We start from the raw sequence: 144,179 nt of genomic DNA on the forward strand, positions 1-144,179 counted from the left end.
CCAATCAGAATTTTATTTACACAGAGAGATATCCACAGCAATGAGCTGACAAACACAACAAATAGAGAAGTGAGTGCAAAATGCAACACATAGACACATAGCAAATGATTAAGGTGGTGTCTCAAATGACTTGGGAAGTATGTATATTTTAGTAAGATGATTATTGGGAAAAATAGATTGCTTTGTTATTTTCTGAGACTCTTTTTTAATTCATTCCATACAGATCTCTCAGTCGTTCCAGCCTGAAGAGAAAATGGGACTAAAAACAATATGTAAAACGGCAGTTTTCATAGTTAAAACAAACAATAGGATTACATTAAAAAGATCAGGAGAATTGAGAAACATAAAGTTTGAGTCTGGAAATGAGAATCACATTGACAAGGGCTTGAAAAAAGATGTAGCTCTCTGAGAAACAAGGAACCAGACCTCAAGAGGTGATACATGGCACTGTAGGACCCCGATATGTGGTGTATACACAAGGTACCATTCTAGTTCCCTACTCCACTTCTCCACATTACGGGTAATGATACCTTCACATGTATTGATACCTATCCTATCAAATTCTACTATAACTGGAGCAATTTTAGGTGAGGACAGCTTTAAAGAAAGCCTCCGTGTACCCCAGGAATACAACCCTAGATGGCACAATGTTTCTAAAAGAGAAGAAGTGGTAGGTCAAGACTTGTCATTGCAAATACAGAGGCCCCTAGACTTCATCTGTCTTTCACATTTCTGCTTTCTCATCTACTGTAAAATGTTGGCCCCTGATTTCTCTGCCTGGGCCTCCTGTGAATTGTCCTTTAGAAGCACAGGAACCAAGACTGATGTGATAGTTGGGATGGGAAGAAACTTGGGAAAGCTCCCATGACTGAATTTCTGTGAGGAAACAGGAAATCTACAAAGAATTCTTGAATTTATTTCTAATCTCTTAGGTGTGGTACAATGAACAAAAAATATGCAGTTCTAATGAGATTATGATTGTATGCTATCTACAATTTTAGCCATGTAGCTTATTCTATATACATAGTTGAAAGTATAGCCAAGTTTGAGCAATAAGCAAGCACATACTGATTGTACAATTCTATTAACATTTCTGCATGTTTAAAGTTTTTAATAAAAATTTAATACCACATTTATTATCATTTTGCTCAGTCTGAACTTAAAGAGTTTATATAAGCTTAAATTTCATTTGTCTGTTCTCTGTTCCATTCTGTTGGCATACTTACATCTCATTGAGATTAAAAAATAAATTAGCAGTCTTTAATAGTTTGAGACTTTTCTCACAAACAAAAATATTTTTCTTTATTTACTTTCAGTATCTTTAAAGTCTTCATAAAAGTATTTTCATAAATTAATTACATAATTTAGCCATGTAAAATCCAATTATTATGTCAAAGACTCAGTAGTATAAACTCAGTTATGTAGACCCCTTTGAGAGTTTTTTGCCCCTGTGAATAATAGTCTTTGGTTTTCAACTGCATTTGATTTTTAATTTATCTGGAGATCTTTTTGTCTGCTTATTTTGCTGAACTTAAAGACATTATTGGTGCAGTGGAATCATGTTTTTCTGTCTCTTGGTGATATTTGCTTCTGTATGCAGGTTTGCTAGTGATATTCTTGGATGAAGAAAGTGAGTCTATGTAGTAAATGTTAGGTTCATGTGCAGGTATGTTCCTACTTTTTTTATTAGATGCAAGCGGCATCCTGTTCTAATCTTATTAGAAAATTTCACGAACACCTGGGCTGATAGGAGAAAGACATCTGAATTAGACAATGCATGTTCCCTTGCATTTAATCTCGACTGCATAGAAGCAGATATGTTGATATTATGGAGAAGTGGGATTTTGAAGAACAAAATGTGTGTGTATGTGTGTGTGTGTATGTGTGTGTGTGTGTGTGTGTGTGTGTGTGTGTGTGTGTGTTCTGTATCTTTTGAGGTGACTGAATAAAATCTGATCATTATATATTACAAATTAAAAGTAATTTTTTTCCTGAAGGATAACCTTTACCTATATTTTCTATAGTGCCCTCTTTATCTGAATATTCTCCAGAGAATATACTGAGATAGCAACAGTTAAAAGGACTGTAAAACTTTCAACACAATCAACATCAATAGGTCTTTCCCTCTGTGCTTTCATTAATTCTGTAGAAGCCATTCTCATGTAACTTGCTGTCCTAATCAAGATATCTAGTGAAGTTGGGCGGTGGTGGCACACGCCTTTAATCCCAGTACTTGGGAGGCAGAGCCAGGTGTACAGAGTGAGATCCAAGACAGGCACCAAAACTACACAGAGAAACCCTGTCTGAAAAAAACAAAAACAAAAACAAAAGTGGGGGGTATCTAGTGAAACCTTGTGATCTTTGTGCCTTCTAAAGCAATCTGATGATATTTTGTTGGTCATTCTATTCATTAGCAAGGGACTGAGACAAAACCCACTGATGTCTACTTTACTATTTCTCCATTAATATTTGCTCATATAATCACATAAATTATTATTATTATTTTGATTGTTTTTAGAGACAGAATTTGTCTGTGTAACATTTCTGGATGTCCTAGAACTTGCTCTGTAGTCCAGGCTGACCTCAAAGTCACAGAGATCTTCCTATCTCTGAGATTAAAGACATGCTACTGCCCAGCTCACAGGAATTATCTTTAATGCCTCCTTTACATGATAATTCCTCAAATATTTTTGTAACATCTATAATTAAATCTTTTCCAGGCTCAAAGTTTTCATTCTGCATGGCTCTTTCCATGCCCAGCATTAAACCCCTGTCCCTTCTCTATTTCTCAGGAATGCATTGTTTTATGATTTCCCTTTTAAAGCATGTTGTCAAAATTTATAAAGATAGACAAGAAAGAAAACACTCTTTTCCTTGTTTAGTGAAATCTGTAAGAAGTTAGACTGGATTGGAGGAAACAATCTTGGTGGCAGACTTAAACTGATGCTAATATGAGCTGGAATTCAAAAGATCATGAAACTTCTTTTTATACTCTTGGACTGTGTCTGTATCCTCAAACTGGAAAGAAAAAAAAAAGTAAAATTGAATCAAGAATTTTGAGGCTCTTTCACACAATTTCCTCACATTAGAAATCATGAGGTTTAGAAGGACTATGATATAGGACTTGCCAGGATTTTACAGCTGGTTGTGACAGAATCCAACTTGTAAATCTGGTTGTTTGTTTTTGGTTTGATCCTCAACTTTGTTTCTTTACAAAATGGTTACCTGGTTATTAGTGTATTGAAAGTTGACTTGAATGATTTAGTCACAGTTTTCTTTCTCCTGTGTTTCATATTTTGCTGTGAAAGTCACGACAAGATGCATTAGTAATAGGAATTAGAGGAAATGTCTGTGTCATAAGATTTCATCTAAAAGTCTTGCAGCAACTAAGCCCTCTGGACATTCAATATTATTTGCTAAGGTTTTTATTGTGTTTTCTTTAGCCACATTGGATAATTTAAGAGTAACTCTTAAAAAATCATTAAAGTAGCCTTAGCCCTGGAGTTATAATACAAGCATGGATTTCATCCAGATTTGTTCTACAGTAAACAAAATTTTCTGTCTCACAAATTGACCCTATATAGCAAATACTGGTTTTCGAATTACCGTGTATTAATTGTGGATGGCCTGCTATTCTTTCTGTGCTAATAATGAGAAATAGAGTAGATTATAAATTGTGGCAGGTGATTGTGAAAATCTACATGCCACATATTGGAGAACAAGATGGAGAAGACACCAAGATTCCTTATAGAATATTCTGTAGGACCTCAGGCATATGACAGGCATAGGAGCTGGTCTGTGAGTGACTTACAGTGTCTCCTTTTCAGTAGGGTTGGTAGCTACCATCTCTCTGCCAGGGCAGCAGTCCAAACTGAATTAGAGGAACCCACAAGCTTTATCTTAGCAGTGAGTGAATGTCATTCTCTCTTAGAAAAAGGGAAGTGTGTAGCTTTAAAAGTAAAATAAGGGAAATGGTAAAGAAAAATCTATTGAATTTGCAAACATGTGCCTGTTTACATTGACTGATTCTTACTGAGAAAAACAGGACCTACAGTAAACAAATATGCCCAAGGATACAAAGTTGGACTTACAAAGAACACTCCCCTACACACACACACACACACACACACACACACACACACAAACACACACACACACACACACACACACGTACATATGAACTGAAACTCTGTATTCATGGTTCCCTCCCTGTACTCCTCCTTTGTTTCTCTTGTCTTCTCACCAGCTCCTCACACTGTAACTTGTCTCACAGCCACAGGATAATGCCATATGGCTCCTTTACTTCCATGCCTAAGTTATGGATGTAAACCGTCACATTATGTTACCATGATTAACTAACATGCATCACAGCTCCAGAGTAGCCTGATATCTGAACAGTATTATTACCTTATGAACCAATGAGCAGTTAATTTTGTTCCCAATTTATAAATTATATAAAGTTTCAACCTTTAATTTTGAAAAAAAATAAGCATACACACACAAATCCACCAGATGCCACTTCGTTTCTATTATGTTTATAGAAATTGTTTTAAAGCTATATGTTTAATTTACCCTTAAGCAGTTAGTTGCTAATATTATTTAGTCCAGGCATTAACTTTGAAGCCATTTATGGATTCAAAAGAAGAAACTATGTTTTTATACTTTACTTTCCTGTCTCTACCCTCTTCATGAACCTCTCTGTTCCCTCTTCCTTTTGAAGGGAGTTCACAGAAAGTGCTTGTAAAACAACATTACCATTTAAAATCCTCTCTATTGGTGAAATTATTTAGGCAACTCCATGTGTTAAAAGGGAGGTTTATTTTGTGGAGTAACTTACAAGTGAAAGGATAGTTTACAGGGTCTTGGAAAGGTGTATCACAGTCCAGTGGTGTTCTCTGGAGAACTCTGCATGGGTCTACCTCCAGCGTCCAGGGTCCAGGAATCAAGAGAACTCCCCCATCTGGATCTCAGGTCTTCAGGAGTCCTCTCTTGGCCCTGCCTTGTAGGTGTGACAATTACTGAAGCCTCAAAGGGGGTGGTACTTGCAGGTCAAAAGTGGAATGGATACACATTACACCTCTGCTCAGAGATTGTAGAATCTGAATGATCTGCCACACGCTGACTGTGTATAGCCTGACATAATCTAGATTTCAGTTGTTATTCTTCTGGGAATGTCTCCTCTTTATGGTGCTCAATATGGGCAGGAAAGGCCAGTATTTCACTGAGAGTAGTGCAAGCTCACCATAGGAGGAGACTCAATGGTGATTTACTTCAGTTTCTGAACATGGTGAAGTCTCATTGCCTGATTGAAATGATTTTATCACAGTATTTTTTTTGTGGGGGGGGAGATTCCCTATTGATGGCAAATAATGACTCTCATAGCCCTACTCTGTGGCCCCAATGACAGAAAACTTTACTTTCAGTTGATACCATGTCTTCATCTCTGAAACTTCTACCTTTGTTTCTGGTTCTGTCTTTTAGCCTATCACATCCATAGGATGAAGGTATAAGAACGGAGCAAGTCAGTTCCTAGACACCAGGTGCCTAGCAAAACTCTGTTAAGACAAGGGAGTAAGAAAATAGTATCTCCTGCCTCCCACTGCAGAGAGATTAAGGGCAATAGTTTTCAAAACTCTATTCATAATAAGTGGCATGAAGTTTATGACTTAATCCTTTTCTATCATAGGAAAAATGTAGAACCCTAGAAGAAAAGGCATGCATTCAGTGTGCACTTCACATTTTAGAATTCACTTGGTGATCTCTGGTTTAGGTGGTTGACACAACCAACTGTTTACATATATATTTGCATAATAGTTTTACAGAAATAAATTCTAATTTGAAATACTCTTTAGCATATCAAGGCTTCTTGAGTTTCTTTCTCAAATTTTCTTCTTTTCCCATTTATTTTTATTTTCTTTGCATCTTAACCCAGAAAGTGACCTACTTTCTTATTTAATACCTAAGAATTTACATACTTTATCCTTAGTAAAGTTTCAAAATAATCTTTTTGTTGCTATACTTTGATGGGTTTGATATAGGCTTTGAATAAAATATATTCACTGTTCATTTCCTGTCTTGGGAGAGCTAGGCTTCAGTGAGTTGGTTTAGTAGATAAGATGAAAATTGATACATTTTATGGTTAAAATAACCAATTCTCTAAAGTGGCACATTCAGTATGCAGTGTGGGATTCCCAAGCATGTGGGTCCCAGTGTGGTTAGTGTAAGAGGTCATCCCACTGATACACCTGATACACCATGCAGCACCAGGGGAGTTCATATGAAGATAAACTAAAAGGATACATGCTGGGAACCAGGTCAAAGGCCTTCATTACAATGTCGCTTAGCTGGTCCTAAGAAGACTACACTTTCCCACTACAAAAAGGTTGGGTCATGAAACTGTGATCTCAAAGATCATAACCTCCCCAAACCTCTGTCATTCAGGATTCTCTGAACTGACAATCAATATTGATTTTACCTACTAAACCTTTAAAAAAAAACCCAAGGATTTAATCTTTCTGATTGAGTGTGAGTTCTTTCTACCTCATATTTCACATAAGGAAGACATCTAGGAGTTAATTACCAGTTAATGTTCAAATAAACAAAAGGTAACAAGACACAATACACACAAATCTTATCCATAGACAATGAAGGCAGAGCATGTAGAGGAGTCATGATTTCATTTAAAGGTGTCCTATCTTCCTTATATTTATAAGACAAAAAACCCTAGAGTGCCTAGCTCTTATATTTTGCCATATTTTAAATTGTTAATTTACTTCATATCTGTGAAAGTTTGATGATGGAATGACAGAAAGTAGCAATGTGAGTGGACTCTGTTCCTCCCAGAGCAAAGTGAACAAAACCAGGATGTAATGATGCGGCTAACACAACCCTCAAGTTCAACAGTCCTTATTCAGAAGTAAACTATCTGTGGAGCTAAGATTGAACACACATAGGCAAAAACTCACTATGAGAGATAGTGTGTGAAATAAGACCAGCTTACCAACATTCTATGGAATGCTGGATGCTGATGTGGTGAACACAGAACAAGGTGCACTGGTCACCAGACAAGGTGGCATGAGGACTTATCAGGAAATAGGCAAGCACCACGATGCAAATTGCAGTAACATCATATTTTCATGAGCCCAATTAGAAAAAGGGAAAGAAGCCACGTTCCATGTATTTAAAATGTATTTTTTAGCATATTTTAAGTTCTCAGAAGAAGAAAAAGATGGTGTCATCATTTCCTTCCACAAAGTTATCAAGCTTATATGACATATAGGTCATAAATTAAAGACCTTCAGAGAAAGCTGTAGCATCTGGTATAAAGGCCTCATGATATTCTTTCTGGTGAGTTCAAAGCGGGGTTCTATTTGGAGAAAGATGTCATGGCATTCAAGATGCACTTCATCTTGATCAGACTAGATCAGATGGGGAGAAACAAGAGAAATTTCTGTCCCAAATTCTGTTTTGATGCTCAAAGAATACTTACTTTTCCAAAGCATACTGGGAACCCCAGTGAACAGAAAAGAGTTTTACTTTATGGCTATTGAACTGATATCTAAAACTAATACTTAAATGAAATTACTAATTATATGTAAAACTAGCTGAGTGAAGTAAATGCCTGTGAAGTGTATCAGAGGACTTCTGAATTTCTCAAAACAACAGCAACTCAGGTTATTTTCTGGAGTTATTTGGCAGTTGCCATCCATAACTAATTCAACTATAATTTCAGTGGTAAAAATAGAAAGAAGGAAAAAATATCTCAACAACCATAACAACAACAGAAACAGAAAGTAATTAGCATTGAGTTGTACACTAATTGAATACAGTTGTAATCTGTGCCACTAAGGTGAGGCTGGGTGAAAAAGAATGGTTTGTGACACGCTACACTTGGCAGGAGGGGTTGGTGCATTGAAGAATGACCTTAGAGTCAGAGGCTCAAGGTTTTACTCAGAAGAAAAATAATATCCATGTAGTCCATTTGTCTTAGTCAACCTAGGTTGCTACAACAAATTACCATGGACTGCGTGGCTTATAGGCAATATACTTCATTCTCACTGTTCTAGAGTCTGAAAGTTGGGAATCAGAGTGTTATCCTGGCAAGGTGCTGGTGAATTCGTATTCCAGGTCTCACATGGCTTGTTTCTTGTGTTCACCTGGCAGGGAACAGAGATGGGAAAAGTTAGCTCTCTGTATCTTTATGTTTGGAAATAAGATCTCCACCCTGGTCTCACCTCTGCCAACCATCACACAGTTTGTTAGGATTTTGATATGAATTTGAAATTAATAGTACTCATCTTTGGTTCTACAAATGTATGTCTTTCTCACATGTTGAATACACTGACCGCATCCTTCCAACTACAGCATCAACTTCAAACTCTATCTACAAGCCTTATTGAACATCCTAAAAATTATGTATAGGTAAGGTGATAGGTATTCCACCTTTGGGCAAAATTCTTCTCCAGCTGGAAATCTGTAAAACTGAACAAGTTAAATCTTTCCAAAATAAAATTGTGGAACAGGCATTGCACAGTTATTTCCAATCAAAAAGGAAGACAGAAAATAAGGAAGGCAGGATAGATCCCCACAAAATCCAATAGATCCCCACAAAATCCAAACCTCAGCAAGAGAAACCTCATGAGACTTAAGGTCTAAGAACAACCTGTTTAGTTCAGTGTTCTGCTATCCAGACCATCTTTGGCTGTGTGCTCATTCACTAGATCCACCAAGATGGCAAAGCTGAAGCTTTTTCTCATGGCCAGAGACGTGTTAGTCATTACTCACATTGGGCAATCCCATCCCTAAAGCTAACAGCGTCATCTTGTCTATCAAAACGAAGACAGTGCCTGCACCTGTGGAATAAAAACAGTAGCCCTGATGATTTATGAGTTGATTTTCTGGTCCTTCTTCTGTTATATTAAAGAACAATGCAGATTCACTGAATTTAGTGCTGAATTCCTCTATCGTTCCAAAAAATCAAATAAATTACCCAGCCCTCCCTCACTCCTTATTCTGTCTTTCTATTTGAGTTAGAAGTTATAGGACCCCATGGTAGTACCTAATTGAGTATGGAATCCACATCATCTTGATACCAAAGCATTCCATGGCCATGCACTTAATTTTATTCTATAATAATCATACTTTCTGTTTCCTTGATTTTTGCTCAATGTAAGCTAATTGAGGAATTTCTAAATCTTTCCATTTTACTCTTTGCTTAATAATTACATATTTTTACATAAATAGATTTGTTATATTCTATACTCTCCATAACAATAACAAAACTCAGTAGAGGTTAAAAATTGTTTCTGGACCCAATACTATCCTATCTTCTATCCATTTCTTTGCTTTTACATCATATTATACTCAATCAGAAGATTCCAAGCCACCCTTTTACCATTTTATTTTGGATTTTAGCTAATTGGAAATATTCAACTTAATCTTTTTAAATTGTACTATTATTATAAAACATTAAACATGGACATATATTTTTGCTTTTGTAACCTTATAGTCAGGATTGCCTTTTTTCCATTTCTATGTGAGTATTTATTAGAACAGCTTCTATTTTCCATCTTTCCACCAATGTTCTGTCTATAGTGATCAATTAACTATACCTCCTCTTAGAAGCGAAAAAGGTCTTGGTGCCTTTCCTTATTGCCTTCTGAGCTGTCCCTAGAAAGTCCTTTAAAAATCATTTCCTAGCAATCTTGGCTACTTTGCTGTGCATCGTAAAATTTCTGCAGCCTGTGTCTGAATTTATTCCAAAGCTGTCTCCATGTTTTCAGATATTTGTTATAGCAATGCTTCAATTTCTGTTGGAACAAAATCATACCTTGCTCAGGGTGCTATGGAAAAAAAAAACTATATCCTTGTTGGAATAAAAACACCACTTTCAAGGTTCAGGGAACATTGTAGAAGAGAAGGCTAAAAAAAGTGAGAGCCAAAGATTAAGAAAGGAGCTGGGAATCCCATGTATTGTATAGCACACAAGAATTATTCCAAGTCACGAACAACTGTGGACAACAGCATTGAGTCTCTAGAAGAATGAGCCCATTAAAAGCCAGTTGTGAATAGAAAAGGGACCTGTAGGATTCATAACCCTCACTATTAGATTCAGTGAAAGAAGTGTCACCATTTTAAGTTACATATTCACTAATGACTCTGCCAATCTCTAATGGATAGTCACTATTCAATCCATCACAAACATGTCCCTGTCTAAACTAATGGGTCACAAAACAAAACAAATTGTCATGAATCTTGGAAAGGGAAAGGTAGAGTGGGGGTGGAGGTGAACAGACTGGGAGATGATGGAGTGGAGGAAGAGAGCAACCAGAATGTGTTATACATATGCATAAAATTGTCAAAGAATTAACAACAACAACAAAAAGAAAGCAATAAAAAATAGACATGGATACTGACAAAAACAAGCAATCAAGCAAAAACAACAAACCCCAAAGGGGGTAAAAATTCAGGATAGAAAGTTATTTCTACATGCTAAAGTTTTGGATGAGGGTATCACTTTAGTTGCCTTCTCAGGAGAGACCACTTCTGACTGATGATCCAATTTTCATTGTGTCCTCATGTGTCAGAAAACAAAGATAAAAAAAAACACAAAAATTTTTGGTATCCTTTCATTATATAAAGTACTAATTTCAGTCATGAAGATCTAGCCCTGTGATGTGATTATCTTCCCAAGTCCCCACCTCCTATTATCATCATATTGAGACATTTTGATTTTAATACATGATTCATCAGGCAGGAAAACATAAATATTCAGTCAATTACAACAAGTAAATAACATGGATGAACATAGAGTTCTTAGTTTTAGTTTGGATAAAAGTATATTCATGAATTCAAAGCAAAGCTCAGAAATTCTAAATGATAAATAATTCTTGCTATCAAACACAACTCATCAGGGAATATAACTGTATCAAGGAAAACATTAACTAGTAGGAACCATTGCAAACAGAAGGCTCTTGAGCTTTCTCTAATAATAAATTGGATCTCAATCTGAGAGAAGAACATTGATTCAACCTAAAATACTGATTACGCTTAATGGTCTAGTAGAGAAGTTCATGTCCGTTTGGGTTGTTTGACTACAAGGTACAAAGCTCAACTTTCAACATAAGGGAATTTGAAACCCAAGCAGAACAACTGTTTATTTTAAGATCTATTACAAATTAGTTCCAGTAATACTGAATGAGAAGCTAATTCACAAAAGCCAGAGCAGATCCATTTTCTAAATTATCAGCAAATTACTACAGAAATGAAATAGAGAAGAAGCAAAAGAAATTAGAAGTATATTAAGTAGATACTTTATTTGCTTAATTTAATTACAACATGCATATCCTGTGATCTTAGAGGTGTATCTCAGTGATATAGCCCTTGCCTAGAACTACAAGCCATGAATTCAATCTCCAACACCTCAAAATAAATGAAGAACATGAACTCCAAATTGAACATTTATATTTCAGTGGAAATATTCCTTGACTAAAATCCATGCCTCAACCTAGTATACACAGGGGTACATCCTTACATACACCAGTATTTATTTAGTGACACTTCCCAAAATTGTAGTCATTTTCATTGTTACTTCAGCACATACTTTTAAAATATTCTACCATATATATGTGTCACTTGGGTTTCAATGTGGAAAGTAAAACAACAGCTCCAAACCCCTCTGTCTTCTTTGGTAGAGATACACAAGATTGGGTATCAAGTAGTATTAATTATTTTAAAATACATAATAACTACATGTAGGTGCAAGACTTTGTTATAGGAAATGTTTTGTGGAATGTTTCTTTGAAGAAATGATTTAAAAAAAAACTAATAAAGAGAAAACCAAGATGAAACCTTGAGAAGATTTAATGAATCTTCTAGATTCCAGAAATCTAGCTGCTGAGGCCAGGGTGTGTGAGAGTAACAACAAAGTAATCATTCAGTTATGGTGACATGTATCAAACAAGAAAAAGTCAAATACTAATTTGAAAGGAATGCAAAAAAGAAAGATTTATTTATTACCTATTGCTTCGTGGCTTTTTGTATTTTCTTCCAGGTACAAGTGAAAACCTTTGAAGATTTAGGTAGAAGCATGGCACAATTTTTCTTGCTGCAAAATGATGATTCTAAATTATGTACAAAGAATAATCTTATGTAGGAATGATTAAAAAATAAAGCAACACATTAAAATCCACAAGATACTGTTTGCTTTGAGCTAGGAGTATATTGGTTAAGACAGAAAGAAAAGGACAGAGCTGAATAACTGGTACAGCAAAATGCAGCAGAATACCTCACGACTTGGGTGTGGAGTATGGAGAAAAGAATGACAAGGATAATTCCCACACTTGTCCTTAGCAACAAGAGGATGGTAGAGGCACTTAGTGTGATAAAACTCATTGGATTAGAGTAATGTTGATGGCAAATCCAGGTAAAGCTTCTGACAAGCTCCAGAAGAAACATGTAGCAGACACCAGAGAGATAAAACAATAACCAAGCAAAAGACAAGTGTGTTGCAACATTGATAAGGCTGAGAAAGAGCACTAGTATATTAGAAGGTGAAACTCAAAAATAGATACTGCAATGCCAAGTGGGAAAACAACTTCCCGAAGAAGGCAGAAGGCAATAGTTACCTTCTAGTTGCATCTGTGTACTATTAAGTACAATACAGCATTCTCTGTCTTCACAAACAAGTGAAAAATAAGACAACCTTTTAAAAATAATTCAGGCATTAGAGAGTAACTATACAGGCCCATTCATTCTGGGGTTAAAAAGATGGAAATGGTAAGATCTTTTGATGACCCCAGGGAAGTATCGGAGTCAGTCGCCAGGCTCTAGATTTGAGATTAAAGCACACAGAAAACTCTGCTATTCTTGAGGTGAGGAGAGAGATCAGAGCCCAGATAGGTCAAGGTAACTGGAGTGTTCAGGGAAGACTTCCAGAGAAGAAGAGTAAGACAGAGTAGGCATTTTTTCACTGCATAAAAAATTCATCTCCACTACCATCCTTCAAAAAAGTGCAGTATTATCAGTGCTGAGAGGAAAACAAGGAAGGAATAATAGCAACAAAATGAGGACTATAGGCCTTCTCCAGCAACAAGTCATCTACCTTTCCTCAAAATTATAGGGCACAAATTTATTGAATAGTAGTCCAATGGACAACCAGTGACACATGAAATAAGGCCATCCTAGAAAATGTTTACTCTGTCTCCAGAAATCTTAAAACAAGGATCAATTCATTAACTATCTTTCTCTGGGGGTAAGAAATAATAACATTCAAAACCACAAAATTCAAAAATGAAAAATCACATCAGTGTGAGCAACAGCTAAAACAGAAGAATTTCCTGAAGAGACTCAGAAATGATTAATGAATGAAATATGCCTGGTAAAATGGTTCCTATACTCAGGATAGTGAAGACAAGTATGTGAACATGAGGAAAGAGAAGTGAGAGATAAGAAAGGAGACATATGAGGAAAATACAACAACTGCAAGAATGTGGATTCTGAATGGGGTTAGTATCAGACAGATACCAGCCAAAAACAAAACAGGTATGCTTACAAACAGAAAACTCAGCTAAAAAGAGAACCTTGGAGAGAAAGAAAGAACATCAGAATTGGTGAGAAGGAAAAAACCAAGCGGTACTTTGTGCATACAATGAAAGGCACATGAGAGTAGGTACATGATGCTGAAAGCCATCTGAGAAATCAGAACTCAAGTTTTTCAAATTTATGAAAGAATAAATACTCATATTCAAGACATTCAACAAACACTAGGAGGAATTAAAGTGAAACAACCAAAGCAAATCATAATCAAATTGCTGAAAGTCAGGTGACAAGACTTAGAGGCAGTGAGAAAATAAAATACATTATGTCTGAGCAGAGGGTTTAAAATTACCGAAGAGAACTTGTAAGAATCTAAGTCAAGAACAACACAATAGATTGATATGTCTAAAATGCCAAATGGAAAAATTTCTACCTGTTCTGTTAGCACAGATTTACTATCCAATGAGCATACCTTTCAAAAATGGTAATGAAATACTTTTCAGAGAAACAAAAGGTGTAGTAATTTATCACTGTTAGCATTTCACTAAAAAAAAAAAAAAAAATTACTTAAGAATGCTCTGAAGGAATCTGAAAAATGACATTGCCTGGGAACTGATCCCAACAAGATATAAGAAAAGCAAAGAAAATTATACATTTATACAGAATACAAAAGTATCTTAATAATTTAACCACTTTAAAAGACTCTTTGCAAGCTGTAGCTCACTGGTAAAGTGACTGTCAATAATTCATGAGGCCCTGGGTTCAATCTGAAGCATATGTAAACCCTACATATATAACTGTTACATAACTGTGACTCCTGTACTAAGGATGTGGAGACACGGAATCAAAAGTTCATGGTCATCCTCAGCCACAACATGAGTTTGAAATCATCTTGGACAACATGAGACAGTATCTCAGAAATGAATTAATTAATAATATCAATAAATAATATATGAATAAAAAACTAAAGCAAAAGGAATGAAAACATGAATTTCATAGTGAAGAGAGATATAAAATGCCTGGGAAAATGTCAAAAAACAGGAAAGAAGTAAAGGTTAGATTGTTACATACCAACTGGAAGTCATGTTTTACTCAAATGTAAAGTGATATAAAACTAATTTATGATAGTTCAAAGATTTAAAACAAAACATATATAAAGTTGTCAGTAATAAAGAAATAAAATCATACTAACTCAATACAAATCAAATCAGCAATAATGACATAAAATGGAATATTTAAATGCTCACATACAAAATATAGATTGTCAAGTCAGATAAAAATAAAGATTCAAGTTTAATTAAATCATCAAGACATTTACTTTATTTACAAAAGTACATAGACTAAAAGGAAAGTATGAAAAAGATACTCAGCATTAACAAGAAGTAGTTGTTCAATATTACTACTTCAGGAACCAATGTTGAATGTGAGGGATAATATAGCTATAAAATGGCTTTGAGTAGCTGTGTGCAGGAAGCAGGGACCTAGACAGGCTGGGTGCAGTATAAGTATGAGTAGTACAGCATGCAGTAACAGTATGAGAAGTACAAGATTTTCAACAAGTGGGCATCATATACAAGTATAAAGGAGCCAGCTGCTCTTGGCTCTGGCTGGTCAGTTTGTTCTAAGAATTATGAGAGATAGGATCTTATTAAAGAAGATTTTTACAAAGAGTATGCTGAAACAGTTAGAAACAGTGAGCGCTTGGATTTGTGGTGGGTTGAAGGAGAATGTTCCCCCATAGGCTCATTTTTTTTTTATTAAAAAAAAATTTATTCATTTTTACATACCAACAACAGATCCCTCTCTCATCCCTTCACCTGCTCCTCCAACCCCTGCCTAATCCCCACTCCCTACCCACCCCTCATCCCCATTTCCAAAAGGGTAAGTTCTCCTATGCAAGGAAAGAAAAGCCTGGTACATTCAGTTGAGGCAGGATCAAGCTCCTCCCCTCTGCCGTGAGGTTCATGTTTTTGAAAACTTTATCCCCAGTTTGTGATACTATTTGGGATGTTTGAGAGGAGAAGCCTTGTGGAAGGAAGTATGTCACCGGAGGCAGGTTTTGAGAGTTTCAAGGCTTATGCCTTTTCTAGTTTGATCTTTATGCTTCTTGCTTGAGGTTCAGCATATGATCTCTTGGCCTATGCTCTGACCACTATGCAACTTTCAGCCATGTCCTGTCTTACCTCCAAGCCATGATGGTTTTTATACATCCAGAACTGTAAGCTCAAATAAACTCTGTTCTGTAAGTTACTTTGGCCATGGTGTTTTTACACAGGAACAATAAATGACTAGTAGAAAGAGCAAAACTATTTCCTGTGCCAAAGGCTTTGTGCTTGAAATGGAGACGAAGCTTGGCTTTATGTTGTCCTTGTTCAGGATGGTACACCTTTGGTGATTCACAGGTTCTGAGAAGAAGAAGAACCTTTGTGTTCACTAGACAGATTATGTTCCAGTCATTCAGGTTGGCTACAACTGTGGCATGAAAGAGGCAAGAGCTGTGGGAAAGAGACAAGGTCAACACCTAGCTAGATAATAATTGTTCATTTACGGAATCATCTGAAAAAATGAAAACTAAGGGTTACAGAGAAATTTTGTGAACCAGAGCCACAAATTAATGGAGAAACTTCAATGCCTGGGAAAATTCACCAAACAGCATTGTATCAGCCACTTCAAATATTATAAATATACCATAACTGAGCTGTGTCTAAAGAATAGCTCCTAACTCAATAGTGTTGAGTGCTCCAGCTTAGCTACACTAATGGACCTTTCTATGTTGGTACCCTTAAGAGAACCTCTCTTAAGAGACAGGTGAAAGCTACTGGATCAGTTTCTCCATGTCAATCACTTTCAGGTACAATAGTAGAGACTTTTACATCCATAATAAATTCATTTGGGCAGTTTATTGTATTTTATATGTGTCTGTGTCAGCATATGTTCATGTGAGTGGAGGTGCTTACAGAATCTAGAAAAGGTTGGATCCTCTGGAGCTTGAAATACAGACAGTTGTGAGCCACTCAACTTTGGTCCTAGAAACAAAACTCTTTTTTTTTCTCTCATTTATGGACATTAGCTTTGAACCTTCAGGTGTGTGTGTGTGTGTGTGTGTGTGTGTGTGTGTGTGTGTGTTTTAAGAAAAACCATGGAAGTCATAAATTTACTAAGGGGTAATGAGGAAGGCCTTTGAAGGTGTGTGAGGAGATACGATGCACTGTTATAAAGAGTTAGAAGGAAGTAATGGAACAGGGAATGTTAAAAGTGGGTAGGGGGACAGGAGGGCAGAATAAGCATGGTGGGGGTTGATACAGGAATGATAAATAACACAAAAAGCCTTTGGAAAAAGTAATAGAAAACTACTAGCTCAGAATCTGTCTAAAATACACATAAGTATACATACTAAAATAATTCAAATAGTTACGCTATAATCGGGTAACAATGCCTCAATTAGATGTCCAAGGCTAACAGATAAATAGCCTAGTGCAAGAAATGTGTTGACCCTTTTCAAGTCATTGGCAAGTGAGGTCTCATAGATTCCCAAACATTACAAAGTATTTTCAATACTACTGTTATCCTCCAGATCTTGATGGTAAGGTTATATTGCTGAAGATCTTACAAACTTGATCTGTAGTACATGGAAAAATCTAGCTGGTGCTCACAATGAAGCTTTTTTCTTACTGGCTAACTTTCACGGTGTTGAAAGATGTTGTGTACATTACTAGAGGAGAGAAGTAATTATGAATCTTACCCATCTATGAATCCTATGGGCTGCAATAATAACTAGTCTGGCAAAACATCCCATTGGAACAATAGTAGCCCTACTTGCTCATGTAGAAGTGTATTTGTGTGCTAATTATATAAGCTTTGGGTTTTTTCCTGTTAGTGACTGTTTCTCATGTATAACATTTTGGGTGGGAGGCTAAACAGTAGATGGGTGCTATGGATGGGTGCTATGTAAGCAAAGAAATTGTAATCACATGGAACAGTTTACAAGGCCTGACTTTCAACATCTATTTCTGTTTTATTAATTGTATGTTGCTTTTTAAGCATTAGTATTTGGGTATAACACTTGTTGTTTACCCAACAAGGATCCACAGCACTTATTTAGACCACCCCAATGTTTCTTTGAGGTGGCCACATATAAACTGATAAACTTAAAGTGGAGCAATTTTGCATAAAGAACTCAGTATGTGAGGAATTTGGGTTGTCCTGAAGGGTTTTCATCATAATGACTCATCAAATCAATGTTCTTTATGTAATGCTTTAACAACACTACTAGTAGACAAATACGGGTTCATTTCTTTTTTGCTAACTTAAAAAGAAAATTTAAATGTCAAAGGGTTGCTTCACCAAAGTGGTAAAATTATTTGAAATATGAATGGGTCTCATCATTAAATTTCAAAATGCATAAATCATAAACCCTCCCCTACCATGATAAAATGTTGATAGGTCCAGTCTTGAACAGGTCTTGTACCACTAACCACCACTGCAGTGAGCTCATGAGTACTGCATGTTCAGCAAACATCATTTGCTGACACCTCCTCATCTCATCTTCTGGGGAGTGTTGCCACCCTGCCTTCTGCGGTGATTCCTGAGCACCAGATAGACCATGTGAGAAAGCTGACCCTTTTAGGGGAGTAGAGGGAGCTTCATTTTCTCCAGTGAGGTAGCTGTGGTGATGTTGTCCTTGATCTTTCTAGTACATAACCACAAGAACATCTACTTGAACTCAGTGGGTCACTCACCGAAACAAAAATCAAACAAACAAACAAAAACAAGCAAAAATATGGAAAAAGACTTGTGAAGACGAGTGTTAGAAAAAGAGGAAAGGGGGTAAAGAAGGGGAATTGGGGATGAAAAGAATGAAAATCCAATGTATAAAGGCATGAAACAGACAAATAGTTTTAAGGTGTTTAAAAATATGGAACTGAAAGAAAGTGTTTTTATCTGTAACATTAGCTGGCTACTCCAACATTCTCTGCACAAAAAGTAATGGAGCAAATAGACCCAAGTCAGTAAAGACACTGTGAAGTCAAGCATACCATTTATCAACCAAGTCCAAAGTCAATTTACATTTGCTGTGCTCTAAAACAGAATATGCATTATTCTCATATGCACCCAGAACATTCTCCTAGACATTAATTGATACATTGAAACGGATTGTGGTCATACTAGATATCCTCATAGTTAATAACAAAAAGATTTCTCAATATTCTCACAACAAAGACGACAGAATAAGAAAACCTCTGGCTTCTCCCTGAGAAGGAGAAGATTGGAATGTGTGTCTAACAGTGAGCCTTTTTTGAGGATCACATAAGAAACTTGTTTCTGTCTTGATTAGATCAATACTGATAGAGAGTACATAGAACAACAGGTCACTGGAAACACATTGGTTTACACTCGCATACATTTAATCACTATTCCCCTCTCCTTAGAGTAGTGGAGGAGACGGAAGAAAATCCCTGGATCCTAGTTTCTCAATGAGAACAAATATTGGAATAAGTCTCTTTCAGCTTTCATAGATTACTGAGGGACTAATTTTTATCTCAGAAATCATAGAGTCCCTTACATATTCTAAATGCCAGAGTCCCATCCCACCATGAACTATCAGTCAAAAGCAAGTGCAGAACTTAACCTACAACCAGACACCAGGGACGTGCTTCCAAATAAGAAGCTAGCAGTTCTTATGTAATTGGACATTATAATTACAAATCCAGTGAAAATAAAGCTATATAATTTTTCTTTGAGTCTACTAATCAGGATGATAAATGTTATGTATCAGTAAAAGGCAACACAAACAATAGGAGATATGACTATTTTTTTCAAATACATAAAATATGTAAAATGACAATAATTACTCCAAATAATTAAAGCATTTGTTATTGATTATACTGACACTTTTGACTGAAAATCACATAAGATACTAAAATGTATATAGACTCAAAAAAGGGTGGCAAGATCTTCAAAAAGAACAGATATAAACCTTATGTTTCTTGGTTTCAAGACATTGAGAATCTATCACACTTGGAGCAGTATGATAATGCATAGCAATAGATACAGACCCCTAGAATCAGATAACACAGGAGAAAAAAAATGAACATATGCCTAACTAATCTACCAGAATGGCAAGAATAAAAAAAATCTCTTCAAGGAAAAGGAAAACCAAATATTGAAAAAAAAAAAGAAACTGTAGCCTCAAATAGCTGAAAATAGACATGCAAATAAACAAAAACAGCATGCTAATCTTAACTGTCACATTTCTGGTAATAAGCAGATACATAGTTAAAATCCCAGTAAGTACTCAGATGACATTACTCAATTAAATTCTACCTTACTGTGAAGAGATAAGCCATAGATACTCTAAGGAATTATTGTTTTAAGCACTAGAAAAGGAGGAAACACTTTTTAGTATAAAAAAAACTGAGCTAATATCAGTTTTCATGATGAGTGCTATGTGAGTTCTTGAACAACACAAGTGTTTTGTTTTGTTGTTGTTTTTCATTTGTCATTAATTTTTCACGATAAGTCCTGCTTGATACTATCAGGCATGAACACAAAATGATAAAGGCATCAGAAAAGAAGTAAAGTTCTATTTGAAATGATTGTGTGTCTGTGTAAAAACATCTATAGATGCTAAAAAATGAATTATTGGGGCTAGAAGTTTATTTAATATATTTGATGGCTATAAGATGAATATATAACTAACAATTGCACATGCATAGCCATTACTAGAAATGTACCACCGAAATGAAGAAAATGAGGCTATTTATACTAATAACAAAACATGAAATACATAAAATTAACTTATGCCCAACCCATACAGTTAAATGTATAAAATGCTACTAAAGATATCAAAGGACTATGTGAATTAGAAATAGACGCACTCTTCATCAAAGAAGCTTCTTTTTGCAACAGATAGAGAGAAAACCACAACTCGTCAAAATGTAGACAATTGATCATGAGGTACCCAGACAAGGGATACATCCACAACATAACTCCTGCACCTATGGCTCAGGAAAAATTGTGGGGTGGGGGGGGGGTGGAAGAAGTGGAGAAGTAGAGAGCCAGATGATCAGGAAGTCTGCTGTGTTATCTGGCCTGGTAGAAATGAGAGGGATTTTCACCAATAAAATATCAACAATATGGCTGCCCAAACTAGACCTGAACAAAAACAAAACTCATAGGTCTGCTAACATGAAAGAGGAAAATCTCATGGGTCCCCACCCTAGATAAAGAACTACCGGGAACTAAGCAATGCCAAAAGTAGGAGAATTAATTGTCCTGAGATGAGTTCCTTCATTGGTTGTTCAGCATGACTGGGTAGTCCTAAAATGAAATACATACATGAAAGGCTGGATGAACTCAGCAGACTGTACATATGTGTGTATGTATGTGTGTGTGTGTGTGTATGTGTGTAACAATAACAATAGAGAAAAGGGCATGAATTTGAAAGATAGTGACAGATAGGAATAGGGGCTGGAGATGAGAAAGGAAAGAAAAGAAATTATATATTAACTTTATTTTTTAATGAACTATACCTAAGTAAAGCAATGCATTGATTTAATATCTTAAAGTCCTCACATTTGTGATCTTCTGGTATCTACAAATTTATATATAAAGCTAATATAATCTGAACCACATTCCCCGTAAACTTTATTTTCAGGGGCAAGAAATTAAACAGTATTGGAAATTGGTCATGTTATACAATGACTTAATTTAAAAGCATTGATAACAATAATATTCGCTAATTCAATATTTATAAAGAATACAACACTTGACTTAAATTCTTCATGTTAAGAATTAGTGAAAAATCAGAATGATTAAAACAAAATAAGGGGGAGCCCCAGAGTATGTCTAACCACTTCAAATATTAAGCAAAACCTCAGTTTCAATAAAGGTACCAATGAAATTCAACAAGACAAGAAAATTTCCTTTTGGTATTTATTGTTTGTATTATTTATATTTCTTGTTTGCATTTTTAAAAATCTTTGCCTGTACAATTAGCTATCCCTGTAACAAGAAAATAACATTCACACTACATAGACAAATAAAATAAGCCACAAATATAAATGTGAAGTACAGAGATTTCTAGAATGAGTGTGAGATAATTTTGACCTTAAGCTAAGTGATTGCACAAAACATAAAATATACAAGATACAGAGGGAAAAAAACCCTGAATTTCATAAAACTTAGTTTTCTTTTCTAACAACACTGTGACAAGGGTGAAATGGCATTGCATATTCCAGGAAGGGAATTTTTTCAAGATAAATGCCTAGTATAGGCAGTAAAAAAACATCTGATTTTGAAAAATAAAAAAATATTTGGAAAGATTAAAGTACCAAAGATAAAAAACATAACCAACACCTGATGAAAAGATCTTTAACACTGTTATTGATTCCAGAAATGTGAATTAAAACCAAATATATAGCTCCATCATCTTCTAGAATGACTGAAGGTACCAGGCCAATAGTGATGTGCTGACTAGTTTTATTTAAATATGATGCATGCTGGAATTATTTGGGAAGGAGGGACCTCAACTGATGGAATTCTTCCACCACATTGGCCTCTGGGCAAGTCTTTGGGGGCATTTTCTTGATTAATGAATAATGTGAGAGGGCCCAACTGATATGGATAGTGCCATCACACACAGGTAGTCCTGAACTGTATAAGAAAGTATGTTAAGAAAGCCATGAGGAGCAAGCCAGTGAGCTGCATTCTTCCAAGGCCTTTGAATCAGTTCATGCCTACAGTTTTCTGCCCTGTTTGAGATCCTACTCTCACTTCCTCCGAGATGGATTGCAATAAGAATATGAAAAAAATAAAAAGATAAATCCTTTCCTCCCCAAGTTGTATTTGGTCATGATACTTCATCACAGTAATGGAAATCCTAACTAAAACAAGTGATAAGATTTGTTGAAGATTTAATCAGCTCTAACTTGTTGGTATGTCATTTTGGAAACTGTTCAACAATTACTGATAAATTACATATGCATCTGTTGTATGATGCAGAATTTAATTCCTAAATGCTTAGCCAATATAAATGAGAACTTGCTACCTGAAAACTTGTATGTTTATACAAGTACATTACATCATTCACAGTAGCCCCAGCATGTAAAAACTCAAATGTTTACAAAAGGACAACATTTTGAAAGTATTTTATCCAAACAGTCAAATGCAACAACAACAACAACAATAATAATAAATAGAATAGATATGAAAAATATTTAAATCTATGCTGAGAAAACACAAGTAGATGAAGGAAAGTATGTATTGTGTGATACCATTTGTATGAAGTGTTATGGACCAGAAATAATCAGTATATAGCAACAGGAAACAGACTTTCATGAAACAGTGGCTGGTTTAGAATGTAAGGGAATGCAGGGATGCTTTCGCCTTAATTAATGTGATAGTTAATTCCATCTACTTGATTGGATGAAGGATCATCTACAGGATCAGTGCAACATAGCTACAGTATAACTTTGAGGATTTTAGTAAGAAAAAAGTTCTTGAATATGAAGCTTCTGAACTAGTGAATCCCTTGATGGATTCTGGGAAAGTATTAAAAGGTGAATAGGTCCTTGTGACGGCCAACTTAGGTTGTCAGCTTGACTATATCTGGGATGAACTACAATCCAGCAATTGAAGGCACACCTATGACAGATATTATGCTTATTTTGAAGTGGGTGAAATTACTTCTAGTCTGGACCCTGCTGGAAATCAATGTAAGAACATAGAAGAAGGAAGATTTTGAACTTTTCCTGCTTGCTCTAGCCTTGCTAACACATCCATTTCTTCACTGGCATATTGAGGCTACTTCTTAGGATTGCAGTATATACTGAAGACCAGCTGAGACATTGGCCTTGTAGGACTGATAAAGTACTTAGATTCTTGGACTCTCCAATGATAGCTAGCCATTGTTGTATTAGTTGGACTGCAGCCTGTAAGTCACTGCAATAAATTCCCTTTAGATAGATGGCTGAGTAGATAGATAGATAGGATAGATAGATAGATAGATAGATAGATAGATAGATAGATAGACAGATAGATAGACAGATAGATAGATAAATAGATAGATAAATAGATAGACAGATAGATATTCATTCCATAAGTTCTGTTAGTCTAGAGAATCTTGACTAATACAGTCCTGAAAGAGCCAAAGTTAATCTGCAAGCCCCGCTTGCCCAAGGAGAGATAAATAACTTCCTAGAATGTTGGGGACTGTGGTTCTCTAGAATTAACATGCCACATGTATTTTCTTCCTTAAACAAGTTTGTTTCAGCTTCCATCCTGCCCTGGAACTCCCATATGGACAAGAGATGAGTGCCTGGGGTTATAGTCAGAGAAGCACCCGCCTCTGGGCCCCACTCCTGGGCACCAGCCATCCCTGGAAGACCTGCCCAACTTGGCCCCAGTTTACCGCCATTTGGTGGGCCTGACAGGAAGGCTCCCTTTTTCCAAGACTGCAGGCAGACCCAGCAATCTCCACACCCTGCTCCCACACCCATCTTCCTGAGACCCCAGCCACTTCCTGAGACTCAGAGACCAGCCCCCAGCTCCCATCCGGCCAGCACTCTCATGTGGACCAGAGCTCCCATCCAGCTCAGAGCTTCCATCTGGACCAGAGAAAGGCTCCCTAAACCTGTCAGCTCTGTCTGGATCAAGTGCACTGATAAGACCAAGAATCCATGAGGAGATGGGCAGATGTCAAAGCAGAAGTACATACAATAAAATAAAGAGCAATACAGCATCACCAGAACCTAGCCCTTCTCCAACAGCTAGACCTGAACATCACAGAATGGAAGAAGCAGAAGAAAACTACCTTATATGTAACATCATGAAGAGGAAAGAGCCTTATATAGAAGAAATCAAAAATAAAGTGAAGGAACAGACAAATAAAAAAAAATGGGAAGAATGCTATAAAAAACTAGAAGAAAGGACAAATAAAGCAGAAGAAAACAGTAAGTCCCTCAAAGAAAATCATGAAAAAGCAACGAAACAGACTAGGCAAACAGTCCAAGACCTGAAGAGGGAAATAGAAAAAATGAAGAAGACACTAGCAGAAGGAATGTTGGAAATAGAAAATCTGAGTAAACAAACAGGAACTTCAGAGGCAAGTATAAAAAACAGAATGAAAGAGATGCAGGAGAGGATCTCTGGTGTTGAAGATTCGTTAGAAGAAATAGATTCATCAGTCAAAGAAAACACTAAAACCAACAAAGACATGTCTCAAAATGTCCAAGAAATTTGGGACACCATATAAAGACCAAACCTACAAATAATAGGGATAGAAGAAGGAGAAGAATACCAACTCAAAGGCACAGAAAACATATTTAACAAGATCATAGAAGAAAACTTTCTCAACTTAAAGAAGGAAATTCCTATGAAGATATAAGAAACCTACAGAACACCAAACAGACTAGACCCCCCAAAAAAAGTCCCCTCACCACATAATAATTAAACAACTGAATGTACAGAATCAACAAAGAATATTAAGGGCAACAAAGGAAAAAAGCCAAGTGACTTATAAAGGCGAACCCATCAGAATAACACCCAATTTCTCAATGGAGACTTTGAAAGCCGGAAGGACCTGGACAGATATAATGCAGACACTAAGAGACCATGTATGCCAGCCTACACTAATCCATCCAGCAAAACTTTCAATCATCATAGATGGAGTGAACAAGACCTTCCAAGACAAAACCAGATTTAAACAATATTTATCCACAAACCCAGCCCTACAGAAAGCACTAGAAGGAAAATTCCAACCTAAGGAAGTCAGATACACCCTCAAAAACAAAGCTAATAGATAACACCACAGAAGTAAACCCCAAAGAAGAGAAGTACACACACACAATACTACCAAGAAATAAAAATAATAACAGGTACGAACAATCACTGGTCATTAATATCCCTTAATATCAATGGACTTAATTCACCTATAAAAAGACACAGACTAAAAGAATGGATATGAAAACAGGACCCATCTTAATACTGCAAACAAGAAACACACCTCAAATTCAAAGATAGACACCTCCTAAGAATAAAAGGCTGGGAAAAGACTTTCCAATCAAATGGTCTTAAGAAGCAAGCTGGTGTAGCCATCCTAATATCCAGCATAATAGACTTCAAACTAAAATCAATCAAAAGAGATGATGAATGACATTACATACTCATTGCAGGAAAGATCCACCAAGATGAAGTTTCAATTCTGAACATTTATGCCCCAAACACAAGGGCACCCACATATGTAAAAGAAATGTTACTAAAGCTTAAATTGCATAAAAAACCCCACACATTAATAGTGGGACACCTCAACACCCCACTTTCGCCTATGGACAGATCTGCCAAATTGAAACGTAACCAAGAAATAATGGACTTAACTGATGTTCTGACTAAAATGGACTTAATTAATTGATATCTACAGAACATTCCACCCAAACAAAAAAGAATATACCTTCTTCTCAGCACCCCATGGAACCTTCTCTAAAATCGACCACATACTTGGCCACAAAGCAAATCTTAACAGATACAACACAATTGGAATAACCTCCTGAGTTCTGTCGACCACCATGGTTTAAAGATAGATTTCAACAACAGAAAAAACTACAGAAATCCTACAATCTCATGGAAACTGAATAATGCTCAACTGAATCACCAATGGGTTAAGGAAGAAATAAAGAAAGAAATTAAAGACTTCCTAGAGATCAATGAAAATGAATACACCACATACCCAAACTTATGGGACACTATGAAAGCAGTGCTAAGAGGGAAATTCATAACACTAAATGCCCACATAAAGAAGTTGGAGAAATCTCACACTAGTGACTTGACAGCATACCAAAAAGCCCTTGAACAGGAAGAAGCAAAGTCTCCCAGGAGGAACAGACCCCAGGAAATTATCAAATTGAGACCTGAAATCAATAAAATAGAAATAAAGAGAACAATACAAAGGATTAATGAAACAAAGACTTGGTTCTTTGAGAAGATCCACAAGATAGACAAGCCCTTATCCAAACTAAAAATAAGACAGAGAGAGAGCATCCAAATTAACAAAATCAGAAATGAAAAGGGGGACATAACAAGAGACAAAGAAGAAATCCAGAGAATCACCAGATCATACTTCAAAAACCTCTACTCCACAAAACTGGAAAATCTAAAACAAATAGATAATTTTCTGGATCGGTACCACCTACCTAAGTTAAATCAACACCAGATAAACCATTTAAATAGTTCAATAACCCCTAAGGAAATAGAATCAGTCATTAAAACTCTCCCAACCAAAAAAGCCCAGGACCAGATGGTTGGTTTCAGTGCAGAATTCTACCAGATCTTCAAAGAAGACTTAATATCAATACTCTTTAAATTGTTCCACACAATAGAAGCAGAAGGAATATTATCAAACTCCTTCTATGAGGCTACAATTACCCTGATTCCTAAACCAAACAAAGATGCAACAAAGAAAGAGAACTACAGACCAATCTCCCTCATGAACATTGATGCAAAAATACTCAATAAAATACTGGCAAACAGACTCCAAGAACACATCAAAACAATTATCCACCCAGGAATGCAAGGGTGGTTCAATATACGAAAGTCCGTCAATGTAATACACCATATAAACAAACTCAAAGAAAAAAACCACATGATCATCTCACTAGATGCAGAAAAGGCATTTGACAAAATCCAACACCCCTTTCATGATAAAGGTCTTGGAGCAATCAGGAATACAGGGAACATACCTAAACATAATAAAGGCAATCTATAGCAAGCCAACAGCCAACGTCAAATTAAGTGGAGAGAAACTCAAAGCAATACCACTGAAATCAGAAACAAGGCAAGGTTGTACCCTCTCCCCATGCTTATTCAATATAGTACTTGAAGTTCTAGCCAGAGCTATAAGACAACGTAAGGAGATTAAGGGGATACAAATTGGAAAGAAAGAAGTCAAGCTTTCCTTATTTGCAGATAACATGATAGCATACATGAGTGACCCCAAAAATTCAACCAAGGAACTGATACAGCTAATAAAAACCTTCAGCAACATAGCAGGATACAAGATCAACTCAAAAAAAATCAGTAGCCTTCCTATATACAATAGACAAACAGGCTGAGCAGAAAATCAGAGATACATCACCCCTTACAATAGCTACAGATGATATAAAATACCTTGGGGTTTCTCTAACTAACCATGTGAAGGACCTATATGACAAGAACTTTAAGTCCCTGAAAAAAAGAAATTGAAGAAGATGTCAGAAAATGGAAAGATCTCCCATGCTCATGGATAGACAGGATTAACATAGTAAAAATGGTGATCTTACCAAAACAATCTACAGATTCAACACAATCCCCATCAAATTACCAACATAATTCTTCACAGACCTGGAAACAATAATACTCAACTTCATATGCAAAAACAAAAAACCCAGGATAGCCAAAAGAATCCTGTACAATAAAGCAACCTCTGGAAGCATCATGATCCCCAACCTCAAGCTCTACTATAGAGCTACCATAATAAAAACAGCTTGCTACTGGCATAAAAAAATCACATGTGCACCAATGGAATCGAATTGAAGACCCTGACATTAACCTGCACACCTATGAACATACAATTTTTGACAAAGAAGCCAAAACTGTACAATGGAAAAAAGAAAGCTTCTTCAACAAATGGTGCTGGCATAACTGGATGTCAATGTGTAGAAGGCTACAAATAGATCCATATCTGTCACCGTGCCCAAAACTTAAGTCCAAGTGGAACAAAGACCTCAACATAAATCCAGTTACTCTGAACCTGATAGAAGAGAAAGCAGGAAGTAGTCTTGAACACTTTGGCACCAGAGATCACTTTCTAAATAAAACACCAGTAGCACAGACACTGAGAGACACAATCAATCAATGGGACCTGTTGAAACTGAAAAGATTTTGTAGAGCAAAGGACAAGGTCAACAAGACAAAGTGACAGCCTACAGAATGGGAAAAGGTCTTCACCAACCCCACATCTGACAGAGGACTGATATCCAGAATATATAAAGAACTCAAGAAATTAGACATCAAATTGCCCAACAGTCCAATTAAGAAATGGGCTATAGAACTAAACAGAGAATTCTCCACAGAGGAAGTTCAAATGCCTGAAAGATGTTTAAGGAATTGCTCAACATCCCTAATTATCCAGGAAATGCCAATCAAAACAACTCTGAGATACCACCTTACACCTGTCAGAATGGCTAAGATCAAAAACACAGATGACAGCTTATGCTGAAGAAGATGTGGAGCAAGGGGAACTCTCCTCCACTGCTGGTGGGAATGTAAGCTTGCACAACCACTTTGGAAATCAATATGATGCTTCCTTAGAAAATTGGGAATCCATCTTCCCCAAGACCCAGCTATAGCACTCTTGGGCATATACCCAAGGAATGATCAATCATACCACAAAGGCATTTGCTCAGCTGTGTTCATATCAGCATTGTTTGTAATAGCCAGAACCTGGAAACAACCTAAATGCCCTTCAACTGAAGAATGGATAAAGAAAATATGGTACATATACACAATGGAGTACTACTCAGCTGAGAAAAACAATGATATCATGAGGTTTGCAAGGAAATGGATGGATCTAGAAAAAATCATCTTGAGTGAGGTAACCCAGACTCAGAAGGACAAACATGGTATGTACTCACTCATAGTAGAATACTAGATGTAAAACAAAGATGACTAGACTGTTATACAACTCCAGGGGGGCTACCTAGAAAAGGGGACCCTAGGGAAGACACAGGGTCACCCAATGACAGAGAAATGGATGAGATCTACATGAACAACTTTGACAACAGTGGGAGTAATGAAGGGCAAGGTTTGAGGGAAAGAAAGCTTAGGGGAGCCAGAGATTCCAGCTGGATGAAGAATAGAAAGGGAAAACAAGGAATAACAGACCATGATAAATGATGACCACATGAGAACAGGAATAGGCAGAGTTCTGGAGAGGTCCCCAGAAATCCACAATGATACATCCTCTGTAGACTGCTGGCAATGGTTGAGAGAAAGCCTGATCTGACCTAGTCTGGTGATCAGATGGCCAAACACCCTAACAGTCGTGCTGGAACTCTCATTCAATAACTGATGGAAGTGGATGCAGAGATCCTTGGCCAGGCCCCAGGTGGAGGTCCAGGAGTCCAATTGTTGAGAAAGAGGAGGGACTGTAAGTGTGTAAATTGTTGAATCCAAGATTGGAAAGGCACAGGGACAAAGCCAAACAAATGGAAGCACATGAACTATGAACCAAAGGCTTTGGAGCCCCCAGCTGGAGCAGGCCCTCTGGATAAGTGAGACAATTGAATAGCTTGAACTGTTTTGGAGGCACCCAGGCTGTGGGATCTGGACCTGTTCTTAGTGCATGAGCTGTCTGTTTGGAACCTTGGGCTTACACAGGGACACTTTGCTCAGCCTGGAAGGAGGGGACTGGACCTGTTTGTACTGAATCCACCAGATTTAAATGAATCCCCAGGGGAATCTTGGCCCTGGAGAAGATGGGATTGGAGGGGAGGGGCTGGGGGGAATGTGGGGGCCAGGGAAGGATGGGGAAGACAAGGGGACCCATGGCTGATTTGTAAAATTAAAATGCAAATATAATAAATTTTAAAAAAAATTAAAATAAAAACAAGTTTGTTTGTAGCAGTAGTGCTTTATTGGATGTGAGCCATGATGTATGCAGGCAGGAAGTATGTCAGGATATAAACTTGCCCCTGATTGGACCTGAAAAGAAAAACAGTGTTCCTGTGGTTTTTCCTTTTTACGTCCCTGCAAAACATGAATCATGGCCATTTCCTGGGAACCCAGGAGTGGAACTGGCTAGAGTTCATCATCCTGGCTAGTATTTAATTAAGGCTTTCTTCAAATTTGACTCAAAATTGTGGAACTGGTTTTCTCTCAAATCTCCTTGGGTTTTGTTCTTTAGGTTTTGTCTTGCTGTGGCCTCTTCCTCTATTCACCTTCTCTCTGTCACTTGACCAGTAGGAAATGGAGAACTCTGTCTGTCACATGTTTCCACTGTCACCATGCTCTGCTCAAGTGGGTAGGTCTATTCATGCAAGGAATGAGAAAAATGTGGTTTTAAGGCTGAAAGTGACAGACCACATTTATACATAGATAACAATGAGGCAAAGGAACACAGACAGACCAAGATAAACCATGGGCTGTGTGAAGATCTTGCACAGAAACGTCAGTACATATAGACATAAAAAGGGGTCACTGTCAAGAGACACCAGGTTGAATTTCAGGGGCCTAAGTGTTGCTGATGAGGAGAAAAGAGGAGGCATGTGACAGAGAGAGAAGGGAGGAAAGCTGGATGTTGTGGGAAGAGCTCAGAAGTCATTTAACATATTTACCTTGAAAATTTTACTCCCAGCATCCTCCCAGAGTACCAAGTGCATTCTCAAGGCTACATTCAGGGTTGGGCAAAACCATGTGGAAAATAGAAGGATGCATTTCCTGCTCACATGGAGCTTCTAGCAAAGAGTTTGCAGGACAGAGTTATCAGTAAACAATCAATAAACAGATAAAGTTTTATGAGCTGAGAATTGTCCTGGAGAAAATGAAGCCAGATGCTGGGCTTGGGAATCTCTGCAGGACATTGTAAGGATGACTCTAGATAAGGTACAGAGAGAGCTATTTCCTTTGAGGAGAGCCTTGGATGAACAGAAGCCTAGCTAGGTTAATGGACCACCTGGGAATATAAATTGTGAATTTAAGAAAAATAGCAAAGCAGATAATAAAAGCAGTTATTAGAATTCCTCACAAGCTGCACCTCATCTTTAGCCCGATACAATCTAATTCCCAAGCTGACCTTCGAATCTGCAGTGTCCGGACATCAGGTCCTGCACTATTTTTCTAAGAGACTCTCACCCAGTGGGAAATGTACAATTTTAAATTCAGAAGAGAAAAATCACAGTAGTAAGGAAAACATAACAAGATACGGAGGCTGTGTTAATTCTCCACCTCCCTGAGGGCCCAGGGCCTCATTCTGTTCTATTTCCTAACAGCTGGCAGGCTTTTTGTTCTTTTTTTTTTTTTTTCTCCTCTGTAACTGTTTCTCTAGCAGGTGAAGCTCCATTTGGCATCCAGGGCATAGATTGTTAGGAGCAGGGTCCCCCTGACATTTCATTAAGTTAGAATTTCCACACTCAGTATCAGACTACTGGAGCCTTGTTAAAAGCACTTAATTGCAGCCTCTTTCTGAGGCTGGAACTGTACATGGAGACTGTGCTGGATGTTAATTTCTTGGGCATTCCTCCCATGGTCTTCCTGCTGACTAGCAGATTTAATAGCTTTCTCCTACCTTTCCTTCTTTATCTTTGTCTCCTCCCATCCCCCATAACTTGGGATGTTTCTGTCATCTGTACCAGGCTGTACTTCTTTGATGATGTGGTGGCCCTGTGCCTGGGTGTCAAGACTTTGCATTTCTTTGTGTCTTCGTGTAATGTTGAAATTGGGAATTCAAGATCTCTATAACATTGAATCCTAGGTTTGTGAAATAAACAACTCAAATATAATAGTTCTGAGTCTTTTGAAAGCAGACTGCTTTTACAGAATTTAACTTTTATCTGTCTGATCCTCTTGAAATTCCACAGCCACTGGATAAAAAAAAAAATCTAATATTGTGGGTGAGGAGGGAGGGACATGGTTGTCAGTGTGTCTGACTGGTGCTGTAACGCTCATTATCAAGGCATTCAGACATGCCAGCAGCTGTTTCCAGCACCTATCAATTTCCTCCTTTAATCCTGGTGACATAGTCACTTTTAAGAAAGGGCACTAGGGCTTTTCTCTTTTTACACATCAGCAAAGGAGAGCACAGACTGGTAAGTGCCTTGCTCAAGCTCTCAGCTGTGTTAAATAGTGAAAAAGATGCAAATCCATCTCCAAAGAAGCACTGTCACTTTCACAAAACGAGATACTCTTTCCCTACACCCTCCATGTTTGTTTCTCTTCACTTTTAAAAGACACTTCTGTTGAATTATACATTTGCCATGGCAGAGTGTCAAAGGGACTGGAGATCCAAGCTCCCAAGTTGAATGAAGTATTTTTTGTGTGTTCAATTTCCTCACTCCCGTCTTTTCTGTTCATTGTCCTTAGAAAACCCAAAGTATCACATCAGTTCTTCTATCTCAGCCACCTTCATGCCCTGCAACAGCTGATTGTGTATTTTGTGACACACAGCTATGGAATGTCATTCTTGAACCCCTCCTGCTAGACTGCCCATTGCACGGGTTATTCGGCTTATCCTTGTTTATCTGTAAACTCAGGATTCTACCACTCAAGTCATACCTTGTGACAATTCTCAGGCCTTTTCACATCACATGCTATATTTAGTCACAAATCACTTCTCTTTAACACACTTATGCCATTGCTTGAAATGCTTGTCCTATCTAGCAACATCTACAAAAGAAGGAATTGTGTCCTTCACACAGAGGGGTTGCTGACAAACTTATGTCTGATGAATGAATGCTTGAACAAAGATTACGTATTATATACCACACGGCAGACAGATAATCCCAATCAGCAATGTTTATATAGAACACAGAAATAGCAATTGTCCAGCTCAAGCTCGGCTTCATCCCTGCCTGCTTGGACTGTCCTGGGGAGGGAAGATGGGGATTTCTGTCTCTTCTGAATTCATGCCCAACTTTGAAGAAATTCCCTCTCACATGATTTGTTTTCCTGCAATACAGAAAACAGTGTGCACTATTTTGTTTTGGATTCTTTAGTGAAAGAAAAACAGATGCATATCACCAGAAGCACAAGGCTGGTTAGAGATCTTATGTACCAAGTAGATAATGCCTCTCAAGTGATTGCATTATCATCTCCTAAAAGCTTTTAGATCCCTGCTTACATAGATTCAGTGGTATAGTGATATTTTATTTGTACTGAAATGTGATTTTATTTGTACATTAATAAAGTTGCCTTGAGGTCAGAGCAAGCCAGAGCAGAAGCTGGGTGGTGGTGGTGGTGGTGGTGGTGGTGGTGCATGCCTTTAATCCCAGCACTTGGGAGGCAGAGCTACGTAGATCTCTGTGTGTTCAAGGACACAGCCTGCATGGCAGACACAAGCCTTTAAGACCTGGAGGTCTGTACAGACAGGCAGTGATGAGAAGGTCATGTGGCTGGGTTTACAACCAATGAGTAAACAGAACAGAAAGTCTATAAAAAAAGACAGGACACACAGAAGTAGGTCTTTGGAGGAGAGGAAAGACAGCAGAAGCAAGGAAGGGTAAGGCTCTCAGCTATTGCTCTGACCTCTTGGTTTTTAACACTGCAACAGGCTCTGTGTTTTATTTAACAAGACGGTTCCATCTACACAGTGGGTCACATATTTTTCTTTCATACCTTTCTGAGCATCCATCCCCACATATTTCGACTCCCTTAAATCTTGGTTTCATATTGTTCTCTACTCGCTTCCCCTGCTGAAATTAAATCAGTACTTGTGGTTTTACTTGCTTATTCTTCTGGATGGTAGACTAACTCTGTAGAGCTTTATAGAATGAAAATATTAAAATATCTTAGGCATTTTCTGTGGAAATAGTCAATAAAATACGTGGGGGGGGGGCAGGAAAATTAGAGATTCTGAAGTATATGTGCTTTATTTAACTGTTCTTTCCAGTTGTATATGTCCAGTAACTTCACAGAGAATCATTGGCTTTCTTCACATGTTAAAGGCTATGTTTATATTTAATTCTGAGATTAAGAATAACAAGGTACTCACCTCCAAATTATTCAAGTGTACTCATGAGTGACTCCTCTGGTGTTGTAAAATTATCCCCTGTGGGGTTGGGGGAAACCATACCAGGAGTAAAAAGTCCTAAAAGGTCCTGAATCTAAAATGTTTCAATATTTTTAAGCAAATGCAGTAGAAAGATCTAGTTTATTACTGAGACATATGACTTACTTATTCAGAAACTTTGTTTTCAAATATCACATACAAATATCAAGGTTTAATTTTATCCCCAAGTTTATCACTGAAGCACATATAATGCAAAAATTATAAGAAAAAAGCTAGGGATGCAGCTCATTTTGTTAAGTGTGTTTGAGACCCTGGGTTTAATCTCTAGTACCTAATAAACTTAATGCAGTCTTGCATCCCTGTAATTCCTGTAGAATGGCAGTGGAGGGAGAAGCAGAAACTTGTGCCATCCTTCACTACAGGTTTAGTTTGAGGATAGCCTGGGCTACACGAACCTGTGTCTCAAAAAGCTTACCCACATAAACATGTAAATAGTTTCCTATTGCCTCACTAAATTCTGTGAGTTTCCACGGATACCTGATGTATGGATCTGGGAAAGGTTAATCATTCAAGTTTCTGTTCAATTAAGACTTGATAAAAATAGCTCATCTTCCATATTAGCTAGTTTGCCCATCTGCCCATGCATATATAAGAAGCAAATCAGTACACAAATACTATATTACATATCTTGTATAACAGGAAGCCAACCAAATATAAATCCACTGAAGAAATGCTGTTAGTCATAACATTATACTTTTACTCTCTCCAAGGAAATTGACTTAAATTGCTGCACATTTGAACTTAATTTCTAGCTTACTCTAAATGGATTAAATCTCATTGAAATCTCGTTATCTCATGAAGCCTATATTAAAGTGTACATCCAGGTATTAATTTCACTCTTTACCAATTATTATGTTTGAATTTAACTACAGCTTTCTTGAGCTAAATCACAGTTACCCAAGTGGAAGACCCTCAAAGTACAATTCTATTGCAAGTTTCAAACGTTCACATTCATCCAATTTCTACATTGATGTGACACCTCCCCTTCTTATGTAACCAGCACCAATAATATAACAAACAATCCCATCAACGAAGAGGTCTTTAAGGGCATGGCATGGTTCTCACAGCTTAATGGGCTCCTTCTCAGCTAAATAGAAGCCATAAAGGATTCTTTCTACTGAAAAATCAGAGTCCTTGGTGACTTGTTTTGTGAGTGAACATTGCAGAGAAGGAATTTTTTTCTGAAGCCTCTTCATGTACTACCAAACTATCAGGTTGGGAAGTTGCACTCCTTCACAAGAGAGGGCTGTTTAGAACCTGAACAGAGTTGGGATTGCTCACGATGGCTGCTTTCCAGCCCGATCAGTTCAGAGTGTAGCAAGCTTTCAGCTATGGTGATTTTAATGCTGTTCAGTGCAATTCCATGTTGTTTTATGTTTACCTTGGGCATCTTATTATCCTTACACAATTTTAATTAATCCGTTATGATCTATAGTGAGAGAAATGCCAAGTAGTTGAATTCCCCTTCCTCATGCAAGGTCATGTCCATTGGCCATTAAATAGTCTGTATTCTAATGATGGTGGGACCCTCATCTGCATTAATGTTGTCGTGTCGTCAATAAAGATACACACAGCAATATGCACTTACTCTTTCAACAGCACAGCTGCTTTCTTGGACTCGGCCCAATGATGTGCTCACTGAAGAGTTTGGGAGAATCTTGAGTCCCCAGGTGATAGCTGCTATTACAGCTGCAGTTCTCAGCACTTCTTGCTTCTTCCTTGTGGCTCAAAAAACTATGAAGCTCTGATGATAGTGTGGGTCTGCCTTCTCTTAGCAGGTTTTGAATCACTCACTGAAAACTCTCTCTTAAGGATATCCTCTAGAGCTCCTTGGGACAGACCTCTGGGGTGATGGAAAAGGCTGTTTATATGCCACAGACATGGATGGGAAATGTTTTTATATGTACTTCAAGGCTACACTGAAATTGTCTATATGGTGTATCATCCACTTTGCCCTTCTTTTATCAAGATATCTTTAGTTTGCTTTAATCTGGTTTCAGTTTGCCTTCGGTTTTATTTTAACATCTAAGGAAGCATGTTCAAGGACAAAACTGCAAAAATCAAGAGATGTGCTGAACAGAGATGGCCAAAGTGTACAGAAATAATGCTATTTCAGTTGTGCTTCATATTGTACCCATAAAGTAAGGAGGTGTTACAGCTGATAATAGCCAGTATTGTACTGAATCCAAAAATCATGACCTAACATGTGAGGGCTGCTAAAGAAATCTTGGAGTGTTCAAGAGGCCCAGCCATGGCTAATTAAAGTTGGTGGATCTCAAGATTCTCACATCATATCATTTAATGTTATTCCGAATTACAAAGTGAATCCTGTGATGAGAATCCAATCAGAGAAACTATCAACTTTTCCAATTCAGCTGAATATCCCCTCAGATTTTAATGTTCTTTTCTAGTATCTCTTATTGAGAGTGATCAAAGCATTAAGGACCATTAACCTATACAGCATCTTGATTGCTAAAGGAAACATTCTCTTTTACACAAACCTTCTCCTCAATTTCCGGTTTACTTTTTATTCATTTCAAACTATAGAAAGATATATTAGTATATATAAATGAAAGATTTTAATGTAAACTCATCATTATTAAGTTACTAGTGTATAACTGAAGAATTGCACTTGTAAAAAGATTGGTTGTATCATATAAGTCAAAACAAGAATAAAGAGACTGCTACCTCACAGAGCAAACAGTAGGTACAGCTTAGAGGTAGAACACTTGCTTAGTATACATGATAGCATATATGTGTGTGTGTGTGTGAATGTGTGTATAAAATATATGTATATAATATATATACATATATTATTTTTAAATAAATATAAAACAATACACTTCCCTATGGCCATTTAAAACATCCTTATAGTCATTTATACCTCATTCTTTGCACTGGCCTCCCTCTCACCTTCCTGGTTAAATCCCATCCCTCGATTTTTCATCTTTACCACATAGCACCTATATCCCAAAGTCTCTCATCCTTAGAGCTCTTTCTCTGCTCCCACCCTCTATGGTTTCTTTTTACTTTTCCAGCTTCTGTGGTAAGTCTGGGTTATAACTTGCATGTAAAAATGTGGATCTAGGATCCACAAATGGGAGAGAATATGGGGCATTTATCTTTCTGGGTCTGTGTTATTTCTCTCCGTGTAATATTTTCCAGCTCTATCCATTTACCTGAATATTTCATGGGTTTTTTTAATTTATTTATTTCTATTTTTTCTTTACAGATAAATAGAATTCCACTGTGTATATGTACCACAGTTACATTATCCATTTACCTACTGAAGAACATACAGGTTGCTTTTATTGCCTGGCTGTTGTGAATACAGTAACAGTAAATGTGGCTAAATGAGTATCTGTGTAGATGGAGTTTTCCTGTCCTAGCAGCTACTTCCCAAATAACCACAAGACAGTCATGTTATTAATTATAAATGCTTAGCCAATAGCTCAGGCTTATTACTAACTAGTGCTTAACATTTTAAGTTTACCCATATTCCTTATTTATTTATATTATTCTCCACTCTGCCATGTGGGGTACCTGCTTTCAACATGGCACAATCATCTCCTGCTCCCTCTGCATCTGACTGGTGACTCTTCTGACTCTTCCCTTCCTCATCCCATCATTCTCAGTTTGTCTTTCCTGCCTAAATTTATCCTGTTCAGTTATTGGCCAGTCAGCTTAAATCAGTCATAGTGACATATATTCACACAGTGTACAGAAGGATTATTCTACAGCATATCTGTAGAGGAAGATGTATATAACCAAGGAAGTGAAAGATACCTATAATAAAAATGTTCAATCTCTGGAGAGATTGAGGGTGACAGTAGAAGATAAAATGATCTCACATGCTCTGAATTGGTAGAATTAATATTGTAAAAGTAATTATCCTTACAAAAGAAATTCATAGGTTCAATTCAATCACCATAAAAAATGTCCCTGATATTTTTCATAGAACTATCCATTAAAAAACTTCTAAAATTCACATGGCACTACAAAGGTCACTGATAGGCAAAGCAATACAGAGCAAAAAGATCAATGCTGGAGCGATTATCATACCAGATTTCAAGTTACATTACAGAGACATAGTCAGAAAAAACAGTATGTTGCTGGTACAAAAACAGACATCTAGATCAATGGAGCAAAAGAAACAAACATGAGGTCAACTAATTAACAGCATCTGACAAAGATGTAAAAAACAAAACACCAGAAAAATGACCACATTTCCAATAAACGAGGATCAAAAAACTAGGTGCACACATATAGAAAAATTAAATTGGACCCATATCTACTACCCTGCTCAGAAATGAACTCCAAACGGATTAAAGACCCTAATATGAAACGGAAATGCTGAGACTGCTAGAACAAAAACAAAAACAAACAAACAAACAAAAAACAGAGACAGGACCCTTTAAGATACAGGCACAGGGAAGAACTTTTCCAATAGGAATCTTTTGCCTAGGAAAGAAGATAAGCCATTGACAAATGGAATCTTATAAAACTAAAAAGGTTCCGTATGGCTAAGAAAACAATCCAATGAGAAGAAGCCCAAATCATAGGAGTAAACCATCGTGAGCTGTACATCTGAGAGAGGATTCATGTGCAAAGTAAAAAATAAAATTAAAAAAAAATTAAAAAAAAACAAAAAACCCAACAACCAAGAATAAAGGCCCCATTAAAAATAAACTATGGTTTTGAAGAGAGTTCACAAAAGAATAAATAAAATGCCTGATAAATGTCGTTCAAAGTTATCAACATCCTTAGCAATTAGAGAAATATAAATTAAAATTAATTGAGATTTCATCTTACCCCAATCTGAAAAGCTAGTTTCCACAAAACAACTGATAATCAACTCTGGCAAGGACCAGGGACAGGGCAACCCTTATTCTTTTTAGGTGGGATCACAAACCAGTAAAGACATTATGGCAAGATTGTGTAGCTTGATCAGCTTAAGGGGTCCCCTGGCCATAGAGTCAGAATCCATCGCTGGTCCATGAGCTGGTTTTTGGAGCCCACTACCTAGTTGTACAACCTTGTTACAGGAGGAGGGGATTGGACCTGCCTCTGCTGAATATACCTGGCTCTGCAGACTGCTCATGGGAGACCTTGCCTTACTGGAGGAGGGAATAGGGGTAGATTGGGGGGGAGGAAAGAAGGATGAGAGGGGTGTCTGTGATTGGTATGTAAAATTAATTTTAAAAATTTCTTAATAAAAAAAAGCTAAAATTAGATATACAATGATCTAGATGTACCACTCCCTGGAAAAATTTACCAATTTTATGCAGTGTAGACTTCAAAATTTTTTGCACTCTTTAAAATTGTGGATGGCTGTTTGAGTGTACTGATGTTTCTAATGACCTAGAAATGAAAAGAGTTTTGAACAAAATTAAAGACTTGAGATAGTCTTCCCAAAGTTTCAGTCTGTAGTAAAGAATACCCTGCTATCTTTCCATTCTTTAGAGGCAATTAAAACAGTGAATTAAAAAAAAATATGTCTGTTGTACCAGGAAGAGATCTGGGAGTGAATTATTAGTTTTAAATATGAATATAGAACAATGAAAGCAGAAATGGAATCTTAATGATTGGCCCTTCTGTAAGAAGAGGAACAGAACAGAGGCAGTTGAGAATTTTTCTCATCTCAAGACTTGGGCAAAGTAAGAATAAAGAGCATTTAGAAAGAATTTATAGTATTCAAAAGTTAAGGATTCCCAGAAATTGCAGGAACATGGCAGAGAACATGGCAGCAGACAGGAAGAAGCGCCCACACATTACTCAGAGACAAGGTGAGTCATGCAGCCAAGACTGACAATGTTGAATGAGAATCTGTGTTCACACAAAGAGAAGTAAACATCTGAGCATCCATGAGTGGCAGACAGCACAAAACTAGTCTTCACAGAAATATAGTTCACCTGTGTAAGACGAATGAAGGCAAGTTATTGTGTGGGGAGCCTAAGATCAAGGTGTTTCAGAAAATGAAATGGATGCTGTAATTACTTCACATAAGGGAAAGGAACAGGAGCTACACAGGCCAAGATTGACTTCCCAGGGGATTTCAAAATCAGTTTAGGATGCATTGTGAGCTTTTTCATCTTGATTATCTGGTGGGGGATTTTATTAGTGAAGTATTTGGTGTTTTGTTTTCCTTTTACAGTAGCTTCAGTAAATGCATTTGGTATTCCAGAAACACTCACACATACTTTCTCTCTCTCTTCCTCTCTCTGTCTCTGTTTGTCTATCTGTCTCTGTCTGTCTGTCTCTGTCTCTATCTATCTATCTATCTATCTATCTATCTATCTATCTATCTATCTATCTATGCGTGTGTGTGTGTGTGTGTGTGTGTGTGTGTGTGTGTGTGTGTGTGGCAACATGTGGCTCATTAAGTGATGGCTTTTGGTGTTCTTTAGTCTCTAAAGTTTTCTCATTTATTTTTTTCTTTTATTGCTTCTTCTCCACAGAAATGGGATTTTCTTTTAGTGCTCCTCTCCCAGGAGTACTGGTTCCCATGCAGCCAATTCTAATTCTTTCTTCAGGTTAATGCCCTGATCTTCCACTTTGCACAGATGTCCTCTTGTCTCTGCCATGCTTTACTCCAATATGCATATAATTCTCAACAAAACTTTGCAGAAGGAGCTATGTTGGAAGTTTTTATTAATTGTTATTTTTCTGAATATAGGGCATTTGAATTATATGACGTATCCTGTTCCCTACTAATAATACTTAATGTGATTGATTTGTACATTATTTGTTGTTTGGTTATTTTCTTTTTGGCCGTCAGAAATGAAATGGAGAAATTTGGAGTTAAATGGCAACCATTAATTCGCCTATGTGACTGTTAATATAGAACCTTTTATTTCTATCATAAAATTCAAGCTATGATTTTTTCACCATAGGAAAGTTATGACTCTTCCTTTAACCACTGTTTTAGCTTAATTCTCTCTATATTTTTATATAATTTTTTTTCATTTTAGTTTTCATTTACTGTTTCATTTCATTGTTGCTTCATTTCCATGTGGGTGGTTTACTGTTTTCTAATCTTGCTGAGTGGTCCATATTATTATTTTTATCTGTTTTAGATTTTTGTGGCTTATCTATTTATTTATTCTTCTCTCATACATTACATCCCAACTTCAGTTCCTTTCCTTTCACTCCTCCCAGTACCCCCATCTCTCCATCCCTCCAGATTATTTTCTAAATTTTCTCATTAGAATTGTCATTTCATCATATTGAGCACAGAATTGTTTATCTTCAAAATGTTCAAGGGATTTTCTAAATATCTTCCTATGACTAAGATGCTAGTACTCTTTCTAAATACTTTGATCTATATATGTATTTTGTAATACTTCATTATTTTTTATGTTCATTCAGTATTCTCTGGAGACAGCATGTTACATGTCTCTATTTCATTCATACTGGAGCTATGATGCCTCTTTATGTAAAGCCTCTCTCGTGGTTTACAAATGTCAGAGTGGATTACTACTAGCCAATTGTTTGATTGGCCTTTAAACTCACTGTTTGCAGTTGTGGCTGAAGAAGCACAGGATGCTCCCCTTAAAGGTGGTAAGAAATAGTTTATTTTGAAGCTAAACATGAGCGACCACAGCCTAAGAACACAGATTCGGTTTGCCCCAAATCTCATATTCCAACAAGGCAACAATTTCATGATGTTTCATAATCACAAAGCAAAGAAAAGTCAGAAATCAGCATGCTTTTTAAGAACACTGAAGGGCACATCAGATAGGTGGCCTGCAGAAAAGCAGGGGAATTTCCTCTCCACGTTGATTATCTGATATCATCGTTAGTATTTGCATTGATGGAAACTAGGCGTCTATTCATCCAAAGGATTTACTGACTGATCACAGGTTGTTAGGTAACAGGCAAAGGGAAACAATGACTATTCAAGGGGTCAATATCACCCAAAATAATTTCTAACTATATCCTGGACCTGAAGCATCCCAACGTCTCTTCATCATGCAAATTCTAGCCATTGAATCAGCCAGACATGGCTTCTTTCCATGGAACTCTCCTTTGCAGAGAGTTTAGATCATTTCTGAATGTTTGTTTTCACTTATTATTTCAGATATAGAATTCATTTTATATACTGCTATGGCTCTATATATCACTATATCACTGCTAAAATTATCAACAAATATTTATTATGATGATAATGTTTTCATTTATGCCCTCGAAAATCTTTATGACAGCAACTTTTGGTCTGGTTACTAATTTCATCATTTGGTTCATCTAATACTTTTAAATGGACTCTTTTATTGGGGTAAAATGATTTATTACGCTGTCTCTCTTTCTTCACTCATAGTTTTAGTTGTTATGGAAACTGTGAATGACATCCTCGAGAGATTTCCGATTCTCACCTCTTGCATCTAAGGGTTGTGATTTCTAATTGACAGACCTTTCTTAGCTTAAGATTTTGCCAGAGATAGACCACTCAGTTTATATCCTTAGACCTAGGTAATAGTCCTTAGTCTAAGAGACTGTTTTTATTCCCTTCCTATGGCTATTCTGAAGCCTATAATAAACATCTCAGTGAATCAGGATCTTTTCACTTTCTCTGGGTCACATTACAGCCTTCTGGCATTATATGCTACTTCTCTTTTTGGCAGTCACTTATTTCTAAACAAGTGTCACACTTTGCACAACGTATGACCAATCCAGCCATTAGTGAAACTGCAGACTCTCTAAATAAGCACAGCAACCTTTCTGCAAATACTCTGTAGTCAAGTCATTTCGCTTTCAGATGCACACTCTGCTTCCTCAACTCACTGAGACCTCCATGTTTTTTTAGCTCCATGATTCTTGTTCCATGATAGAGACTCTGGGAATCACTTGTCCTCAGAATGTCTGAGGTCCTTCTGTCAACTATCATATTTCTGCACTGCCAATCATCCCATGCAAGAAAACCTTTGCCCAAACATACCTCATGCAGCTTGATGTTTACCATGAGTATCAGTTCTTCAGCCTCTACGACTATGCTATGATCAGTAAAATGTTGATGAATAATACCGCCCCCACAATTACATATGTATTAAGTGTACAAGGAATTCTCACATACTTTATTAATGTGGATATAAAAATAATGACTGGAGGCTTAATGACGTTTGACTTTACCAACAAGCATTTTATAATAAGATATATAGTGAAAAAAGTCTTACTAAAACTCAAGTCAGAGGTATAGCTCAGAAATAGAACACATCCTTAACATGTTGAGATTCTGAATTTGATCCTTAGCAATGCAAATAAGTAACTGTTACAAAAGTAATTACTCTCCGCCAAAAGAATGGTGACTCTTGTTGCATTTAAGAGTCAAAATCAGAAAAATAAAACATGTAAGACATATTGGCTAATGACTAATGGGACCAGATCACTAAATATTCATTTTCTATCTCACCCTTTCATTAGCCTATCAGTAAGTTCTCAGTATATATTCATTATAAACTTGTTTCACATTGAAAATACTTCAGATGTATAAAAGATTGAAATTTAAGTCATATTGAATTAACTATTTAACATATTTTTAAAAGTTTATAAGATAGTAAGTCTCCATATGGCTTTGTAAAGCATACTTTGTGTTCGTTATTCCCCTCTCCACTCTCTCGTACCATACGTGAGAACATGAACTTTCTCCCAAAAGTGGTAGCTTATAAAAAAATTCACAAGAGCAGATGTCAGTCAAGGGTGTTCCAGAAACCTTCCAAACCAATACAGATTATTGTCATTGTTCTGGGTTGCTCACCAGATCCTGGTAAGCAAGGTTAAAACTTTATTGCTGAAAACACTGCATACACATGAACAAAACATGGATACATCAAGTTGATACTCACCTGGAAGCTTCCCTTCTATTAGTTAGCTTTCCTGGTGGCGTAAAATGCTGCTTGGTAAGAAAAAACTAAAAACCTCAATCAGCCGTGAATCTCATGTACCAGTATTACCCAGTAATATCTTGCCTGCCATAACATCTTCAGTGATGCAATATTGATATGATTGCTATGGGTATACCCAATCTTTTTATGACTGGATTTGAGACCTGCTCCACAGGATCCCTTATGCCTTTGCATTGTAAACCTGGCCAAGAACCAATGGTCATAGGCTTTGAGAGGCAAGTTTACTACTATTATTTTCCTAAATGGACATACTATCAAAGCACCCCCTACTTATTCTTTGTTTGTTTGTTTGTTTGTTTGTTTGTTTTTTGAGACAGGGTTTCTCCAGGCTGGCCTCAAACTCACAAATATCCACCTGCCTCTGCCTCCCGATGCTGGGATTAAAACGTGTGCCACCACCACCCAGCTTACTTATTCTTTTATAATCACTAATTATTCCATCCTCATTTTCACTGGAGAAGCTTCTTTCTGCAGTGAGCAATAGTTAATACAGAGACTCAGAACTGGCCAAAGCACAGAGAAGTGACTGTAGAATGTTCAACCCTAAATTGGACTCCCTAAATATTACTCCCCATCCTCACCCCCAAGGCTCAAGAACTATCACAGAAAGACTGCAAGATCCAAAAATTGGGGAGGATTTCTGAGAAAAAAAAAATACCTTCTGGACATGAGGCTCTTTCTCCAGATGAAGAGCAAGAGGTAACTGATGGCTCTGAGAAGAGAAAAACAATTTTTGTGAGAAGTATGGCCCCTGGTTGGTTATGTGTGAACTACTATATAGCCCTATATAGTAAGTGGTTTATAAGAGATGGTGAGATGGGAGAGATGTGGTGGTTTGAATAAGAATGCCCCCCATAGGCTCATATGTTTGAATGCTTAATGTGGGGGATCAACTCCCACATTTATTTACCCCAGGGACTCTCGAGGAATGAGGGATAAGAGACTTAGTTACAAATAGAGAGAAAACTCAGGACAGACTTGAGTGTGTCTGGAACCTTATCCACCAGCCCAGAATTTTTTTGCAAAGGTCTATTTATAACAGTGCCAAGGGGTGGAGCAGAAGACCTCCCCCTTGCTAGTTACAGTCAAGTGTAGACCCTTATAAAATACCTGGTACCCAGGCCCGTGGTCCAATCAACCTCTTATGCTGGGTACCGCCACTAGGAAACGTAGTGGGCTACAACTGCTTAATCATCAGGGAATGATACTGCTTGTGAATAATTAGAATGATTAAGAGGTGTGACTGTTTTGGAAGACTTTTGTCCAGGGGTGGGCTTTGAAGTTTCAAAAATCTATGCCAGTCCCAGGCTCTCTTTCTCTGACTAAGCCTATGAACCAGGATGTAGCTCTCAGCTACTGCTCCATTGCCATGTGTACAGCCATGTTCCCTGCCATAATGAAAATGGACTTAACCTCTGAAACTGTAACCAAGCCCCCAATTAAATCATTTCTTTCATAATAATTACCTTGGTCATGGTGTCTTTTCAGAGCAATAGAACAATGACTAAGACAGAAAGATAAAATGTAAAAGGGAAGCCAGGCAGTGGTAGCACACACCTGTAATCCCAGCACATGGGAGGCAGAGGCAGGTGGAGCTCTGTGAGTTCGAGGCCAGCCTGGGCTACAGAGCTAGTCCAGGACAGGCTCCAAAGCTACAGAGAAACACTGTCTCAAAAAAAAAAAAAAAAAAAGAAAAGAAAAGAAAAGAAAAAAAAAAGAAAAAAATCAAAATGTAAAAGGGAGATATTGGGCAGTTGTGACTAGAGTTGAGGGAGAATAATTGTGAGTGGATATAATTTAAATAAATTGTATGTGTATATGAAATTTTCAAAGAATAAATTATAATATTATATATAATAGATTAAATAGCTTCAAACATAAAAAAACTTACAAAATGTGTTATTGGGAGGTATTTTCTAAGCATAATAGTGAAAGCTGATGCTATAAAGCAAAGGTCAACAGATTTTACCATTCGATTTTCTAATTAAAAAGGATCTCTTGTCAGATATACATGAAAATGTAAAATGGTAAGGAGTGAGCAGGAAAAGCCATTTGTAGAATACAGAAATAAAAACATATTCTTAGTATATATTCAATTATTACATGTAACTTAGAAAATATCTGTCTGGGAAGAGATAATCTCTGAACAAAAATGAAATAGATAAACACAAAAATAAGTATATCAAGAGTATGAGAAAATATATGAACCCATTACTTAAAAATTATGCCTATTAACAGAAATATTAAATTATAATTTTCATTCAAGTCTAGAAAATGTTAAGATATATAGTAGTCTACATTTATAGGAGTACTGAGATATGAATACTTTCATATACTTCAGCTAAGATGATAAATTGATAATTGGTGAAAAGTAACTATATTTGCAAAATATACAAATTTTACTACTTACAAATAATTCTATGTTAATAATCACACATAAGTTATATATATGTGTGTGTGTGTTTGTGTGTGTATACACACAACCATAGATAAGTGGGTTTGTTTACTTATATATCGTATATGTAGTTACAAATAGGATATATACGTATATATACATATATATATATATTTATATATTCATGTATCACAGTTTACAAAGTAAATTATAACTATATAGAGAGACAAAGAGACACATAAAGATGAGGATGAGAGAATGAAAGGAGAGAGAACAATTGCAGTATAAAACATATGACAAGTTTAGGAGCTACTAACTGTCAATAGATTGATTTAAAGGATTTTTACATGTGCATACTATCAAGAACACCATACATGCATGTAAGAACATAATGTTAGAATCAGGTACTGCCTGGGACACAGTACATGCAGCAACCCTTCCCATGACATAGAAGTTGACAGGAACCCTACTGAGATATTGTAAGTCACTTGTTAATAGACTCCCAGGTGTCAAGTTCTCCCACCTGGAGAAGTGCATTTACATTGAAAGGGCTATTGGTGGTCACCTAACCTGCTCTCCATCCCATTCCTTGCCTCCTGTCCAGAATCAGACATCCAGGCTTGTACTGTAAATTCCTCTTGGAAAGGTATAAGAGACTCCAAGTCCTGCCACGTTTATCTTGATTTTTGCCTCTTGAGAGCCATCACAATTCTGTCTGTCTCTAATGCTGGAGCACAAATTTTCCTTATGAGTTCCTGTCATGGCATTCATCTGTCTATCCATGGCATTAACTCTTTAACCCCAACAATGTATCTCAGATGTCCCTATGAGTCCCCATGTGAGATGAATCTGGTATATTTTTATTGTAAGCATAGGTTAAAACTAAATTATATAAACAAAACATTGTGAATATTTTAATTCTTACCACATTCACATACAGATTCCTTGTGGATATTTGTTCAGTCAGAGTTAATTTTCTTCATTTTGATTGTCTTATTTTTTATAGTCCTGATATCCTGATTTTTTTTCTTTACTTCAAAATGACCACCCACACACACACACACACACACACAGAGAGAGAGAGAGAGAGAGAGAGACAGAGAGAGAGACAGAGAGAGACAGAGACAGAGACAGAGACAGAGAGACAGAGAGAGAGACAGACAGACAGATAGACAGACAGAGACAGAGAGAGAGTGACAGAGACAGATCAATACAGGGGACATCTGTATTCTTTTATGTCTGTATCTCACCTCCTAGACTATTCTTTTTATCATGGAATCATTTCCTTGGTCTCTGTTCCTGGAGCCCCTTGCTATCTGTCTGAGAATCTCTAAAGAGAGGCCTGTTTGCTTCTATGAATGAGACCTTCATTAATACCTGAGGGAATGTGTATACTACATAAGGAAAGGTAAGACTTAAAATTGACGGAACAATCCTGAAAAAAATTGCCATCAGTGTTGATGCTCCGAATTCTGCCAACACGGTACATGTGGTTGAAATATTTCTAGGGACTTCCATTGTAGAGAGCTCCATGGAAAGCTATCCCAAAGCAAAGAACAAAAGAGACATAAGCAGACAGTACACTTATGTTCAATCAGCTCTCTTTCCCAAACTAAAAGACTCATGGGGATTATTTGGCAAGCCTCTTTTTAGAGACTCCACATGCTTCAGTTTGCCTGCTGCACATTGATTAAGGCAGGAGCTGGTATTTTGAAATCCATCCCAGCACCTTGTGTTAGCAGGCACTCACCAAATAAATTTGAGAGTTAACAGCTGCCTTGGAGCAACAGTGTGGCTGCCACCTTCCTGGACCAAAAAGCAAAACTGGACCCCATCATGATTCTGTTTCAGTGAGCAGGTGGATCTGAATTGAGGGAAGGCTATGTAGAGTGAGAAATACTTGCCAGCTGAGAACCTGGACCAATGCTCTTACAGCTTCCTTTGCAAGCCATCAGCATCCTTAGGGCTATCTTCTGTGGGATGTGCAGGTAGCCAGACAGAATCTGAATTAGACAGAGAGCTAGGAAAGGCTCACGGGCTTGCTTTTGCTTCTGGGCAAACATATGCCTGTTTACAACTTCGTGGATTTTTCTGTGCATCTATTTTAAAGACTGTTGTGAATTCGATCACTTGCCAAAGGAGAGTGACTTCCTGCTTTGCCATCATTTTCAATAAGAAGGTGTTGTGTTTGCAGAGTACCAACTATCTATTGTGAAGGCTATCTATACAAACAAGATCATGGGCATCCAGCCCTTCCCTGCTTGAGCAGTGAGTGTTACATATCACAGTCACAATACCAATGAAATACTCATTTTTGTGCTACAAATTTACACTCAGGCTCCATAGGTAAGAAGTCCATCTCCTCAGCTTGGGTCCCTTCCTCCGAACGCTTTCTATTCTCAGGGGAATCTCAACAACAGGTTACTATTCCATGAATTATTTTCTTTCTCTCTGGTACTTGAGGTGAACTCCAGAAGGTTCATAAATTTCATGTCACCTCATGGGCTTTACTTAATTCTCCAACCATCTTGTGAGGAGCTGAAGATTTATCACAGAGAAAATAGACTGGATAATTCTCTGCAGAATGGTCAGAGGCTTTGCTTAAATGACCACAGGTGTGAAGAATGGCACTGTGAAGCCATGAGTAAACTCCGAAATTCTTTTTCTCTCAAAAAAAAAATCCTTATGGAATAATTTAGTAATTTCTGGAATTCCAAGTCACCATACCAGTCTGGGGAGTCTGCAGTTACATGTGAAATTCCCTTAGCTTTTCTTCTTTCTTTTCAATTGAGTGATAGCAGTGAAGTCTCTCTTTGACCTGTTGCTTTGTTTTTCTGCTCACTTTAATCCTGGGAAATTTTGGAGAACACACACACACACACACACACACACACACACACACACAAACATATACAAATACACATACACACACATAAACATATACAAATACACAATATACATGCATACACACACACACACACACACACACACACACACACACACACTGGGAAAAGACAGGTAACAGCTCAGAGTTTCTGAATCTGTCACATAATCTGGAACCATGTCCTTTTTTCAGATTAGCTGCAAGCAGGACATGACCTGAGTCTACCTCAACAACAATAAGAACTAAAAGGAAGGAAGTCACTGACCTCAGGGTCTTCTCTAGGCAGAGCTCATAAAACAAGGAGGCTCAAGGGCCTCCAAATCTCCAACTTGTAGGAAGACAGACCCTATTGACTGAGATGTATTGACTCCTATCTCCAACTTGTAGGAAGACAGGCCCCTCTGCCTACTGACTGAGGTGTATTGACTCTTTTTGTCAAGTTGTCCATATGCTGGAGTTTTGTAATGGCTTGCTTTTTATTTTTCCATTTCTTTGAGAACAGCAGAATTATAGGTTCCACAAGGAAGCTACTATGTCTGATTAATTCACGAGATACTGCTCTGTCGCTCTGCCAAAGCCTCATTTCAAGACTCAACATTATACATTCACAGGGAGCAAATATTGAGCACAGCCATCCTCTTAGCAACTTGTCATACAAAAGAATCAACAAATTCTGTGACTGTCAGGAAGGCTGTAAGTAAGGATAATTGCTCGCCTTTCCACCTGCCTCAGCCCCTGCCATCATTGTGCAGTAGGAAGGTCTAAATATTGTGATTTACACACACGGCGGTGCATCTCCTCAAAATGATTCTCTTTTATACTCACCTGAAGGCTTGAAATTTCAACTGCAGCTGTGGAGTAGTGAAAGCATTGGTGTACAAGACCCTTGTGTCAGCCATGTTCTATCAGCAGCAAGTTATCCATGATTCCTCCTCCAGTGCAATACCCCTGAAAGGGAACAATACTTTTTATTCTTGTATGTTTGATGAATAAACAGGATGCGTTAGGTAGTAGGGTGCTGTGCTGTTATCTGGGTTGGTAGGGTCAGAGTCTGGACCCTCACAGTCCCTAAGGAACAGGCACTACCACACATTATCAACAGACCAATTCAGGAGGCAAATACTAAAAAAGAGAGAAAGAATGATTCACTACAGCTACATCAGCAAGGGGGAAAAAAAGGTCCAATGGTCTCATGTTCATCACTGGAGTCCTGATATAAAGCTCAAGTTTAAATACATGGGAATTATGAGGAATACGTAACTTAGTGCTCTAGTCAAAATGTATTCCTACCTGCCATTATTGTTCTGTGCCCTAATCTCTCAAGAAAGGTGGTCTGATAAGTTTTGAGACTATGTGAAGTCTCTTCCTGGGAAAGAGGAGGCTTTTTTTTTTTTTTAACTAGAATTGGTGTCCCAGCTTTTTGCTTCTCGAAGCCTGAAGTTCCTGGTGAAATGCCAATTGCTTGTTAGCCATTGTGTTATAGTCCAATAGTCCAAAAGGAAAGGCACAAGAGTTACTTTAAAATATCTTCATCCCTGACAGGTTGATTACAATACAGAATTAAGAGATAGGAGGGTTTTATCATTTAAAATAGGTGTGAAGAAGGGGGCATTGAGCCAATCAGACCCATTCTGTTTGGACATAATTTTGAAGAGTTAGAGAAATTTCGTGGAAGATGAGCTTATCTAGGTTTCAGGAATACAAAATTGGAATGCTTAGACATCATGAAAGGGTAATATGATGCTTAGCTTTGTCAATTTGTCAAGAATTGCCTGGAAAGAGTTTCAATGAAGCATTTTCTAATTGAGGTTAGCCTGTGGGCCAGTCTGTAGGGGATTATTAACTGGTATGTGATAACCCAGTCCATTGTGGGTAGCACCATTCCTGGACTTCGGGCCTTGTATTTTCTAGGACTGGGAAAGGGAGGAGAGCATCAGAAACACACATGCATAGATCTCTTTCTGCTTTTGACTTCAATGTGATGGGACTGCTTCGAGTTTCTGCTGACTTGATGTACCAAACATGATGGACTGGAACCTAGAACAATGAGCTGAAATTAGTGCTGTCTACTTAGTTGCTTTTTGTCAGAGTACTTTCTCACAACAGCAGAAACAAAACCAGGACAAATGACAAATTCTCAATAACTGTATTTGTAGTAGAAGCAACAGGAAATAGGGATTGGCCAAGAAATTACCAACATTGGGTGAGCATCTCATTTTCCTCTGGTGAAATTCAGGGGTTTTTCCAGGATTGACAGCTCACTATGAAATCCAATGTATGCTTCAAATGGATGTTAAATGTTTGTTTAATAGACACAAAAAGCTGGATTTCTTTCCCCCAGTTCATACTTTCTACATGGGAAATTAAGGTGTTGTTGTTGTTATTGTTGTTGTTTTGTGGAGAGAAGGGTTATTTTTCCTGTTTGTACTGTTGACTTAAATTACTGCCTTACACATGCTCAAGATAAGAGTGTTTTCTGCTTGCCTCTGGTGCTTTTGATTATTTGTTTTTCCAGCATCTGGGAGGTAACCAAGGAAAGAAGCAAGACCTTGTTTTGGGAGTCTCTTGGGCTCCCCGATGAACAATCTGAAGGGGAGTTTCTCATGCCTGGTAATGGGTTTTGTCAGATATTCTATGGCTTTTGAGGGAGCATGATCATTCAAAGTGAGGTGAATTGTTTTATACCATGAATATAGATACACACACATACATACATACATACACACACACACACACACACACACACACACACACACACACACATCTATATACATATATATACATATATGTATATATAAGTATTTTCATGTATTATATGTAATTATAAGTAAATCTAAAATAATATGACTATTGACTTTTCAAGCATCCTCAGTGCTATTTATCCCTCCCCCAATTTTCCTTCTGTATTGTTTTACGTCTCAGCTCTCCAATTAAAAATCTCCCCAACTCTCCTTTATGCCCATTTCCCCCTTCAAATCATGAATATCCTGCTACTCTACTTAGAGTCTCCCCCTACACCACACATAGACATTCCTACTTTTTTCTTTTCCTAAAACATTAGGATAATGTTGGGGGTAGGTTTGTCATATATAACCTTAAAATTGTTCAGGTGTATTCCTTCTAGTCTACTCTCTGTAGAGCTTTCATCAAAAAAGAATGCTTGATATTGTCAAAGGTTTGTTTCCTGCATCTGTTGAGATGATTATGTGAGTTTTTTCTTTAAATACACATTTATGATTTATTATATTAATTGAATTACATATAACAAATCATACCAGCATCTCTAGGGTAAAACTAACTTAGTGGGGATATGAAGGTCAGTCTGGGCCTAGGTGTCAGACATGCTGTAGGTGGGATCGTGTCTGATGAACACCTTGTTTCTTTTAGATAGTATTTTTTCTGGCTTCTAAGATCAGAAACTAGTATGTAAACTCTAACTTTCTTTTTAAAATATACATTTACATATTTATTTGTATTTATATGCTACTTTTTATTGTCAGACAATACCAATTGATTAAAAGTCTCAGACATTTTGTTTCAAAACCTAAATATTAACAGAACAACTGTTTTTAAAAAAGGATAAAACTGACACTAATTTTAGAGATCTCATTGATAGTCATTTTCCCAGAGCCAGAAATAAGGCAGGCATTATGTGGAGGAGGTGAGGATGTGGCAGAATAAAAAACTCACCTGAGGACTGGAAAGAAAGGGATGAGAGGAGAGAGAATATGACCAAAGGACCAGAGCCAGTGACCAAGGACATATGTCCTCTAGCTAGACTGCAACTCCTAATGTTTCCAGAACCACAGCATGTTCCTCAATTATAAGTGTTCCAATATGTGAGCCTGCAGGGGACATTTTAGATACGAACAAACAAACAAAAACCACTAAGGGGTGCTTTTGAAGACCTGTGTCCTTGGCTTTATAAAATAACGACCCTTGTGCTCAAAGGGTTTCTAGGTTTTGTTCTTTGGGCTGTAGACAGTACTTTCACTGAGCACTCCACTACCTAGTCTGGAAATAATCTGACCTAACTTGAGTAGTCAAAATTACATTCTGTTGAAACACATAATAAAACAACATGTTGTAAATGAATACAGGATATATGTCAATCAAAAAGCATGTGCTGAGCAGCCATAGAGTGGTCGTCTCCTCATTTTGCATATGGAAACAAAAATACAGTTCATTTGGTATAAATAACATAGACTGTCCATCTAAGACATATATGTGTGCATTTTTGTGTGTATGTGTATGTGTGTGTGTGTGTGTGAGAGAGAGAGAGAGAGAGACAGAGAGAGAGAGAGACAGACAGAGAGAGAGAGAGAGAGACAGAGAGAGAGAGAGTTATGTTTAAAAGTTAATTATAAGTGGACAGCTGTTTTTACTGATACAACTGAACAGAAAAACAAAACTATATAATAAATTTGACTTTAAAAATTTAACAGGAATTTTACAATCTGATGAAAGAAGCAGAAATGAGAAAGGGGAAGATGTGAAAAATAGTGAATGTTCCAGGTTCTAGAAAGTAGAGAAGCCAGGCGGTGGTGGCGTAGCCATTAATCCCAGCACTCAGGAGGCAGATGCAGGTGGATCTCTGTGAGTTCAAGGCCAGCTTGGGCTACAAAGTGAGTTCCAGGGCAGGCACCAAAACTACACAGAGAAACCCTGTCTCAAAAAAAAAATTTAAAAAAGAGAGAAAAAGAACATGTTAGAGACCATAAACTAAAAGAACTTATCTGGACTAGACCAGTGGTATGAAGAGAAAAAATTGGGTAGCCAAACTACAGACAGACGTCATAAGCCCTGCATTCTTATTACAGGTTATCCTGAGAGGAGAAAGTGTACTAAGAAAGAATGATGGCTTAAATTAAAGTAGAAGTCTGTGATGATACTGGACATGACTTATTACAATGGTGAATACCCCATTTCCCATCTGATCAAGATACAGATATGAAGAAAGATTAGATTAGATAGATAGATAGATAGATAGATAGATAGATAGATAGATAGATAGATAGAATGGTAGATAATAGATACTTGTTTGCAGACAAGTTAAGGGGGAAATGTGTTTGTCACAAACTATATTCTACCCAGAAGTATAGCTGAATATATATAGCTATATATTTTACATAGCATAGCTGAAAAAGTTACACTGAATAAAACTTAGAAACAGTCTTTCTTCATTATGTGTCATTTGCTCTCAACTCAATAAAGATTATGAGCTGTGAAGACATCAAATGTTCTACACAAGGCCAGGAAAGTAACACAATGAGACATAAAGGGGCATTGGAGATTGCTCAAGGGTGCATCATAAGAAATCTCTGTTTCAGTTAGTTGGTTAAGTGACATTTTGTCACATTCCCAAATTGTTTTGCATTAAATATGAATTATTTATAAATGATAACAATAGAAGTATTAATTTATACCCCACCACCATTCAACAGTTGCTACTTTTAAATCTTAAGTTGTAGGTCAGAATTTCCAAAAGAGAATCATATTAATCTAGCATCTTTTAACATATAAAAAGTGTTACTGATTGATAAGTACTTCAGAAAATTACTTGGGAGGAAAAACACATTTAGAGAATGCTGTTAAATACAAATGAGTATAATCAATTTGTTAATGTGCTTTCACAAATGTAAATCAAATATTTGTGAAGGAATATATATATATTCAATACACTTTCCAGTATATTGAACAAGTGTGAACTAGCATTGAGCATAGGCTGAATAATAAATGGACTGTGATTCTCTTTATCAGCATGTATTTTTTACATGTAAGTGCATCTATGTGTAAATGAATGAGTATGTGGGTCATTGAATATTTTGGTGTGTTACATGTATAGTATACTTTAAACTTTGCCAATTATCAAAAGAAGAAATCATTCTGCATGTAAGTGGAATTCCTTTTATACAAAGTGAGATTTGTTCTCATAAATTAATAATGTTTAAACTAAATTCAGGTGTCTTAATTAGGGTTTCTATTGCTGCGAAGAGACACCATGACCATGGAAACTCTTTTTAAGTCCTGAATCTTTTTTTTTTTTTTTTTTTGGTGGGCCTCAAACACTGAGACGTTTATTGTTTTGAAGGGCAGGTCTCCTGCTCACAGGGATTTCACAAATAGCAACAGGCACGGCTGGTTCCCAGGCTGCTGCTCTTTCCAGGCCAAGCTTTGCTTTCCACAGCCAATGTGCCCTCCCTCCTGACTCCATGTTACTTATATGGAATGCCATGGGGTAAATGTTATTTTCTAAAGGGCTGGGCAGAATTCTGAGCAAAATGAAACTGGCCTGTCTGCTGGACTGAGGTTACCACAGGGAGACTACACTGAGATGGGAGGGTGGGTACAAGGGCCCTCCTCAGGGCCTCTGTGCAGGAGTGTGGAAGCAGAGGCTGAGCTGGTCCAGGAGGCCCCTCGTGCCCCATGGAGTATGGGGCTCTTCAGGGAGGCCTCAGTCTTCAGCCACAGGTGGAGGTGCGAGAAGTTCCTTCTGAAAATAAGTCCTGAATCTTTTAATGAATCTCTTTTATATTTTTGTTGTTGTTGTTTTTATTTATTTTAAAAAATATTCATTTTACATACCAACCACAGATCCCACTCTCATCCCTCCTCCTGCTTCCTCCCCACATTCCCCTCTGGCCCACCCCCCCTCCCCTCCTCCAAAAGAGTAAGTTCTCTCTTGGGGAAGACAACAAAGCCTGGTACATTCAGTTGAGGTAGGACCAAGCACCTCCCAGCAGCAAAAAGAGTGAGAAAGGCGTCAAACCATAGGTAATGGGTTCCAAAAAGTCAGCTCATGCACCAAGGATAGATCCTGATCATTTGGTATTTTGCTGTCTAGTTTCTTGAGTTCTTTATTATTTTGGAGATCAGCCCTCTGTCTGATGGACCATGGAAACTCTTATAAACAAAATACTTAATTGTGGTGGCTAGCTTGCAGATTAGAGATTCAGTTCATTGTCATTATGGTAGGCAGTGTGCAGGCTGACATGTTGCTGGAGAACTCCTAAATCATGCAGGAAATAAGAAGTGGTCTGTCTGTCACACTGAGAAAAGGCTGAGGGGAAAAAAAAACCCTCAAAGCCTACTCCTGTAGTGACACATTTCCTCCAACAAGGCCACATCTACTCCAACAAAACCATACCTCCTAAGAGTGCCACTCCCTTTGGTGGTTATATTCTTTCAAATCATCACAAGTATCTGTGTAATGCCTTGACATTCTCATATATCTTTATGAATTCAAGAAGATGAAGGAAGATTCTGGCATTTCCCTGATTTCTACCTCAGCCTTACTTTGGAGAAATCCCAGATCTTACTCATTCCAAACCAGTGTGCCATTGGCACCAAAGGAGGAAAAGTATAAAAGTTAACAGAAAATTTGGGTGAGAGACTAGTGCTATTATTTTGTAGTATATGAGGAAAGAAGTAGCACATGTCATCCTGTGATACCAGCAAAAGGAGAATTCCCTTGATGCCGAGATTCCCCCTCCCCAAATGTGGCTTCACTCGCTCACTGAGGTCCTAATTCTACTCTTCCTCTGATCCCATCACCTCAGCCACTCCAGGTGGACACTTTGTCTCCTATAAGGGACTCTACCCACAACCCAGACCTTGAAACCACCATCTGATTATATACTCCATATTCTCCACATAGCGCTTCTGGTCTGACCTAGTAAATGAACTCAATAACAGCCTACTTGACCTAACCCCTGATCCTGTGTTGTGCCTGCACTCCATGCTATCCCCAAGACCCATCACTCTGCTTATGCTCTGGTAGAAATCTGGACTCAATAGGTTATCTTACCTAAGCTATCAGAAACCTCAGCCTAGACTTAATCTCCTCAAGATACCCTCATGCCATCCAGTCTGTTACTCTATCTTGGGATTCTAGGCCAATGTGCTAAAAATCATACTCAAAGACAACCATCATCCTAAAATCTAGATGGCTAAATCCCACCTCAAAAACATAAACGATATGCTTATCAAAAACCACCAATCTTATAATATTATCTATTACAAAGAATAACGAGTAAAATTCAACAAAAAGATTTGAAAAGGATAATTATAAACATTGGGTAGCATTTTAGCATTTTAAGTGGACACAAATAAACAAACTGAATAAACTTTAAAGGATCGAGATAAACTGCTAATCCAAGAAACCAGAAGAAAATGGCTGAATAAAATAATGAGGACAATTCAGGTATGGAAATTAAATTCAATAAAGAGAAATACTAAGGAAAGTCCAAACAGAAATGACATAGAATTAATGCACCTAGTAAAAAGTCACATGGCTAGCCTCACCAACAGAATGGATCATGCAGAAGGAAGAAAACCAGGCTTGAAGACAGTAGAGGAATTAGAACAGTCAATTAAATAAATTAAATTAAATAACATGAAAAGGATATGCAGGAGTTTGAGACACAACAAAAAGAGTAAAAATATAAATTATGAAATTAAAAAAGGAAAATCTGAGGCTGAAGGCATGAAATGTCTTCAATAAAATCATACAAGAAAGTTTCCCAAATAATAGAGAAAGAAAAATCTATTCAGATAAAAGAAATCCACAGACTATCAGATACACTAGACAGAAGAAGACACTTACACTACATATCATATATAGACAACTAAGAAAAATGAAATAAAATGTACTAGGAGATTCAAGAGAGACAAACCACGTCCACATATAAAGGGGAAACCCATAGGAATAATATCTGATTGTTTAGTTGAAACTTTGAAGGCCAGAGGACTTCTATTCAAATTTCTGAGAGATTACAACTGCCAACTATGACAATTATGTCAAACAAAATTACCTATTAAATTTGAAAGAGAAAGAAAAATTTCTCATGACAAAACAGAATATAGGAAACTATAACTACTAAGCCAGCTGTACTGAGGCTATTAAAAGGAATACTTCAGTCTGAGGATAATAAACAAAAACAACAAAAGATGAAGGAAAATAAATGATACCAGGATAGTTAATCAAACGTTCTAAAACAAAATTAATAATGTTACAGTATTTAATACACAACTTTCTATCAAAAGTGGATATTCCTGGTCTTAATTCAATAATAAAGATACATAGACTAGCAGATTAGAAAATAGGATCCATGTTTTGTTGCCTCCAGGAGACATATCTCACTGTCAAAATAGACACCACCTCCGTGTAAAAGGTACATCAAACAAATGGAGCTAGAACACAAGGAAGATGGGCTATTTTAATATCAGACAAAATAGATTTCAAACTGAAACTAATTAGAAGAAAAAAGTTCAATTTAAAATCACTAAGAGAATAACTCGTCAAGAAGATAATCACAATTCTGAACATAGATATTTCAAACACTGATGTTTTCAATTTCATAAACAAATACTACCATCTAAAAAGTCACAGATTAATAGTGGAAGAATTTAATAATGCACTAAGATACACAATTTATCCAGGCAAACAACACAGAATTCATGGGGTTAAATGATACCATAAACCAAATGGACTTAATGAACATCTTTAGAACATTCTACCCAAAAAACGAAGAATGCATGTAATGAACATCTTTAGAACATTCTACCTAAAAAACGAAGAATGCATATTCTTATAATCAGCTCATAAAACTTCCTCTGAAATGACCATGTAATAAGAGAGAAAGAAAGTAGCAACAAAAACAAAGGAATTGAAATACCATCCTAATTCTATCTGACCACAGTTGAATGAAGCCAGATAGTAAAAGGATAAGAAATTATAGAAAGCACACAAACTCATGCACATTAAACAGTGTATCATTAAATAGTAAGTCACTAAATTAGTTAAGAAGTAAATTAAAAACCTCCTGGAACTGAATGAAAATGATAACATACCAAAATACATAGGATAAATGAAAATAATCCCAAGGAAAGAATTTATTTTCTTTAAGTGTCTACATTAAAAAATTGCAGAAATTTCAAGTAAATAGCTTAATGATATAATACACATGGGAAAAAAAATTCCTAAAGTAGTATGGGAGAAGAAGCAATTAAGATGAAGGCAAATTGATAAAATAGAAATGAAAAAAAATATCAATTCAAAGTATCAATGAAACAAAGAGTATGTGTGTGGTGGTATTGTGTTCCCCAAAATATTGTGCACTCTAATTAACTTATCTGGGGTCAAAGAATAGAATAGCCACAATATTAAACATAGAGGATAGGCAGTGGTAGCACATGCTTTAATCCTTGCATTCCAGAGGCAGAAATCCCTCTGGATCTCTGTGAGTTCAAGGCCACATTGGAAACAGCCAGGCATGGTGACAAACACCTTTAATCCCAAGAAGTGAGCCTTTAATTCTAGGGAGTAATGGCAGAAAGCAGAAAGATATATAAGGCATGAAGACTAGAAACTAGAAGCTTTTGGCAGGTTAAGCCTTTAGGCTTTGAGCAGCGCGGAGAGGCATCCAGTCTGAGGAAACAAGATCAGCTGAGGAACTGGCAAGGTGAGGTAGCTGTGGCTTGTTCTGCTTCTCTGATATTACAGAATTCACCCCAATAGCTGGCTTCAGGTTTGATTTTATTAATAGATATCTTTAAGATTCATGCTACATATGTGGTGGTTTTTTTTTTATTTTTTTTTTTATTTTAAGGTAAAGAAGATTGACAAATCCAGTGCATTGGTCAAAGCTCATCAGAGAAGTTTCTTCTTGCAGTAAAGGGTAATTAACATAGACACTGACATCTGGACAATATATACACTGTTAGATACTTTGGACCACTCAGCATTCATTGGGTTTTTTATTGTTGTTGTTTGTATGTTTGTTTTTCTCAAACACTTCCTCTTAATGCTCAGAAATCTATGGGAAAAAGGAGAAAAAAAGATAAGTGCCAGTAGTGGTAGATGACTCCAAGGTAACCATAACTTCTAGATACAACAGGACTGAAATACATATGAACCCAGACATTGTGACAGTTCACCCAAGACCTGAACAAATTCAAGCCATACAAGTACCAGCATGAAGAAAGAGACACAGGCACTAACTCCCATCCTTAACCAAGAAGCTATTTGCAATTTATACCCACTGGGAAAAGGAAAATCTATTTTCTCCAATGGAGTGACACTCACGTATCAACCACACTCCAAGGCAGGCCCTATACTCAGGGGTAATTGACTAATACCAAATGGACTCTATTTTGAGGGGTGCATGCCCACACTTTGGTTGTTGTTATTATTAGGAATTTTTGTCTCTTGTTTTGTTTGTTTGTGAACATTTTTAAAAGAAAAAAACAGAAGATGAAATTGAATGAGTGTGGGGGTGAAGAGGCTCTATGAGGACTTGGATGAGAGAAAAGATTATGATCAAAATACTTTGAAAAATTAATTTTTCCTAAATGAAAAAAAGCCCAGGCAAGTGGATTTAACTAATTCAAAATTCTACTAGATCAATAAAGAAGAACTAGCACTAACATGACCCAAACTATTCCATAAAAAGAAAAGGAAGGAATGTTTCAAATCTTTTCATGAAGCCACTTTAACCCTTATTACAAAGTCAGATAAAAAAAAAAAACATAGTAGTACTAACAAAAAGAAAAGTGCAGACCTATTTCCTGATGAAAAAATTTCACAGTAAAATACTGGAAAGCCAGATTTAAGATCCCATCAAAAAGTTCATTCATCAAAATCAAGTTTGCTTCATTCTAGGGATCCAGGGGAGGTTTAACACATATAAATCAATAAATATAATACCCTGCATAAATGGATTCAAATACATAAATCACACAAGTATCTCAGTAGATGCTGAAAAGCCATTTAACAAAATCCAACATCCCTTCTTGCTGTAAAGCCTCACAGAGGCTAGGGATGCAGTATCACCCTTCAACCCAATAATGGCTATAAATGATAAATTTATGGCCAGCACCACATTGAATGGAAGAAAACTTAAAGTGTTCCCACTAAAGTCAGGAAAAGGACGAATTTGTTTATTTAAACAACTCCTATGTTGTATAGTGCTTGAAATCTTAGATAATGCAGTAAGAGAAGCAAACATAAAGGAGACACTTAATAAAGAAACTGAAGTATTCCTGTTGGAAGGTGGTATGATTGCAAACATCAGAAACCCTAAAGATGCCACCAACATCTTAGCTCATGAATACTTTCAACAAAGTAACTGATAAAATTTTAACACAAAAATAGTAGTCTTTCTATATATCAACAAGAAACAAACTGACAAAGAAAGTAGGGAATCAATCCCATTCACAATAACCATAAAACTGAATAATAATTATCAATATACCTAGTCAAGGAAACAAATAGCCTTTGCAATGAAGACATTAAGACACGTAAGAAAGAAATTGAAGAAGACACTAGAAGTTGGAAAACTCTACAATTATAAATGAAAAGAAATAATATTACAAAAATGCTCATTCGACTAAAAGCAATCTACAGATACAACACAATTCCATTCAAATTTATAGGGCCATTCTTTACAGACTTAAAAAAATTAAAATTTATGTGGAAATACAAGAGATCAAAAACAGCCAAAGCAGTTCTGAGGGAGAGACTGCTGTGTGGGTAGTATTACCACATCTGGTTTCAGGTGATACAACAGAAATGTACTAATCCAAAAGAGCATGTTTCTAGTCCAAAGCAGAAACATAGACTAAGGAGATAGAGAGCTTCCATGTAAGTCCATACAACTACAACTATCATTATCTTTGACAAATAAGCCAGTAATACATATTGGGGAAGGGACAGTATCATCAAAGAATGGTATGAAGAAACCTGTACATCAACATGAAGAAGAATGAAACTAGATCCTTACCTATGGGTCTTAAAAAATCTAAACTACAAGTGGATCATGGACTTCAATACAAGACCAGATAATCTGAAATTCCTGGAGAAAGAAGTAGAGTGTGCACTTTAATTTATAGGTACACAAGGCAAGTTTCAAAATATGAAAACAAGAGCATGCAATAGATCCAGAGTGGACAGATGGAGCCTTATAAAGCTAAAACACTTCTGCCTACAGAAAAAAAGTCAATAAAGTGAAGAGGCAACTTATAGAATAAAAGAAGTTCTGAAATAGGATTAGTGACCACATAACTCAAACAGCTCAGAGAACTAAAGATCAAGAAAACAAAAAAACAATTAAAAATGGGCTATGTAACTAAACAGAAGATTCTTTTTAAAAGAAGAAATAAAAATGATTAGGAAATACTTTAAAAAATCTATTCAACATTCTCAGCTATCAGGGAAACAATGATTGAAATTTCATTAAGATTATATCTCAACTCATTGAGAATAGCTATCATCAGGAAAACAAATGAAACTAAATGCTGGTGTGGATGTGGGACAAGGGAAACCAATATGTAGACAAAGGTTTTCCTGTGTCCTGCTTGGTCTGTAGCCACTCAGACCCAAATAAACACACAGAGGCTTATAGTAGTTAAAACTACTCAGCCATTAGCTCACACTAACTACTGACTAGCTCTTACAATTAGACTCAGCCCATTTCTGTTCATTTATATGTTGCCACATTTTCTGTGGCCTTACCTGTGTGCCATTACATGCTGCTCCCTGGACAGCAGGCTGGTGTCTCCTCACTCAGCCCTCCTCTTCCCAGAATTCTCCTTATCTGCTTATCCTACCTATACTTCCTGACTAGCTACTGGCCAATCAGCACTTTATTAAACCAGTGTACAAAAGCATTAACCCACAGCATTTCCCCTTTCTGTTTAATTAAAAAGGAAGGTTTTTAACTTTAACATGGTAAAATTACATATAACACCCATATATCCTGGGAATGTAAACTAGTATAGCCACACAGGAAATCAGTCTTTAGGATTCCCAAATCTAGAAATAGATCTACCAAGAGACCCAGACCTATCTAAATGAAATTATTTCTTGCTACAAAGCCATCTGCACATCAGTTCTCATTGTTATTCTATTTGTAATAGCTATAAAATATAGTCTATCTAAATGTCCATCAGCTTATGAGTAGATGATGAAGTTGTAAACATATACAGTGCAATATTATTTAGCTGCAGAGAAGAATTAAATTGTAAAATTTGCAGGTTAAGTGGAACTGAAAAAAATATACTTGGTGTGGTCAACCACATTCCAAAAGATATACAGTGCATGTTCTTCTCCTATGGGGATCACAGTTTTAAGTCTTTTGCTTTTGAGTAATTAATATGAAGCACATGTGGAAGCTAGGAAAATAGAAATAAATGTTGGCAGGGGAAATGCATTATGAAAGGGGGAATGATATAATACAGGTGAAATGTAAGTAGATGAGGGAATATTGAGAGTACAAGGGTTCAAGCATGTACTGAAGTGTAGTGTATGAGGAACTGATGGGTCAGGAAGAGGCTTTAACAAAATGAAGGGTACACAAAGAAACTTCTTGGGGACCTGTGATTTTGCAATCCAAGTTTTTTATAAAAAAAGAGGCCATGGATTAAAAGAAAACAAGATGAGTTATATGAAGGAGTTTGAAGAGGGGGATGGGAAGGGTGAAGTGATGTGATTATAATCTCAAAAAATAAAATAAATAATCTAAAAAAAGAAAGGAGAAAATATAGTTTTATATGATATGAAAAAAACATGGGCAAAGACAGGACACTTAAGGTTTAGTAGGAGTTAGGACAAGGGCAGGGAAATGGGGTGGGGTAGGTTAATAAAACCTAATGATGTATGAAGAAGCCTTATGAAATCTCACTTGTTGTTAAGCTAAAGAGAGGGGGTTGATCATGACAAAAGTATATTATACAAAATTCTCAAAGAACCAATAAAAGTGAGAAAAAATTTTAAAAGAGGTTGATTAAAATTGCCCCACTTTAGTAAACACTGCTACTAATGACAATCATATATTTTTTAAAGGAAAATATCAATGCAGAGTACAGGTTATCTATCTATGAAATATTGACCAGATAGGTCCTAGAAATACCCAAAACAGTGTAGATTATTGCCATTGTTTTTGGTTTCTTATCACAACCAGATGTCAAGATTCTATTATAGTAGAAACTATGTTCACAATTTCATTGCAGGACATAGAGAAATAAATCTTGAATTGATCATTAAACTCTCCTTATGACTACCTTTCATGTTATCAGAAAGTGCTATACAGCCTGTTGGAAGAGAAAAGACATCAATGGTTTTATGTAGAGTCGGACTTTACATGATACAATGTCAATCTGCCAGGCAAGATATGGCTGCTAGTGTAATGGTGGCATGACTGTTTATAGGTGTAACCATTTGAATTCTAATCCATAAGAAGGAATTCAAACATGATATATAGTTAAAAAAATACATGGTCAAGAAAGTCATAAGTCCTAAGGGTGAATCTATGAATGATTTTTCATCTGTTCATGTTGTCAAACTGCCTTCTAGAATTCATGTTGTTCTGAAGTTTCACCAGAGAAGCTTATGATTGAAGTAGCTACTGGTTACTGAAGAAACAGATTTTTGTTCAAAGTACTGAAAATAAGTGAGTGTGAGTACCAAGAATAGATGACATATCTACGGATTAGGAAACATCACAAGAGAAGGGTCATAAAGAATGTAAGGGTTTGGGAAGAGTGTTAAGAAATGCTGTGCTCAGGATAACACATGTGATATTAACTCACTTCAAGGAAATTGTGGCTGTCTATTCAGGATCTGGGCAGGGCCAATCCAGTTAATAATAATAGCATCAACTTAGCAGTGGCTCCAGAAATGCTAGATTAAAGTCATTTGTACTTGACAGTTGCTGGGGTAAGAAGAGGCATTTTTCTTTAATTTTTTTAAATATTTTTTTTCATTTTACATGCCAACCACAGATCCCCCTCCTTTCCCTCCTCCCACCCTCCAGCATTCCCCTCCTAATCTAACCCCCATTCCCTCTTCTGACAAGGTAAGGACTCCCATGATGAGTCAGCAGAGCCTGGTACATTCAGTTGAGGCAGGTCCAAGCCCCTACCTCTGCATCAAGGCTGTGCAAGATATCCCACCATAGATAGTGGGCTCAAAAAAGCCAGCTCATGCACCAGGAATTGATTCTGATCCTATTGCCAGGGGACTATGAAACAGAGCTGCACAACTTTCTTGTTTATGCAGAAGGCTTAGTCCAGTCCCATGAAGGCTCCACAGCTGTTGGTCTAAAGCTTATGAGTTCCCACTAGTTTGATTTGGTTGTCTCTGTAGGTTTCCCCATCATGATCTTTGTGCCCCTTTTTCTTAGACTCCCTCATCTCTTTCTTCAACTGGACTCTTGGAGCTCAGCCTGGTGCTTGGTTGTAGACCTCTGCATCTGTTTCTATCACTTACTGATTGAAGGCTCTATGATGACAGTTAGGGTATTCACATATCTGATTACTGGGCACCCTCTCCATTATTGCTTGTAGTCTAAGCTCAGGTCATCCTTGTGGATTCCTGGGAACTTCCCTAGCACTTTGGTTTCTGTAGATGAATTTCTAAACAGTCTTATTAAATTAGAAACACAGAGCCAAATACAGAGGTGCAAGCCATAGAGATCAGAGCAATAGCCACCAACTAACCTTAGCTTACCACCTTGTAGTAGCTTCCTAAGAGAGCCTCTTTCTGTCTAACCTGCACCTTTATTGACTTCCTGTTCTGCCTTCTCACTGGCTCTAAGCCCAGCCACATCACTTGCTCATCACTGCCTGTCTATACAGACCTATAGGTCTGTGTGCTTGGTATTGGGATTAAAGACGTGTATCACCATGCTTGGCTGTGTCCTTGAACACAAAAGACTCTGCTGGCCATGTGACCAGATTAAGGGCATGTGCTACCACCACCTAACTTCTGTTTATGGCTATGACCTCTAGTCTCCAGGCTCACCTTATTAACATACAAATGAAATATCATATTTCAGCACAAATAAAATATCACCACAATTTTCTCCCTATCCCCATAATGTCTCCCTCTATCATGGTATCTCTTTCATTGCTCTCCCACTCTGTCCCTGTTCCAGTTCAACCATCCTGTTCCCTTATGTTATCATTCCCCATCCCCCTACCTTCTATTGTCCCTTTTTTTCCCAGTTTACTCATGGAGATCTTCTCTATTTCCCTCTTAGGGATCACAGTAGCTAGAGTATGTGCATAAAACCTGTTCATTTTCAAGCCACTTAAATTTTCAGTATAGATGAGGAATAGGCTCATGAGACCCTACATCCTAGTTAAGGATCATGCCTGATATCGACAGTTGACTGCTTGGGGATGGAGAATCAATTTTTCTTTGGGTATATGGCTACTTTTAGGTTGCACATGTTCTAGCATACGGCTCCTTTTCCATGTACACATTGGCAACAATTACTGAGCCCAGTGAAATATATATATATAAAAGCAAGACATGGATTTAGAAGAGTTACATGTTGATGTTGAGGAATGGTCGAGGATATATTGGATATGGTGAGGAGGGATATATATTATCCAAATATGTTGTATACTTGTGGAGAAATAGAAGATGCTGAGAATGAAACTTCATGGTAAATTGCTTGCCTAATATATGTGAGGCTGTAAGTTTACCCCCAAATATTGAAAAGATGAAAAGAAAATCACTTGTCTTTTTAGTCTCAGGTTTCTTAGGTTTGTCTTTTGCATAATGGCAGCCATCTCTGATAAGCTTCTCTGATAGGATTGCCTTGGGAACATATAAAGTAATGGACAATGGCATTTGACAAACTGGGAGTCAGCAAGCCCAAGGCCCATTGTTCTGGGTATCTTATGTGTCTCTGTTGTGTGACTTTCCTTTCTCTTTTTTAAAAAAATTTATTTATTATGTGTACATTGCTCTGCCTGCATGTATGCCTACAGGCCAGAAGAGGGAAACAGATCTCATTGTAGATGGTTGTGAGCCACCATGTGGTTGCTGGGAATTGAACTCAGGACCTCTGGAAGAGCTGCCAGTGCTCTTAACCTCTGAGCCATCTCTCCAGACCTGTTGTGTGACTTTTACCTGTGGAGTTGCAATGGGGAATGGTATGGACTAGAACAGAGTGTATTCACCACAAGCAGAGCACCAAAAAATGTAAGGTACCATTCCACACACATCTAACTTGGTGGTCTGTGAATTACTGGGTTACTTGCAGAACCATGTTTGAAGGGTTACTTAGAGAAGGATGGGTGATTGACAGAAAAGTTCCTCACTAAAAAGCCCACTCAAGCCTGAGAGAAGGTTGGTGTAAACTGTAGAGTTTGCAGGGTGCCCTCTTTTCTCCTAGCATTTGCTTACTGATATGGGTCTTCAGGGACAGAAACTTGTGATTCATAATTCTCAAGCCTTGTAAATTTCATGAGCTTCCTGGGATTTGTGACTTCAGCTTCCTGAGTCTTGTGAGCTACACAACATTTTTTTTTTCATTCAGTAGAAGTTTTTAGAATGTTTGAGAGGCCAAGTGTCTTAAATTCCTTAACTTATAAAAATGAACTAAGCCCACAGTATTGGATAGTTAAGTTTTTGTCTGTGTTGGCTGAGAATATGGATATATGAAGTACTTAATATTTGTGATCTTCATCTTCAATATTCCCAGGGATGATTCATTAGTAATACAATGTAATTGGGGAGAAACTGCATACTTTAGCTTATAATTCACCACATAAACCACAAAGACATAGTAGCCCAAAGTATTACAGAGTAAGTAATTTATTTAGGACAGAGAACATACAAGAGGCCATTATAATAATACATTGTGGAGGTTGGAGACTATGGTTGGTGTTTCAGGATTCATTACACAGAAATATATAAAGTTTAAATTATAAGAAATAATATGGTTTTAAAAATATTTAATTTGCTGGGCAGTAGTGGTGCATGCCTTTAATCCCAGCACTCAGGAGTCAGAGCTAGGAAGATCTCTGTGAGTTCGAGGCCAGATTGGTCTACAGAGTGAAATCCAGGACAGATACCAAAGCTACACAGAGAAACATTGTCTGGAAAAAACAAACAAACAAAAAATTCAAGATCAATGTCCCTTTCTCATTCTGTTCTGAGAATTTAAAATTTTCTTTCAATGTCACTTAGAGTAATTTAACTTGCCTCTTTCAAAAATGTTTCTTCCTTCCTTGGCCTTTGCCTTGTGACCATCTACATTTCTATATAAGTTTGAAAGAGGATATGCATTTGTAAACACAAAATAAATAACTACATTCTTAATAGAAAGAGTTTCCACAGACAAGCTAGTATGTATTATATGTCTCCACATCCTGTATGAACTAAATTTTGCTAAACATATTTTTTGAGACAGTCTCTATATAACTCTGTCTGATCTGAAATTCAGTTTGTATATCAGGCTGGTCTTCAACTCAGAGATCCATCTGTCTCTGCATCCTTAGGTCTGGTACTAAAGGTTTTTAGCATTTAGACTATGTAGCTATTTTATCCAAATGAATAATAAATACAATTTGAGTCTACACCTCAAAGAAGCTGCATCATTTCCTTGTATGGGACTTACTGATGAATATACTATATATGTATGAAAATTAATCTGCTAATTGATGTACATTTCAACTGCTAGAAAAAGAACCTGAATTTATGAAATCCTCCTTCTCCCTAAAGCAGGAGTACTTCCAATTTCTATTTTAGCAGAAGAATTTTACCAGTCTATCTATCAAGATATATTCTACAGAAGCCACTAACAGGTAATTTCCATGAGATAGCCCTTTGAAAAAATGATTTCCATATGATTACTGTAACAGAAAAATCAAATGTACTTATAATTTCCCATTTAATTTCTTTAGCCTATTTGGAACTGAGTGTCATCATTGCATTAGCATGCTGGTAGCTGATTGCACTTCAGGCTTTCTTCTCCTCTAATGATTTCAGGTAATATAGAGGTAGAAGAGAGTATGATTAATGACAGAGAATCATTTCAGCACTTCAGAGTTTATTAATCAAGTGTGCAATACACTGGGACTCTAACTGGAATGCCAAATTGCAGGTGCTCATGTGCCATTTCTAAATGAATCTTAACACATGCAAATCCACTGTAAGGGAAGACGTAGCTCTAAATGATGACAGGCTGAGTTGGGGACAATGTAAGGACTGCTCATTGGTTGTCAGAGTTTATTCCTAATTCATTTAGACTTTATTCCTCTCTAGGGTAGGAGAAAAGAGATCTCCATATTCAAGTTCCTGTAAAGCTTCGTGTTTTGTTTTGTTTAGCATCTTTCAAAACAATTCATGAGGGAAACCATGCACTAGCCAAATCAAAGTAAAACAAGCAGGGAGAGAGGTCTACCGTTTGGGTCCTAAAGACTCCCATATCAATTTGTTTCCCCAAGGGGGCTCCTCATCCACTTCTCCACTTAGCTATCTTTAGTTTATTCAATTTTGTGGCGATCAGGGTAGATGAGTTCAAATCCCTTGTTATTTTATGGCTCACAAAAGCAATTTTGACTATCTGTCTGTTTTCCATTTCCAGGGGGTAAAAAATATTGTCCTTTAGGAAAAGGCAAGTCCTTCAGATCCTTGCCTCATTCAGCTGAGTGTTAGTGCTATATTTCCTTTAAGGGACTCTGAGGTACAGAATACTCTACTGTAAAGCTGAAGCCAAGTTATGCACTAATATGACAAACCAATACATTTGCTAGATTTTTAGTCAGAATTTCCCTCCTTTTCTTACATTGAGGAGTGTTATACAGAGAAAAATCTAAGAAAATAACATTGTTAAACACATTTTAAAACAAACAAAATAAAAACTTGGTTTCAAAGGATAAGACAGAACTGCTCCATTATTTCATTTCCATTGTAATCAATTACAATAGATTCAAATGCCTTAAGACTGAATTTGAGCAGTATTTTATTATTTTAATGTGATATCTGCATACTGGCCCTATGTATACTTAGCTTCTTTTGTAGAAACTAGATGTTTGTTTGTTTGTTTGTTTGTTTATTATGATTTTTGTTTTGTTTAGTTTTGCTCTGAGATATGGTCTCACTATGTAGTTCCGGCTGGCCCAAACTCACAGAAAAATACCTGCCTCTTTCTGTCAAATACTGGGATTAAAAGCAAACTATCACATCTGGCTAAGAGTTAGTTCCTAAAATAATGTTTGCCCTTGTACTGTTATCTTCTGTTATATAAATTGACAGAAAGGGAACAAACAGCACATGAAACATGGTGTCATTGATTCCTGGGGTTCAATTCCATGTTTGGGTTTAGAAAATCCAAACAGGAAGAACTCGATTTAGGAAAGGAAACAGCACTGAATTCAGTCATTTGTTTATAATTTTAGTGCCATGAATTTCCCTCTTAGCACTGCTTTCATAGTGTCCCATAAGTTTGGGTATGTGGTGTATTCATTTTCATTGAAGTCTTTAATTTCTTTCTTTATTTCTTCCTTATCCCATTGGTGATTCGGTTGAGCATTATTCAGTTTCCATGAGGTTTTCTGAAGTTTTTGTTGTTGTTGAAATCTAACTTTAAACCATGGTAGTCTGATAGAACACAAGAGGTTATTCCAATTGTTGTGTATCTGTTGAGATTTGCTTTGTGGCCAAGTATGTGGTCGATTTTAGAGAAGGCTCCATGGGGTGCTGAGAAGAAGGTATATTCTTTTTTGTTTGGGTGGAATGTTCTGTAGATATCAATTAAGTCCATTTGAGCCATAACATCAGTTAAGACCATTATGTCTCTGTTAAGTTTCAATTTGGCCAATCTGTCCAGAGGTGAAAGTGGGGTGTTGAAGTCTCCCACTATTAATGTGTGGGGTTTTATATGTGATTTAAGCTGTAGTAATGTTTCTTTTACATATGTGGGTACCCTTGTGTTTGGGGCATAAATGTTCAGAATTGAGACTTCATCATGGTGGATCTTTCCTGTGATGAGTATGTAATGTTCTTCATCATCTCTTTTGATTGATTTTAGTTTGAAGTCTATTTTGCTGGATATTAGGATGGCTATACCAGCTTTCTTCTTAAGACCATTTGATTGGAAAGTCATTTCCCAGCCTTTTATTCTTAGGCAGTGTCTATCTTTGAATTTGAGGTGTGTTTCTTGTTTGCAGCAGAAAGATGGGTCCTGTTTTTATATCCATTCTGTTAGTCTGTGTCTTTTTATAGGTGAATTAAGTCCATTGATATTAAGGGATGTTAATGACCAGTGATTGTTCGTTCCTGATATTATTTTTATTTCTTGGTGATAGTGTTTGTGTGTACTTCTCTTCTTTGGGGTTTACTTCTGTGGTGTTATCTATTACCTGTGTTTTTGAGGGTGTATCTGACTTCCTTAGGTTGGAATTTTCCTTCTAGTGCTTTCTGTAGGCCTGGGTTTGTGGATAAGTATTGTTTAAATCTGGCTTTGTCTTGGAATGTCTTGTTCACTCCATCTATGATGATTGAGAGTTTTGCTGGGTATATTAGTTTAGGCTGGTATCCATGGTCTCCTAGTGTCTGCATTATATCTGTCCAGGTCCTTCTGGCTTTCAAAGTCTCCATTGAGAAATCGGGTGTTATTCTGATGGGTTTGTCACTTGGCCTTTTTCCTTTGCTGCTCTTAATATTTAAAAAAGCTTACCTCAATGTTAGCTTTATTTCTGTGAGTCAACCCTATATCCGAGAATTCCATTGAAAGAGCAGAACCAGGTTGCTTTCAAAGTATTTTTTTCAAGTAGGTTTCATTTTTTTGTTTATTGAGACAGGGTCTCAGTCTCACTACATAGCATAGGTTGACCATGAATTCAAAATTTTCCCATCTTAGCCTCCAATGCTGGGATTGTAGATGTATTCTACCATAGGACTTAGCATTTCTGGCTCCTTTCTACTGAATTTTGAGAAACAGCCAAAGTGAGACTGAGCTGTTTTCCAGTGTTTTCTTTATTTTCTCTTAGAAGCCAATTCCAAATGACTCCTCCATAAATCCTTTATAATCTGGCATCCAAAATTTTTATGAATTTCTAATTACTAATGAAAAATGTGTGTACTTCAGTTTCTTAGTAAGTGTTACAAATATGTTATTGAAAATGCACCTTAGAAATAAACACCAAAGTCAAAGTTTAAAGGCAATGATGAAAGAGGTTGAAGGTCTATTCCAAATAAAGGTTAGTACATCCTCCCATCTTACTCTCTCATAGTGAACCATCTGTCATTGACCTTTGGTGGGGGAGCTCAGTCTAGATTCCTTCAACATTGGTTATGTCAAACACACACACACACACACACACACACACACACACACACACACACACAAATGGAAATGAAAATAAGCAAAGTCACCGAGTGACATTCCTATGAGCCAGGAATCTGACTGTCTCTGTATAAACTTCATTTCCTGAGAATTATTTTCTCTAGTTTCTTTTCCTCAACATATCCCTTTTTGGATAAGCTTCCAATACAGGCAATGAGACCCATGCTCAACCTTCATAGTCTTGCATTATGAACCTTGGGGACTTTATTCCCTCTTTGGTGGTAATACAAATATGCTTTAATTCATACTGTATTCCTACAGGAGGTGAATAAAGGAGGCTAGTCAACTCTGCATGGATTTGGGGGCTGAATATTATGAGTAGCTGTTATGGATGGTCTAGAAGAGCTGCTTCTGAAATAAAAAAAAATGGGGCTGTGAACAGTATTTCTCCAGCTCCTTAGTTTCCTTGGAAGTGGGGATGCTGAAGTCAGTGACTTTATGTCTGCACTGTGCAGAGTGAGGATCACTCAGTCTCAAGATTTTTCCCAAATCTTTTCTCTAGTGGAATTTAATTTTATTCCTTTCATCACAGGCCAGCAGGTAGGAAATAAAATTCAAATTAACTGATGAGATTGTTTTTCATTATCTGGACATATTGATTCTTAGGCCACTTCTTCCACAGCAGAGCCCTATCTCAAATCATATTGTTAATTTTCTGAATAAAAATATTAGCCCAAGCCTTATAGCTCATACCTATAATCCCAGCATTCAAGAACTGAAGGAAGAAAGATCAGGTCAGCCTTGTTCAATTATGAGTCCAAAGCCCAATCGCCAGGGTTTTTCAAGACCCTGCCACAGACAAACAAAACGTACTGTGTAGAATTAATGCCAAAGGTGTTTTCTGACACAAAGAGTCCATTAACAAGTGTGGACTTTAAAAGCAAACCCATCTCATAGATCCAAATGGAAGACAATTCTTTGAGAGAAACTGAATGTGACAAGTGCTGAATCCCCAAATCTCAGAGCAAAGATATAAAATGAGAAATCACAAAGATGCAAAACTGAGATGCAATGGAAAGATAAAAAAAAATGATGTTGAGAATATGTGGCTTACTGCTGAAGGGAAATGTACAAAGAGAAGGAAGTATCACGGGCATCAGATCCTATATCTGAAGAGATCGCAGAAATAACCACAGTATCTTTCCTTCCACTAAACTATGTTTAAGTATTTGTAATAGTCAAAGCAACTTGTGATATGTAAAGCTATATGTTCGAACAAAATATCACATGTGAAAAGACTTCAGATTTAATCAGGGAGCATAAATGCTAGAAGGAAGGAGCAGGAAGCAGGTCACTGGGACAATCATTCCATTAAAAGTTAAAGTGGCAGGATTGTCAGAGCCATTGGTGATGAGGATATAGATCCAGATATTTTTTACAGTATTCTTAATAAGAAAGTTATCAAAATGCTTTCAGAAATTGATTAATTTAACCCAGAAGCAATAAAGTCTATTAAATCATTAAAATTATGGAAGAAAATTGATGCAAACACTTCTAAATGGTTCTAAATGCTTATTGCCATCCCTCCAAATTAGGACAGGTATCTTTGAGCTTGTTTCATTTCCATAAGCGATATCAATAGAATTGCACCTTAGTTACTGTTTTATTACTGTGTGAAGAGACATCATGACCAAGGCAACTTATGAAGAGATGCATTTAAGTCGGAGCTTGCTTAGTATTTTAGAGAGTCAGTTCATGATCATCATCATGGGGAACACAGTGGTAGGCAAACATGCATGGAGCTGGAGCATTAGTTTAGAGCTTACATTTGATGAACCAGTTGGATGTAGAAAGAGAGGGGGGACAGGAGAGACTGGGCATGGCATGGGATTTTAAAACCTCAAAGACTACCCTCAAGGACACAATTGTCAATGTGATTTTTAGAGAGAGATTGCCTAACAGAGAGATTTGCTGTGGTGCTTGGCCTGTAATTTCCATTACTTAAACAGAGTTGAAAAAACAGACAAAGTAGAAAGTTGGGCCAAGAAGGTCACAGTCTTACAAGGATTTCCATCCCTGTCTCCTAGGTTCCTTTACACTATGGAAAGTAGTCATCAGACTCAATCAAAAGAATTCCCAGGAGAAGCTATCCATTATCAATTAGTTTTACAGCTGAATAAGTGTTCACATTCTCTTCTATCCTACCCTCTATAGCCCAAGGGCTAAAACTTTCCCATTCTTCCAAGCAAACTGTTCCAATCAGAGTCTCTTCAATGAAAATCTGTTGATTTTGTTACATTTATTTCTCATATTCCTTTGGTCATTTTCTCAATTTAAAGTGTGACAAGATGGCATATATCTAATTCAATTTGCAGCACATAGTGAGTGGAATTTCATAATGCTACCATCGCATTGTTTCACATGCTTGTTTAAACTGTTAATTAAAGGGCTAAAACTCTAAGTTTTTTCATGTGAGCTCATACACTTTCATATGCATACACACACACACACACACACACACACACACACACACACACTAATACTATGAGATAAGGATTAGTTTTTCAGTAAACTGATGAAGAATTAGATGGTGAGGCAACTTAAGTTACTAAATGTCATAGTTAGAGTTTTTAATTGCTGTGAAGAGACACCATGACCACAGCAGCAACTGTCATAAAGGAAAACACTTAATTGGGGCTGGCTTACAGTTTCAAAGTTTAGTCCATTATCATCATGGTAAGATGTGGAGGCATGCAGGCAGACACAGACACAGTGCTAGAGAATTAGCTAAGAGATATTCATCTTTATGTACAAGCAGCAGAAGGAAAATCTGTCACACTGGGCATGGCTTGAAGCATATATGAGACCCCAAGTCTGGCCCCCCAGTGACATACTTCCCATAACAAGGCCACACATATTCCAACAAGACCACACTTGCTAATAGTGCCACTTCCTGTGGGCTATACATTCAAAACTGTGAGTCTACGGGAGCCATACTAATTCAAATAGCCACATCAAATTTAATGCGAAATAAACTGTATTCATTGGCTTGATCCTAAGTTTCAAACTTCATCTATCAGTACAATACAATTCTGCCAGGCTAAGAATATAATATCTAATTTATGTTCCCCTTGAGCTACTTCACTCTGAATTTAACTGTCCTCTCTACTTGTAAGAAAAAAGAAGAACACATCGCCAAATCTGATAGAAGCTCTGCCCTGGAATGCACAGCTCAGAGCAGCATAAACCATGAAGCCCTCTCTTTTGGAGCCAACGAGCGTGTAAATGTTCGGACTGATGAAATACACTCAAGCACTAGTCAGTTCCCCAAGCCATGTTTCTAACTCAGGAGAGAGGTAGTTGAGCTGAAGGCAGATCCTTGGGACATGTTTCTGGTGGGACAAGATTGGAGAAGCTACTGGAGAGTATATTACAGAGCACCTATTTAGGCTCCTGTGATTAAACAGCTCTCTGACTGGGAACAGCCAGTGATGCCGACCAGTCCTATAGAAGCATGAAATTATGTGACTCCTAGCTCTGTTTTCCAGTCTCACCCGGAGCCACAGGGGAGGCAGCAACACTTGGCAGTGTCCGCAACAAGCATCTCTTCCTAGGTCTGACAATATCCAAGAAAATGCCTGGAGAATTTTGTAATGTAATTAACAGAAATGGAAATAATAATATCTCTAAACACCCAGAAATTGTCCAAAATACTTCTTTTTTTTTTTGAAAGGTAGAAAAATAAACTTGAACAGATAGAAGCAGAAACCAATGTTGTTCTCTTCATTCCCACCAGACTCAAGTTGAGATGTTACAGTAGAAAAGTGAGTGAGTGTGGAGTCACTTGTGTTCCTTTTGGTAGCTTCATCCGCTAAAGAGTACCCCAGCCACATCAACTTATGTTTTATCACTGAGATGATAGTGTTTAAGCTTACATGTAAGAGGTCCACTTAGAAAAATAAACTTTCTTAATAATGAAATACAATAGCTCTCAGCTGAAATTTCTTAATGTTTTTCATAATGTGTGAAAATAGTTTTATATTACCTAAACTAAATGTTTAAAGAGTTTATCAGTTAGTTGTGAGTTGCTTTCTCATTCTATCTTATTGTCATATTGCAATCATCCAAACCTAGCCTCAAACATTGAAATAAGTAGAGTATGAGATTGTATACTGACAACTGGTCCATTTTTGACCTTTTACGACAAGGCAAAGGGAATTCAATAGTTTGCTAGTAGTTAACCTCCCTTTAAAAAAAAAAAACGATTTGTAAATGAAAGTAGATTGAAAATATTTTGACTCAATGGTTTTCGAACATATTTCCATAATAATTTCTTCAGGTCTTCATCATATGTGAAGAATAAAGTTCAAAGATCACAAATTATTAAACCACCCCCTGTCCTTAGATATAGGTCCTTTGAAATATTTCCATCATTGTAAGATTTTAATAGTTTAAATTCTTGACTGAATTCTGTAGTTTGAGCTATAAAAGGAGATAAAGATGGTTCCTACTCAACTTCTTTGTCATTATCCTGCTCACAAAGCCTTCATTGGTTCTATGTTGCCTAATTAATTAGACACAAGTTCCTAATTGAAGAAATTAAAGCTCTTCATTGACATTTCAACTTGATGATGTTTTCTTATCTCATGGTCCAACCAAGACCATGACTTTTGCCACCAAGATATGGCTGTCATTCACCTTCTGTCCTTTACTAATCCCAATTCTTCAGCTTCTAAGAGGCTCCCAAGTAGCAGCTCTGTTTTCTAATGTCTTTCACTTCCTTTTTCACTGTTCAAATGCTGTCTTCTGTATGGTCCAGGTCTGCATCTTCTAGTAAGCGACATCCTATTTTTCCATGAACATCCACTACTTTTTACACCACCAAATTGGACCTGTCACTATTTTATTTTTCCTTTGCCTTTTCTGTTCTTTCCCCATTCCCATAAGGGAAAACATAGTCACTGCTTGACTACATTTCTTCTAGGGCTTTTCATACTGTCAGTACCTAATCAGTTAAAATTAAGGCATAATTTTGGCCTCAGTGGGGGCATTTATTGACTTGAATTTGGCTTTTCTCATTCAGAAAAGTTAGAGTTTTCTGACCATGCCACCATTTATTAGCCTTCTTGATACCATAAATGTCCCCCTTCTATCTTCTATAGATTTACAATTCTAGTCATATAGGAGCAAGAAATACTCACGGTCTATGAATATGTACTCATCTCCTGCTGTTCTTCACTCTCCATCTCTATTCCAGACCTCAGCCTCATTGCTATTCTGTGGATACAACAAACAACACTTGTTTTTGACTCGGGATTGTTAACATTTTCCTCTCTATATGGCTTGCTTTTCACCCTCAATTCCCCTGAGTCACTATTCAGGCAATATATCCTCAAATAGTCATTTTTCTAACACTTTATTCTAGGTGATAGCCCTTATTCCTCATCCCCATTGCCATAACTTACTTTGAACATGGTATGACATCAAACTTTTCACTGATTTTTTAGTCTAGCAAGCTGGAATATAAGTTCCATGAAGGCAGGAATATAAATCTGTTCATTATCTAAATCTGGAATAGTAGTACTTGGAAAAGTCCAGCTAATATTTATTGAATAAACAGGACAAATTCGAGGATTCTATCAGAAGGACTGTGTTTCACTTTGCAGAAAGGAACGCTGGATTAGAAGGTAGAATGTCTGAATTCCAATCCTTATTGTTTTGCCTTTAACTAAAATCTAGACTGAATTAATTACTGATATTGCTCCAATTCCAATAATTTGTTTTTAAACTGAGATGAAACTGAAAGCACCCAAATCTTTTTCAACCTGTCATTCCATGCTTTTTGTTGTTGTTGTTGTTGTTGTTGTTAACTGCTGCTTTTTTAACTGATGTCTCCATGTACAGTGAAACTAGTCAGCTGCTGGCATTCACTGGCTGGGACCAGGAGGAACATCAGCTTTCAGAAACTATTGTGACACAGACAAGAAGCGACCGGAATTCACCCTGGAGCTGTTGATATGTGTGGAGCAGCCTAATGAAATGACAGCTCTTGTTTTGTAAAGGAGCTAATGGTCTTAACAAGAAACACAGTTTTCATGCAATAACACTCGCAGTGCAGATAATGAGCCTTTAACTCACTCACCATGACTGTCATATCCTCAAAATGCATTTGTTAAGAGCCATATTGGTACAAATGCTTAATAAATTCAATAATCTTTAACTAAGTGCATTAGAGTGCTGAGCGCTGGTCTTACTGGATCATATTAGTCGTACTTAAGCCATTAGAAATAGAGCAGTTGTTCCAAGGAAGGGGGAAGAATGCAGAGCTAGAAATAATCTGGAGCCTTTCTGGACCAGAATGGGGCAACAGACCTAACCGTAAGGCAAAGCCAATTACAAAATCCATTTAAGTGTAACAGATGAAGTTCTGAAAGACTACACTATTAATTAAGGGCAAGAGCATTAAAATGGAAAAGATGACCATTTAGCCTTAGCCCAGTGAAGCATATCTCACGGGAAGTAAACTAGCAATCAAATTTTTGGATGGAGACCTTGCTAGTACTCTGAAGTACTAACGCAAGGCTAGAGCAGGAATGTGAAGTCAAGCGTCCTAACTTTCAGTGACTTCTTAACTTCCTGGCTGGTTTCCAACATCAAGGATTTCTTATTTTACATTATTACTGCACCCATTTCAGTCAGAAACTTTAAAAAAAGTACCTCAAATGAAAAAAAAAAGGGGGGGGGGCTGGGCTCAAGATTCAAAGCTAAAGTTCTATAGCATTAGCCTCCTGAACTGTTTCATGAGTCATGGCTATTTCAAGGCAAGATTTCCTAATAGAGCTATCTATTCTGTCCATCTCTCCCCTGTAGATGCCTCCAGTTACCCTGGTAATACTTTTCTTATCATGTTCATCGTATTGGCATCCAGAGTTATCACACATTACCCAGAAGGTCATGGTGGTCTTCTGTGGTATTTTTAATTAATATCCATGCATAAATACAATGTATTTTTAAGTCTGCATGCTATTCCCTTCCCATCAATTCTTTATCACTACCACCAACGTTCTTTCCTTTTAAAAAGCCCATTGAGTTCACTTAGCCTTATCTATAGGTGCATGGGAGAAGTTTCTCAGAGCCTTAATCCCTGAAGGAAATTGATTCTCCCTCTCCCCTAGTGGCCATCACTTGTCAATAGTTTCTCAATTAGTAAGAATGGGGTTTCATGGGAATAGAGACTGTCTTGAAATTTTGTAAGTCTTGTACATATAATCCCAGCCACTCTAAGCACATGTGCACATTGTGCAGTCACATCTATCAAATATTATTTCATTGAAAATATCTGTTCTCTCTGCTCTTATAATCTTCCTACATGCTCTTTTGCTGTAATATTTGAACCTTGTGGGAAGTGGTTAAGTAAAGATGTCCCATTTAGATTTGAGTATTGCAAAATCTCTTATTCTCTGCACATTGATTTGTGGAGCTATGTGCTACAGAAAGAAGCTCCTCTGGTGAGGGTTGAGAGGTTCACTAAACTATGGGTTAAAAAAAGAACTTTAGCTTGGCTCTAATTTCCAGGAAGGCAAGAAGATCTTCTCTACAGCCTTCTTCCCTCACCGCATCCCTTTGTTTCAGCTGCCAAAATCCAGGGGCAAGCTCTACCTGGAAATCCACTCACTGACCACACAGGTCAGGGAATCCAAGAGGTAATCTTCACTACACTTCATGTCCACCATATCCAATACACTAATCACAACCCCAGCCCTGTAGCACACCACCTGCAGCGACCTCGCTTCCTATCTTCCTCCATTCCATAGAAACTCTAGGGATCCTCATAGAAGACCCAGCTGTCCTTCTTCCTGAGGACACTCTCAGCCCACCTCCTTCTAAACCAACCCAACTTTTTCCTGTCAGCTTCCAACACCTAGAAATACTTTCTACCTGGAATCCCAAGTGGCCATTTCTGGCAGGGACTCAGAAGTAGTCCCTCCCAGGCAAGCCACACTCACCACACTCTACTCAGAACCAAAGAGGACCACTGAAACCAAGGAATAGAAAACCCACTATATAAAATCAAGACTAGATATATAAACACTACAATTAAGATTATCCCAAACCCAGATGCCTGGTTGTCTACATAAAGATGCAGTCAATAACAGCCAGAACAATATGGCTTCACTAGAACCCAAAACTCTACTAGAGTGGGTCCTGAGAAATACAATATAGCTGAAGCATAAAACAGAGACTTCAAAATAGATATTGTGAATATGTTTACTGGAAATGAAAAAAATTAAGAGTTTGAACAGGAATCTCAGGAACAAGCAGTGCCAGCAGAATACAAGAGATGTAAGAGAGACTCTCAGGCATGGAAGATAAGATATATCATTGAAAGAAACTGTAAATATAAAAAATCTAGACACAAAACACCCAGGAAATCTGAGACACTATGAAAAGACTAAATCAACAAATAATAGAAATGAGAAGAAAAAAAGATGATGGACACATAAAATATTTTCAACAAAACAATAAAATAAATTTCCCTAACCTACAAGAAGTATACAGAACACTAAATAGACTGGGGAAGAAAAGAAATTCCCCTCAGTACACTAAATATGTAGAAGAAAGAATGAATATTAAAAGCTGCAAGGGGAAAAGACCAAGTAACATGTAAAAGCAGAACCATTTAATAATACCTGGCTTCTCAATGGAGACTCTAAATGCCAGAGAGGCCTGGTGTGAGAGTTGTTCTGAAAACTCTAAGATCACAGATGCCAAGCCAGACTACTATGTCCAGCAAAAATTTCAATCACAATAGATGGAGAAAGAGATTTAAGCAGTATTTATCTACAAATTCATCTCTACAGAAGGCACTAGAAGGCAAACTTTAAGCTAAAGAGGTTAACTGTAGCCAACAAAACACAATGAATAAATAATCACAGACCAGAAAATAAAAGGGGGGGACCCATACCATAAAAACAAAGTTATGAGAATCAGCAAACATTATTACTCATTGGCAATTCTCAAAATCGGTGATCTCAATTTGCCAATATAAAGAGACGAGATTCAAAAACTATATCTCCTTTCTTCTGTGTCCAAGAAACATACAATAAGATCAAGGATAGATGTTACCTTGGAAAACAGGATAGAAAACAATATGAAAAGCAAATGCGCCTAAGCAAGACCAGTGGAGGTATTTTAATATTCAACAAAATAAACTTCAAACCAAAACTAGTCAGAAGAGATAGGGAAGGACATTATATATCCACCAGAAGAAAAATCCAACAAGGGGGTATTTCAATTCTCATCATCTCTACACTAAACATAAGGACAGCCAAGTACATAAAAGAATCACCACTAAAGGAAAAAAAATCACATATCAATCCTTACACACTGACAATGGGAGACCTTTTTTTTTCCACTCTCACCAATAGACAGGTTATCAGACACAAATTAAACAGAAGGGCCATAATGGCAATCAACCTTCCCCGGAAACCCCTCAAGGGCTATGGCAATTCTGCTATTATTTCTTTGAAGCCAAGGTAAGTCAATAATTTTAAATGAAAAAAAAAAAAAGCAGAGATATGTTGGAGCTAAATGAAGTCATAATCTAAATGGACTAGCAGATATTTATAGAACATTTCACCCAAACAAAAAGAATATACCTTCATCTCAGAAACTCTTGGAACTTTTCCAAAAATTGACCACATACTTGGACATAAAACAAATCTCAACAGATACAAGAAAATTGAGATAGCACCTTGCATCCTATCTAACCACCATGGAATATTGCTGGATATCAACAACAACAGTCACTGTAAAATCTCATAGAAATTGAACAACTCCTACTCACTACTGAATGAAAAGTGTATCAACAGAAATTAAGAAAGAAATTAGAAAATTCTAGAATTGAATAAAAATGAAAACACATGTCCAAATACATGGGACACCTGGAAGCTTTTCTAAGAGGCAAGTTCATAACCTTAACTGCTTACAAAAAAAATTGCAGAGATATCATACTAGTAACTGATTGACACACCTGAAAATTCTCGAAAAAAATAATAACAATTAAAAGTACTAGACAGCAAGAACTAATCAGACCCAGGGTTGAAATCAATAAATAGGAACAGAAAAAAATACAAAGTAAAAATGAAACAAAGAGTTGGTTCTTTAAGAATTCAGTAAGATTGACAAAGTTTTAATTAAAGTAACTAATAGGCAAAAAGATAAGATACAAATTAACAAAATTAGAAAGGAAAGGGGGGATATAACAACAGATGCTGAGGAATCCACAGAATCATAAAGACATCCTTTAAAAAAGTGTATTCCACCACATTGGAAAATTTGAAAGAAGAGATAATTTTCTTGATGTATAACACCCACCACAGTTATATCAAGATCAGATAAGCAATTAAACAAACCTATAACCCCCAGTGAAATAGAAACAGTAATTAAAATCTCCCATCCATAAAAAGCTCAGGGCCAGATGGCTTTAGTGAATAATTCTACTGTACTTTCAAAGAAGAATTAACACCAATACTTCTGAAATTATTTCTCAAATTAGAAACAGAAGGAATGTTGCCTAATTCTTTTAATGAGGCCATGAGTTACCCTGATACCTAAACCACATGAAGACTCAACAAAGAGAGAGAGTTACAAACCAATTTCTCTTATGAACACAGATGCAAAATTTTTCAGTAAAATATTTGCAAACTGCAAACAAGAGCTCTTCAAAAAGATCATCCACCATGATCAAGAATGCTTTCATCCAGAGATGCAGAAATGACTGCTCAACATACATAAATCTATAAATGTAATGTACCATATAAATATACTGAGAGACAAAAACCACATGGTCAGCTTATTGGATATAATAAAAAAGGCCAGTCATAAAATATAATATACATCCATGATAAAATTCCTGGAGAGACTAGGGATATGATAGACATATTTAACATAATAAAGATGATGTCCAACAAACCTATAGCCAACAACTACCTAAATGGAGAGAAACTCAAAGCAAATCCACTAAAATCAGGAACAGGACAAGGTTGTTCACTTTCTCTATACCTATTCAATGTAGTCATTGAAGTCTTAGTTAGAGCAATAAGACAACTGAAGGAGATAAAGGGATAAAATTAGGAAAGGAAGGTGTCTAAATATCTTTATTTGAAGATGACATGACTGTATACATAAGTGACCTTAGAAACTCTACCATGAAACTCCTACAGCTGATAAACATTTCCAGAAAAGTAGTAGGATAAAAAATTAACTCATAAAATCAGTAGCATTCCCAAACACAAATAATAAAAGGAGTGACAAAGAAATCAGGGAAACAATAGCCCCAAAAATATCTTGGGTAACTCTAACCAAACAAGTGAAAGACTTATATTATAAAAAAAATTTCAAGACAGGGAAAAAAGAAATTGAAGAAGATACCAGAAAATGGAAGAACCTCCCAAGTTCATGAATCAGTAGGATTATTGTAGTCAACCTGACCACCTTACAAAAAGCCATCTATAGATTCAGTGCAATCTCCATAAAAAATCCTAAAACAATTCTACATAGAACTAGAAAGGACAATTTTCAGTTTCGTGTGGAATCTTGAGAAAACTCAGAATTGCTAAAATAATCCTGAATAATCAAAGAACTGCTGGAAGTATCACCATCCTCAACTGTGAGAGTCATGGCGTTTGGACCCAGTTAAGGGTACTAGACATGGGTTACAGTTTGTGGAGTAGGATTTAAACCCAATGAGAAAGTGGATGGTTGCTTCCATTGTATTCGTGCCACCAGTGGCCATTTCTTGCCAGGTCAACTTTTATTGTAGTTTGTAGGGCTCACATCTAGATAAGACTATTGATTACTTTTCTGTCCTAGTAGTTTGCATAGGACCTTCCAACACCATGAGAGCTATCTAGTATGGATAAAACTTCCAGGTTAATATCAGCTTGATTCATTTGTATTCTATGACTTCGGTATGTAATGTCTTCAACAATAGGGTCTTACCATCAAGTTCTGGGGGATAACCAAGAGCAATGGTAGTAGTCTGTAATATTTGTGGGGATATCTATGGGATCCCATTGACCAACAACTTGAAAGAAGGAACCCACACGTAGTACAGGCTTTTATTTCATAACTGTTACTGTCTTAGAGAGAGGCATTGTCACTTCACTTAGGGCAACTTCACTTAGGAAGCCTCCACAGTAATTTGTTTTTCATATGGCAGTCTTAAGGATCTGTATTGTTATTCTGTCCCATGTGTCTTCCTCAAGTCTATCTTCCCACCCATTTAATCCTTTCTATTCCATTGTTGCCCTTTGCCCTTTCATATTGATACCTTTTACTCTTTGGATGGTTCATACATTTCTACAATGTGTGCTTATCGTATCTATCTACCACTATCTCCTTCTAGCTCTCCCTTATGCCACCTTACTCCATCTCCCTCCCAAACCATTTTTTTCTTTTATTCCGTTACTAATAACCTTCAGAGTCATATTAGTGTTGCCTTACGAATGTGGAGCCGTGGCCACCTAGTGGGTCATCAGCATCTATTGGCAGGCACATCCCTGCAATAGAATCACTCTACCACCCTCCTTTGGTAGAATCTTAAATACCCTCTTGCAACAACTCATTTTTCTTTTCATCCTTCCCTAAAATGATCTCACCGGGTTCCTTATTGCATTTCATTTACCACCATGCTGTTCTTGATTATTTTCTTGATGCTAAAAGATTAATATGCAGATGCCAGTCCTTTTTGTCTGAGGGGAGTTGCTATTACTTTCCTAGAAAATCAGAAAACCATGACATAAATATTATCAATCACATATTACCTTACGTAACAAGAGGGGAACCCAAAGACTGTTCTTTCTTCAGGACTGATGCTCAAAAACCCCGTTCTAGGGACCTTAACACCTGAGTGCTTTCTCTAACGATTTACAATAAAGCTTTGCTAGGATGTGGTAGAAATGCCCAATTTAAGGCCCTTTAGGTCTTCTCCTTTGCATTTGTTTCCATGAACATAAGAAGAGCTCTGAGCTAAAAGACATTGTCAAAGACTCTACAAGATTCTGAGCACAGTCTTTTCTTAAACTCTTTTGTGTCTCAAGCCACAGCAGAATCTGGCAGAAATCAACACAGTATATATGAATAGTGTGGTATAGGCAGTAATTATGCCTGTACTGCATAATTTCTTTGAACATGTATTTAACCTCCTTTAGTTTAAATATTTTATATTTATATATACATACACGTATTTGACAAACATTCTGGCATGTGATAAGTAATGGAAAAACTAACTCACTTTGTTCTTATTGGTGTTAAGAAACAGGGAGAGTTGGGCATGGTAACACACAGCTATAGTCACTGTTACTCAGGAGAGTTAGATCAAAGGACCCTGACTTGCTCAAGATTGGTCTAGGATATATAATGAGTTCAAGGCCAGCATAAATGATAGAGAGAAGGGCTGTTGAAAAATATAAAACAAAACTAAAATTGTAAAGTGGCAAAATGCTGCCAGCATCTACAAGGTCCTGGATTAGATACCAAATAAGATAAAAGCTAAGTAGGATCTTGTTTTATTAGGTTCTATGAAAAGTGAATTTCTTGAATTACCACCAAGTATCAACTGGTAAAGTCTTTCTTGTCACAATGTTTCAATGACAAAATAGCAGTAATTTTATAAATAGTTAGCAAATTTGAATCAACATACATACATTCATACACACAACATACACACAACATGAAACACATTAAAATTTTATTTTTAAATATGAAAATTATAGTAATGGGGTACAAGCATATCTCTCTTTCTTGCAACCACCTGGTTTGGGGACCATTTTCCTCCTACTGAGTTGCTTTATCTAGTCTTTATATGAGGATATGTGCCTATCCTTATTGTAATTTATTAGTTTGTGTTTGGTTGATATCCCTGGGAGGCCTGCTCTTTTCAGAAGGGAAATCGAGGAGCAGTGGATCTGAGGGAGAAGAGAGCTAGAGGTTAGAGATGGGGAAGGGTGGAGGGAGGGAAAACTGTGATCCAGATGTTATCGATGAGAGAATAATTTAAAAAAAATAGTGATCTTAACCAAGTAGGCTCTCAAGTGTGGTTCTCCTATAACTTCCTTAACCCCTTTCTTCCCTGCACCCCCTACTGGCCACTGTTGCTGACAGCATCTGGAAGATTTGGGGTGGTATATCTATCCTTCAATAACATGAGAGTTGCCACAACAAATGCCAGTACAGGCGCTGAGTTAAAAGGTTATAATTTCATTTTCTGCCTCTATAGCTTAGTCTCCCACAATATGGTGTTGTACATATGAATAATTTCAGTAAAGGACTAGGAAAAATTAGCTAAAGTAAAATGAAGACTTGAATGTAAACTGAGCCCACTTCTGCTTTGATCAGTTCTGGGCACCACCTCAAAGGTGGCCCCACTTGGACTGGGATCCTAAGGACAGCCATGTTCACACCCTGGTCTCCCCAACTCAGCAACGCCTTCTATGTGAGTGAAAACATCTCTATGGACTCTATGGGAATTCACATCCCTTAACCAGTAACTAAGGACAGGCTACTACTCTCTGCCTTAATAAGTTGAGGTAATGGACAAGAGGTACAGACTAAATCACTGTTGTTGATGATATCTCAAGCCTCAAATGGAGCTAAAGAAGGGGTTGGCATCCTTAAATGGCATATTCATGGTAGGCCTGACATAGAAGTCTGGATTTGGGTTTGTGGGGTCACTCCTGCTATTTGAACTACAAGTGCTCCTCTTTGTTTCTCAACTATCCATAAGTAGCTGTTTGGTCAAGTAGAGTAGTGTACAAACACACTCATTCTTAGAAGAAACAACAATTACTAGTGATAGTGAAGTCTGTGGAAAACAAATATCTTTACTTCATAATAAGATCATTGGGGACAGTTTTATGACTTTGCAAAGCTCAACATAAGCTTAGGTTGGAAGGACACAATCTTCAAACCCTAAGGCATATGACATGCTCTTTTTCCTTTTGCTGAGTTATGAGGATGGTACAATCTCAACATCCAGGGTTTACTTTTCCCTCTGTCATTTACAATGGTATTTTTCTCTGCATTTTGTGATTTCATCTCTACAGTTTACACCTGTTTTTTTTTTTTTTGTTTGTTTGTTTAAGTTTATCAGGTGCATGACCTTGCATGCAAGCTTGTACCTTCTAATAAGGTAGTTCTACTTTGGATGGAGGTAGGTCCTCAGCAGAGGTTGGGTGGATGGAGAACTAGACTAGCATGCATTAGCAGTGGTCTCTTGTTTTCTGTTAGTGGAAAGCTAGACCTAAGCTGGCTTGTGGCATCTTTGAAAATGAACCACCAGATTTTGTGCATAAAGGAAAGAATAGCTCATTCTTCTAACCATTTCATCCATTTCAAAGTATCCCTCCCTACACAATGGTACGGATATCCACAGAGTTAAGCACAGACAATTATTTCTGGCTTTCAAATTCTGCCCTTCAGAGTCATTGTGTGTCTTCTCCATTACACTGCTGTGGGTACAAAAGATCTGATTGAGTTGTATTGGATTGTTTTAATTAAAGATCCATATTTCCATATTTTCATGCTATATTTGGTTGGTGGTTTGTGTGTTACTGTTAGTCTACTGCCCAAATCAAATTGGTAATTTTTTTAATCCCCCTAGAAATCCAGGTACGTGGCCTGTTTTGGTTACTGATTAAATATTGTATATGCTCATGACATGCCTGGTACAATGTATAAAAGATGCACACAATGGATTGGTTGAAAAAAATCTACCTAACTTGATCACTCACAGCAGGATCACATTTTGTGGTAAAAAGCAATTTTTTTCCCAAAGGTCTTTGGAGTTGACTTTGGTAGACTCTGTACTTTTCCTGAGTCTAGTTTAAATACATCCTGATACCTACATGAAAATACTTTTTCCATTTTAAATATCATTGATGTACCCATACCATAGCTGGAGAAATAAATAAACAAAAAAGCTTTCTGGCACGTGGGCCAAGTGGAAGACAGAAAGAAGTAAAGATATTTCCTGGGTGCTTTAAAACTGATCCCATACAATTTAGCCTGGTGTTCAAACACCTTTTAAACCCCCTTTGAGTGCCCTTTAGTTACCACAGAGCTGGAGCACACATCAAGGGATTACTCACCATCTAACCACTCGTTTGGCACTAAGCAAAGTGCTGGATAGCCTTGCTGGGTAGCTTAGAGGCTGGGAGTCAGATGAGGCATAAGGACAGTAGGGAAACAGATTCTGACGCCGATTCTTTCAACCCCAAGACTGACGGAGGAGGCTGCTTTCCAATTCCATTCAATGTCTATTTCACAACATATATAATTGGATTCTGTATCTTATTGAATCACAAAATGGAAAATCTCTGGATAAACACTACTCTGGGCTGACACCCTCAAGGTGAGCTGACACACTACCTCACTGCCAGCTTTAATATGGCAATTAGTGCCAGAAAAACTCTATTTGCTTATAGACCTAATTAGAGATCAAGAGGGTGGCTCACTTTTGATAATTGCATGACTGTGGCCCATCTATCAGCCATTGTTAAATTGTTGTTACATTAATGTAAAGCTTATAATCACTGCTGTTCCAAATTGAATAAAATGTTCTTGCCAATTCTCCAATGCAATTAATTTACATAAAAGCCTTTGGAACCAAAATTAAAATGATATACATCTTTGCAAAGGCTTCGGTTAAAACAAAGCTAAGTAGGAAGGACCTGGTACATCTGTTTTTTTCCCCTTGCATTTTTATGTTTACTGGAACTAATGGACAAACAATCATTAAAATGTGCCTAAAACTAATTAAAATTGTTGTGCTCACACCTCATTTGCTATGTATTCTAATTTGTTATTCGGGGCATTAATATTTCAAACTCTCAGTTCCAGAGTCCAGGGAGATTCCAGGCAGCAGAACAGGAGGTCAGCAGTTCCCCCTTCCTTCCAGGAATCTGCATATAAATTACATTAATCTCACTGTGGCATTTGATATTGCTTCAGAAGAAATGATGGCATAGGTAGGCTCTTTTTGTTCCTTCTGTTTAAACTAACTCAATAAAATAAAGCGAAGTCACGCATCACCAGAGAACCTGTGCTAGACTATAGCAAAGAGAATTACATGAATGATGTTATATTTATATTAACTCAAAAATTCAGAAACATGGATTTTTTTATATGGTGTGCATTCAGTGCCTTCCCATTATGATCAGCACTGACAAAATTGCTGGTGCAAAATTGGGGGGGTGGGCTTCAGCGTTTCATTAAATATATATAAGAAATGTGACCATTGTTGCAGGGCCAACTAAGACTATTCAGTTGGTATGTCTACTATTAAAGATCATATTAAAAATGTAGTGTTTTCCTTTTAATTTTATATTATTATTATATTATTAGTCAGATTACATTACCCAATTACCAACACCTACAGTTTATTAAAAGAGTAGTCTGAGGCAGTATCTCTTACATAATTTATCCAATTTAATCTATGCAACAATGCTATTATTGTTGCCACTTTAATGTTTGATGAGGAAATCAAGCTCAGAAATACTAAGTAGTTTGTCCAGGTCTCACACTGTTTGCAGAACAGAAAACTAAGCTCTTGTGTGTGTTTACAGGCTGGTTCTATGAGACCTCACTGACCACCTTACATGACTGGATCTCCCCGTGCAGACAACTAATGATATCTACTTCTATGAGACTCTGCTAACTACCCTGGATGACTGAATTCCCCCAACCAAAACAGATAGCTAATGATTTCTTCTTCACACATCTCCTTTACCATTCACCCTATCGCCTCAGTCCTTAGTTCTTCCTTGTCATCTATTTGTGCCATGGCATCATTCATAACACATACTAAGTCTGGCACAGTGGCTAGAAGGAACATGAATCAAAACTATCTAGAAAAGTAGCTGCTGACAACCTTTGTCAGGCAAACTCAGAATATTTGATAATTCCTTGAACTAATAGGAGACACGTCGTCTGGCTTTCAGTAGATTGAGGACTATATAAGGCTAACTTAACACTAAAGAAAATACTGGCAGTTTTGGCAAGATGTAGAATAGAGTGAACTTCTTTCTTGAAACCTATTTCTGATTTTTGATCTATTGACTTCTGCACTAAGTAACTGTATGAATGCGAACAAATCATTCTCTCTTAGGGCTATTTTCATCATCTGCAAAAGGAAGATGCTGTCTGGGCAGTTCAGAATGCTTCTTTGCAGCTCTATTATCTGTGATTTTTATTGGGAGAGCTTGAGCTTAGACAATGCCCATAACTTGCAGCTCATCAGCTTGAAAATGAATTCATAAATGTGCTCAAGAATTTGATTCAAAGGAAATTGGAAATTGAAAATTCCTGGGCTAATGCAGGTCAGATATTCAATTTTTAAAATATATTTAAAGAACAGACTGATTTTGCCAAAGAGAAAGCACATATTTCGGTGTGTGTGTGCGTGTGCACACATATGTGTATAGCCTCAGGATTGTATCGTAAATAGGTATGAGAACTAAGGCTGTAAAGATGAAAGTTTGTAGAAAATCAATTGTCTCAACTTCCTCTTTTCCCTCTACAGCAAAAAAACTCAGTGGAACCTCAGTCTCTGCAGATTAGAATGTAAAATCTATTTCAATGGAAAATTATTGAGGGGGAAGGGCATAAAAGAAGGAAGTATGCAAGGCTACTGAAGGAGCTTTCTGTAAGTTAAGGCACCTCAAAGTAAGAGAACAGCAATTTTATAAAATGGATAAACAGACCTGTGGGCAAGTTGTATAATATTATAAAAAGAGAGCCAAATCTAAATTGTCCTGAGAGACTAGTTGTATAATTCATTCTGTATGCTGTACTCAAAGAAGGATGACAAAGGGGAATGTGGTGCTGATGTGAGAGCTGAGCATCAGTGGGATGCTAAGGGGTTCAAAGAAGAGAAAGGATCTTGCTGGCTGTGACCAGTTTATGGTAGGAATCAGAATAAAGCCAGGTATGCATTTGGTTGAAAGGGAATTGGTGTTAATGTAGCTACCAGAGCATTTTTAAGTAATGGGAAGGATGTAAGAGATTTGGCCTCGGAAAGATTCAGTGAATGAATAAAAAAAAAAAAAATGGTCTTTTTACAAAGGAAGAGATTGCCAAAAAATGAAGGGCAGAAAAATGCCAGGGAGTGAGTGGTGGAACAGCCCACGCCGTACCACTTGGGATAAGAGGGAGTAGGTGGTGATTCCCCTTCAGTTCAAATGTTTAAAGATAAAATAAAATAGCATAAACATGTGTATATCTTGATGAGAATCATTGCAAAGTTTATGTTTGGGGCTAAGGAATTTGTATCTTGTCTCATAAGCAATGAAGAGACAATGAAACAAAGCTAATTTGTTCAGAATTGAACTTCAGAAATATTTCTATAGGATAGTTAGCTAAAATGAAAACAAAAAAATATGTTATTTTAAAAGGAGGCAAAGGACCAGTGATTCGGCTTAGGCAGGCAAAGTTCTTGCTGCTACATCTGACAAACCTATGTTTGATATCCAGAACCCATGTGGTTCAAGGAGAGACCAGGCTCCTCCAAGTTGTCTTCTGATTCTCTGAATAATAAATGAACATAATAGATCGAGTGTATCCATAAACCTTTACCACCATACACACACACACACACACACACACACACACACAGAGAGAGCCCTATACTACACACACACATACACACACACACACACACACACACACACACATCTACTACACACACAACCATACAGAGCCATTTACACACACACACACACACACACACACACACACACACACACACACAGAGCCCTATACACACACACACATCTACACACACACATACACACACACATCTACACACACACATCTACACACACACATCTACACACACACACACACACATCTACTACACACACAACCATACAGATCCATTTACACACACACACACACACACACACACACACACACACACACACACACATCTACACATGCCTATACAAACACACAAGCCATTCTGGATCTTTACTCAAAGAACATGTGATCCAGCATATCAAGAAGCCAATGCACTGTGGGCCTTGTTGATGATGTTTCATTTTTCAATGGACCATCTGCCATGGACTATAGCCATGTAGATTATTCTTGTCACAACAATCCTCCACTGAAAGACTATTGTGAATCCAGTCCCTCCACCAGGCTTCATTATTTACAGCATGTGCCAGGTCCATAGTATCTTTCACCTGGACTCCTCTATTGTCTTCCTTACTCTCTTTTTTCTCTTGAGCTCAAATTATTTATTGACCTAACAGTCAGCATGATTGCTTCAAAATTGAAGTCATACCATGTCATCTAGAAATAGTCATGCAGTGGCTTTCCTTGATATGGGAAAATTTAATATTGTACCATCAGCCTCAGGATCTTCCCTGTTGTTCTATGCCTCATTCCCTACTGCATCCCTGAATCATTTGGGTCCAGCTGTTCATCCTGCATGCATGCCCATTCCTGCCTCAGAGTCTGGGCATCTCTGACTAATGTAATTTACCAAGTGACCTAGGATGTATGCTCAGTTTATTTTACTCAATCCTCAACTTTCATGCCATGCATCATAGGGTCTGCAGAGGCTCTGTCTCCTGATCCAGTTGTATTTTATTTCAAAGCACTTTCTCCATGTGGCACTATTTACTGGTGTGGTGATATTCTCTTAATTATCCTTAAGTGTAGGTTTCTACTGGGCAGAAGTCTGTCTGAATCTTTCCAGTGACTTTACTACAATGTCCTTTAACAGGATAAACATAGAATAAATGTTTGTTGAGTGAATATTTTAAAGTCAAATTGTCTTTTCCTGAGAAAAATAGAAATAACAACAAACTGTTTCTTTTCATAGATGTCATGCTGACCTCCTTTGAGCCAATTAGCAAATTACAGCAGAATGTTTCTTCAGACTTCCTTTCTGCTGATTACAGGTGTGTTCCAATCACGTTTTTCTTGATTAAACGTCTTTTCTTCCTAAAACTCCCTTACCTATACAGCTTCGTTTTTTAGAGAGTTCTTTGAAGTAACATGGTCTCGTTCCTTTGGTCACACACACACACACAAATTCTTGATTTTTCTGAATGACTTTAACACAAGTGCTAATATGCTGCTGTATCGACCTCTCTTGTTCAATTAACAGTTTTAATATTTTTGAAACAGTATCTTACTACACAACTCAGAGTGGTCTCAGACTTACTTCCATCGTCCAGCCTCAGTTTCATGAGTACTAAAATTGCAGGTCTGCAACACCATGTGTGGCCACTGAATATATTTTAAATATCATTTTGTCTTTAGTTGATAAAATAGTAAATATCTTGTCTCACAAGAAACTTTACAATTAGAAATTGGGACTTTTCTCAGTGAAATTAGAGTCAAGCCTTATCCTACACGTGTTATTGAAACTCCATCTTGGCCTCTGCACTGATAAATTTTCAGCAACAACAACAACAAAATATATGCTTTCACTAAGATCACTAGACGAAACAGAGCACTCATGGCGTTTGCCAAAGCTCTACATGCATAATTAGCATGCACATGTTAAGGTCTCGCTGTTGGCGCCTCTGTCAAGTCTAACTATTACACATCAATATGTAATCAAAGACTCTTAATGAGGAATGTCTATGCAGGTTCAATATGATTTAGCCTATGAAGCAAAGCATTGATTCTATTCCAAATGAATTCAACACATACCAAGGTCCACCACCTGTGGTGGAAACCTCCTGTATCCACTACACCCCTGCAGAACTATAATCACAAATATCTTACAATATTTCAGGGCTCTGCTGATCACTGTTCTTAGAACATTAGGAATACTCTCAGTTTCTGTTTCATGGTGTAAGAAATAAGAAGTAATGATTTTTTAAATAATGATATTGAGAATGACTGGTTCTCACATATCAAAGCATTGCACTTACAAAAAGTCTCTATCAGACACAGCACTGAATGTTGGAGAACATCAACTAAGAATGAAAAATGCCTACTTCTAGTCCTGAAGGCTACAACACTTCATCTCTGCAATTTGGGAGTAACTTATTCACTATATTTTTGTCAAATTCTTTCTCCTTTAAAATAGAGAAAGGAAAGCATATATGTTATTGGATTGTTATAAAACTTAAGTGAGTAAGTTTACAAAGCTTTTGATACAAGTTTGGCTGGATGTTACCAACTTCCTCAAGTTATTTTAAACATCTAATATAAATATAAATCACATTTCATAGAATTGGAGACAAATCTGAAAGAAACAATGTTTTCATCAAAATCATAATATTTATTTTGCGATGGTGCTGAGATTTTAACATGAAAGTTCTACCTCTTCAGCCAGCGACATTCATTAAGTCAGGGTGTCCTTTCCAGTGATATTACAAACAGCACAGGGCAAGGTTAATAATGTGCAGACATTATATTAATGATACATGACCAAATCGAGCACCTCTGACCATTTGAGTTACAGTAATAAGATATCTCAACTAGCAAATTTTCAAACATTGGAAATGTGTTTCTCACAGTCTTGAAAACTGGAACTCCTGTATAAGACAGCAATCAACATGATGTTCAGCAAGGGCATTTACTCCCGTGTTTAGCTAGTAACACTTGCCACAACACAAAAGTCACAAGAGACTTACAGACTGCTTCAATTCATTTTATAAAAGCACTAATCACTAATAAAAGGGTAAAGACCTTGTAACTCAGTCACCTAAAGACTTTACCTCTTCATGTTTTACACTAGTGGTTATGTTTTCAACATGCATGATCGAGGGACACAAATATTCAAACCAAAGATGATGGCAATTACAAGTTTGTAACAATGGGCACATGTGACAGGATAATGGACCCCTTCTATAAGGTCTTTGATGATCTCTTCCAAATGTCCCATCTCCTGTGATCTGCCCCTTCCACTGGGACACACTGACTCCTTATGATTACCATGTAAAGGATGCAGAGACCTACTGAACAAACAAGTGTACTTCTGGCCTTTATATACTTTTTAAATTACCACTGAATGCTAAAGATTTCCCAGACACAGTATGAGAACCAAAGGAAGATACAATCATGAGAGCAATGAAAACATTAGAAGACTCTAAAGGTAAAAGTTATCTCTCTGGGTCTAATTTCAGAACAGGACTCTCATAACACAAATGTGAGCATCCCTGTAGGGTATCCTTGGGCTGAGTCCTCTAAATCCTTATATTTTAATAAGACATATGTTAATTCAAAAGGTTATCCATAGTTATCAATGAACTTGAAGTAAGACTAAAATCACTATATTTCTGATCAGCTATCTGTTAATATCAATTATCTATCATCTTGTCAATTAAGGCTACTTCATTTTCTGCTGAAATGTCCAGCAAAGTGCAGCTTTGTGGCATGCAAGGAAACAAAGACTTTGCTGAAAAAGACAGTGAAGGCCAGGTGATTTCAGATGGGAAATAATGCCAGGGTAGCTCTTGATATTGACTTTTGTTACTTTGGAGATATACCGGGCAGCAAACAATTATAATATGGTAGTTTTATTTTTTATTTTTGTTTTCCGCTGTGGCTGGACTAATTTACATTCCTATCTACAGTGTATAAAATATCTCCTTCTTCCAAATCTTTGTCAACAGTTTGGGCTTTAGATTTTTGATAATAGTTCCAAATGGGGTGGGATTATGTCTTGAGTGGCTTTGATTTACAATTCATTCAGGATTCACTATATTGAGAAATTTTTTATCTATTTGTTGTCCATTTCTATGCCTTCTTTTGAGAAATGTCTGGGCAAATCCTTGCTTGATTTCCATCATTTCCTTTACTATTTGTTAATGCAAAGTTGAAAGATATGAGGGAAAAGAGACCACAAGACACTCCAGCACTCAAACCCTCACAGGAGCCTTGGTTTAGGGAGGTTCTTCTTCAGTTCAGGAGCCACAGGGGAAATTGTCTAATTTAAGGTTCTACTCATTTCCTTGGAATGTGGAAATAAACCATATTACACAATAAAAAGAAAAATCTCTACATAGTCAAATGTATTTCCCCCCTTTTCCATAGTTCTAAATGTTGTTCTGGCTATTTGTATTTTCAAATTTCTTTTCTGCTCCTATATGTTTAACCACATAACTTTGCCTCACTAAGAGACAGAGTAAAATACAGAAAAATATATGATAGTGATGTGGTAAAAAGCACATTTTTCATAACTAAGAAAATAGGTCACTTAGAATGTAATTCAGTATGCAGCAGAGTGGGGCACTCTGAATTCCATCTGCACTGTGCGTGCTTTCACTTCATCCATACTCATTAAAGTTTACTTACTTCTAACTATCATTGCTTTAAAAATAAGTACATTTCTACTTTAAGAAGGAAAACACCATAAATATTTTGGAAACTGTATCTTTTGTCATAATTTTCAAGGTATTAGTGTGAGTAGCTTTGCTTCCAAAATGAATAAGAAAACAGAAAAGAGATTGAAATAATTGTGAAGAATAGAGAAAAAAAGTTGAATTTGCATAAAGCTACCTGGTTAAAATACTGTTGACATCCTGTGTTTTCATTGCTCTGTTTATATATGATAAAATGTAATTGTTTTAGACACTAATAGCACCAGTTCTACAGTAAATGCCATTTCTATATTGCCATGTACATGCAATTGGTTTAAGAGCACTTATTGAATTAACTGGTGACTTTACTGTATTGGCAAAAGTTTCATGCCACAGAAACGAAGACAATTTTAATTTTAGTGCTGTTTGATGTCAAATAGCACAATAAAAAATTGCAAAACTGGTTAGTGCACAGACCTAATGATCAGCAAAAGCAACTCTCTCCTTTCTTCTGACGTAACAGACACAAAGACATTATAACCCAGACCTAGCATATACCAATTTCTACTATCCAGAATACTACTTCAAATCCTACATCCCCTTTTTACAATTATTCTGGGTAATGATTAGTAGATCAAGCAAACTATCCAACAGAACATTGTCTTTACAAAGAAACCAGTAAATTCACAAATATAGTCAATAGATAAGAGCATAGCACAGTAAACTCTAATCATACAAATTCATCTCTTCACTTTTGAGATTCATGCTGAATAAAAGCAAGAGAAATACTTCCCTCGGTGTGTGTAAATGACACCCCAATATTTGCAAATATCATGCTGATAAAGCCTGCTAAGCTTCTTTAGAGGCCAGGGTGTTTGCAAACTGACTTTCTCCCTGACTATGACTTCACAGTGGGATATGCAATTTTTGTATATAATACAGGATTCACTGGAACTGTAATTTGGAAAATTTGGAAAATTGGACACACTGTCACCTTGCTTGGGTAATTTGTCTTTGAAAAGCAAATCTCATTCTTTGAGTAATTCACCCATGTTTCCTTTTCTTCCTGAGTAAATGAAAAGGCTCAACCAACATACATTATATCCCCATCTGGCTCAATTCTGCTAGTCTTGCCACTCATTACAGTTGCTTTTCACACCACCTCACATGAACCAGAGGCACAGCCATGAAACAATGGAATCCTTGGACACAAAGGCAGCTTCAGCCTACAGCTGAACTTAATAAAACAGCTAATGTCAGAGCCTGCCGGCTAGCTTCCTAGGGATGCCACTTACTCAAAATCCTTGCTCCGCAACCATGCATGTGGCATTTCATCCCTCTCCCCATGCAGAACCATGCCATCTGTTACAAGGCACAGATATGCCCCATGCCAGGTGACATTTTCCTTTCAATTTCTTGTGTTCATTTACTGGGAAGTATACTCACCAGGAAAAGATAAAGAAGAGATCTGAGCCCTAACTTGGCCTGTTTCCTCCAATTTCTTCTGTTCCCGTGCTGCATTTAAACAGTTGTGAGTAATTTATGGGCACACATCTTAGAAATAAATTTGCAGATATGTAATAAAAGCTCTGAGCATTGGCAAGCTAATAAACCAAAGGATAACTATGGAGTTTTTTTTTTTTTTTTTAAGAGAGAGAGAAAGGGTCATTAAATCAATAATACTGAGGTCTGATGGAGCTGTGGGAAGTAAATAACATCATAAACTTTAGTACTTACTTCAGCATGGGAGCGTGATATTTTCTATAGCAAATGACGGTCAAATAATTTAGATTAGATACATTTGATATGAAAAATAGACAGATTTTGAAGATGTTTCATGTTTATGCCCATGTTGGATAAAGGCTGTGTTCTACATACATAGATATCAAAGGATTTAGAGTCAAGTTGAGATTGCTGTGATGGGGTCAAAGAAAATTGAGATAATATTACTAGTAGAGATAGAACCTTATCTTTATATTCAATTCAAATAGTAAATATAAATATATTCAGAGATATCTGTGAAAATCTTAAGCTTTATATTTAGATATACATATGTAAGAGAGAAATAAACTCAAGACCCACTAAAATGATCAGGCAGTCTCTAGGTAAGACTCCACTGGAATGGAGCATAATCAATTAGGGACAAGGAGCTGTAGGGAAAGGCATATCAGTTATTCTATAGCCTATTATATTTTATTCATGTCAAATAACTGCCTTATTATTATTTGTGATGGGTGTGAGTACCAATAGTGAGCCTCCTTGACAAATTTGATTGAAGCATCTACAATGAAGATGGCATTCAAGTCTCAGCATGGTAGAAATTTATTTTGAGTTTATAATGAGTTGGCCAATTATTTGAACATACACAACTTGTCTAGCAGTTTACTGTCCCTGAAATTAACTGATAAATAATAGATTTACATCCAATAGTTTCTTAATAGCCTTCGTCTCAGTGTTGTGACCTTTTATTAACAATCATGTCTTTGACATCATAGATATTTCTATACACCTCACTTCACTGAAAGAAACTCATCCCCAACCTGCTAATAGCATCCCTGACTTCATAAAGCTTCATAAAGCCTACATTAGCAAGCATGTTGATGTGTGAAAATATTCATCTGATTTCACAATTCTGCCTGAAGCATATGCACTCCTGACCTCCCTTTCTCAGTCCCAACAAAAAAGTTAAGCACTGATGTCCTGTGATTCTCACCCTGGTCTTACCCACTCCTCACTCCAACATTACGCTTGAGGAACCTTCTGCTCATCATTAGCCACACTGGCCTCCACCCATTTCTCATACCTGCAATGAATTTTCTTATCTTTGTACATGCTATTCCTTTTGAGAATATTCTTTTTTTTTTCATCCCAACAAGATGCTCATGTGGCCTCTGTTAACTCTCTGTGGCATTTACTGCAATTTAAAATTTATGCTAATTCTTTGAATACTGAGGCACTTCTTCCTTTCAAATAGTTTACGAATTTCCTAAATACATCTTAGTGAACCAAGAATACAATGGCAACCTATGTGATCAAAGACAGTCGGGGACTTGCTGATCAAAATAACTGGATTAGATTTTAATTTAAATGTAGCAATGGTCTTTAGAATTTTAATCTGGTAGTTCCATGATCTGGTTGACATTTGAATATGATTCTTACTGCTTCTTCTTTATTTTTATATGTGTTCAGGTGTTTTGCTTGTATGCATGTCTTTGTACTATATGCATGCCTGATGTCCATGGAGTAAAGAAAAACAGCATTGGATTCTGGGGGACTGTAGTTACAAATGGTGGTAATCAGCCATGTGGGTATTAAGAATCCAACTGTAAAAGAATGGATTAGAATGAGCAAGATTGAAAGAAATAAACAATAAGGATGATCGCATATTTGTAAAACAAATATGTGGCAGAGCAAAGTGTCCCTGTGTTAGCCCAAGGTTCCAAACAGCCAGCTCATGCACTAAGGATAGGTCCGAGTCCCACTGCCTGGATGCCTCCCAAACAGTTCAAGCTATTCAATTGTCTCTCTTATCCAGAGGGCCTGATTCAGTTGGAGACTCCAAGCTTTTGGTTCATAATTCATGTATTTCCACTGGACCTGCCTGTACTGAATCCACCAGGTTGAATTGAATCCCCACGGGAGTCTTGGCCCTGGAGGAGATGGGAATGGAGGTGATGAGCTGGGGGGAAGGTGGAGGCAGTGGTGGGAGTGGGGAGGACAGGGGAACCCATGGCTGATGTGTAAAATTAAAACACAAATATAATAAATTAAAAAAGGAGAAAAAAGGAGTGGCAGTGGAGATGGACTGATATGATCAGAAATAAAATATATTTTAACATCAAAAATAAAAGGAATTGCTAGTAGTTATTATATTCAGGGAATCAAGGATATAGCTCAGTGGTATAGCATTTATCTAGCACATGAGAAGCCTTGAGTTCAATCTTCAGTACAGCCGGGGGCACGGGGGAGCTGGGGGAGGGGGACAGGAGAAAAGAAAAAGAAGAAAGGATGAAGGATGACTCCACAAATCCAGCTGAAACTTGAAGAAAGGTAACACTGCACGCATGAAGAAGAAAGGGAAGATGAAGCCAGCAAATGGTCATTGAGAGTTCATTCATTCATTTACTCGACTCTTTTTCCTTTCTGCTAACAAACATTTTTATGAAGTTGTCTACTTTAGTCATCTATCTAAAATTATTATTTGTCTTTGATTTTATTCTGTGTTTACTATTAGAAATCTAGATAAACCCAAAAAGTTCATAGCTCATTTGAGCCTTGGATCCAGCTGCTTTCAACTCATAAGGTCACTATCTACCCCAGGTGTGCAAACATCCACAGGGAACAGCATCATGAAAACAGGTCCTCTGAGTGAAGAGCTGTGGGAAAGCTAGCCAAGTAGAGGCAGTAAAGTGTCGTCGGCTAATTAAAAACAGAAAGTCCATTTAGCAGTGGAGCTGAGAAGTGAGGTCCAGCTGCTTAAAGCTGGTAGCATGAGAAGATTCCACACTGTTCTGGAAAAAGAGCAGAGTGTGATAGCATCCAGTCAATATAATTCAATTAAGGGTAATGGGCTCCAACCAGGAATGCACTGAAGATCATAGATGCCAATTTTAAAGGGATAAAATTAGGGACAAAACTAGAAGTCTAGAAAGGCAGTATCCTATGTGATAATGTCATAAAGAAAGCCTCCCCCCTAGAAAATGCAAAATAAAGAAACCAACAGTTGGCATTTGCAACACAACAGGCAAGGCACAGGAGAAGGCTGGCAAGGATTCTCCCTAACCTTTTATTAATGCTTTCTCACTTTATCTAATCAAAACAGAAGTCCATGGAGAATTAGCTGAATCTCAACCAGGACACAATGAATTCAAGCCATGGCTATTTCACTACCAATAGCTCTTGACTTGTATAGGACACAAAACCCTTTAAGAAAATGATATAGCCATATCCTTCCTCTTCCACAAAGGTCTGATTAGAACTATACACATTCATTTGCAGTTACACAGTTCAAAATGATAGGGCATATTCTGAGAAATGTGTCATTAGGCAGTTTTGTCACTGTGCAAATGTCATATAGTATATGTCTGCCAATAAGGATGTCTAAGGCACCAATAGATGACATTATCTTATGGAAATACAGTGATATTGCAGCCCACTGTTGAACAATGAGTCCTGTGTAAAGTATGATGATATTATACAAACAATCTCAGGTATGCAGGGTAACCCCGTTCTAACCACTGAGAGTTACAGATATCAAAGGACATCAGATTAAGGAGTACATTTGTTTTATTGCAAAAGAAGATTGTGGGAGAACAGAAGTCTGTTGTTGTTGCTGTTGCTGCTGTTTTGGCAGCCTGGTAGCAGTCTGTAGAGAGCTTCCATCTTTGTAGCTGTAGCATTCCAATCCACTCTTACACCATCCCTTGGGGCTGTAAGAGACAAATTGTTTTGTGGTTTCTCCATAGACTTGGGAGTATCTAATATTTTAAGAGTTTTTGATGTGACTGCAAATGAAGTTTGGTCTCAAAAGCTTAACTAATAATACCATTTATTTCAAACTTTCTATGGTTAGGCATACTAATACAATCTAGGAGGCAAGTGTCACTACTGCTATACATTACATTTGGAGACAATTCAATTTAATCGTTAAATGCTCTCATCAGAACATGGAGGATTCCAGTTTTCCATACTCAAATGTCTAGTTTGGACTGTATTTCTAGCTAGACTTAACAGGATGTGAAAACATATAGTGTTATTCTGTCTTTGACCCCTGAAATCTCTATGTGGTGACTTATAGGTTGCTTCATATGATAGATGTAGTAGTTAGACAGAGCACCTGGGCAAGGATCACTCCATGGAATAGACTTGAATCTTGTGTCAACATGTGGCTTATAGCCATTCAAAAAAGGCCAGAAGCACCTGAGCTAGATTTTACAACTTGCAAGTAATATGTTTTTGTTGTGTTAACTCTTGGAGCTGTAAGATCACATTATAAGGCACATTAATAGTCTTGATTAAAATTATTATAAATGATCCTTTGTACTTTTTTTCTATAAATTCTTCATATTTAAATGCAGTGTGTACAGCCCCTAACTGCCCAGCATTTGTTTCTAATTAATATGTAATAATTGAATAGTAGCATAAGACTTTTTTTTGTGAAAGGCAAGCGGGGTTAGTGTTGGAGAATCATTGGGCAGGAAATATAGCAGCTTTATATTTATGAAATATGTATATAGAGATGAAATAACAGAACCTTCTGAGAATGTATCTCTTAAACCTGTCTTATCCATGATGATGCTCTGCCCGCAACATCTGTCTCCTAGTCTGTCTATCTGTCTGTCTGTCTGTCTCTCTCTCTCTCTCTCTCTCTCTCTCTCTCTGTCTGTCTCTCTCTCTCTGTCTCTCTCTGTCTCTCTCTGTCTCTCTGTCTCTGTCTCTCTGTCTGTCTCTTTCTCTCTCTCTCTCTCTCTCTCTCTCACACACACACATACACACACACACACAGTGCACAAAACAGATTAAGAGCTTGAAAATAAATTACAATTATTTCTTCACAATGAGTCTCTGAACCTTTAAGATAAAAAGGATCTTTCTATGGGAGTTAAGGTAATTATGTAAGGAAGACTGGCACGTCATTTTCCATCACTATGTGTAAAGTCTGGAGCTGTGGTAATGAGAACAGGGACATGGGAGACAGGATGGGAAATATTCATGTTGTGTAAGAGAAAGAGGCAGCTATCACTCCAAATGGAATGTTCTCAGGTCTTGGATTCTTCCAGGAGTTAAAAAATAATAAATATATAATCTGCTTGAATAAAAAGAGAGAGGAAAAAAAATAGAAGTTCTGAAATTGAACTCTACTCTGTATCCTGGGAAACAGAAAATGAACAGATGGTCATAAAAATGCAGAGATTTACAAATATGGGGGGAGGTATTTTATGAGTACAAAAGTGGATCGAGTTGGCTCCTCATACTGGAAGATGTTAACAGAATGATTCAGGAAGAGTATTTGGCAGTAGAGAGACACTATACTACCTCTTTGTTTGTAGGTTACAACTACTTCCAGATGAGGAACTGATTTCTGATTTTCTCATTAAGTCTAGGGAACATACTCTTAGAATGACTTCTTGGTATTATAGAAAAAGGGGGAATGGGCCAATGACATTGTATATTCATTCTCCTTTGCTGAGGAGGTGAAACAATTTGTACTGACAATGGGCCTAACAAAGACCACAGGGTATGAGGGGAAAGCCTACAAGCCTTTGGGTCTGCCTAGCCCATCCCTCTCTGCTCCAAACTCAGCTCACAGAGGGAAGCAACTGAATCTAGAATATTTATTACTTCCCTTTTCCAAAAGAATCTTTTTGAAACTATAAAAAAAGTCATAAGTAATTCACGCGAATGTAATGTCAGTCCAATTTGATCCAAAGGTTCCCCCCCAAAAAATTTGTCACTGAAGATGTCCATCAGGAAAAGTCAGCTTAAAAATCTACATAGATATTAATAAAACTGTGACTGTAAGAGTGTGAATTGTTGAGACCAAGATTGGAAAAGGATAGGGACAAATAGCCAAACGAATGGAAGCACATGAATTATGAACCAAAGGCTGAGGAGTCCCCAGCTGGATCAGGCCCTCTGGATAAGTGAGACAATTGAATAGCTTGAACTGTTTGGGAGGCATCCAGTTTGTGGGACCAGGACCTGTCCTTAGTGCATGAGCTGGCTGTTTGGAACCTTTTACACAGGGACACTTTGCTCAGCCTGGAAGGAGGGGACTGGACCTGCCTGTACTGAATCCACCAGGTTTAAATGAATCCCCAGGGGAATCTTGGCCCTGGATGAGATGGGAATGGAGGGGAGGGGATGGGGGAAAGGTGGGGGTGTAGGCAGGAGGGGGGAGGACAGCGGAACCCATGGCTGATGTGTAAAATTAAAACACAAATATAATAAATAAAAAAGGAGAAACAAAAACAAAAAACAAAAAATGTGTTTTGGCTTCTCTTCTTAGTAAAAAATAACAAAAATAAGCTAATAAGAAAAAAGTAAACAAGCAGTACAATATAAAAGTAGGTAAGAAAGTAGAGTAGCTGTGCACTGAAGCATATGTGCAAAGCACAATGACATATTTGAGTTGGTTACTGCCATCTATAATTACAGTACTACATAAAAACAAAAAGAGACAATACATAAAAACAAAAGCGACAGTTTCGCGCTTTGTGCGGGCACGTGCGCGCCCTTATACTAAGAAGTTTTGAAGAAATGGTGAACAGAAATCTTATATACTGACACTGGGAGTGGGAGTTTCATAATGTAGCAAAAACACTTAGTGTTATCAACCAAAATTGAACGTCCACACACTCTAGTGTACACCAGACAAACTCTGTTTATATATGCTGCTGTGCCATAGTTATTAAAAGTCCCTACACTCCCAAACTACTCCTTTGACTGATAAGATTTTATGTCACCGGTAACTTAGCCATTCACAATCAGGAAGTTTTCTAAATTAAGGTACAGTGGGGGAAAATACAACAATCTGCTTCTATATCAAAAGGTAACAAGAAGTTTCAGGAGTGTTCATTATGAAAGAAACTTGGTTGAACCAAGATATGGCATATTTAGATATCAAGAACCTCAAATATTGTGCTAAAGCTAAAGAAATATGGATGCAATCAACATGTAAAACTCACACATAAATGGGTGATGCAGTCCCAAAGAGATATCTGAAGTAAGGAATTATCAAACATTGATAGAATTTACAATAAATAAATAATTTACACATAAAAAGATAAACAATAGTTGTTCCAATAAACATTAATGGGAAATTAAGTATCAGAATTGAAAAACTTGAAAATTTCAGTAAAATAATATACAGCATATTAAAATTTTAAGTGCGATTTTTACATATATATATTTAAAGTACACATGATAAGTTGAAAATACTTGTATAAATATAGATTACATTCCAGAAAAAAATGGACAAGCATCATCAATATTAGATATAATGATAAATATAGTTCCAGACTAATTAAAATGTTGTAAAATCCTACATATCCACACACTCAACATTCAGGAAATTACCAAGTTTTATAAAGGTAATGTAATCCCCATATAGATATATTATAGTAGAATTTCACAACATTGAAGATAGGGAGAAATATTTATAAATGACCAGACAGACAAGACACTTTTTCTCAAAAAAAAAAGAAAAAATAACAGCAAAAATCAAATGGCCATAAGCAAATTTCACAATGAAATTAAATATAAAAAATTTTCTATACTGAATAATCTTTAATCTTGAAAATAAACTGTAAATAGTGAAATCCAACATTACAAACAAGATTAAAATTCAGATCACATTTAGGAAGGTAAGCAACTGTCCAATGTTGCCTACCCAACTCACTGCCTTCAAAATCCTCAAAGCTCATTAATAGACAGGGGCATTACCCCTGAAGCAGGAGTCCTGACATTTCCCTCCACAGGAGACACCCAGACATAAGGCAAATGGTTTTCACTTCATTTCAACCTATAAAATCTGACATTACTCCTAATTACGCTGATCCAAAGTTTTATCATCAAACCTAGCAGGAGGAAACTAAGAAAAGGAAGTTTGAGCTATCCACTGGCTAAAAACAGGGTAAGAAGGAAATGAACAGTAAGAAAGATAGATGACTACAAGCTACGCTTCTGAAGAACTCAATGAGAAAAGGTTGAAAGGAAACAATACACCAACACCCAGAAAACTAGAAAGACAGAGTAAGGTAACAGGGCCTGGGAGCACATAGGATTTTGCTCTTTATTCCTGGAGCAAAGGAAGTGGATTAAATAGTCTGCACTTGTTATAGGACAGTTACATTCATTTGGAGCAATAGCACTCTGGAAAATGGACCATGACAGAGTCCACGGTACCTACTGTGTACTAGTTTGGTTATTACCTTTGGTTGTGTTTCTCCAAGAACATCTCATAAGCACGTGTTCCCATGTTGAAGGCTCTCTGCTTAAGAATTCTTAAAGTTTCAGTTTCCTGAAATCCACCCTGTACACACATACATGTATTAGGCACAACAAAAACAGGTAGTCAGAGAATCACATGCTAATTGGCTCATCTTTGGTGTTGAAGGAAGGAAGTCTCAGATGTCATTAGCAAATCGGATTTGGTTAGAAAATCTAAGGCATATATCAAACACTTGGTAATACTGTTACTTCCACCACTGCCTGGAATTAGGCACCTGTTAAAAGAAAAAAGCTTCCAATGTATCAAGGAGTTGATGCTACAGTTGATTGCATGAGAATGAAGAACAAAAGTCAAATGCTTTTATCTACATGTTCAAAGAGAAACCACGCATTAAAATTTGACATCTTGAACTAAAACCACACTCGAGCCTCAAAATGATCAAACTTTCTTTCATTCTTAAAGGCTAGCATAGCCCAAAAACATGTTAAACATCTGATCATAAGTACTGCCTAATTTTAGGGCAAGCTGAACTTGGTCTTCTAAGCTTGATTATCTATGTAGAGAATATTTGTAGCTAAAGACTACAATACCAACAGTTGGGTTGGGCAGATCCTGTGAGAGTCAAATGAGGAGCCATTGTTTGAACCCTGTGACACTTTGGGCTCTAAGGTGTGCTGCTTGGCAGTAAAACTAATGACAGTCATGCTTCTGACTTACTTGTAGATCTTCAAGGAAACTCAATTACAAAGTAATGCTCATTTCCCTTAACACCCATCTCTCTGTGCATCCATCATATGCATGCACCAGCACACACACAAAAACTTAAGTTGTGTCCCTTCTGGAAAAACATCTAAAAGATACTTCCTTACAATGATAATAAGAATTTTTTTTCATTCCATTCACTCACCTGAGATATATGAATGAGAATTTACTAAACACTTGGTGGGAGTAGTAAATAAGACAAGTATAATCCTTGCATTCAAAGTAGAGACTTTGAATAGGCTGAGGACGTTTACTGACTCAGCCACAATCCTAGGAATGAGCATCCTGGCCGATAGCAGAGAATTACAAAGGTCTTAGGTAGAAATCAACTTTGTTCTATCAGAAAGGCCAACATATTTGAGGGAGAGTAGACCTGGCCGAGTGTAAAAGGATACAGAATCTGAGAAGTAGGCAAACTCAAGGTAACACTGGAATTACTGACCTATATTGAAGATTAGAATCTTATAAACATACTGTGGAAACAACATCCACTCATTATCTGAGTTCATGCTCTAAAATCCAATAATTAAAATAATGCAATATACTACATGAGGCTTTCCACATGTAATGAAACTAAAGAAACCTAAATTCTATCCCGCCACTGAGGAGTGTTTATTTGTTTATATACCTGAAGAGTCTAGATGTTGTCTATTCAGCTGTCTCTTGTTTAAGGGAATTATGGTTCAATTTAATGTCAAGTTGCCACCAATTAAAATCACATGAGTAGAGCACCACACCTGAATAACTATCCTGACTGCCTTGTTGATGTGCGAAGGCCCACCACCATTGTGGGTGGCACTTTCTGTTGACAGCCTCAATGGAAAGGGTATTTAAGAAGGAAGTTTATTTTTGCCTTTTGCTTGTCTGGCCTTCTGTCTTGTACCTGAATTGATTTTCTCTATTGTTGCTGCTGATTCCTTCCCTGACAATAGAATCAGCATTTCAAACTTTCACTATGGAATAGAGATCAGCAATTCTCCAGGAACTTTCCTGGCTCTTGACTTGACTGGGAACACTGAAACATCCTACTGCATGGATGAAGGAATAACTTCAGATTATCACCCTCTAGTGAGAGACAGCTACTCTGCAACTGCTCCAACTATTGAGGCATCCAGCTCCAGGGACTAAATGATCACCAGGGACTCAGAATTTCAGGTATGATTTGGCTGCCATTACTACTTAATAAATTCTGATATATATGATGTATTAGATGGATAGATAGATAGATAGATAGATAGACAGATAGACAGACAGACATCCTTTTGGTTCTGTTCCCTCACAGAACTTGGCAAAAATGAAGACACCAATAGTTGTAGAATTCATGTCATGGTAGCTCCAGAGCAGCCATCATCCAGAGCATTGTCATTCCTTGTATGTCCAATAGGAAGGTGTGTTGACTAGTTGTATGTCAACTTGACAAAAGCTGGGGTCTTGGAGAAGAGGGAAGCCCAGTTAAGAAAATGCCTTTGTAAGATCTGGCTACAGGTAAGCTTATAGAACATTTTATTAATTAGTTATCTATGTGGGAGGATCCATCCCACTGTAGATGGTGATAACCTTAGGCTGGTAGTCCTGGTTCTACAATAAAAGGAGGCTGAGCAAGCCATGGAGAGCAACACATCCAGCAGCAGCCCCCATGGCCTCTGCAGAAGCTGCTGCCTCTGGGATCCTTACCTGTTTGAGTCCCTATCCTGACTTTCTTCAGTGATGAGCAGTGATTTAGATAGAAAAGCAAGCCAAATAAGCCCATCCTCCTCATGTGGCTTTGGTCATGGTGTTTTATAACAACAATAGTAACCGTAACTCAGATAGAAATGTATCTAATCTCTTAACTGTTTTGTAATTTGAAACTTTGTAACTTACAAGTCTTACCAAACATTTCTTTAAATATTATTTTCAAAATTTTCATCCTGTTATACAAAGGATAGACTGTGACTGATAAGCTATAACTTATTCCTAGGTTGAGTCAGCCCAACATACACAGCTAAGTATTAAGAAAAAGTTAAGTCTCTTCAGTGGTTTGAATGAGAGATACCCCCATAGGCCCACGTATTTGAACCTTTTGTCAAAAGTGGGTGAAACTGTAAGGAAAGGATTAGGATGTGTGGCATTGCTGGGGAAGGTGTGTCAAGAAGAGTAGCTGTTAGGATTCAAAAGCCCTTTCTGCCTCATGCTTGTGGGTCAAGATGTAAGCTCTAATTTCTTACTATAATGCTGTGACTGCCTATTTGCTGCTGTCTTCCCCACCATGATGGTCATGGACTCTAGCCTTCTAGAACTGTGAGCACTAAATTAAACTCTTTCTTCTACAATCTACATCAGCCATGGTTTTTTGTCACAGCAATAGAAAAGTAATAAAAAACAATTTCAAATAATAAATTTGTAGGGAAAAGATTTCTCTAATAAGTGAATGCTATGGAAGAGTCTATCAAGTCATTTACCACCACAGTTTGCAGGGTGATCTATTAGTAGTTTTGTCTGCCTTGCCATTAACAATGCCATGAACCGTTCAACTTGATATATAGAAATCTATTTTCTCATCATTATGAAGGCCAGGATCATGGGATCAAATTCTTATAGTGTTGGTTATCCAGAGGCCTCTAATTGCCTTGTAGATGATTGTAATCTCTCATGCCTTTACTTCTTCTTCTTCTTCTTCTTCTTCTTCTTCTTCTTCTTCTTCTTCTTCTTCTTCTTCTTCCTCCTCCTCCTCCTCCTCCTCCTCCTCCTCCTCCTCCTCCTCCTCCTTCTCCTTCTTCTTCTTCTTCACCGTTTTGGACCCTCAGTCCCTCTTCTTTTCAGGGCTATTCATTGGGTTAGGATATACTCTAATGATGTCATTATAAAACAGTCATCTTTAAGGATGTTACATCTATAACACAGGTGCTTGCACTGGTTATTTCGCTGTTATATAATTCAAAGATAACACCAAAAGAGGATATATATCTGTCTAGCTTGTGAATTTATCAGTAAATTTATAAGGTTTTTATTAGTTCCTAGATCAAAAAGAATCTGGACTGATACAATAGAAGTTAGACATCAATCTAGGCTTTTAGCAGCTGCAGGAAGATGTCCAGGGTGAATGCTAATTTTCCAGTCTCTTCAAATGAAAAATATGGATGGACTTGTCCAGCGATTTAATACTGAGCAAACATGGGAAACTGAGTAAGAGTTAATAGGTCTCAAAATATTACCTTTGACCATCACAATATGCTGTGGGATAATGCTCTTGTACACTGGTTTAAGAAAATGCTGATTGGCCAGTGGCCAAGCTGGAAGTATAGGTGAGGTGAGCAGAATAGGAGAATGCTGGGAAGAGGAAGGGTGGAGGAAAAGTCATTAGCCAGACACAGAGGAAACAAGATGACAAGGCAGAACTGAAAGCAGGTACCAAGCCACATGGCTAAGTATAGATAAGAATTATGGCTTAATTTAAGTGTAAGGGCTAGTCAGTAATAAGCCTGAGATAATGGCTGAGCAGTTATTATTAATATAAGCTTCCAAGTGATTATTTTATAAGTGGGCCACAGGACTGCAGAGGCCTGCCAGGACTGGAAAAAGTTTCATATTACAACAATGTGTTCTTCATACATAGAATAAGTTTCACTTGAAAAACACATTTTAACAATATTCCACAAAGGAGTAAACTTTAATGTGCATTTTAACATTAGTCAATGGATTTTCTTAGAGCCTTTTACTTGGAGAAAGAGATACCAAATTTTATTTATTTGAATGAAAATGATGAACTAGAGAACATAAGACAATGTTTTAGCTTGACTGATAGAAAAGATGAAGGCAGCCCCAACATGCATGCACTGCTTTGGTGGCTAGTGAAGTTACTCTGTAGAATTAGGGAAGCAAGCTAAGCTATTGTTATCATTGTGTCCTTGAGGGTACTTGTCAAAGAGATCTTTTTCCGTGCCCTATTTGGGTCTTCCATCTTACATGAGTTGGTTATGGGGAAATCCAGTTCTTTGAGGTATTTCACCTGCTTACTCAAGTAATGAGTCTCAACAAAAATCGCATAAATGAGGTCATTTTTATCAGTGTCCAGTTTGAGCAGCTCCTGAAGTGGCTGATATACACTCTTCCAAGTGCAGTGTGTCCACTCCATTATATTAAGCATGCCATCCCAGTCATCATTGCCTGTTTTTATTATATCCTGCAAGAAGAAATGGCTATGTCATTGGTGCTGCAGCTCCATCTGTTCCTCAGGATGTTCTTTTTTTAATCAGATTGGTTAAGACAGTGTTTGGCAAGGTTCTTTAAAGCTCCATCATCTTAGCTGAAATAGGAATAAATGAACAGATAGACATAGGCATCAGGTCTATCTGGCAGTTGATGGCAGCCTCCAAGAATCCTATTAGTTATTCTGGTGTGCCTGTGAAGAGGATGTGGTGGTTTTAGCAGTTGTGATGTGATGTTTGCTTGTGGTGATAGAGTGGGAGGTTGACCAGCTTGTAGAGAGCTCTGGCTTGGGACAGCCCTCTGGGATTAGATGGGTAGAGTGGCAGGCTGTGTTCAACTACTATTGAAGCAAGAAACAAGGGTGGCTCTTAGTAGAAAATGTCATTTATTGCATTTTCTTTTTTTAAAAAAAGATTTCTTAGTATCTGTGTAGCTGAAGTTTTCCTGGTCCCACCCAACTCTGTGGCCCCATGGTCCTGCAGCTGCTCAGAACCAAATGAACACACAGAGGCTTATATTAATTACAAACTCTATGGCCTAATGGCTCAGGTTTCTCATTACCTAGCTCTTACATCTTAAATTAACCCATTCCTATAAATCTATACTTTGCTGCATGGCTCATGGCTTACCTATATCTTTATATCTTGCTTCTCATGGCAGTGGCTGACAGCATCTTCTCTGCTCTCTCCATACAATGTCCTGCCTAACCTTATTCTACCTCACCATTGGCCAAACAGCTTTATTTATCAACCAATCAGAGCAACACATATTCACAGCATACAGAGTGACATCACCCATCATTTCCCTTTTTCTTTCTATTCAAAAGGAAGATTTTAACTTCAACATAATAAAATTACATATAACAAAACAGTTATCAAGCAGTAATTATAGTTCTAATATCTAGTCTATTTGTATTTGGCAAAATTACATATGATATTCTATCTATCCTATGTTTGTGAGTCTAATGTGAGTCTACCTTATATCTTACCATAACCAAGGAAAATTATAACTATCTAGTCTTCAACTACATCAAAGACCCCAGAAGGATATACTATAACCTAAGTGAACATTGTAAGTAACTTCCAAAATCTAGAATGACAGAGACAGCTGGCTGCCTGGACAGTCATCCAAAGTTTCTCTGCAATGTTGAGGCATCTGTCTTCATTCTATAGGCCTAGAGTTTCTCAATTGCTTCTCCAATGTCCTGTAGAATATCTGACAGTCTCTTCTGAGAAGCAGGAACCTGAAGGACCATCTTGCCTTGTTTCATCAGAATTTAGTGGTCACTTTTTCATGAATCCTGTATGTCTAGTCAATACAACATTTTGTCAAGCAGTCCAGGCAAGAAGAGTTTCTTCCCCAAATGGCTATTTTTGCAAAGAAGATGATAAACTCCATATAGAATGTCTTTAGTGCCCATCTTCATCTCTGAAGTAAATCAGTGCTGCCAGGAGCAGACATGTCTCACTGTCTAGGAAAGTCTAAAATTTTAAACCATTTTAAATGCCATATTCTCTAGGTGTTTGAAGTGGTTGAAGATTACCTACCTAATTGAAATGTGTCTATGTATACCTAGAAAACTTAACTAACATGACTGTAAGTGTGATTATCATAGATGAGTAGTTATTAATCTGTATTTCTTAATTATATATTACAATTTCAAATGAGCTGCACAAACATAATACCTTAAACAAGAGTAGAAATGTACATGCAGTATAACAAAATTAACTTTAAATTTATATCAATAAACTAAATTCCATAGCAATGTAAAACATTTTTAAATAAGTTTTTGCTGTTTAAAAGTAGGTTCAATAATCTAATCTTTCACCCTATCAATCTATTTCCTATTCCCCTCTTTTCTTTTAGAATGATATTGAGTATGACAAATAACAGTTTGTAACCAACAACCTAAACAAAGAAAGCATCCATAATCCATTTTTGGGCAATGTGAGTATAGTGTTCTAGGCTACTTCCTGCTGATATTGGGTGTTGGTAGTCCTATGGGAATCCTGAGAAAATTGGAGATAATGGTCAAGTCCTGGGAATACCTTTGTTGATAGGTAACATCTGTTAAGGTTCAGGAGGTCTGGCTTGAACAAATCTCATGCATCTTAACCTGAAACAAATCAAAAGCCTCTCTGCTTCCTGTGGAAACAAAAGCTGAGCCTCCTATCCAAAGCAACATATTCTTAGATCCAAGTTTTGAAGTCAAGATACCTATAAATTCATATATTGGTTTAACTTAGCAGCCTTTATAATCAAATGTCTCTTTACAATTAAAAATACCAAAGACAATATAATCTAGAATCTCTGTGTGATTTTCATCTTTACATGGTTTAACTTTTATATTATTCTTATTGTCTCTTTAAGGACTTTATTTTTTAAAAAATATCTATTCTTTATATAACTACATATATTCATTTTTCTCTCTCTTTTAAGCCTACATACATTTTTACACACACTGTAAACTGTTCAGAGGTTTATCCCATCTGAATCTGACTTATTGTGAATCTGTCCACAGCAAGCTGTGTTGCCAATATCTCATGGAGATTTTCGGTACTCAAGGAAAGATAGCTATTGCTCACAGAGATTTGAAGTCAAAGAGTATCATGGTACAGAAGAATAGAACCTGTTGTATTGAAAACATGGGACTGGCTGTGAGATACAATTCTGCACATTGCTCCAAACCACAGAGGAGGCACAAAAATAAATAAATAAATAAATAAATAAATAAATAAATAAATAAATAAATAAATAAACAAATAAATAAACGAATAAAATTCTGCAGGGAACCATGACCACACCTAATAGCAACTTTGAAATCTCTAAAAAGATGATGGGATTTCACAATGATGATTCCACATGGACTTATACTATGATAAAGCCATTAAGCAGATTAACACCACCCAAATTTTGGCTTTGGACTACAAACTACTCAGGACAATTTTGAGATGGCTAGCTAAGATGATCCAGCTTCACAGACTACTCGAGAAAAGACTTGAGACAATCTCTGTATTTTCCTATTCTGCAGAGACTGGACAACAAATGATACAGCTATCTCTCCCAGGACTTGACAATTAGCCCCAAATTTTCTTAAGAGGATCCCTTTAAGATTTTTTCACCCCTAGAAAACAAGAAGCAATTTTAAGGAAATGATGCCTACATTCCCAAGAGGTGGGATGGGTGGTTTTTGGTCATTCAATGGCTTATGGATAATTGTCATTGTTTAGGATGGTTGGTAATAAGTTGTTATTGTTAATGGTCAGGAAAAAAAGGTTTTAAAAGGAGATTAGATTTAGGGTTCTTATTTAAAGAAAGAAAAGAAAAAGAAAAAAGAGGATAAGAAGTAGATTATTGAATCTACTCTGAAAAAAAAGGAGATATAGAAAAATAGAATAAAAGGGTAGATTATTGAATATAATCTGAAAAGAAAAAGGGAAGATATAGAATTAATAAAATAAAAGGTAGATTTTTAAATCTATTTTGAAAATAAAAAAGAGAGAATATGGATATGATAAAATAAAAGGTTGATTATTGAATCTATTTTTAAAAAGGAACTTCTTGTTTTAAATATTTTACATTGGATTGAACTTTTGAATATTGCATACAAATTTTGGACTCACCAAAATAAGATAAGTGATGAAATTTTAGTCTGAATTTGTCAAATGTTAATGGACTAGACATTGTTAACATAGTTCTTGACTGTATATATTATATATACTTATTGGATATAGTTTATCTTATATCAGTTATAAGCTTTTTTATTATTTTAGAAAAAAGGTGAAATATGGTGATATTGTGTTCCCCAAAATATTGTGCACCCTAACAAACTTATCTGGGTTCATAGAACAGAACAGCCAATAGATAGACACAGTGGCAAGAAAATGTTGGCACACACACCTTTAATCCTAGCATTCTAGAGACAGAGATCCATATTAATTGTCTGTGAGTTCAAAGCCATACTGGAAACAGCCAGGCATGGTGACACATACCTTTTATCCCAGCACTTGAAATCTCATGTCTTGCTTGGGAAAGACACAAGCCTTGAATCCCAGGAAGTGATGGCAGGAAGAAGAAAGATATATAAGGCATGAGGACCAGGAACTAGAGGCTTTAAACTTTTAGGTTTTTAATACCAGTTCAGCTGAAATCCATTTGGATGAGGACTCAGAGGCTTCCAGTTTGAGGAGACAGGACTGGCTGAGGAACTGGCAAGGTGAGGTGGCTGTGGCTTGTTCTGCTTCTCTGATCTTCCAGCACTCACCCCAATACCTGGCTCCTGATTTTTTATTAATAAGGAAGCTAGAAGAATGCAATGGATTCTCTGGAACTGGAATCACAGATGAGTGTTAGCTGTCATGTGGGTGTTGGGAAACAAACTTGGATTCTCTGCAAGAGCAATAATTATTCTTAACTAGTGAGTCATTGTGCTAGTCCCTCATTATGTTATTTTCATACATATGTGTCATGAAATTTGATCATATTCAATCCTTTTAGTTCCCTCTCTTATGCCCTCCTTTTACACCTAGTAGTCCCCTAATTTTCATATTCTTCCTTGATTTTAAACTAGTGTTTTCAGTTTTTAAAAAAATGTGAATAGCTTGAACTGTTTGGGAGGCATCCAATCTGTGGGACCAGGACCTGTCCTTAGTGCATGAGCTGGCTGTTTGGAACCTGGGGCTTACACAGGGACACTTTGCTCAGCCTGGAAGGAGGGGACTGGACCTGCCTGTACTGAATCTACCAGGTTTAAATGAATCCCCAGGGGAGTCTTGGCCCTGGAGGAGATGGGAATGGAGGGGAGGGGATGGGAGGAAGGTGGGGGGGGGGGCGGGAGGGGGGAGGACAGGAGAACCCATGGCTGGTGTACAAGATTAAAACACAAATATAATTTTTTTTAAAAGTTAAAAAAATGTGACCCAAGAACACAAATTCAGTTTGTGCCCAGTACATGCTCCAGTGTGGAACAGGTAGAGATTTTATAATTACATACAGAAGGAAAGTCATATATAAAAGAGTTTTTCAATTGTATTGGTAGATCTACCAGGTATATGGATTATAGCAAGTCTCTGTTAGAGGTCTCAGATAATATCTGATAACATTCTTAGTTTTGGGTTAGGGGAGCTAGTGCTTTATTAAGATAATGCATCTCAACAAGTTTTACCTGATAGTCACAGCGATGATAGGTCATACACAGAGATGAGAAATGAATGACCATAAAGAAGGCAAGAGACTGTTCAAGAAAATTTGACCATTAATCTGCAACATTTTACTTCTCTACAATCATGAGGTTCTATTTGGTGAGTCAGCTTTGAACATCAATGTTGCTGTTGTTGTTCTCATTTTTTTTTCTGAAAACTTTAGTTCACAGTTGGTCTCACATATAAGAGAAAACACACAATATTTATGCTTCTGAGTCTGGTTTATTTTGCTTAGCATATTGATCTAGACACAGTTCCATTCATTTTCCTGTTAATCACATTGAAACTCCACTGTGTGTGTATGCCATGTTTTCTTTATCCATTCAGCTGTAATATAAGATATACACTTGCATGGCATGTTCTGCATTTATACTGATATTACCTTGAGGGCAAGCTACTTAATCTATTTCCCTGGACAGTATGTATTATAATCATGGAACACAAGAAATATGAGTAATATTTAGTTTCTCTATAATGCAGATGTTGTACAAATCTAGATCTTTCTCACCCTCCTTGAAATAGAAGTAGTTTAGTTAGCTGAACTCTTTCCCCCAGTATTAGGCACTGAATTGCAGACCTCAGACATGGTAGGGAAGTTCTTTACTACTAAGTTACTAATATAGTCTGACCCCTTTTATATTTTATTTTGACACAGAGTCTTGCTAAGTTAACTAAGCTGGCCTTGATTTCACTCTATAGCAAAGGAAGGCCTTGAATTTGAAATCTTCTGAAACAACTTCCTGTATAGCTAGAATTAAAGGTGTATGTCAAATGGCCCATCTTAACCTTTCTTCTATCAATCAAATATAATATGCTTGACGAGAGTACTTGTTTGTCTTGGTCACTATTGCTTCTAATATCTGACACTTCATGGACTACATAATTTAATTTCAGTTTAGTGAGCACTTAAGCCTTTATGCAGCTCATACAAAATAAATTAATCTACCACATCACACACGGAAAAAGGGACCATGTATGTCATATCAACTTATTTTAGCCCCAGTACTCAGTCTTCCATAAAACAGGCATGAGAATCAACATATATTTTATTAGAATACTAACTGAGACAGTGGAGAACCTTTGCCTACCCACATAATCACAATGCTTTGAGGAAATGAATGCCCTTAAATGCTCTAGTAATATTCCCCATGAAACATGCATAGATTAGTGATAAAATCTGAGGAGTTTATTCAAAGCAGAAGAAAAATCCTTCTAATAAAAGGAACAGTTCCACAAAAGCAAATATTTGCATTACGCTCCATGACTTCCCTATCAGGGATGTATCAGAGATTGTGACTTGGATATGATAGTCTTGATATTTGATGGTGCCTGGGATCAATCTCAGGACCTCATGAACACTGTTAAAGTGTTCTACCATTCAGCTGTAACTGAGCCGGGCACTGAAAAGAAAGAGAGGGCTTAACAATTCCACTGGACTATATAATATTTGAACTCAACTACAGATCAAAGGAGAAGGATAAAGTGCTCTCAGCCTGGGAACTCATGACTCAAACTACATTTCTATAGGATTATTTTGGAGAATCTAACACTGGAAGCAAGAATCATGGGGAATATAGGCAGATCCTAGGGCTCAGGGCCAGCCAGACTAGCAGAATCAGTGAGCTCCAAGGCACTTAAAAACCTCTGTTGATAAACAGGGTGGAATGCTGTATGAATTTAAAAGGACCTCCTCCTGCCTCTACATGCAAACTTATACACCTGCACATGCATGTACACACCAACACAAACACACATGCATGCATGCACTTGTATACAAACACACTAGTTCATTCAGAGGAATTTTCATGGGGACACTAGTGATTACTGGCCAAAACAAAATACTATAACCCTGTCTCCATCACCTCATCCTGATTCCTACCTTCAGTATCCCTCCTTCTCTCCTAACTCATCCTCACTAATGCCAGATTAAGTCTTCTAAACTGTAGTCCAAATTATACAGCACATTACCTGATATACCCATTGATTCAACAGATATTTGAACATCTTTGGTTGGACTTCTAAATAGAGAGAAATGTGAAAACTCCTGCCTGGCTGGAGGCCTCTCTGTGTTAGGAAAGACACTTGAATAAGTAGTCAATTTAAAACTAGTGTCATCATCAAAATGTTTCTAAGAGGGAAGTCCTGGTTTCTAAGGCAGCTGAGTAGAAGCATCTAAATGAGGAGGTCACTGCAAGTAGATGTGCTGAGAAAAGATGGGCTGCCTTTGGAAGATAAGGAGATAGATGAAAATGGAATCCAGCAACCTTTCTGTTCAAAGACGGCTTCACTGACAAGTGAGAGGCACAACACATTTAAGAAACGCTAAGAAGCTGACATATTAGGTGAGGATAAATTAAAGGAACTGTAGAAGCAATCAGTGACAGATCATACATGGCCTTGTAGCCTTAGCTCAAGAGTTTTGGATTTTTATCCTGGGGGATAGGGAAAGAGGAACTAAAGAAAGGTATAAACTGATTTAAACAGGTTTGAAATTCAAAAATCACTTTCATTCTGATGGATAGACTAATAGTAGATGATTCTGGAAACAGTGGCTTCAGCTAGGACAGTGTGGATTCTCTGAGCAAGAGTTTTATCACACTGTTGCACCAGATGAATTCCAAGACCCAGCATTTGGTATACCCTTGCATCTTGACTTTAACCTACCTACCCACCTACTATTCTCCTATTTCATGTACTTAAGACCATACCTTGATCAGACCTTCTTCTGTGACCCAGTACCTTCCAGCATGTTGTGGAGCTCTGTACAAATTTGAAGGGTTTCTAGATTAGAGACTATTAAAATATTTCAGTAATTTTATGGATAAAGTGACATGGCTTTCCTTTGTCAGTCTTTCTGCTTCAACTTCCTGGATGCTAGGGTTACAGGTGTAACTCACCAGATTCATTGGCAAAGCAACATTTTAACTTGAATTATTGCCTGAACTATTTCAGAATCCAAAATCTAAAATAGTTTTGAGGATTGAATTCTTATGCATAACCTTTGAAAACTGGCCTCAATGAGCCAGTGGTAATTTAGTTGCCACAGGACAGATAAATGTCTGTGGATCCTATCACTGATAGATGTGTCAGAAATGATGCCAATTTGGTTAAATGTCAAAAGTAAATTCATGGAGTGTATGCACATTTCTGATTCTACTATATTAGTTACCAAATTGAAGCCAGAGTCTTCTGTCAGCTCCTGATATTACAAAAGTGTTATTTTCCAGTTTCTTGTTAGGTACTAATATGACATAGGAAACTATAACAAGAATATAACCATTTGACCTTTGAAAAATGTTATTTGAGATTCAAGGAGATTAAAAACAGAACTTTAAAATATAAGGGCAAATTTGAAGTGTCATGAGGAAATGGTTTATCAGTGAGGACTATGGAAAAACAAACAAACAAGACTTTCCAAGACCACAGCTTACTTTTCACACTATGAAAATTAGACCCTATCTAATAAAATGGGTGTGCCACACATGCACTACAATGTTATACAAAGCACAAGTTATGCAACAGGCAAACATGAGAAACTACAAAGTAATCAAAACCATATGGAAATAAATAAATAAATATACACACAAAGTAATAATCAAGTTGGTTCTGTTAGCAAAATACATGTACACCAGAGGCTTCTCATAAAGTGGATGCAATATGCTAATTGTAATTATTGTTTTAGAACACAAATACAAATATGAAATATTTGGCATTTAACAAGTAATTAGTGCTTTAAGTTCTTTGGGATATATACCCTTATACCTAGATTGGATTTCTTAGGGTGAAAAACAAAAACAAAAGCATCTAATAACCACTTTCTGGTTTGTCTACTATAATGTTTTATGAAAGTTCCCTTTTGTTATACCATATCGCAGCTGAAGTAAGTCATGCATTTTGTTTTGATTATGTATCCTTATATGTTCTTTTATACTATTTAAAATAGGAGGTAAGAATATGAGATAGAAAGTTTATAACCACTTTTTATCTGGAGAAACCAGGTGAATACATTAGATTTTACCATCCATTTTTATTGAGGTAATCTGTTTCATGTGATAATTTGGACATATTTTTCTCTCACTTTCTGTCTTCTGGGCTTCTGAAAAGAGGAGAAAATAATTTATTTTGTGTTAAATTGCAGGCCTTACTGCATGTCATTATAAACCATAAGCTCTTCATTTCTGCCCATGTTGAAACTCATCTCTTCAGGAGTGAGACACTCTGTTCAAACAAACTCCCAGTTCTCCAGGTGGGCACTAATAATAATCAATTCAAAATATTTCCACGCCTTTCACTGAAATCTGGAAGAGACAGAGGTTTGCATCCCAGCTGTGTGATATGCACAAGTTTTTCCCCGATGGGTCATAGAGTGCGGCAAAGTCTTGTCTGTGAGATTTCCCTTGAGGTCATGGTATGCCAATGGTTTCTAAAAGAATCAATGAATCTAATATAGGGTACACTTTTCACCTTTAATAATCTGTCCCAGCAGTGAGGGCAGGGTTAGGTTAAAGGAACTTACTATATTTATTGGCCAAAATTAAATTATTCACACAGACTGTTATAAAAGCAACAATATTTTGTGAGCCACAATAAACACAATACCTCTTCACCAAACTGAGTGGAATTACATTTATATGATTAAAGACTATTATCTGTGTGATCTAAGGGCATCGTAGAATTTATTTTCTTTCCTCAGACACCATCACTTAGAAATGATCTACTTTTGTTTAATAGGAAATTGATCTACAGCAGCAGGCATGGAGCAGCTCACAAAATTTCTGAAGATCAAGCAGAAGAGAACTAGAATTTGGAGACTGTGAACTCCCATTCCCCCCCATTGTTTGGAAAGTATAATATCATCTTAGCAATACCTCATAGCTTTTCCTGCAACAGTAAGACAATAGTTAATCCAAACAAACATGGACTATAGGTCAAAAGAAGAAATGCAAATGCCTAATAAATACTTTTAAGTATTAAACATCTCTATCCATCAAGTAAATGCAAATTAAAACTACTTGGAGATCTTATATGAACCCAGGCAGAGCGACTATCATGAAGGGAACAAATTCTGGGGAGGATGTGGGGAAAGAAGACAGGGGTGTAAACAAGGGCAGCCACCATGGATATCATGTGGTGGTTTCTCAAAAATGTTAAAAATAGAACTACAGTAACCCAACCATGCCACTCTTGAGCCTATATCCATAGGACTCTACAACCTACTACAGAAATACTTCCCCATCTATCTATGTTCATTGTTGCTTTGTTAGCAATAGCTAGGGAATGTACTTAGCCCAGATGTTCATCAACAGATGAAGGGATAATGTTACTATGATACAAATGCCTACTGAATAAACTAAACTGTGAAATGTACAGATAATTTAACAGAACTGGGAAAGTTAGACTGACTGACATAACCCACACCCAGAATGACAAACACCATATAGAATCTCTCATGTGTAGATATTAGCTGTAGATCTTTAGATTTCTAACTACATGTACCCATAGAAACCATGGAACTAACTAAAAAAAGGATAGTGTGGAATGAGAGGGTTACCTTAAAGGACAGAAATTAATAGAACATGGGTTACATCAAAGCAGACACATGAAATATGGGGGGGATGGGTGGATATAAGCACTGATGAGGGTAGGCTGAAGCAGAAGATAAAAGAAAGGAGAAGAGTTAGCTGAAACAAAGGCTGAGTGAAAGTACATATGGCAGCCTACTGCTTTGTAATCAAGCTTAAAAAATATGTAATACAAAATTTTAGAGTTAGAGAGGAAATATTCTTCTTGGCTGGATAATCCTGCTACAGAAACTATAGGTTATTAACCAAAAACATCAGTGCCTGAAATAATATTACTTCTTATTATAGGACCAACCCAGGATCCCCCCAAAACAATGCCAGCCTATGCCATTTCCCTTGTTTGCCATTGGAAATAAATGACAAGACCATGTAGCTGAAGACACCTCACATTTGGCTGCAAGATATGGAAAAATCAAACTGCAAGCCTGTTCAACTCTGGATAATTTTCATAATACCAGAAGGTTCTAGGCAAGCAAGCTATAGATGAGAAAAGGCATCAGTGGTCTTGCCTAGCCATGGCCCTTACAAACTACAAAATTAACCATCCAAGCAAGATTTACTCAGAGCTACAATAGGGTCACAACTGATATGGGACAACCAACTATTCTCTGTTTGGACTCAAAGCCTGTTCTAAACGCTCCATCATTAGTAACTAGCTTCTATACTTTTAATTTTATAGAATAAAAGTTGTATATAAGCAAAATGAATCAGTTTAGTTTCAATAAGACTAAGTGTTTCTTTGAAATAGTTGAAAACAAATGTTAATGTCAGAAAAGAATAAGAAGCTAATGTGAATAATTAACAAAAAAAATTGGAACCATAAGTGGGAAAATAATTATTTAAAGATAAACTTTGATTACAGTGGAAATTTTCTTTTAAAATGATAGATTGATCAATTGATTGATTGTATTTGTATATGCACTGCAAGCATTCAAGGATAGAAGACAGTACCAGACCCCTGGGAACTGTACTTTGGTATGAGCTGCAGTGTATGTGCTGGAAACTGAATTCACATGCTCTACAAGATCAGCAATTGCTCTTAGCCATTGACTCACCTCTTCAGCAACTATAAGAACTTCTAATCAGAGATTTTTATGCACAAAGGAAAATACATACTGTTTTTATTTTTTTAGAGCTTCACCATTTGTGTGGATTATATTATTCAGCTGTCCCATTGGGTATCTATATTTCCAACATTTTGTTGTAGTTGTTGTTTTTATGAGAATAATGGAGGAGAGTGAATGGGTTCATGTGTTTAGTTTCTGATACGGACATACAAACAGAAGGGTGAAACTTTAAAACTGATGTCATAGTGTTAAGAAATAGTGCTACACGTTCTTTTCAAGAAATAACTTTAAAATTTAACAGAATATTTAAGAAAGTAAGACTGTTCTTTGCCTCTTAGTAAATGATCGATGACATTAAAAGATGAGTTACTGGGCACATTGTAAATTTCACAAGCACATAAGTGGTAGTGATTCCCCTCCTCAGAGCAATGACGAATTCTCTGCAGGAGGCATATGGTTTGACTATGGATATCACAAACTCCTGGTTATTTTTTTTTCACAACATTTATAGATGTGTCTCAACAACATCTCATCCTCAGCCCCCACAAACACCTGTTTTGCCTTTAAGAGAAGCCATAATACCAAAGAAACAGCTCCATAAATCACTGTAGATATATCAGAGCAGAAAGGAGCTGTAAGCATTTTCAAAAGGACCAAAGCACTTAGATCAGGTGCTAAGCAAATGAGCTATTCCTTCTACATCCAAAATAGCTTTTCCAGGCCTTGTTCAGCATCATGAAGAAAGAAAAACATAATGCTAAAATCAGTGCTAAAATTTACATCCAACATGAAAGTTTTCTGTCTGTTTGTTAAAGGGTTCTAGGTATATATTCAACACTAAAAGAATTCATGACTGAAGATACTCATAGAAGAGTAAAACATGAACCATGCTAAGATGGGTGACCTGAAGTAAACAACACTCTTTAATGCTAATATAGTTTGGATGTAAAATGTTCCTCTATGGGCTCACAAGTTAAAATGTGGTTCCCTACTGGTGACACAGGCTTTGGATATTATAGAAATATATGTACATAATAGATTAGGTGGCCAATGCAGGACCATAGAGAAAGAGCTTGGAGGTCATAGATCAGAGCACGTTGGTTCACTTCTAGGCTCAGATTTCGTTTTCCTGTCCCATGTTCAATTTTCTCACTTTCCCACTAGTACCACCATAAGCTGATGCTCCCATGATTGCCTGATGGGCTAGAGTCCTTGAACTTTAATCCAGAATACATCCTTTCTTTAAATAGTTTCTGTCAGGCTTTCTGTCACAGCAATAAGAAAGTTAACTAATACAGATAGTTGGTACCTAGAAATGAGGATTATTATTGTGATAGACATGACTATATGGTATGTACATCATTGTAATTGGTTTGTGGAGGTGAATGTGGAAGGATTCAATGGTTCATGCTGGAGACGCCATCAAAATGTAATAAGAAAATTCTCATGGAGGCTCAGAAGGCCAAGGCAGTAGATAGGAAGGATGGCAATAAAAACAATACTCGAGAGGTCTCAGAAAGGATCAAGGACTCCATGGAGAATTTAACTATAAGCCATTCACACTATATTCTAGCAAAAAAAAAAAAAAATCTGGCTACAATATGCCTGCATCTTGAAAATCCAAGTAAATCTGAATTCAAAAGCAATGGATTAATGTGTTTGGCAGAAGGAATTTCAATCCAGTACAGCATCCAATCTGAAACATTGTTTTGCTCACTAGATAGTAGCCATGTTTGTAGAAAGATTCCACACAATAAGGCAGAGCAGAAAAGTGAGAGAAATTATGAAAACTTCGGGCAAGAGGGTAGCCTGAACAGATTTAGACTAGACCAAGTGGTTGTGAACAAAAAAATCTCTGTGGACAGGTTGAAATAATTGATAAAGATATTGGCAACACAAAGGAGAACGCTCGGCTTTCACATGGTGGCAGTACAAAAAGGTGCCTTGAGGAAAACAATCCACCCACTGAAGACTCCAAGATATAAAAATAAAATAGCTGTTGAAAACTTTCATTCAGAAATGAGAATGCTTGAACAGTGAGACTATAGGTATCTTAATACAAGGGTATATAAGGAAATATTTTCCCCAGTTCAACTAATGAGGCACAGAGGGTCCATTTGAGCTGTGGCCCAAAGGAGTTAGTCTCTGTCTTAAATTGACAGCAGAACTTGGTGTAGTTCACATAATGTTGATCATGCAAGTTGCAAGACAGGCTCATAAAATCTTGCACAACAGTTCTGCAAGTGGCTGAGGCCATATAACTTGTACCAGAATCAGATTCTATGCCCAGGGCTCTTGAGTGGTTTGTGCATGAAAGTTAAGAAGCTGAAGCCTTTTCCTCACTGGCATCCTCATGACACTGGAGTTCCACTAATGTGGGGCATCTTCCAAGGAAATCTGAAGACACTGAGTGGCATAAGACCAAGAGAGAGACCTTGAGTACAGGAGGTGGCATCATATTAGAGCCTGAGAAGTTCTACTTCAAGTCCTGAATGTTGGTGATGCAGATTAAAGATTAGTTAGTATTTTTCCTGTGTTTTTTTTTTTAAATCTTGCTTGTCCTCATTCTTTCCCCATTCCCAACTTTGGAAAGAGAGAGGCATGTTGGCGGCTTAAATTTTAGCACTGTAATTGTGATGTTTCTTCTAATTTGGGAATTAGCATGAGGATAACTATCTTGGTCCCAGGATATCACCAACAAAGAAGGGTAAATAGTTGTATTGACAATAAATAAAAGGATTAACAATGAAATAATCAAAATAGAGTGTTCTGTACAATGTGGCAAAGAATTTGCTCTAGGCACAGTGAAAAAAAAAACACAATATGAAAATGCATATGGAAACTCATCACACAAGTTAATTATGTTACCTGAGCACTTGTAAAACAGTGCATTCTCATCTACCCAACTATCACCAGTGGCAATTTGAAAATAAATGCCATATTAGTAGAGGCATTCCATGATTCTTCTGATTATTATGAAAAAAAAAAAGTACAATTACAGTTTCCAATTTGGATATTGCACCAAAAATGTGGAAAATAATGGTTTTTATCCTTATATAATATGGAGTTGATTCTGTCATGTCTGATGAGCAACTGTCCTGTCAGCAGTATGTCAGGTGAAAAATTGAGTCTGAGCAGCAAAAATATAATCTCTCTACCTCTGGAGTAATTTGAATTGGAAAAAATAATAATAATTTCAAGTCCACTTGATTTCCATGAGGATTTTAGTTAAGCTACAGAATACATAAGAGACCTTTGATCTTATCCCAAACTTACTCTGTTCATACATCTACATGTTTGGGAGACAAGCAAACGTCCCTCTTGGTGAGCTCTACTCAGCCTGGGGTTTATCCCCAAAAGGAAAAGATCATAACTGTTAAGTACATTGAATCTTTCTCTGGAGCAACATGGCTAAGAAAGAGTGTGATTTAATTGTCCAAGACATGGTGAAAGTTCTGTGTTGGCTTTCCTCAAAATATGTAGGAGCACTTCACAGTATATTCATATATATATGTATATATGGTTGGTATAATCAGGCCAAATTACGACTACAAGATGGTTGTTGTTTCTGGTCATAGAAAATATATTCAATGGTGGTTTCACAAAACCATCATCTGAAAAGTGTACAGCAAGGATAATGAATGCCAAATATACAGATGAGAAAGAGGAAATGGTTAAACTAAAGCATCATTTGGTGGTATCTTTTTAATTGTTTGGTGATCCTTAAAGCAGTCATAAGCATTAGGAAGGTGAATGGATCCCTGTGATCTGTAAAATGCTAAGAAGACTTTGAAACAGAAATCACAATACAATAAAATGACTCCTTTTGTTGCAAATAATACTGTTTCAGAAACTTTAAGAAAAAAAGAAAAATCATCAGAAAAAGGCAATGCAAAATATATGAGGCTTTCTCCATTTCTTCATTAAAACAACTATTTGAAAGTAAACTGATTTTAAATTTTCACAGTACTTCAGTGCTTTCACACCAATTTCTCTGATTAAAAAAAAAGTTTAGTTTACAATGGCATTCACTATGTTTCAAACCACTGACATTTTAGAATCTGATGCTCTGTATGCTAAGCTTAAGACTGACAAGCAACTTCTCCACCAGAACAAGTTTGACTGTGAAAAGCAAATCCACAGCTTTAGGTAATGTGAAATAATTCCACAATTTGAAAACCTACTGTGGTCAGTAAATAATATCCCAAGAAGTCCATGCTCTGATGCTTTTGTTGAGAAAATATTTGATCTGATAGTATCAAATAGACTAACACTAGACTCAAGTGCAAGTGTGTGTATGGGGGGGGAGGGAGGCTTCTAAAAGCCAAGCTACAACTCACAGAAAACTGTACACTTGTGGCACTTTTTTTTTTATCATTATATAAAAGAAACCATTTTGCAAAACCTTCATGTAATGTAAAAACAAATTACTAGGGTTGAGTACCAATACAATTAAATTTAAAATAAAAATACTTAGAAAGAAATACATAGCAGCATCTTTGTCATATATTATACTACAAGGCCAAATAACTTAGAAGTTTCTATAGCTATATGAGTCTCAAAAAGGTTGGAAAATAAACCATTCTAGCAAAGTGACAAAAATATCTAAAAATATTTTCATATGCATTGATTATTCCTAACATTTTATTATTAATTCTCAGCATTACCTAAGCATTTTCAGCATAAATGACAGTATCAGTACAACATAAACCAGCACAAAGTAATGCAAATTTGACATGTGTGCCTACTTTAATAGGCTTATGGTAAGGTTATAACATAGTTGTATGTAATTATTTTTTACATATTATTTGTTTGTTCCAGATAGATTCTAGGAATTTGGTCATTATACTTGGAAAAAGAAAAGAAAAGAAAGAAAAAGAAAACTGTGTATGATAGCAAATAAGGCATGTCTGCCAGCTTCCACAATGCTGAGGGAAAAAAAGCCAAAAAATAAATATTCATGGCTCAGAACTACCAGTGCTCACCCTTTGCATGCCTTACCCAGTGTGCTTTTGTCTGCCTCTCCATTATTATTTAATTTCAATCAGAAAATCAGACTGGAGCATCTCATATTTCAGCCTCACAGTTCTGATTATGACTGAGAAACCATCAAGCTTTTCTTAGGTATGGCATGAGTCCTTTGTGATGCCACTACATTGGCCAAGTGTGTCTCATTGCAATAGATGTAGAACATATAATCTTCCCAAAGGAGATGGTTCTTGGGAAAAGGCAGTTTCTTACACTTTGCTCTTGATCTCAAGGGTGTGCTTCCCTCTCCTTCACCCTTAGGGTACATTTAGTTCCTCTTCAAAGTAGACACCATCCTCCCTTATCTGGGGTAATTCTCTTGTATCTGTGTTCTGAAGCTGACTTAAAAGGGGACAATCCTATGTTGGGGATGCTACCCTTGCAATGGGGACTGAGGAATTATTATTGCAGAACATTGCTACAGCTTTAAAATCTTCTATGTAAATATGGCCTGGGTGATTCTGTTCACAATGTACTGAGTAGTGCATGTCACCGCATCTAAAATTAGCCCCTACTGTGGTGGATTTTGTTGCCAAGTTGTACAAAAGATACTTGTTAACAATTGTAAGTCATCTCAAAAAGGGAAAGATATCTCAAGGATACAAGAAATGGCATGAAATGGAGAATAGAAGATAGAGTTAGTGGGATCCTCTGAGTCAAAAAAGCAATACCCTTTCTCTCATGAGCCCAGAGCTCTGCTTTTACATCAGGAGAGAACTGGTAACTTATGGGAACAAGCTGCTGCATAAACCATGTGATAATTACTACTAGTTGTCTAAATGGAATTTCTTTCAAAGCATTCCAGATACCATAATAGACAAGCCTTGAATCACTGTTGTTTTTACGAGGCTGCAACTCTCAAACTCTTTCAATAATAAGACTTGATGGCCTTTTACAATGATCCCTTATTTATTCTCCCATGGTTATTTAAAATAATATGAAGGAATAGTTGATAAATTTCAATGTTCTCAACAAAAATTACAAAACTCTGAGGATATCTCTACATTGATACTGAGAAATCATATTTTCAACTTGTCGTGGACCTAATAATGAACACTAAAAGATTTTCATAAATAGAATTTGTTGAGTTAATAAATGTTGGTTTTTTACCTATGTTATTAAATAATTTCTGAAAATCCTTAACCATATAATAACTTCTTAAATAAGTGTGTGAAACAAGATTTGAAATAGGAATTAAAGGACAAAACTCATATTATAGGCTTGATAAGATGCAAAAATCAATGGTTTCTTATATGTCTGCAGACAGAAAATACAATAGCAAAGTAATATTCTATTTGCAAAATCATTGTGGACTAGCAGGAGAGGCTAAACAGTAAATGTTTTATAAAATGAAACTGAATTTGTATCCCAGCTCTGCCACTTAGTACGTGTCTAATAAAGTACTTACATTTCTAAAATTCTATTTCTCTCACTTGTAAAACATAGATTAAAATAATTTGCTTCATCAAATTGTTGCTGTATGTTTGGGTCAGTTATGAGATGCCTATATTGTCACCTCAATCTATCCAGTGCCTCTGAAGGTAGCTGGAGTCATTAAAACATTTTTAGCTAATAGGAAACTACTAAATGCAAAGTAGAATACAGAGCCACTCAAATATTGTAAGACACAGTGGAATTTAAAATGAATCCCAGTTATTTGTATTCAGCACTAACACACCTACTCACTGCCTCCCCAAACATACACACCCACACACACTCAGAGAGAGAGAGAGAGAGAGAGAGAGAGAGAGAGAGAGAGAGAGAGAGGAAGAAAGAGAGAGAGAAGGGGAGAGAGAGAGAGAAACCATTCATTGATGTGCACTGAGAGATAATAAATGTGGACGGTATCAAAGAAGAAGATGAAAATCCATGGTGTCAAAGGAGTGAAGAGCTAGCCAATTACATGAATGATAAATTGACTATATAATTATTTTGGAATTCATAGTGTTATACAATACCAATACTCCCCACAGGCAAAAAAAAAAAAAAAATGGAAGAAAGAAATGCTAGGCTATGTGGAAGAAGTCTTAGTTAAAACTGAGACAAGAGCAAAGATGAGAAAGTCAGACAGGTTTTTGCAAAGCAGATTTCTGTGGCAAAGTAATCTAGAAAAAGTGGATAAAACAAGTAAAGGGATCAAAGGTAGACTCATATGTAAGGCAGAAGCAAGGATGCATATAGCCAGAGTACACTGGGAAAATTCTGAGTATGGGAAGAGGACATAAAAAGAAGGCCAAGATTCTGTCCTAAGGAAGGGAAAGCCACTGAAGTATTTTGTACAGATATGACAAAATCTGCACATTTGAATTTTTTACTGCAGTTGCTTTATTGAGAATAGACTATAGGGGAAGAGATTACAGTCAGAGATCTTCTGCATGGGTGAGGTAAAGGAAGAGATGGCAGTATGTAGTCAGTCTACACACAGAGATCAGAACCAAGTACAAGTAGGACTGGTTGGTTGAGAAACATGGAGTAATGACATCAAGATTAAGTGAATTGATTTCCATTCAAGATGAAATCACCATTATTGCAGGAGGAACACATATTTGGTTTATTACAGACACAATGGATATGAGATATCTCTTTAAAAGTCCAACAAGATGGAGAATTGGGAGTTGTACATACAAATAAAGAAACATCTGTGCTTGGGATGTAAAGCTATGAGGCTAAATGGGAACAAAAAAACACAAATATGAATTAAGACAAAGACCAAGGACCAAGTCTGGGAAACTTCTAAAATTAGAAAGTTGAAAAAAAAATACATCCAGAAAACATTGTGTAGAAAGCAATAAAGCCATGAAAAAAACAAGAGCTTTTGTCCATCTTGGGAAACAAATAGATATGTCATGTAAAAGAAAATTGTAGGATGGCTGAAGTGTTTCTAATAAGACAAGTTAGATAAGAATTGATCAATGACTATTAAGTTTAGGAATATACATGTCACTGGAATTCCTAATTATATAGAAGTGACAATATAGAGGAAAAAGTTCAATTCAATTGGGCTTAAAGAAAACTGGGGTGAATGTTATCATATGTCAGCTATAATTAAGAGCAAACACAAACACTTACATATGAAGGTAGGGCAGGAAGTAGAGAGATAATTATAACCAGAGTTTCACTGCAAAAGTTAGCAAGTAAGTAGTATAAGAGGTGGAAAGAAGGCAAAGCCAATGACTTTTTCTTTTCCTGTCTCTGTTACTTTTTAAGACAATTGTATTTTTGTGTTGATGGGCCTGATGGTGAGTAAATATCAAATAACATACACTAGAGTGAGAAGCATGACTACAACAGTATCCTCCCAGCAGCAAAGCAAATGGAGTTTAACAAGCAACTGTTGATGGTGACCTGCGTAGGGTCACATCCCTCTCAGTGCTGGTGAAATAGGAAGGCCAGGCATCTAGGATAGACACCTAAGGATTCACAAGTGAGGTAGAAAGAGACCTGGTGCATAGCTCCTGTATGAGACAAGGTGATCATCCAAAACTAAGGAAAGTAGAAGTGCTAAAGGGAATGTACGGAGAAGGAGTAACACAGTCATCACCTACTACAAGGGTGGGAGTGTGGGAAGTGTGTTATATCGCTTGGTGTTTCTCCAGACCTTAATCACTGCATAGGATGAATCGTTTGAGTCGTTCCTCTCAAGGCCTGGGTGCACGGACCTGTGTAGTACATGTCATTCAGTGCTTCCTTTGCACTCACGTGATTGTTTGTATAGATGATTAGTATACCTCCTGTTTTCATTTGTTTTCTTGTCAACTTGACACACATAGGAAGAATGAAACACAGCTTAAGAACTGTTTTGATCAGATGGGTCTGTGGACTTGTTTGAGGGCATTTTCATGATTGCCAGTTTAAAAAATAATCAATATTGTTGCCTTTGGGACTTAACACTTAATAGTGAGGATCTATACCATCTACACCAAACCAGGCTAAAAATCAAAGGGCATATTGCATCAGATGATAAAAAGTGTTATGGAGGAAGGCATCGTGTCAGCAATCTGGAGTATTAAGAGTGCTTATTTGGAAATGTAATAAATATAATTGGGTCAGACAAAGCAGAAACAAGAGAATCACTTCTAAGTTAAAATGAGAAAGTTGTGTCTAGAGACACAAAAAGAAAATAAAGCTTAAGGTATCATGTGAATCCTGGGGAAGGAGATGGGATGCCTAGGTCATCATGCAGCGATGCTCTTTGGACATTGTCAGCTATAACCATATTCATCAATGATGGTGAGTGAGTAATATGGCTGCAAAATGGATGGTAAGACGTATTAGGAATAATCTAGGTTAAGGCATGAAAGGTTCTTGTGATCATTAAGCCATGGGGATGTAAGAAGGATGGGGCTCCCCTTCACCTTCTGAGGTCACAGCATCCCACTGAGTGGGAGCAAGAAGAGAAGGATGAAGGGAACAGTTAAAACACAGGAGAGATTACACAGTGAGACAGGGACATAGTTGTCTAAGACAGGGGAAGAAGGAAAGCAGCGACAATAGAGAGGCGAACTCTGCGAGTTTATTTGCATGCGGTTAGGCATGCCCTAGAGAACTGCAAGAAGATGAGATGGGAAGAAGAAGATGTTGTCTAGGAGACAAAATAAAGACAGCTGAGATTAGTTTGGATTTAATGGGGATAATGGTAAAGATTTGTGAATAGAATTCTAGATTTAGCAAATATAAAAGACAAGAGGTCCAGTTAAATTTCAATTTCAGATGAAAAATAAATGTTCTTAGTAGATGTATGCTGTGGATATCGCTCTGTATAAATAAAATGCTGTTTGGCCTGTGGCTAGGCAGGAAGTATAGGCGGGACAAGAGAGAAGAGGATTCTGGGAGTTGGAAGGCTGGGGAGGAGAGACTGCCAGCTGCCGCCTTGACAAGCATCATGTAAAGACATTGGTAAGCCACAAGCCACGTGGCAGAGTATAGATTAATAGAAATGGGCTAAATATAAGAGTAAGAGCTAGACAATGGTAGGCCTGAGCTAATGGCCAAGCAGTTTAAATAATATGAATGTTTGTGTGTTTATTTTATAAGTGGGCTGCAGGACTTAAGGGGTTTGGTGGGGCCAGGAGAGAAGCTCTCCAACTACAAATGGTGCCCAATGTGTTGGCAAGAGTTTCCACCTAAAACCTGAGAAAAAAAGATTCTGAAACGGAACTAAAAACAGCTTCCTAGATGTCTCTCTTAAGTTAGCGGCAGCCTGCCAGTTTGAGCTACTATGGTGGGTTCCTGGCATGTGTGTCTGACCTGCAGTATGGCAGGAATGAGGAATCTACAAGTGGCACTTTACTCTGCTGCGTGGTAGATTTAGCCTTAGCTAGTTAAAAACAAAAAAAAAAGTTTCTGGGCTATGCACTGCTTTGATAGAACTGCTTCTGATAGTTGATGGTACACATGGCTCCAGACGCAGAGCTGGCGGTAAACTGTACCACCACCATGTTGGGAAGCTGAGGTGGGCAGAGCCAGCAGCCACAGAGGCGTTTCAGTCTTACAAAGATGGATATCACACAGAGAATCTGGCTTGTGTTGTCTTTGGGATTTTTAACGGCAGAAAAAGATTTGATTGTAAAAGCTGTTGAGTTAAATAAATATGTAAATTTTAAAGACACCTTGACTTCAAAATTTGGATATAAGGATATGCTGCTTTGGAAAGGAGTCTCTGCTTTTGTTTTCCCAGAAAGCCAGAGGCTGTGGATTTGTTCCAGATGAAGATACATCAAGTTTGATCAGCCAAGACCAACTGAAAGGTCTCCGATGACACCATGGCCCAGATGATCCAACATCCACAATGGTTTCAAGGCAACTAGCTCAGAGGTTTACCCTCACGGACTACTCCATAATCCTAAAATTTTCTTTATGTCCCCATAAGATACAGCAGCCCCCTCCAGCAGGAAATAGTAAGAGAAACTATACCCAACTTCCCAAAATTATCAAGCTGGCTTTGGAGATAGAATTGGCTCACTCCTTCTCTAAACCCAGACATATTGCTAAGAAAAAAAAGGTTAAGAGATTCTTATGTCCCAAATCAGAAGAGCCCTCTGATGTGGGACAGAGAAAAACCAATATTTTTTTTTAAATCAGGTTGATTATAAATATTGTCTCTTTCAAAAAAAAGAAAGAAAATACATAAATATGATCTCTTTCTAAAAAAGGGGGCATATATAGAGATATAATAGGATAAATAGGATAAAAGGGTAGATTAATGAACTTACTTTTAAAGAACAGCAACTTGTTTAAAATGTCTTACATTGGTATAGATTTTAGTCTATTGATACAAACTTAAAGTTATGTTATACTGTGTATATATTTCTACTCTTGTTTAAGGTATTATGTTCGTATAGCTCATTTAAAATTGTAATGGATAATTAAAAATAGATTAATAATTAATCATGTATGATAATCATACTTGTAGCCATGTTAGTTAAGTCTTCTAGGTATACATAGAGATATTTCAAATAGATAGGTAATCTTCAAATACTTCAAAGACCTTCAGAATATGGCATTTAAAATATTTTTAAAATTTAGACTCTCTGAACAGTGAGACATGTCTGCCCCTGGCAACACCAATTTACCTCAGAGAGGAGGATGGACATTAAAGACATTTCATATCTTATCCTCACCTTGGCAAAAGTAGCTATTTGGGCAAGAAACTGTTCTTGCCTGGAGTGCTTGATCGACTGGACATGCAGGACCCATAGAAAGGTGACCACTAAACTTTGCTTGACAAAATGGTCCTTCAGGTACCTGCTTCACAGAGGAAACTGCCAGACATTCTACAGGACACTGAGAGAAGTGACCAAGAGACTCTAGCCCTGTGGGCTGAAGACAAATGCCCCAACTTTACAAAGAAACATTAGGTGATTGTCCAGGCTGCCAGCTGTCTCTGTCTACCCTGCAAGACTCCCAAAAGTTGCTTGCATCCTTCTCCCGGTTCTCAGGTAATATTATATCCTTCTGAGGTCTTTGATGTGGTTGAAGACTAGATAATTATAATTTTCTCAGTTATGTTAAAAAATAAGTTAGATATAAAACCTTGGACTCACAAATATAAGATAGATAGGATATCTTCTTTAATATTGTAACTGTAATTCTTGCTTGATAATTGTTTTGTTATATGTAATTTTACTATGTAAAAGTTAAAACCTTACTTTAAAAAAAAAGAAAAGGGGAAGTGCTGTGGATATAGCTCTGTATAAATAAAATGCTGTTTGGCCTGTGGCTAGGCAGGAAGTATAGGTGGGACAAGAGAGAAGAGAATTCTGGGAGTTGGAAGGCTGGGGAGGAGAGACTGCCAGCTGCCGCCTTGACAAGCATCATGTAAAGACATTGGTAAGCCACAAGCCACGTGGCAGAGTATAGATTAATAGAAATGGGCTAAATATAAGAGTAAGAGCTAGACAATGATAGGCCTGAGCTAATGGCCAAGCAGTTTAAATAATATGAATGTCTGTGTGTTTATTTTATAAGTGGGCTACAGGACTTCAGGGGTTTGGTGGGACCGGGAGAGAAGCTCTCCAACTACACATGTAGTTCATAATGTTTAAAATGTTCTTCTTATACATTTTTAAGTTTGATGTTCATACAAAGCTGAAATTTAAGTAGATAAATTAAGCCTGGCATCCTATGGCTTGAGAGGTTGAATTTGCTCAATCAAAAACATAATCATGGGTCTTGGGGATTTAGCTCAGTGGTAGAGCGCTTGCCTAGCAAGCGCAAGGCCCTGGGTTCGGTCCTCAGCTCTGGCAAAAAAGAAAAGAAAAAAAAATAATCATTATAATTGTATTTTGTTATTTATCTGGATATACCTTTTAAAGAAATATATGAGCAAGATATATACTTTTTGTAAAAAGAATAAAAACAGTTGTTCATTTTAAATCCTAAAATTTATAATTAAAATAAATTGAAAAAAATAATGATGCACTTTCTCTATGAAATTGTTAAAATTATATTAATAAGGAATTATTTATTTCCTTAAAGAGTTTATGAGATGAAAATATGAATATAATGTCCCTAAGGGCAGTCTGACCGAATCAAACTTAGTAGAAAGATATCAGAAATTTCAAGACAATATATAACACACCAAAACATTATGTTATTTCAGAAGAATTGGCCTGCTAGCTTATTTAATATTGTTATATAAAGTTCACTACCAAGGGCAGCAATTATTATCAGAGATATTAGTGATCTCCATCTGGCAATGCTTGGAATTCAGGTCTTTTCACTGTTATAATGTTGTAGGACAATATGTATCTAGATGAAATCAATTTGGATGTTTAGTTTTGATCTTTTCTCAGAGCAGCTATTCTATTAGGACAAGAAGCTTCACCTAGCCCCAAGTCAGCCATGTGACTGTAAAGTTGAGTAATTGATGCCCTACATGGCACTGTGTGGCTAAGCAAAGCTGAGACTAAGGAGTTACAATAAGACTAGGCACAAACTCCAGTGTAGCAAGTATATTCCTTCTTTCTATCTCCCTGTCTTCCCTTTTACTTCCCTCTGTTCCTTTCTTATTTCCCTCCTGCTTTGATTTTTTTTTTTTTTTGTTTTGTTTTGTTTTGTTTTTCAAGACAAGGTTTCTCTGTGTAGCTTTGCGCCTTTCCTGGAATTCGCTTTGGAGACCAGGCTGGCCTCAAACTCACAGAGATCCACCTGCCTCTGCCTCCCAAGTGCTGGGATTAAAGGCATATGCCACCACCGCCCGGCCTGCTTTGATTTTTTGAGACATGGTCTTACTCTATCCCAGGATGTCATCAAATTCACTACCTTTCCCCCTCTTCCTAGCCAATATACCATTTAAGTTATGACATTTTCAAATTAGTCCCTTTGTAAACCAGAGGCATCTCTACTTGTTCGTATTAGATCTAATCTCGGACTAGTTATAACCACATGCCATTGATGGATGTTTTGGCAGATGAGCTTTAATATCTGTGGTGGTTAGTATGAGAGTTTTTTTCTCTATCTATGGATCAGGATGTAGGTCTCAGCTACTCCTCCAGTAGCTGCCCATATGCTGCCATGCTCCCTGACATGATGGTAATAAACTAGACCTCTGAAATAGTAAGCAAGCCCTCAATTAAATACTTTCTCTTAGAAGTATTGGTCATTGGTCTCTTCACACCAATATGACAGTGGCTAAGATAGTCTCTTAAAAAGGGTTTAGAAAGGATGCTGCTCAGAGTCTAGGGGTTGCCTTCTGAGTAGGGAAATACAATGACAAGGATATCCAGCTGTGTGGCTAGCAGCTCTGGCCAGGACAACAAAATCAATAGCAACAATGGGCAGAACATCTCTAAAAGCAGATGGTGTCACACACCTTTGACTTCTGATCATTCCATTTTGAAAAAGGAAAAAAAAAAAAAAAAAAAAAAAAACAAAAAACACCATGGTGAAACAGTACTGCATCCAAAAAACAATGATTATTAAGAAAAGGCTGGCCTACAGAGATGCTCAAGGAGATACAGAAAAGCAAGGCTTTGGGCCCCTCTGGGTTTTGTGTCTGCTCTCAGTACCAAGCATGTGATAATGAAAACACAGGTTGCATCGATGTTAAGTAGAACTCACTAGCAGATGCAATCAAGAAAGGGACTCAGGAGAGATTCCCCAAAGGACCTCATGTTCTCACATTTGCTAATATGATAAATGAGTTTTTGGCACCAACTCCTTCACACTCCAAAGTACATCCAGAACGTCCTAATTGCTTCTGTACATTAAATCTTTCTAATAACAGCATTAACTGCCTCACTTTTGTTTGGGGGCCAAATTGTCATCATTGTAGCACACAGAATTAATTAAAATGTAACCAGGAAAGGCTGCTGTGAATGGCAAAGGCAGGTTTGATTCTGAAAGCCTGTGGCAATCACCAGAGAACTGTCAAGAGAAGCCAGCCAGCCAGCCAGCCAGCCAGCCAACTCTGCCTAGGCCCTGTCTGGTATTTTCAATGTTGCTCATTAGGGAGGACATGGTGGGTCAGGGTAAAGGGACAGTGAAGACCAAGGAAACATGGAGAAGAAATTGAGATAACAGTTTTAAACACAAGCTTTGGCTGTTCAAGTTGGGAGCATCATTTGGTGTAATTGCATATGTTCAGCATTTAATATCTCTAGGGAGATTTAGCTTGAGTTGCGACTTCACACATTTAATGAAGCGAAACTCTCTCAGGCCACTGTAAGGCATATCTAAGGATGAAAACCAGTAATTTACAGCTTTAGTGACCTTATTACAGTGTACTTTGTGCTTGGCTGCTCTTCATTCTTATCTGGGCCATTATCAAAGGCTTCTGTGGAATATTGGCCATTAGCTGCATGCAGACCAAGAGGCTTTGTCTTCAAGGGCTGTGCTAAGATGGGGAAAAGATATTGAATATTTTATCTTAACTCCTAAGAAAAATCAAAATAGCAACATGCTCTTTGAAACGCTAATATGCATGTGAATGGTGGTGATGAGGCAAAGTCACCAATAACAAACAAGCCTTGGTGTAAAGGCTTCTAAAAGATGAGCTCATTACACTGGCAGCCCAAATAACAATGAATATCCTTCACAAGCTGGTGAATAGCTCCTGATTTCAAGATGTCTAACCTACACCTGTGCTATGGAGATGGAAATAATAACAGGACCAAGAACACCATCCCCTTGGCTAGATGCCAGTGGCTCACAGTAGAAGAAGGAACTCGGGTTTGCCTATATAGGAGGGTCAAACTGCCAAAAAGTAACACCGCAGACCACTTCAACCTGCATGTGTGGCTGGTCTCTTTCATTCAACACATATACAGAGCCAAGAAGTCTGAAAATGCTTTCTATTGGGGACCAGAGAGTAAAGACTGCAAGCTTTGCAGGCCATACATGTTCTCTGTCACATACTTGTCATTAGGCTCATTTTGTTATTCTGAATTAAATCCTTAAAAAAAAAAAAAAAAAAAACAAAAAAAAAACAAGTTTTGCTTCGTAGAAATGATTATTCAAACTCCCCCAACTGTGAGCTATGCTTTTCTGACTTGTTTTAGGCACTTGAATAAAATGCAATAAAACAGAAAGAAAAAAAAATTCTTCCTTCAAGGAGGATATTTGCAGAAGGAACAGTTCATAAACCCTATCAATAGGATAATCCTAGAGGTTACCAAAGTGCTTAAGTCAAAGCAACGGTAGGTTTGGAAATAATAGTAGTGGTGGACAACATAAAAAAACATGTGTGGGAAAATATGCTGTGATCTGAGATACCATGATTTGAGATCATGAGATGGGAAGCAACCTTTTGGATTAGTAGTTTGGTAATTCAAACATGCACTGTGGTTGATGGGTATCTATAGCCAAAACATTTAATCTGAAGTAACAGTCTTTTTATATGTGAGTTGTATGACCCTAATGAAAGGTTTAAGAACACTGAGAGAAGCTCGTTTCCTCACCTGAAATATGGTGGTCCCAATGAACATCTCTAACTTCATTGTGATGGTCTATGAGCTAGTCAGTGAAGCAATGTGTTTGTAAATAATAAAGAAAAAGAGCCTTGGCCATGTAAGAAGATGCTGTCTCAAGACAAAACAAAGGAAAGTCCCTTACTTCATAGGGCCAGAGGTAGGGGTGTGTGTAGGAACATTTGCCTCATATGTAGCAGATTATTAGTTTAATTAGAGGTATATAATATTTATATATCTACCATGGATAGATTCTTTGAGATGCACATATAAGTGTGGTGGCACACACTAAATAAGATACATTTAAGAGGCAGAGGCAGGACTATCATGAGTTCAAGTCCATCCTGGGCTATACCTTCAAGTCCTCAGCTGCAATAATGCCATCTAAACACATACTCTTAGTGCAACTGGCAGATTAACTTGGCTGTAGACATGGTAAAAAATGTGATAGCTCATATAAACTCACTAGGCACAGATGCATACATGTAAATAAAAAAATAAATATTTTTAAACCTATTTTTGTGAATTCTGTGAGAATGAGTTTTCAGCTTAATACACTTGGGGATTTTCTGTGGTAAAGAAGGCATATGATAAGGTAACCTGATTTAGAGAAGCTACAAGAACGATTTGAAGAACACCATTCAAAGTCCCATTTAACATAAAATGTTCTATTGCCTATAATTCTAAACTGTCCAGTGTAGCAGGAATCTTAAAAGTTCTTATCAATAAAATCAAACCCGTAGCCAGTTATTGGGGTGAATACTGGAAGATCAGAGAAGCAGAACAAGCCACAGATTCCTCACCTTGCCAGTTCCTCAGCTGATCCTGTTTCCTCCAACTGGAAATCTCTGAGTCCTCATATCCGAATGTATCTCAGCTGAACTGCTGCTAGAAGCCGAAAAGCTTAACCAGCCAAATGCTTCTAGTTTCTGGTCTTCACGCCTTATATATCTTTCTGCTTTCTGCCATCACTCCCTGGGCTTAAAGGCTCATTTCTTGGAATTAAAGGTGAGTGTCACCATGCCTTGCTGTTTCCAATGTGGCCTTGAACTCACAGAGATCCAGAGGCATTTCTGCTTCTGGAATGCTAGGATTAAAGGTGTGAGTGCCACCATTTTCTAGCCTCTGTATCTAGTGGCTGTTCTATTCTTTGACCCCAGATAAGTTTATTAGGGTGCACAATATTTTGGGGAAACACAATACAACCACAGTCCAGTTCAGTGAATCTTGTGCCATTTCAAGGTATCCCGTAAATAGGAAGAATATGGCTGGTAATGATCAATGTCAATGTGAAGGTAGAAATATAAGCAGCTTGAATAAGGCAGAAGTTCATTGATGATCTTTAGCTAGCAACTGGAGCTAGACTAATGCCAAAAGGAAGCATATGCTAAATATGACTCTGGATTTTTTTTTTTTTTTTTTGCTTTTTCGCATAAAGTCAATTTTAGTAACCTAGCAGAAACTGTGATAATCATAGTCCCAAAAGTCTCATAGAGCCATAATCTTGAATAGTAACATCACCACAGAATAAAATCCCTAGGGTCTAATTTCCCTGAAATCACAATTTTAAAACATTGCAGCCTTGACTCCACCCAACCCCCTAGACTGTAATTTCTCTTGTGATAAACAGAGGCAGAGGTTTTAAAAAGTCAGTATAAAGACAAGATCTGGAGAAAGGATAAGCAGTTTTCAGTTATATGCAAGCTCCTTGTGGCCTGGTAGGTAAAATGGGATCCCCAAAAACATTATTTTTAGTTTGTCAGCAAATAGTGTTTACAAAGGAGACAAGCATGCAAGTACAAGAGAATCTAACCTCAGTGTAAGAAGGTACTTTCTGGTCCATTTGGGGCTGGAGCAAACACATTCAGAAGACAAATTAACCTTCTCTGAGAGGTAGGACAGAGTATTCCTCTGATACCTGGGACATCAAGATTCCAGACTCTGGTTTTCAAACCCTGTGACTTAACCATTGCTGCTGCTATATATCCAATTGCATATGCAAGCAAAAGGTCTTGTGATGTTTGTTGTGGTTTGAATGTGAAATGCCCCCCAACAAGTGCATATGTCTCAGTGCTTCACTCCCACCTGCTGGCACAGCTTGGGGAGATTGAGAAGCCTTTAGGAGTTGAAACCTCTCTAGAGAAAGGTGGTCAGTGTAGGGCAGGCCTAGAGAGTTGTAACTCAGTCCCATGTTGTGCCCACTCTTTCTACTTTCTGATCTACTGATATATGAACAAACAGCCTCATGTTCCTGCTGCCACAACTGCGAGATGCTCCGCATCCATACTTCTGCTACAATGGACTGAAGCCTCAAATACTAGACCAAAATTAACCCTTCTTCCTTTAAGTTGTTGCTTGCAAACACTGATGAGAAAAAATAAGCAAGACAATATTATTACCTATTCCATTGTGTAAAGAGGCCTAAGAAGTGTTCTATGTGTTTCCTTAATCAATCTCTTTAAAAAATGTCTTTAAAATATTTTTGGAGAATTATATTCATGGGATTTTGATCTTTGAGGATTTTAACATTTGTTACTAAGACATTTAGGCTAACTTTTTATTTATTTTTTTTTAATTATTATTATTCCATTTCTGGAGCTTTAAGCTAACCTTTCTATTTGTCTTTTATTATTATTATTATTATCATTACACTGCTTCTGGAATTATGGATTATATACACAGAATATAAGCAAGATGAAAAACCTACAGTAAGGAGCATGGAATTTCTGTCAGCTTTTGATGGTGACAAAGTGACTACTTGTGCTCTTCTGTTTAGCAGATTCTACAGAATTTCCCTGTGTAAATTCTATTATTCTCAACCTGAAATATTAACCATGCTATAGTCTCAGAGAGAAACTATTTAGGGCTTTTCTTCCTTGAACTGGTTGGGAATCCTTATGGAGGCTTTGATCTCCAAAATAAAGGAGAGAAAATGGTTCCCCCAAATTTGTAAATGGAGTATCTGACTTGTAAAATACCACAGAGTAAAGTAGCACCACCCACAGTGTGACAGTGCCTTCCTGAAGTGGCAGGAAAGGGTACACTGGAGACTGAGTCCATGATTAACCTATTTAATAAAGAGCCTTTCTGTGTTGCTAATCAAGAGATCCTTTATATACACATGTACTCAGTAAGAAAAATCTATATTCACTTTGAAACTCTCCTTTACAGAATCAACAAAAGACAAGGGTTGAATGCACTGACTTCCTAAGACAACTATTCCCTTTAACTTAGCCTGAGGCCAACTCATTTCTAAAGATGTCTTCCTATGATTAAAGAAGCTCTGCCATCTTCCTCCAAGAACAACCAAAAGTAGTTTTCAAGAACACTTCAAACTCCACTGAACTGGCATTTGTCTGTTTTCTCTCTTGCCATCACTGATTAGAAGGATATTTATATGTAAACAGAAGCTGCCCATGTTCTAATCAGCTTGCCCATTGACTCTGGTGACTCATTCAAGATCAGGAGCTCTTCTGGGGCCAGGCAGGGTTGGTGGGCCAGCTTGTAGAAGTGGGTGGCAGTGGGCAGGTCCCAGAATTCATGTTAGAGTTGGCAGTGAGCTATGCCATAGACTCTCAGCCTTTATACTCATTTTCACTGAAGGCACATATGTTTGCTCAGAAGAGCTATTCTTAGCTAATTCTTAGAATTCATACGTTTTTCTGCCATGTGGGAGCTCAATAAATATTTATTAACTGGCTTGACTAGTTTTATATCAACTTGACACAAGCTAGAGTCATCTGAAAGCAAGGAACCTCAATAGGGAAAATGCCTCCATGATATCTAGCTGTCTGGCATTTTCTTAATTAGTGACTGATGAGGGAGAGTCTAGCCTAGCAGTTCTCAACCTGTGGGTCATGACACCTTTGGCAAACCTCTATCTCCAAAAGTATTTATATGAAAATTCATGACAGTGGCAAAATTACATTTATTAAGTAGTAGCAAAAATTATTTTATGGTTGAGGGTTCACAACATGAGGAACTATATCAAAGGGTGAAGGCACTAGGAAGGTTGAGAGCCACTGGTCTAGCCCATAGAGGATGGTGTTACC

The sequence above is a fragment of the Onychomys torridus genome, chromosome 17 (assembly GCF_903995425.1).
Source record: "Onychomys torridus chromosome 17, mOncTor1.1, whole genome shotgun sequence".
Lineage (NCBI taxonomy): Eukaryota > Metazoa > Chordata > Mammalia > Rodentia > Cricetidae > Onychomys > Onychomys torridus.